The following is a 132,661-nucleotide window of genomic DNA, read 5'->3' on the forward strand; positions in this document are numbered from 1 at the left end:
AGCTTGAGCTACCACAAGTGTTGATCGAATACCATGGTGGTCTCTAATTCCACTTTTGCCTTCTTTCTGAGTGAACCATTTTCTTCTCTGACAATTAGGGTCAAAGAGTATGTTTCGTTCATTGTGCTGTATGTAGTGGGTATTTTCCCTCAAGAGCAGGGGCAAGCAACTTCAGGGGGGTTCTGTAGACAAGTTCCACACACACCCAGAACCTCTACAGGCCACACTCCTGCCTGGACCACCCACCACAGGCCTCACCCAGGCCTAAACTCCCTTCCCCCATAGGCCATACTCCTGACTGGATCACTCCAGCCTGGACTCACCACCCCCAATGGGGCATACTCCTACCTGATGCACACCCCAATGGGTCACGCTCCTTCCTGTAGCACACATGAGCTACATGCTTGCCTGGATTATCGACCACAGCCTGCAACAGCCTTGGCTTGGCTACCCTTTGATCTCAAAAGTTGGGAAGTATTTTTTCCTTTCTTTTCTGCCCCCTCCCCTGTAAATGTGATTTGTGGTTGCTTTTACAGTGGGGAGCTCCCGCTGCTGCCACACAACTATCCCTCTTTCTCTCTTCTGGGAACAGCAGTGGCAGCAGCAGCATGGGAAGGGAGCACCATACTGCTCCTCTCCCATGCTGCTGCCACCACTGCGCTACTGCTGCCACCATGTGATAGTTTCTCTCTCTCTGCTGGGATGAACACTAGCAGGGAGAGAGAGATGGTTGCATAGGGTGGTTGGGCCATGACCACAGCACAGGAGGGGAGCTCCATGGTGCTCCTCTTCTTCTTCTTCTTCTTCTTCTTCTTCTTCTTCTTCTTCTTCTTATTATTATTATTATTATTATTATTATTATTATTATTATTATTTTATTTATTTATATAGCACCATCAATGTACATGGTGCTCTTGCCTGGTGCCCCTCTGCTGCAGCACAAAAACCCCTCTTTCTCAGCCGAGGCCAACACCAGCAGGGAGAGAGGGATGGTAGCACAGCAGTGGTGGCAATGGCAGTGTCAGTGAGGGAGGGGAGTGCCACAGTGCTCCTCTCTCAGTGCAGTGCCAACAGCATGGGAGGGAATTGCCATGGGCCACCCTGCCGCTGCTGTGCAAAGGTGGAAGATCTGCCAGCTGGTCTGACTTCCTGAAGGCTGAGTGGGGCCAACACGCAGATGTTGGGTCGGAGTCCATGGGGCCGAGCCAGTGAAAGCCCGCAGAGCTCCACCACCCCAGCAGATTCCTCCAACATCCCTATCTAAAAGCTGCCAGTGCTCCTCGGAATGCCTGCATGCTGTTTTTGAGCTCAGTGGCAGAGATTGGCTTCCTTGTCAAATAAAATAGTGAGAAATCAAGTCAGCTTCTCACTCATAGAATCTTAGGCCTGGAAGCAACCAGAAAGATCATCAAATCCAAGATAGAAAAGTACAGATTTTGTTAAAACATTTCCTTCTATGATTTGCAGCTTGTCAAACATTTTTTGTTCCATCATCTGCTCATTGATGGAATTGGAATTTATTTTTTAAAACGTATTTTATTTCTACTTGTGGTAATGCGCATTAGCAGTAATGCGCTAATCTGCATTAGTGCTAATGAGAATCAGCACAAATCCCCTCAAAAGTGAAAAAATGGTCCGCGAGTCCACAGAATCCGCATGACTCAAGAGGCTTTTTCCATGAGGCATTTATCGTGTACTTACAATGGTTCATTCATGGAAGTTCGCAGATCCTTTTCATGACATTGTCAATCTCCAATGCCTCTCTCGACAGATTTTAGGTTTATTCCACATTTTATAAATCAGTGAAAATGCAGTAATTAAAAACAGTATGCCAAAAACTGCCATGAAAGACTGTAATTCTAGAATCCTGTGATATTTTAGAAATCCTGCAGCAGCATCTACTGGCCATATCATTGAAACATACGGAACATGTCCACAAAGGAACTGGAGAAAACAAGGGGTAGGGGTGTGTGCATGTATTGTCCCTATCATGAACCTGGAGAGATGAAGTCCCAGTAAGGCAGCGGGGAAAATGTTCCACAGCAGAATCCACAAATTGGATTTATAGAAATCCAAACTGATCTGAATCCATTGTGGATTTCTCTGGCATCCCTTTGCCTTCAGATAGCTGGCTCATGCTTAGCCTGTGGTCTACTCAGACCCCTAGAACTTTTCCACGTGTACTGCTGTCAAACCATGGGTCCCCCAGCCTGTATTCACAAATTACTGGCTGATTAGAAAAGGGCAGATCAGTGTTTGGCAAGTGATATCATCATCATTGACTTGTTACTGCTTTGCAGTAACAGTTGAACTCCTAAGCCAAAGCCAACCCAAGCAATGGACTCTTGCTGGATACTGCCTCCGCATACTTAAGCAGTATTCACCAAAGAACCCACTGGGAAAGTCTTCTTCTATGCTTCCATCTACAAGTTCAGGGGCAGTTGTCCATTGAGCTTTCACTGCAGGTGCTTCCAGGTGGGGCTTTTAACATGCAATGCCAGATGGCATTGTCATCCACTTGTAACTTTCCCGTGTATTCATACAATCATAGAATAGTAGAGTTGGATGGAGCCTATAAGACCATTGAGTCCAACCCCATGTTCAATGCAGGAATTCACATTAAAGGCATCCCTGACAGATGGCTGTCCAGCTGCATCTTCAATGCCTCTAGGGTGGGAGAGCTCACGATCTCCCTAGGTAATTGTTTCCACTGTTGTATTGCTCTAACAGTCAGGAAGTTTTTCCTGATGTCCAGTCGGAATCTGGCTTCCTGTAACTTGAGCCCATTATTCCGTGTCCACCACTTCTTCCATCTTTTTTTCTTACTGTGGAAAATCTGTTAAGGAAGAAGACATGGAACAGCTCCAGAATGTCTTTTGATTGTTAGTGCTAGGAGCCTTTTGTCTGGAAGCATCCTGCGTGTAGGAAATAAATCTGATGAAAACCCAACAAACCTATATAGGGTGCCTCCAGACAAGACTTTTATTGTGCAATCGCCCTGCCACCTTCATGGAATTATATGGGGAGTCCAGGTTATCTCGGCTTCCATTTATAATCTCCCATGTTTTCCCACTGCTGCTTTTGCTTTCTTTTTAAGCCACACACTGCACTCATAAACCATAAAGGGGCATCATCTGTCTACAGTTCTTTCCCTGCTTTGCCTGCTCATTCTTTTCATTACCACCTCTTCCCTCATCACTACAAGCACATGCTCATTGGTCTCTTGATCTTTTTCATCTTAGTTACCACATACATAGGAGCTATTAGCTGCAACTGTTTACAGATCCGATTTTGGCCAGGAATAGGTCTTGATGCCATCCAAGGACAGACTCCTTTGACGGGATGATAACTGTGGATGGAATGGGGTACAGAGATGTCTTCAAATTGCAGTGCACCGTTTAAGGAGCCTCACGAAATAATGAACTTTTCTTTTCATTTTTCCCAAGAGTGGTTCTCTTTTTGTTTTGATTTTTGGCTTTAAACATGTTACAAAACCTTTCCAGTTCAAAACTGGAGCTGAAGGTAATCTCTCGCTTAAGATTCTATTCTTACTTAGCCTGTGTTTGCCCCCATCATGTAAGAGGTTTAAAGTAGTTGTTAGCACAACATTTGTGTGTGGATAGAAGCCATTGAAGATGAGGAATAAGGTGCACGAATAAAATCCTGAAATTGCGGGTACCTGCTGTGTGATATTATGGGTGCCAATGAATCAGCATCTGGGGACGAAATCATTAAACAAGAGGCCCATCACTGGTATACCAAATTCATGAAGGAGTGCCCATCAGGGCAACTAAGCCTGCATGAATTCAAGTCTCTTCTAGGTCTCCATGGTATGAATCCACAGGCAAATCACTATGTCGATCAAGTGTTCAATACCTTTGACTTGAACAAGGTAAGCCCAATTTTATTAATTGCTTTTGCACTTAGCTACAGTAGCTCACATTTAATTATACTCTGAAAGTACAGCTTTGCTTTGAATGGATCACATACCTATCTGTTAGTACTTTACTATGCTTAACCTGGCTCCATCTAAAAACATTTTAATTATTGTAATTGCCTATTTGTCAACTTTTATATTAGAAAAATATTTTTCAATGCATCTTTAGATTAGCTGGGCTGGACTTCTTATAAATTACACTTTTATTCATTTTAAAAATCAGAAATATTTAGAATCCAAGTCTGGAAATTAGGTTAACTGTATTCCCCCCCCCTCTAATTAATCATCACCTCAATTTCTGGCAGGGTTGGATCCACAGTCATACTTAGAGTAGATCCATTGATTTCATTTGGTCTATCTACTAGGTCTGAATCCATCCCATAGTTTTAAAGCGCTTCAAAAATAGCTCAGAATATGTTATCACAATTCTAACCCACAGAGGTAGAGGGAGAATATTGATTGATTGTAGTTGAAAATTAGAATTGAAGTACTGGATGAGAATCACATGATCAGCTCACAGCTACACAGAATATGCAAAATCTTCACTCCTGCTCCATTAAAATTAATTTCACTATCGCGTTGCAACAACCGTTCCCAACCTGGGGTCCTCCAAATGGATTCCTGCCCAGCATGGCCAATTTGGAGTTGCAGTCCAATCCATCTGGAAAGCACCAAGTTGGGGAAAGTTGACTGACATAGAAACAGTGTTGTCTAGTGCCTTACTCACAACATGGCAACCTTATTTGAAGACACCTTTTTTGCTGTTTTTGATTCATTCCCACTGTCAAGTCAGTACCATCTTCAGTAATGGGTGGGGAAAGTTTGGCCCTCCAGATGTTGGACTACAACTCCCATCAGCCCCTAGTCAGCATAGCTAGTGATAAAGGATGATGGGAATTGCAGTCTGACAATAACTGGAGAGCCACACATTTTATTTGTAACATATATATACCAAAGAATATAATAGAATCATTCCATGATTCACAGCATAAAAAAACACAATGGCAGTGTTCAGAAGACACCTTAAACCACTGCTTTAACTACGGTGAATAAGGCTTTTTGGTTTATTGACTATGGTTAAATCCATGGTTTAAGGTGTCTTCTGAACACAGCCAATATTAAAACACAGCATGAAAACACTTCCAACTACAAGAAAGGAGGAGTAAAATGGAGCGGCACGATTAGTGCAATTACAGCCAAAGGTAAGCCTGGGTGAACAAGTCAGTCTTCAGGAGGCACATGTTCTGCCTCCCAAACTACACAAGGGAGTGTTTTCCAAATGGGGGGAAAACCCTGTTCTTTAAGATAATCACACTTCAAACATGTCACTAAACTGTAAGAAGCTGTAGTGATACTCAACAGATACATTTTAAGTCAGCTTTTCACAGCCAACTGGGTGGGTGGATGTGCACTGGCTGTAAGTTTTCTTTCCAACCAATAGTTAGACCATTGTCTGCTCCATATATAAAAAGATTAAAATTAAAATATGATACTCAAACACCACTGGTTGAATTCAAGACATTTTACCAGGATAATAATAGCACTAGACGTGCCTTCCGCAGAAAGACTTGTAGAGAGATCTATGCACATTATGGGCATCACACATATAAAAAAGAAACACACTGCTGTTTTTAAGCAGCAGTTGGTTGACTTTAACTTATTAAAATCAGACGTCATGTCTTGCTTATCTTCCTGTATAGTTATATAATAATGCATGTAAAAGCAAAGTACAAAAGATCCGCATGCAAAGATGGCCAAGTGTTCACCTGCAGAACAAAGAGAAATGCCATAGCTTCATGAGATGTAGCAAAATGCGATGGAATGTTTGCTGTCATATACAAACAAATGGGCTCTGCAACAAAATGTTGTGGCATGTAGTGCTGTTATCCAGGATTGCAGCCACTACATTCTGTTATCTCTCCCCTACCTTGGTTTACTGCTGTTTCCACTAACAGTCAGCTTCCCATGATCACAGTTCCTGTTCAATTTTCATTTGGCTGTTTTGGGGGCACTTAGGTTCCCCCCTTACATATTCTTTGTACTTTTGCCAACCTTGGAGTTCCCCCAACCCTGATGATACTTTCCCCCTTGTGAGCGGATGATGCCATTACGTCTGCATAGGCAATGGCACTCAAACCAGAATATTGAAAATAGAGGGAATGATATCCTGAAGTCCAGGCCTGCGCAGGGGGAGGGGGCAAAGGGAGCAGTTTGCCAAGGGCTCCTGAACAGCAGGAAGAGGGGGTGGCAAGTGTTTTGTTCTGTTTTTCAAAATGATTGCAATAGTATTGTGTGTCGTGTTCCTGCCTGTTCCCTCTGGCATTCACATGTCCTGGCAAGCTGACACGTGACACCCACATCAGTGAGACTTCTTTTATTGAGAAAATCACACGGTAGACAAGCTTCATGGTTACAGAGTCCAAAAACGCACACTTAAAGCTGAACAATGGTTAGGAAGCTTTAGGCTCTTTTTTCTGAAACGATCCTTAAGGCAAACACTCGGAGAGGGGTGTATGTGAATAGGGTACGCCAATAACAGCTTTGAGCTTCTCCAGATGCCGCATATGCTGGCTCCTCAAAGTGACCTGGCCAATCTCCTACAAACAACGTCCCAGGAAAGGTTGCTCTGAGCCACCAGAGCCAGGCAGAGAGCTCCGTCACAAACTTGTCAGTCTCAGTCTACCACCACTGAGCAGACCCTGTTACCATGACTTCAGGAAAGGTTAAACCTCAGGCCCAGGAGTCCCATCCTTCTGCTAAGGACTGGGAACTCCCTGCCACCTGAGTCTGGGCACGAACACAGAATCCACAGCATATGCAAGTCCTAGTATATAAAAAGCCTCACTACTTTTCATGGCACGGTTCTTAGATATCCAAAGTCCAAACAGCAAAGCGTCCATGTGCAGAGTGCTTTCAGAGTCCCAAGCGGAGATGGAATCCAAAGCAGGAGGGAGGTCAGGCGTTGCGTCGAGAGATGAAACCTAGCAAAGCTTTTTCAGCTTTGCAGCAGCCTTTAAGGCCTATTCAAAGTCACTCGACAGACACGTCCTCTGACCTGGGCCAGATCTACACTATTGCTTTAAAGCGCTTTATAACAGTTTTATAGCGCTTTAAAGCAGTTAAAGCGCTTTATAACTGTTATAAAGCGCTTTAAAGCAGTAGTGTAGATCCGGCCCTGTAAACTATGCCCACGTGCCAAGAGGACAGGATGTTACAACCCACTTTGAAGAGTGACCCCCACCTTTTCCAAAACACTCTGAAATTCCCAGAGAGCCAGCTACTTCAAGGGCGAAGCAAAGGAGTGAACCAACTACTCCCATGGGAACTGCTTACAGAGATAAGCTTGCCTGTAACATCTGATATTCTCAAAGCATTTCCTAATATAAATCTAACCACTAGGTACAAGACCTGTATCTGATATGGTGTGTGACAAACCACCCCGCCCCCCGCTTTGAAAATTCCATTGCCCCAGACTGCCAGATTCCTCTGGCCGGCCCTGCTGAAGTGCAGATGGAAATAGAAATAATAAGGGTGCATGTTCAGACAGAAAAAAAGTCCATACTGGCTGGGAATAATAGGAATTCTCAGACCCTGAACACCTTAAAATGAGAAACTACTGGAGTCTATGAATCCAAAATGATTGACTAACTAATAAAAGAGTTTTATTTAACATGGAGCTCTGAGGTGCCCGTGGCTTCCTAATTCCTTCTGAATTACGCGGCATTCAAGCTCATGGCACACTTTCACCTTTTAAAATGGTTTATAAGATTTCAAAGTGATTCGTCGCTGCAGCTGCTTCAGTTTGGAGTAATCCACTTATCAACCTGTACCAGTACTTTACGGATGTTCCAAGTGGTATTTCAGCTCAATCACGATTTGAAGAGGGGCCAATTATTTCTCCCTCCAAATAAATTCAAGACTGAAATGTGAGGGAAATTACAGATAAAAAGGAAACCAAACAACAGATAAGGAAAGCAATCCAAGGCAGACTGCAACCAAAGTGCCAAATTAGTTACTATTTAACACAGTCACACTCTGATTGATTTCAATAGGGCTATATTAATGAAAGTGACCATGGAATCATTTCCTTTGTTTTAGGAACTATTGTAGGTTGGGGGTGGGGTTGGTCATCTTGCTCCCAAAGAGGGAACCATGTGGCTAGAGCATTAAGCTGAGACAGCTAATAGCAAAGAGCATGTTCAGAAAGCTGTGAAGTTCTTAGTTCAAATTTCACCTCAGACAGGAACTCACTTGACAGGCTTAGGTGGACCACTAATTCTCAGTCCCCAATCCACCACCTGTAATATGGAGAAAATTATATTGGTTTACTTTTTATACTAAGGGTGCAGAACCTCTTTCCACCAGAGGGCCGAATTCCATTTTGAAGAAACTCTTGGGGCCGCCTTTGCATGGTGAGTGGCGCCAAAGGCAAAAAGGGTGGGACAAAAGGTTGAAAAATAATGCAAAAAAAAGAAGGAGAATGTGCATATGAATGGCAAAAGGGCAGGGAGAAATATACCAGCATCTTTTAACTTAAAGCTCTTCTCGTCAGTAAAGATGCCTTAGGACATGCATTGCAACCTTTTAGAATGAGGAAACCTGCACAAATCCTGGAAACCACAAAACCATGGTTGGGGGAAGAGGGCATGGCCTTCGGAGCCGGATCGGGACCTGTAGGAGTCTGGGTTTGCTCCCCAAATCTGAGGTTCTGCACCGCTGTGGAGATAATCTGCGGCAGAGATAATCTATGTTGAACATCTCTCAGCCTCAGGGGAAAAAATCAAGTCTGGGGAAGCTCTCGGGAGTCACGTTTCAGTGGTGGATGAGACCAGGGCTGGACCTTCCATGAAGCAGCCTGATGTAGGTGCATCAGGGGCAAAATCTGGGGAAAGTGGCAAGCTGGCCGAGTGCACCTGTGGGCACACTCACTGCTTCTTGCTCTTGCTGGCCACCTACAGGCAGGCAGCGGAACCAAGCAGAAGCCACTCCTGCATGCCTCCCGGCTAGCTCCCACTAACCTGGCTGCATGCACGTGGCTGACGGAACCAAGAAGCGGTAAGTGTGCAGTCTGGGTGGGCGGGAGATGTGCAAGCAGCCTGCCAGTTCTTGGTCCTGCTGGCCACCTGCTCGTGGTTGGCGGGACCAAGAATCAGCCACTCACTGCCCGCCCGGACTATTTGGGCAGCCCACCAGCCGCACTCACCTTCCTGCTGCTTCTTGTTCTGGTGGGTCGCCTGCATGGCCGGCCAGCTGGCTGGCTATGAAGGTCACCAGCGGGACCAAGAAGCAGCCAGCCACTCTCTCACTTCCCTGCCTCTCCCAAAACTCTCAAGTCTCACAAGACCTCTGGGATGAGGTCAGCTGAAGTCTTGCAAGACTCTCATGCCTTGTCCCATAAGTCTTGCAAGACTTGAGAGTTTCAGGCTGAGTGCCCCAAAAGACAAACAGTTGGGTGGGAGGATAGGTGGAGGCAGTGGTGGGCAGGTGGGCACTTGAGCCAGCAACCTGCCTTGGGCTATACTAGAGCAACGAGATACAAAAGAGGGCAGGGCTCCTACAGCTGTAACTGTTGTGATGAAGAGGGAATTTTACCAGGTGCTGCATGCATACAAATAACACCTGCTGAAAATCCCTTTTCTATTCAACTGTTAAAGATACAGGAGCCCTGTCCTCCCTTTCATATGGTCACCCTAGCTTTCTCAGGCTTCTGATGGGTATTTCTGGAAATGGACTCCCGATGTCCTTGGTAATTAATGAAACTATGTACTCTGCTCCTCAGCAAATTGTAAATATGGCTATGTTTAGCTGCGTAGGTTCTTGAATTCAGTCGTGTTGCTTTAAATCTAAATTGGTCTCTGGCTGCTTGGGGTTACACTCTCTAGGGTGTTGAATTCCTTGGGAATTAAGGTTGGACAGATCAGCCTAATTTGATCTGTGTCATTTTTGCATCTGTTCTTCCTTTTGTCCAGTTTCTGCATGATCTGTATTTTTACATACATCCACCCACCCACATAATTGCATTTATTTTCATATATATTGAATGTATTTTATTTCAAAATATGCAATCCTATGCTGTGGCCCTATCTGGAGAGGATGGACATTGCCTCCGTTATCCACATACTAGTGACATTCAGGCTGGACTACTGTAATCCTCTGTACGTGGGGTTGCATTTGAAGACGGTTCAGAAACTTCAGCTGGTGAAGAATGCATCTGCCCAAGTATTACTGGAGGGTGAGGTGATTTGATCACATAATGCCTATACTGTGCCAGCTGCACTGGTTACCAGTCCATTTCTTAACCCGATTCTGCTGGTTTTGATCTTTAAAGCTTTAAATGGTTTGGGACCAAGTAGGGTGACCATATGAAAAGGAGGACAGGGCTCCTGTATCTTTAACAGTTGTATTGAAAAGGGAATTTCTGCAGGTGTTGTTTGTATATATGGAGAACCTGGTGGAATTCCCTCTCCATCACAACACTTAAAGCTGTAGGTGCCCTGCCCTCTTTTAAATCTGGTCTCTCTAGTATAGCTCCTGCAGCTTTAACTGTGGCGATGAAGAGGGAATTTCACCAGGGGCGGATCTGCACGTCGGCCCCAGAGCGCATTTATGCGACTCTAAAGCACCACAGAAACGATAGTCTGTACTTGCCTGTAAAAAGAAACTAGGAAGAGACGGAGACGCCGCCGACGCCACCCAGCTCTCCCCGGCCGGCTCGGAGAGTTCTTTTTGAAGAAGGCGGGGGTAGAGAGCTTCTTCCGCTGTCCACCCAATCTTCTTCCGCCGAGCTCTCCATCCCGGTCGAGGAGCCGGCGGGGGAGAGCTGGGCGTCGTCGGCGTCTCCGTCTCTTCCTAGTTTCTTTTTACAGGCAAGTACAGACTATCGTTTCTGGGGTGCTCTAGAGTTGCATAAATGCGCTCTGGGGCCGACGTGCGGATCCGCCCCAGGTTCTCCATATATACAAATGACACCTGCTGAAATTCCCTTTTCTATGCAACTGTTAAAGATACAGGAGCCCTGTCCTCCTTTTCATATGGTCACCCTAGGACCAAGTTACTTGAAGGACCGCCTCCCCCATATCCCCTACCTGCACATTAAGATCAGAATAGGGGGCCTTCTCATTTGCCCATCTGTGAAAACAGTGAGGTGGGTGTCCAGAGGTGAGAGGGTCTTTGGAAGTCCGCGATGTTCCGTCATTGCAGACTTCTAAGAAGGCCTTGAAAACACATATTTTATCTTGGCCTTCTCTTGATATGACTGCTGTTATTGCTGGTGGTGGCTTCATTGTTGACCTTTATTGTTGTTGTTGACTTACTCTCAGGTAAATGTGTATATGATTGAAACTCAAATACACATGTTTAAATTATGTTGCCGCATGTTCTGAGCAGAGAAGTTCTGAGTGTGTGTTATACAGCCCAAAGGGTAATGACATTCTGTCCCATCTATTAGCTTAGTTGTGTATGCAGATGGAAGAGTCCCAGTGCTATTAGACAGAAGGCTTCATGTCTTTTTTGTGGAGGGAAAAGAAAGATGAAGAAGGGGAGGGCTGTTTAAACAGAAGATGACATTGTCTGGACAGAAATAAAAACCTGTAAATGGGACAGGGCAATTACATGATAAAACACCTAACTTTGCCCAACCTTGGTGACATCTGAGAGCTTGCTTTACACATATACCCTCCTCTTATGAATCCAAAGCAAACAAGAAGGAGCCCACACATATAGAGCAGGCTGCTTTCTACAGACATGGCTCCTAACATGCGGGCAGTAGGAGATTGAGGCTGGCAGAGACATGGCTGAAAGAATAGGGCACAGCTGTGAGGCTCTTCTCCCTTATGTGATTCTTAATCATCCGAGGGAGAATGCATGAATTGGGCTACCAATGTAGTTACTTTGCTTACAAAGAAAATAAGAGTTTAGTAGTGATATTAAATCAACCTGCCTGGTCACTGAGATCTTCAGATGAGGTGCTGCTGGTGCTTCCACATGGACCTAGAGCTCCTTCCAACAAGCGTTTTATTGCATGCTCATTACTGGGCACTCACAGATTTTTCGCAGGTCCCTCCCATGATGTTGTCTGTCTCCCGCACGCCTTCCGCCCCTTCTGGCCATCCTTGCAAGACAAAAAAACTCTCCACAAAGTCCAATATAATTTTAAACCCGGAAGTTGCTGCTCTCTTCTGCTGTGTGCAGGAGAAGCAGTACGATTAGAACAGCCAGCTGAATGAGCCTCGTGCTTGTTGTTTACTTCTTCTTTTGAAACAGGAAGTAACTAAGCAACAAAAATGGGCGGAGAAGCAATGGTAAGAAGCGTGTTTTCCCATGTGTGATGGAGCTCCTAGTTGGAATTCACCGTGAGTGAAGCCTTGTATGGTAACTCCCTTTCAGTGTAACTCCCTGCCTCTCGATATAGGGCAAGCACTAACATTATTTTTCTTCCATTGCCTGCTGAAGACATTTTTATTTCAACAAGCCTTCCCCAATTGACCAGCTATAGTTTCTATTGGTATTCTGTTAAAAAAAAATTCTTTTAATATTGCATTTTATTCCTTTTATCTTTTATTGTTCACTGCTCTGGAATTGTTCAGATGCATGGTGGTAGTAGTATATATAAATGTACTGTGTAGTAGTATATAAATGTTGTAAATAAATAAATAAAATGCAATGTGTTCTGCAGGCACAGTGATTAGACTAAATGCTTCCTGGAAAGGATGAGGATGTTAAAAAAAATGGGTGACGAGATGAAGTTATGAAGGAATGTTAATTTTGTTCTTGGGAATATGATTACAGAACCATATTCAGGTAGTAGCATAATACTTTTATTAGCACAAATTGAAAGTCAAACTCTTCTTCAGGCTAGAGCTTAAACAAAAAAGGGGGTGTAGAAGAAGAAGAAAATATATGAAACTTGAAAGCTAGCTTCTAATTTTCCATTGGTCCATAAAGATATTTATGCTACTGTTATTGTTTGGATTTTTAATGATGGATCAACATGGCTGCTGCATATTGTTGTTTTCATATCACAAGTCTAGTATCTTCTCAGAGAACATTAGTTATTGGGTGAATTAGAAATATAATAAAATAAATAATCAATACAGTCAAACTGCTCCCCCTTCCACTTACCATAGAATCATAGAATAGTAGAGTTGGAAGGGGCCTATAAGGCCATTGAGTCCAACCCCCTGCTCAATGCAGGAATCCACCATAAAGCATACCTGACAGATGGTTGTCCAGCTGCCTCTTGAATGCCTCTGGTGTGGGAGAGACCACAGCCTCCCTAGGTAATTAGTTCCATTGTCATACTGCTCTAACAGTCAGGAAGTTTTTCCTGATGTCCAGCTGGAATCTGACTTCCTGTAACTTCAGCCCATTATTCTGTGTCTTGCACATGGCCACTACAGCAGGAGAGTGGCTGGCAGGGATCTCCAGAGCAGCTGCTGGAGATGGTGGGGCTGCGGTGGCAGGTCCTCGTGGTCCTGGGGGTGGGGAGCAGCATAATTTGCCACTACTCCCACCCCACTGCCTGATGTGGGCACCTCACCATGCTTCATTGGAGAGCCTGTCCTGCAAGGCAGTTCCTTGTGTTCCTAAGTTAAATCTTCAAAATAGAATTCTCCATTTCTATCAATTGTTGTTACCAATTCCTTATATATTGACATGGAACAGATGTAGATTTGTTTTAATAGTAGCCATGGCAGAGTGATGATAGCACAAAATACTCATCTAGAACATTTTCTCAGAAGTAAGTCTCACTTTGTTCAATGTGATTTGTTCCTAGGATTAAGGCTGTAATGTCTTTAGAGCTTCACATCCCCACCAGGGGGGATTCTACACACCATACTGAGGGTGCTTCCATGCGCCCCCAGTGCGCCCCCAAAGGGATCATGTAACTTGCCTGGAGAAGTGACAAGGAAGAGGTGTCCTTGCCGCCGCCGCCACCGCCACCCACCTACCTCCAGCGGAAGAAGCTCTCCACCCCGCCTCCTTCCGCCGAGCTCTCCGTCCCGGCCGGTGAGGAAATAGGTGGGTGGCGGCGGCGGCAGCAAGGACGCCTCTTCCTCATCGCTTCTCCAGGCAAGTTACATGATCGCTTTGGGGGTGCACTGGGGGCGCATGGAAGCACCCTCAGTATGGCATGTAGAATCCCCCCTGTAGAATTGTTCACCAATAAGTAAGCGTTCAGAGTGCTTTATATGTATTATATCTTAGTAATCCTTACAACAGTCATGTAAAATAGGCCAGTATTGTTATATTTGCTACACCACAGTGGGGGGATGCGAGTGAAGATGAGAGAATAGGAGCTTGTTCATGTTTGAAGTGAGATTTCAAACTGTCGGTTTTATCACCGACATATTTTCTCACCAACAGTTAAGGTGCATAATTATTTGTTGACATTTAGTACTCTCCTGGAAGGGACCAGTTTCAGGAAGGAAAACTCTCAGATCACTGCATGGATGGAAAGGAAACTGAAATATACAATAAAAATTAATTTGGAAACTGTTAAGCTGCAGTCAGACAAACCAGAAAGCCGTCTTATAAGTGCTTTCCCTGTTCATTTCAATTAGCTTTCTGTTGCTTTGCTGTAATTATTTAAGCCACTCTGGGGCAATTTCTACTCAAATTACCTGCCGACTACAATTAGAGATGCTTAGTATAATATTAAATGCCATGTATGGCCCACAGACAATAAGAGCAACACCCAGCCACTTTCTGTACCTTTTTCTCTCTCTTTCCATAAGGCTCTCTTCAGAGGTATCAACAGCACTGGGCAATAATAGAAGGCACATTGAAATCAATTTGCACTGAGGAAAATTACAAATGCACAGCTCCAACACTGAGCCAATTTGCACATAGCATTTTGCTCAGTTAACTCTGTAATTAGAGCAAACGTTTGTTCACAGAGGCATTTTGAGTGAGCTATAGCTTTTAAATATTGAGTTTGTTCTGACTCTATACTGTTAGCTTCACCCTACCCGGTGCCTGTTTACCCTACCCTGTGCCTGTTTGCATTCTCTTTCCCTCCTTATTGTTTACTACAACTTTATTAGATTGTAAGCCTATGCGGCAGGGTCTTGCTATTTACTGTGTAATCTGTACAGCACCATGTACATTGATGGTGCTATATAAATAAATAAATAAATAAATAAATAAATAAAATAATAATAATAATAATAATAATAATAATAATAATAATAATAATAATGAGCATCTTTCCTGTTCATCATATTCAGAAGTAGTGATGGTGAGTCTTCTTGTACTGCACGCACGTACGTTAATTAAACCTATTATAGACACTGCTGCTGCTTCTATCGCATGTCAGGAAAGCTTGTGTTTCTCTTTCACACATAGGCTTCACCAGTCCAACTTCAAAAATGTATTACATTGTTGTATTCAGTTTACAGCCCCTCAAAGTGTCAGAACTCATCGAAGTGGTAATTGCCCTGAGATCATCTTTCCCTTCCAGAGCAGGTCAGATTCTAACCCATAAGAAAGGCTGGCTCATTCTTTATTTCTCTTGAAATAACACAAAACAAGGCTATTAATCCAGTGTGGATGGCTTGACTACTGAAGGCCCACTGTTTAATTTTATAATAATAATAATAATTAATAATAATTATTAATAATACATTTTTTCTTACCTGCCTCTCCCTCTGGATCAAGGCGGGGTACAACACAAATGCAAAACACCATAAAATAAATATAATTAAAACATATAAAACAAATACATTATTAAAAAGCAGCACATTATTAAAAGGCATCTTAAAATTCAACTGGTTAGGCCTGAAGGAAGAGATCGATCTTTATGGCTTTCTTAAATTCCAGAAGACTCTTAAGTTGACGAATCTCTCTCTCTCTCTCTCTCTCTCTCTTTATGACATACCTCTTATTTCTCATCCCTTGTATTCAGTTTTTATTGTTAGTTAGCTCCCTTGGGCAACAGAATTGGAAAGGTAGTGTAGAAAATTGTACAATAAAATAAAAATCCTGACCATGGCTTCTCTCCACCCCCGGCTCACTTTTCCCTTTTACACACTCTCTGGCAGGGCTGTGAGGACACTAAAAGGTGAATAAAAGACAGAAAGTCAGCAGTGTAAGTCCCAAGTGGATAGTGCTTGTCTTTTGCTTATGTTATTCTGTACACTGACAGTGCAATGGAAGGAAAGAAAGAAATTCTTCTTTCCCTATCACGATGTCCAGTGCTATAAAAAGCTTCACGTAAGAATTTTCATTTATCTGTAGCTGTTACAAGTATATGGATAAACAGGAGGCAAACCTATTTGCTCTTTCTCTTTTGTTTCATTTTATCCTTTGACTTACATTAATAATAAGAGTCGGATAGAGAGGGAGAGTCACTGTCTGTCTCACCATTGCTACATTGTCTCAGGGTAAAGGAAGAGAGGAGAAGAATAGCCACAGGAAGCAAATATTCTTGATTTTAGAAGTTTAAGTGCTTAAATAAAAATGCAATCTCAACACAGTAGGAAATGACATGCTAGGGCGAGAAAGCGAAACTAGGCTTAATGTGTTATTCTCCACATGATCACTGTGTGCATTAATCAACAGTGAATCACACCTCCTATTTTTGTGACTTTTGGGTACAAAAACGAGGCATGTTTGCAACCATTTCCTGGCCACACTTAAATGTTTGGAGGCTTTTTTTACGAGCTGCTGACAGATTTGCATTGGACTGACAAGGCTTATGAACAGCAAGAGCTGAATAAATCCAACAGCAATCCAGCCCTATCCCTCTGAGGGCTTTCTCAGGAGCTGTCATGCCTCTCTCTGTGTGTAACATACATGTCTGAGTGCGTGACATGTATTAATGTCATCCCTAAGTATAAAGACGGATATAATATAAAATCAGAACTCACAGCAGCTCCCAATCCTGCGTGTGTGTGTGCATGAGCGAGAGAGAGAGAAAGAGAGAGAGAGAGGTGAATGGGTCTATAGTATGGGTTTGTAGCCTCCATGGATTTAATGTCCAAAGTAATTTTTGTGCCAGCTTTCTACTCAGTAGGCACTGTCAACTTATTTATTTATTAATCACTTTATAAAATTCATTCTCTAGACAAACTTTTCGGCATGGGGGCTTACATTGGTACCCTCAGAACTCTTCAGCTTTACCAGTGGCTGGGGGTGGTAGTGGGTGGAGTCAGGACACATGCAGTTCTTCACACCCATTCTCTCTCACTCACACACAGGCCATGGCTAGACCTAAAGGATCTAGCGCAATAGAGGAGGGAGGATCTCGCGATATGGTTATCGCGAGATCACCCCCTTGTCTACATGTGGCGAGCAATGTCCTAGGAGGAAGAGGACGTCGCTTCCACCATTTTTTTTAAAAAAAGGAGATGGAGCTCATGAACACTCGAGTGAAAAACAGTAAAAAAAAAATTTTTTTAAAAAAATCCCCACTCCTGATGGGTACAGAGCTCCTAAGGAGCTCTGCGCCCTGTGCCCGGTTCCCAGCTCCTCGTGGTTACTCACGAGGAGCCAAGATAACCCGCGATGCCTGCCCACATGTTGTGGATGATCCCGAGACCGCAGAAAAAACACGAAAAAAAGGGTATGCCGATATCCCTCCCTGCTCCCAGGATCCCCTGTGCACCATGTGAATGCACAGGGATGAACCTGGGGTGATCCCCGGGATATTGGCTGGTCTAGCTATGCCCCCCACACACACACACTTGAGATTGGGATCTGCTGTGAGTTGTTTTTATATTAAATCCATGAAGGTTATAAGCCTACACTTGCTTACCTGGCTGGGAGTAAGCTCCATTGAACTTAGTGGAACTTACTTTTGAGTAGACACGTGTATGATGGCACTGGAAGGTGACATTTTCCAAATGCAAAATCCTAAAAAGAGGTATTTGCGCATTGTTTAGCTGTTGTTTTCCTGCAAAAGCAACACCTGCCTTTTGTGCAACATTTTCTGTATAACAGTACGAATAAAGCTTGAATGCCAATGTCCTGACATTAGCAGCCCTCCTTCCCTTCAGTGTGCTCATTTCTGAACAGAGAGAGACGGAGGGAGAAAGAGTTTAGCAATAAAATGGACGATTGAACTGTATGGGTACTACCTGTTAGAAGCACAATTCGCCTTATTGACACAGATGGATCAAATGAAGGGCATAAAATGTTGGCATTACCAGATGTTATTTGGCATTATAGCCATATCAGCTGCACATTAAAATGAAGAGCAGGAAGGAAACATTAAAAATGCTGATTATTTCTCTGTGGACCGAATCGTATGGAAATTAAGTTTCCTTCTAAAAAGGGGGGAGCAGGATGTAGCACTGTAAATGTTTGCTTGTTTTCTGGTTAAGCTTGTTTTTGTGTTAGAGTGTGTGAATGAAATTTGAAAGCTTTGTGTGCGCAATCCCCTCCAGATGTTAAAGATGTTAAAGAAAATCCATTTTAAGTGTTCTGCCAAACTGTTCAGGGGGTGGAGTGATGTTGGTTGGTGACATGCAAACACTGGCCAATCAGAGCTGTACACTACCTGTTTCTCCTCAGTTTAACCCTAAATAAGGAATTATATGGCTGTATAAGACACAAATGCTGTGCATTCACTGCAGCTCAACTGTTCAAATAATGTTAACTGGCTACAGGCTATCTACAGTGACATAAAGCATCATCGCACGTACCTGCTTCCCTCAGATTATCCTCGTAGTGCTAAGCTTTCACAGTTGTTGTTTTTGCTACCAGGCAACAGCAATCCATTGCATACCAGGAAGTGAGTTTAAGGGGGGAAATGTAAAGCAGGATATAGCACTATGAAAGTGGTATGTGTTATGGGCCCCAACAGTTGTCAGTGCATTTCAATACCGCTATAAAGTGGTAATGTGGCTCCTGCCTTTTATATACCACTTTCATACTGCTTTCATAGTGCAATATCCTTCTTGATGTAGATGAGCCCAAGTTTGTATTAGCACTCATGCAAATTAGCACAAGTAGATAAAAACAAAAAACACCTGACAATCAGCAAAACACAGAAGGAATGGGTTTAACAAATGGCATGAGAGGTAGAAAGGCTGACAGGTGGAGACTGCAAATGTACTTGCTACCTATGAGGCATCATGGTGAAACAAGCTCTGATCCCTCTCACTACTAGCCACTGCTCCTCGTCTTTATGGAGACAAGTTACATCAGGGTGGGCTAGCAACCTTGACAGTGGCGTCTTAAGAGGATTCAGCATGGGATCAATTTGATGTGAAGTGTTCAGATGCTCTGTGGGTCTGGATGTTGTTGAATTTATGGAATCATTTTGTTTTAATGTGGTTTGTCAAGAATGAGGGCAGGGTTAGAAAGAAAGAGCATCTTTCTTGCTTGTTTCTCATCCTGGTTGTTTCAACGTATTTATCAGCTGAAGTGCCATCTCCTGCTACTTCCATGTTACTTATGCTTTTGTTTCAAAGTCATGTGTTTAAACATCTCCCCTTTTAACAGTTCAATATGCTTCAATTTTTGTGAACCGCGCAGAGAGCTTCGGCTATTGGGCGGTATAAAAATGTAATAAATAAATAAATAAATAAATAAATTCCCATCTCCAGGTCCACCACCTCATCTCCATCTCCTCCTAGATCCTTCTGCTCTGCCCTCTCCTCTGCCTCTTTGTACTCCCTTTGTATGCACCTTGGGCAACCCAACTCCCTCTCTTCCTCCCTGGCCCCATATGAGGATGATAGTTAGAGATTTGCAGGTGGACCAGGAGACTTGCATCGCAAGTTTCAGCTTGTGAGCTGTGCTTTTTTTCAGCAGAGTACGACACTGACATTCAATCTGTGCCCGGATGACTGTGTGGAGGTGGGTGTTGAAATCATGCCTACTGCCACCGTCCCTAAACTCAATGCATGCAAGATTTATCTTTTATGGGGTCTGTGCAGGTACATCTCAAACAAAGAGTGCTGTACACATAATCTGTAGCCTCCATTTTTGCAGGCAGAGATAATGTGATCAGAGCCTACATGTCGTGGAATGCATTCTCTTCTCCTTGTATATTTGGACCTTGGAGATACATGTCCAAGGTCCAAATATTGAACAGGATTCCCATTTCACCCTTAGTGTAGGTTTGAAGGGGGAATGTGAGAGCTGCTGTTTAAAAAAAAACATATTAGAAAAGAGCTTGGTTGCATTTTCTGTGCAATTATACAAACTATGGCTTCTTTTTTTGTTCTTCTTCTTCTTTTCACCACCAGTTAATGGGTGGAATGGCTATACAATAATAACAAGAAGAAAAAGTAGTCTCCTACTGTGTGTGTGTGTTTGCATATAACAACTGCTCATTTTCTAAAGCAATCCATCCCGTTTCCCTTATGCTAATGTCCTAGCCAAGGGCCTGGACTAGAAATTATTCTATTTATTATCCATTTCTCTCCTATTTTGGTGATTTCACACCGACACTTGACCTTCCCTGCTGCCAATTTCCAGTCTATCATTACAGTCTCTGTTAATAGTTCAAACTAGTGTTTCTCCAAGCTACCACGATCCCTGCTGAAAGACATTTTACTAGCTGTCCAACAATGCAGGTTATACTCCGCTAACATCAGTAGGGTCAAGGAGAAACTCACCTCTGTAGCCTATAAAAACAGTGTTCCGGGTAAAATGAGGATCTTGAAAGCCAGCTCTGATGAGATTTCTCCATTTGCCTGGTTATCTCCTTGTGCCAGGTACAGAGAGGTCATTTCCTGTCAAGATAACAAGTGGGAGAAATTCTCATCCAGATACATGTGTTGCCCTGCCTTGCTCCGGTAGGTGCATGACTTAGAGACCCATTATAGACCCTTCCATTAAACTGAATACACTTGAAATTCTCTTTCAATCTTTTTTTTTTTTTTTTGAACTGATCATTTAGTACAGCCTTCCCCAAGCATGTAACTCCAGATGTTTAGGACTTCAACACCCTTTAGCAACAGCCAGCATGCACAATGTTCAGGAATGCTTGGAGTTGTAGTCCAAAACATCTGGAGGGAACCGGGTTGGGCAAGACTGATTTAGCACATTGTTTTATGCGTTGATCCATGATAATAATCAGATGCAATTTTCAGCACTCTTAAATACTAATTGCAATATTGCTATTAAATAGGGCATCATGCACAGCACACTCCATAAAATTGAGAGGAGGAGGAACATTTTCACATAACTAATATATATTTTACATCTAATATAGTACAACAAATGGGCAATAACGCTAAAAGGCAAGAGCCTTGCCACAAATAGTTATTGCAATCCTATGGAATGATTACAAGACTTTTCCTCTTAGCAATATGTAATTAGCCTGGCTTTGTTTTTGTATTTTTTGTGGTTTTAAATTGTATGTTTTTGTGATTTTAAATGTTTGTATATTGTTTTTAAGTGTTTTATCCTATGTAAACCGCCCAGAGAGCCTCGGGTATGTAATAATAATAATAATAAAAATACAGTCATTCAGATACCTCCTGCTCCTCCTCCTCCTCCTCCTTCTATGCATATATTTAGTAGGAAATGATGGGTGACTTTGTTTTTAAGCTATCAGAACCCAACACTTGGCCTGATAAAATATTAAACTTTCCCTTCTATCTTATTGAGACTTCTTAAGAAGTATTTTAAAAGGCAGGGGGATGGCTTAGTGATCTAAACTTTGGCCTTAGCTAGACCTAAGGTTTATCCCTGGATTGTCCAGGGGTCAAACCTGTTCATCTAGGTGACACACAGGGGATCCAGTGCTCAGGCAGGGGTGAACCCTGGATGATCCCAGGATAAACCTTACGTCTAGCTGTGGCCTTTGTGTTTGAAATATCTAGACTGTCTAGGTATGCAAGCCAGTGTGGTGTAATGTTTAGAGTGTTGAACTGGGACCTGGAAGATCTGGGTTCCAGTCCCCACTCAGCCATGAAGCTCACTGGGTTATTTTGGGCCAGTCACTGGCTGTCAGCCTAACCCACCTCACAGCGTTGTTGAGAGGATAAAATGGAGAGGAGGAATATGTAAGCCACCTTGGGTTCCTTGCAAGAGATGATGATGATAATAATAATAATAATAATAATAATAATAATAATAATAATAATAATAATAATATGATAGCATGATAATCCTTGTGCAATTGTGATTTAGCTTTTCATCCTTTCACTGTAGATAAATTATTTTCTATGCTGTGATATGGGGATCATTTGACATATGGTCTTGCTGTTTTTTTAAATGTGTGACTGGGATGCCCAGGGAGAAAACAGCGGCACCCCTGTTTATCAGGCCCTCCTTTTGGGCCAGTCCTATTTCCAGTCCATCCCCCTCAACCCCACTCCTAAATCTGAGTGTATCTTGCAGTCTATTGATCTACCATCTTGTACAAAGAATGGTACCATCACTCTCAAGATTGCCTTAAATTTCAAGAGTTCAAAACAATGCATTTTAACATGTATTTTCATCTTCTGTCTTACCATGAACAAATAGTAACCTGATATGTGGTGCAGTGGCTAGAATGTTAAACTTAGAGCTTTTTCACATAAGCAATTTGTTGCACATTCATGATTGGTCACTCACGGACATTTGCAGGTCCTTTGCACATCGTTGTCAACCTCCAATGCCTCTCCCGCTGTTTTCAATTGGTAATCCGCTATTTTATAAAACCCCAAGAACATGATAATAAATCAAAATCATGAAATAAACAGCCCCATTTGCTGGTGGTATAATTGAAACATATTGGAAGGAACTGGCAAAAGCAGGAGGGTGTGTGTTGTGCCAATTATTAAACCTGCAAAGACTCTGGAAGTAAAAGCCCCAGTAAGGCTGTGGGATTTTTGCTAAATGTGGAGAAGCCCTTAGGCTAGGGAGATCCTGGTTCAAATCTTTATTCAGCTATAAAGCTCACTTAGTCACTATCTCTCAGAATAACCTACTTCATGGGGTTGCTGTGAGCATAAAAGGGAGACCATGTACATGTGAATGATTTGGAAGAAGGATGAGATAAAAATTAGATACACTTTCCCCCAGGAATAGAATCAGCAACTGGCCCGTGGCAATCCTGTGAATAGTGGTAACTGAGTTCTGGCTTGAGGAATTAAGTTAATACTTGGGCTACCTATGTTTGGAATTTTGCAACACATAATTCTTTTAGAATTTCTTGTTCTTGTTTTGTAAAAGTCTATTTTGCATGAATCCCAGTGTTCTACGGTTGGTCAGATTTTATGCTGTGTATAGATAACAAATTACATGTAGCTGATCAGAGTACTAAAAAAAACCCTACTTAACCACCAGAACATCTGCAATGTTTCACAATCATTCAGCACCTTTTTTTCTCTTAGTTGCTACTTCATCTCGGGCCATTCTAATTCTTCCCCATTGCCCTTCTAATCCTCAGCATCATTTGTCTGTATTGCCTTTTAATCTCATTGGCTGTGGCCATCCATACAATTAGTTTTTATGAGTGCCAGTGGCATTCCCACATCACATATAGTGTTGTGACATTGTAAACAACATCATGTGGGGTCACAGAACAATAGAGGTCAGTGAGGACAAGTGAGTCAGAGGACAGCGAGGTCAAAGAAAAATGGCACCGAAAGGACAGCATTGAAAGTCTAGATGCATTCTCAGAAGTGCAGAGAATTGCTGAAATTGGGAGCCCCTTTTCAGCAGACATCAAAATGAACATGAAGCTAAAAAAGGAGTGTCGACTCAGCTCTGGAATACTCTGCACCGGAAAACTGTGGATAAGAGCTTGGCTTGAATACTCTTGAAGTATTCACTTCAAATACTTCTGTTTTACAAAAATAGTGGACTCCCCACCTCCCCAACTAGGACTAGAGTTGTAAAAGGAAAAAAACCAAAGTAGCCAGATGGCAGGATATAAATATAACATAAGTGGGATCCAAGGTAATAGAGTAGGTCCAGGATTGTGCAAGTTATTGATAGCAGCCCTGACAACCAGAAATCCCACCCGCACTTCTGGTGTCTGTTCTTTTAGTAGACACTGCCCACATATTTCAAAACTTGCAAATCAAAATCAAGATGACTTGATTTGAAATGAAATCAAGGTAGACATTTTCTGTGTGGGGTTCAGCAGCCACAGTGACTAAAAGCTTGCAGTCAGAGCTTGTTAGTTGCTGAAAAATAACATCTCACCAGCTTCTCCTGGTTTTCTGACCTTGCCCTGTGCTACAACCTTGGACTCTTGCTTGACTCTACTACTGGATTGCATATGTATTGGACTGCCTAATTGTGCTTTGACCCTTTGCTTGTTTGACCACTCCTGCTTTGCCCGATCTCCCTTGAACAGAAACCTCTCTGCTGGAACATTGGCCTGGGTTACTACTTGACCTTGCAGTCAAGTAATAACCTCAGCCCTGTAACTGAGACTGCTACAACTAACGCAGGACAGTAACAGGCCTAGTTCATCCAGGACAGGCAGTGGTATTGGCACAGGGTGCTGGCTTCAGGTTCTTGGGGGTCTTTGGGCAAGACACCCTCAATGGGCCCCACTCCCTCAGTGAATCTACTTTCTTGCTGCCATTGTCATGAGCTGCTATTGCTCCTCATCCTCTTTCTTACCATTGCTACTATTGCTTGCTTGACAGGCAGAGAGCCAGTGATCAAGTAGGTAGTGGCATCTTCAGCTCCTCCATTTCATCACCACTATCATTGTCTGGACCAGAGTGAGAGTCAGGTGTGGGCCCCAGTGGGGGTGTGGGCTGTCTGCAGGTGCCCCCACCATGCCTACCTCCCATATCAACCCTGTTGAGAGAGAAGAAGAGAGTCAGACATCCTTGCCTGTGTTGTGTTACCATGTTGTAACTCTCTGGGGGAATAAATGACTGCTGTCTATAATGAAAGAGCTCCCAAGCTTCTCAAGCCTCGATTGAGTGATCTGCCTTTATAAATGTGTATGGGCTTTTGAATATGCAGCCTGTGACGAAATGATGATTTCTGTTATTGTTTCTATGTGTATGTTTAAGAGTTTAGTTCAGGGTTAGATTTGCTGTCTTTGAATTCTTTTATTTTCAGGAAATGGTAAGTAAGTGGGAGGAGGGAGTTAGAATGGTGAGGAGTGCAATTGTCATCTGATTGGTTGGTTGATTGGAATGAAGAGAGAGTAGGGGGAGTGAGAGGACAGTTTGAGAGTTTAGCAGTTGGTTAAAGAGAGTTAGAGGAGTCAGTCAGGGTTTTGTGGAATCAGGGTTGAGGAGTTAGTGAGGGTAGGAGTGAGTGAGATTTAGTAGAATAATTCTTAAAAGTGTCATTTAAAATCTGTTTCTATATGAATAAACTTTGTTTTTAGTTTATACGTATAAATGAAAAGTTAGAAATAATCACTGCAATTAAAATAGAAATATAATACTTCTCACCATAGTGGAGAAGAATGCCCAGGTGTCCTGTATACCTGCTCAGTCTGCTGTCCAGGTGCTCAATGTTAATGGATAACTTCAAGGGCCCTGCTGCTTTCCCTCCTTATTGTTCTTTAAACTAGACTTGGACTGGACAGCTCATCAGATAGAGGACACCTTCAAGCAGAGGACTGTCCTCTGCCAGTTTTCCATAACAGAGGACTGTCCTCTGTAAAGTAGAACAGCTGGCCACACTACCATGTGATGCAGGGGAACTGCTATTCAAAACAAAAAGCCATGTGCACATCTCAGGAGCAGGGCTATAGGAATCAGTCACTATATGATTAGATTACAACATCACAGAAGTAACACTTTGGTTTTTGGATTTCACCTTCACAATATGATCATTTTAAGATTATTATTATTAAGGATCTGAAATGATTGCTGTTTGAATCCCCTTAAAGAATTCTGGGGATTATTAACACTATTCTAAACATAGATGGATAATGGTTCCGTTAAGCTTCCAATGCTTATTACCTAATCCTTGCATAATGTCCTAATGCCGTCCACATACCATGTTGCTTTTTCTGGGCACTACGATCTCTGACGTCTGCGGGCAAACACAGTGGGCTTTTGATGTTCTATAACTGCAGAAGCTGGAGTGTTCCTACCCAATTGTATAACCATTTCACAGGTTTTTCTTCCTACAGCAATTCCATGATACTGCAGTCACACTCTGCAATTGCCAAGCTTGACAACAGGTGCAAATAATTCAAGGTCCTGAAAAACTCAGCTTTTCTGTCTTTCCTTTTTAAAGAAAAGGGGGGGAGCAAGAGGATGATCTAGCCCTTCATGTCATTATTCCCTTCTCCTTCCTGCATATAGAATTCTCTACCGCTGACCTCATCACACCAAGGCCTCCGTCTATTATGTGCTGAACCCCCAAATTCAAAAAGTACTGCACAACAAGACTTTCTGGTGAAAACAAAATGGAGCATGTGTTTTTACAGATCACTTCATAGAAAATATTGACTATGTGTGAACTTCTACAGTACTAGTTTGCCTCAGTGTCTTTGGAAGAAAACTGATCAGATTGATAAAGGAGGGATGGGAGATTGGCATCACACCCGCTGTTCACCTACACTAATAGTATGTGATGTTTGTGTTGGGTATGCGCAGAAGAACATAGGAAACTGCCTTATATTGAGTCAGACCATTGCTCCATCTAGCCCAGTATTGTCAACACTGACTGGCAGCAGTTCTCCAGGGTTTCAGACAGGATTCCTTCCTAGCCCTACTAACTGAGACTTTCCACATGCAAAACCTCTGCTCTGTCACTAAACCACATTGCTCTTGTGTTGTGAATCAGCCTGGCTTTGGAGCACAGATTAAGTGGCCTGTATATATCTGACCTATATATATTGAAAATTATTTGTCACCTTTGGGCCTAAAATAGGCCCCCAGGTGACTTTCAAGTTAAAACATAATTCCCTGACATGTTTAAAAAAAGAAGTACATGAATTCAGTGAGCATTTTCAAAACGAAATAAAGCTGCCTTTAACAAGAATGGATTAAATCTTAATTTTATCAGCCATTTAAGAAAGAAAAAATTAATTCATGGAAAGCCTACTTTATCTTGAACACCTTTTGTTCTTCAAACTTTGGTGGGATTATGCAGTTTCCCTAGGTTTATGCTTAAACTGAGCAGCCCAACAATGAGGGCTAAAATAGTTAAACATTCTTTCTCAGCTATAGAACTTAGGCTGAACTAGGGGCATATTTTTCAGAGTATCGAAGGTGATATAAAAATGGCATTGTTGGCCCTGGTGGTACAAACGTTCATCGCACATGTAAGCAACTTTTACAGAGGAAGATTTGGTGTTTGACAAGAGACAATAGCAGAGGGGAAAGACATGTGTGCACCTAAGTCTGCATATCTCATAGTTGGAGACAGAAGTACTGGGTTCTTTGTTTTCCATGATGGAGAAAATTATGAAAGGTATAGACATGGGATGTGTGTGAAAGAAATAATATTGCAGACCACTGTTCATGTCACAGGCAAGTGTCCGTCTACATTTGACATGGCAACAGAAATAGTGATGACTGTGTTTTTTGGAGGGGGAATGTCATTCCCTACGTACAAAATATTACAATATAATTACTCAGAAACCACAGTGTCCCTGCTCCACAACAGCTAGATAGCTGGATCCCCTGCAACAAATGAGTAACAGTTGTGCATTTATTGTGTGAAAAGCCAACTGTGTCATAGAACGTCCTTAAGAACAGAAGTTTGACAGTGTATATGGAATTTCTGTTTTCCATCCCAAAATTAATCTTAATGCCACTAGTTCACAGGATAGGACATGCTTTTACGTGTCAAGCGTTTTGTGTACTGCTTTACTATGAGCTGGTATGTCCACCTTTTACAATGTCCTAGGTGTGTTTTTCTTATCAAGGGCCATTGACATACAGGAAAAATCCATCAGGAACTGCAGCCAATGGTGGGTGCCATTTGCATCATTACAAAGTTGCACAGCCCATGCTCTCTATATCTTTTTCTCTCTTGTGCCTCCCCTCCTTGAAATTAGGCCACAGGTCCCCTACCCCAGGCCTAGAGTGAAAACATAAGGTGCTTTCTAAATAAACTTGTATTATTTTTGCAGCAGATGGCCCATGTATAAATATTATTGCTGGAATAAATGAAAGACCACCAATGTTACAAATGTACATTTCTTCCCTTCCTTAGGATGGATTTATCGACTTTTTGGAGTTTATAGCAGCAATAAATCTGGTCATACGAGGGAAAATTGACCAAAAACTGAAATGGTATTTTAAGCTATATGATGCTGACGGGAATGGAACTATTGACAAAAGAGAACTCATAAGCATATTCTCGGTAAGGAAATTGTATAGATTTGCATATATTTGCCATGAAGCATTCTATGGGAATTCAGTTATTTAAACATATCGGTGTTTTTGAATGGAGTTTAATGACTGCTTCTGTAATGATCTGGTATTTGTATTTATTATGTATGTTGCCCTGAGAGCTTCAACTATGAGTAGTAGTAATAATATGTTCATTATTCCTCTTTGTCCTATGGATCAGTGGAAAAGGGGGGCATGGGCCTACACTGAGATATCCTGGAAGGGAAGAAGTTGAGAGTTGGTGTCACTACCTGGTCTTCTTGTGGAGCTGACATGGCCACCCTTTTAATGTCTCACAAGACCCCAACCTAGAGCCACTCTGAGGCATTGTGCAATCTTTAAAGGGTAGCTAGATCCAGCTGCCCTTTGCAGGTCAGAACACTGCCCCATGGCCACAAAAGCTTGCCAGGGCCCACTGTCCAAGGATGAAACCCCACCAGAAGACACTTTGCTTAGCATCTCCTCAAAGTTGGAGATTGGCCCAAAGATTATGGATCTCAAAAATGCTGCATTCATAGACCTCTCTATTAGAGCAAGATGCCCACACGGTAAGTGATTCTGAGATCCATTCTGGTATGTATTTTTTATTATTATTTTATTTTAAAACATCTTTATAGCTCCACCTTGCCACTTCTAGCATCATGGCACTTTACAATAAAACATAAAACAATTTCCATTAAAAACCCTCAACCCACATTAAAATTTAAACCACCCCTCCCCCAAACTCTTGTGAAAGTAAAAATGCCTTACAGAGGCATTTAAAACAATTAACAGTAAGAGCCTGCTATCTCCGGTGGCAAATTGCTCCACAACAAGGAGCCAGCCCCTGAAAAAGCCCTGGCTCCTGCACATTCCAAATTGTAGCGGGGGACCTGAGAGCGAGTCTGCCAATGGTGGGACACAGGAGTGAGGCGAGCACTCAAGTAACCAGGGCCCAGGCAGTGCAGGGCTTTATACATAGTTAAAAAAAACCTTATAGGTCACCCTAGCAGCCACCAGCAGCCAGTGAAGCTCTTGAATCATCAAAGTGATAGAAGACAACTTCAGAAACCCCTTGACCAACCTGGCTGCCACATTTTGAACAGCCCGTAGGCACTGGATTTGCTTCAAGGAAAGCCTTGAATACAACAAGTTGGCCAGCTGGGCCAAGGAAGTGATTAATGCCTCTTTACGAGAGGGAGCGGTCCCGGGCTCCCTGAAAGAGGCAGTGGTGAGACCACTCCTAAAGAAACCTTCCCTGGACCTGGAAAATCTTAATAACTATAGGCCGGTGGCAAACGTTCCATTCCTGGGCAAGGTCCTTGAGCGGGTGGTTGCGGGCCAGTTACAGACTCTCTTGGATGAGACTGATTATCTTCAGGCCTGGTTTTGGCACGGAAACAGCCTTGGTCGCCCTGTATGATGACCTATGTCGGGAGAAAGACAGGAGAGGGAGTGTGACTCTGTTGATTCTCCTCGACCTCTCAGCAGCTTTCGATACCATTGACTATGGTATCCTTCTGGGACGACTCGCTGAGCTGGGAGTGGGAGGTACTGCTCTGCAGTGGTTCCACTCTTATTTGGCAGGTCAGATACAGAAGATGGTGCTTGGGGAACATTACTCGGTCCCGTAGACTCTCAAGTATGGGGTCCCGCAGGGGTCGGTTTTGTCCCCCATGTTGTTTAACATTTACATGAAGCAGCTGGGTACGGTCATCCGGAGCTTTGGAGTGTGCTGTCATCAGTATGCTGACGGCACGCAGCTCTATTTCTCCTTTTCATCTTCAGCAGTGGATGTGTTGAATCGGTGCCTGGCTGCGACAATGGACTGGATGAGGGCTAATAAACTGAAACTCAATCCAGACAAGACTGAGATGCTGTTAGTAGGTGATTCCGCTGACAGGATGGGGGGTGTTCTACCGGTTCTGGATGGGATTGCACTCACCCTGAAGGAACAGGTTTGTAGCTTGGGATTTTTTTTAGATCCATCATTGTCACTTGAGGTTCAGGTGACCTCAGTGGCATGGAGTGCCTTTTACAAACTCCGGTTGGTGGCCCAGCTACGCCACTATCTGGACAGGGATAACCTGGCTTCAGTTGTCCATGCTCTGGTAACCTCCAAGTTAGATTACTGCAATGCGCTCTACGTAGGGCTGCCTTTGAAGACGGTTCGGAAGCTGCAGCTCATGCAAAACGCGACGGCCAGATTGATTTCGGGAACCAGAAGGTTCGACCATATAAGACCTGCTCTGGTCCGCTTGCACTGGCTGCCTGTATGTTTCCGAACCCAATTCAAGGTGCTGGTTTTGACCTATAAAGCCTTACATGGCTTGGGACCACAATACCTGATGGAACGTCTCCCCCGACGTGAATATACCCGGTCACTACATTCAACATCTAAGGTCCTCCTCCGGATGCCTACTCCGAGAGAGGCTCGGAGTGTGGCAACGAGGGACAGGGCGTTTTCGGTGGTGGCCCCCAGACTATGGAATGATCTCTTGGACACTGATGCTGCTATCTTTCCGGCGCCAGGTTAAGACTTTCCTCTTTGCCCAGGCACATGGCAGCACATCTTAATCACCCACATGTTTATTTTTTTAACAGTTTTTAATGCTTTATGTGTGTATGTTCTGTGTTTTAAAATTTTAAATTTTGTATACTTGTTTTTATCTCAATTTAAGAATTTCTGTAAACCGCCCAGAGAGCTCTGGCTATGGGGGCGGTATATAAGTGTAATAAATAAATAAATAAATAAACAAGTTGCAATAGTCCAGCCTGGAGATGACCAGGGCATGAATTGCAGTGGTAAGACAGGCCTCTGACAAAAAGGGGTGAACTTGGCGGAGCAGATGTAATTGGTAAAAGCAACTCTAGACAACAGCGCCCAGCTGTGATGACAGAGTTAGGGATTGGTCAAGAATGACACCCAGGTCTTGCGCCTCGGTCACAATCCTTGGTTGGATTCCTGCATTGAATCTGCCAGTCACTGACCATGACCAACCACCATCAACTCAGTCTTTTCCGGATTAAACTTCAACTTCCTTCGAGACATCCAATTACAGATCTCAACTAGGTACCGAGACGGAACAGCAACTGCCCCATTGAGGTCTGAGCCCACTGAGATATAAAGCTGGGTATCAACGGTGTACATATGGTTCCTCAGCTCGTGGGCTCTAATTAACTCTGCCAGTGTCCTCACATACACATTGAACATGAAAGGTGAGAAGATAGAACCCCATGGAACTCCACAGGGAAGGGCTGTGGGGGCAGATGCACAAGTGCCCATGGTAACCAACTGAGCCCTTTCATTAAGGTAGGACTGGGACCAGGCAAGAGCCAGGCTGTCTAGTCCTACCTGGGCCCTCAACTGTCTAATCAACAATTCATTGTCCACTGTGTTGAAGGCTGCTGAAAGGTCCAATAACAGCAAGATGGACAGACGACCTTTGTTTATTGCTAAAAAAAGATCATCACAGACCGTGGCAAGGGCAGTCTCCATGCTGTGACCTGGCCTGAAGCCAGATTGAAAAAGATCTAGAAAATCTGAGACATGGAGAAATTGTTGAACCCACTCCAGTACCACCTTCTCCACCACTTTACCCAGAAAAGGAAGGTTGGAGATTGGTCGTTAGTTTGCTGGCAACGATGGATCAAGAGTTGGTTTTTTAAGGAGTGGCCACACAAGCCAGTTTTAGGCAGCCTCCATCAGGGATGCATTCACCACTGCTGTTAGAAGTGGATCCACCACCAACCAAGCAGGGTGTATCAACCAAGTTGGACATGGATCCAATCCACAGGTAGTAAACCAGAGCTGACCGAAAATCCTCTCCAGCTCAACCAAAGACACTAAGCCAAAGCAATCAAGCATAGGTCATGTCCTGAGAGCTTCCAGCGGCAACTCTGCAAGTAGACCTGGAGAAAAAACAGCCCTAATTCCACTAGCCTTCCCAACAAAAAATTGGGCAAACTCATCACATCTATTAACTATAGGCTCTGTTACCATTGCTGCACAGTCAGGATTTATCAGGCTGTGCAGCACTGAAAAGAGGCCAGCCGGTTCTTTTTTGCATCTAAGTGAGAGGAGAAGAAAGATTTCTTTGTTCTCATCACAGCCCTATGATATTCTTGGCGATACCACACAAGGGATTCATGATCAGCAAGAGACTGGGTCTGCCTCCAGTGCTGCTCTAATCTATGCAGCCTCTGTTTCATCCCATGCAACTCATCTGAAAATCAAGGCGAGTTGTGTGGGCGACCCTGAGCCATCCTCTACCTTGGGGCTAAATGATCAATGGTGGTGGTCAGCCAGATGTTATAGCAGTCCACAAGCTCATCCACTGAGAAATCAGTGCCCCACTGAGGTTTACAAGCCCTCAAAGCATGCTGGAAACCCTCTGGATCCAGCTTACTTCTCGGATGGACCCAAACTTGTGGACCATCACTCTTCGAGGGGGGAAGAGGAGTCTTAAAAATGTACGCTCAGTTCACACAAGGAGCCAACAACGGTGGATGCATCCTGGCCGACTTCTTAAGCAAATGGAGACCAAGTACGCTGAAAACACATCCTGTGTACATTAAGAGTCAAATTACATGAGATGCCAGGAGATCCAGGATCAGTCTCCTGACTTTTGTGTGCAATGGATGAAAAACAGGTCCAGAGGGCTGGGCATTTGACTGCAGCGGCTGGACTGGGTGAGGAGCACTCAATGTAGTCCTTCTCTGCAGTCCATTTTTGGATGGGGGTGGTGGGGAACACACACCCTTTAAATGTAAATACATCCAATCCAACCACTGCAATCAGTCACAGCCCCCTGAGCCCTCGCTAAATTAAAATATGTATCTCCTAACTTCATATGTAGTTTAAGAGAGCAATTCTATGGTCCCTTGGCAAGTGTCCCAGGGACCATAGTCTTGTTCACTCCGACCTTGGAAGGGGGAGTTGGAGATTTGACCCTCCTCTCCCGCAAGTTTGGAAAAGCAGAAAGGGGGCACTCTGGTGAGTGTGGAGGGGAGGAGATCAGAGAAGCCAGAATATGAGTTATCCTGAGTCTCTTCCTGCCTCTCCAAAGTTCCCTCATTGGACAGGCTAAAAAGCCCTTCTTGCAAAATCTTCAGGAGAGGAGGATGGGGAGGCACTTCTGCTGTTCCTCCCGACCTGCATTGGATGACCGGACACCTCCGGGTTCGGGGGCTTCCGATCACCAAGGGTGAAAGTGATAGGGTTCAGCCCTAAGTTCCTTTATATAGACATTTATTCTAATGAATCCTGTACAGTAGCAGTCAGGGCCCTAACAGCCCCAACATTTAGTTGATTCATAATGTGATGCAAAATATGGAATTGATGCTGTTTTGTGTCCCTTCTCCCTCTCCGATGCTAATGGAGACATTTTTCTGTTTTAACCTCAGGGGGAGAGTAATTTCAGGAAGCAAATAATAGTGATGGGGAGGTTTATTCCTACCTTCCTGATATGCAGTGGTCCTGATTTGAATCAGGGCTGAACACATTTAATCTATATCAATACACACACACTTCAGCTACATGTTGCACTATTAACATAACAGTTTCACACACCCCTCTCTTCCTAACGTCTGGCTCATCTCCTTGCCTTCACTTCACATCCTTGGCTGTGGGTAGAAATGAGGACAGAGTTACACAGAGCAGTTATATGTCATAGAGATGTGATTTGTCTCAATTTTGATGTCTAGTTTGACTTTTTAAAAGAGTTTTTTCAAGTGTTCAGAAAAGGCATGTAATACAGATCTTTTCAGACAGTACCATATCTCTTCAGATATAGGTAGCCTTCTTTATTTATTTGTGGTATTTAAATACCACTGAGTATAGTATAATCTCTCAGCGGTTACTGTGTGTATGGTGCTTTGACATGGGATATTGACAAATGGAGATATGTGACCCCTCAATGCAAACTTGAAACACACATTGCTCTTTTTTGAATTGCTCCCTTCTACTGTTCTCCTATGTAAACTCCCTTTGCACATGCACACATGTGAAGTGTGATGCTCAATGGTACTTTTAGTGTGCTATACTCACTTCATTAGGGGGATTAAGTCAAACATAATTTTATTTGTGATGAGAAAAGTTGCTTAAGCCTTCTCACCATGTACATACAGCTGTATAAGATAATCCTGAATTTAAATGACAGAGAATATCACGAAAGACTGAATTCTCTAGGGCAGGATAAAAATGTAGCTGCATTTCAGAATAAATCACATGAGCCGATAGGGCCTTCAATGATATGCAGATTACATACATAATCCTTTAGGCTCTGTTATATTAATTTAATTTCTAATTCTCAGTATTGGAGAACTTACTGGGACTCATAGCTACTCTCAGCCCCACCCCACCCACAAATGCTGAGTGGCACAGCAGCTATCATTTATATTTGCAATATGAAAATTTGTTGACATGTTTGCATTTTTATTTCTTCAGGCTATCCAAGCTATCAATGGCAACCAAGAGATGTCTCCTGAAGATTTCACAAACATGGTATTCCAGAAGATAGATGTAAACAATGACGGTGAGACTATATAGATCTTCAAATGACTCCCCCCCCCCCCGCCCTCTTCCTACTTGAAATGCACAAAGAAGGGCTGTTTGCCTCTTTCTCCTCCAGTTACTGCTCAAGATTCCTCTCCAGCCTTGCAGCTGTTCTTCATCCCACTATAGAAATCATACCTTGGATAGAAATCCATACCTTGGATCTAAGCAGGGTCCCTCTGGCCTACATCTAACACTCTACAGTCTTAACATTGCACCACACTGGTTGTCTCCTTTGGTCTGCCATCTCTGCATGCACAATGCAGGATTCAGAAGTGCAGCAAATGCATTCCCAAATCATCACTTCTGGGCAGTTTCCCCCAAAAAAGTTAATGGAATACTAGATGGGAGGAAGTCACATGGAAGAACTCTGTGTGTGTACATCAGTATGAATGTGGAGCTCTTTCACCAGACACCATCTTCATCAGGCACGCATCGGGATGTCATGTATGTTGCAACTAGGGTGACCATATGAAAAGGAGGACAAGGCTCCTGTATCTTTAACAGTTGCATAGAAAAGGGAATTTCAGCAGGTGTCATTTGTATATACGGAGAACCTGGGGAAATTTCCTCTTCATCACAACAGTTAAAGTTGCAGGTGCCCCGCCCTCTTTTAAATCTGGTCACTCTAGTATAGCTCCTGCAGCTTTAACTGTGGTGATGAAGAGGGAATTTCCCCAGGTTCTCCGTATATACAAATGACACCTGCTGAAATTCCCTTTTCTATGCAACTGTTAAAGATACAGGAGCCCTGTCCTCCTTTTCATATGGTCACCCTAGTTGCAACCCTTGTCGCGCATTCTTTCAGAGCATCCAGAATCAGAAAGTTATAGTTGCATAAATCCTTTTACCCAGCCATTTGTAATGTGCCATCCAGCTGTTCGCCAATCAAAATAGATCATTCCTGCAAACCTTCTGTTTGAAAATCTACCATGGTGCACCTATCTCAATTATTTAGCACTATAAACATAATATTAAATTCTCACATCACTTTGACCAAGACCTAAGGATGCTCTACAAATGTTGCAGTGAAATGACAGTATTTCTCCTAATTCTGAGAGTTATTATCCCTCAATGAAGAGTTTGGAGACTGAAATATCTGACATTTTGACAAAGTTCTGTCTATGGTGACTTATGCTGATTCCAAAATCCTTATGCTTTTATTCTAGGGGAATTGTCTTTAGAAGAGTTCATCAATGGCGTGGAAAGCGATGAAAATCTCCTGGAAATGATTTCAAAGAGCTTTGACCTTTCCAATGTACTGAAAATTATACAAAGTGGGAGAAGACACAGTGTCTGAGACTTTCATATTGTAAAAGGAACTTGTAACAAGAACAATGCAAGGAACCTATTAAGTATCAACACGGAATGTTACATTTCCCATCCACTATTCAGAACAAGACTCTCCAGGCGGGATTGCCACTTCAGACCTGTCGCTTGTCTATTCCTCCCCCCCCCTTTTTTCCCTCTTCCCAGTGGATGTGGCAGCCACTGTGAGAGCACAAAACTTTGTCTACATGAATCACAAAAACAATTTAGCTCAGCACAAATAGTCCATTAACAGTTGCAATGGAGGGGTGGGTTGAGGAGTGGGAACTATACAAAACCCGAACCTCTCCAGAAGATACAGAACTGATAAATTGCTTCTTTTAAGTACCGTTTGTTTAACTTGCAATTTACAATGTGGTGATAAACCACTAGATAGGATTGCCTTCTTTCTAGATCAATTAAGGCTGAAGCATGGTTTGCATTAACTTAACGTTTGCACTAATCAGTGCTTAAAATAGGAATGGATTATCTGGGAAACACCTCAATCAGCTTATGGTTCCAAAGATACATATCCACTTACGAAAGCTGTTTACCACTTTGGTATTATTATTACATCTATAAGTTAATGTGACTTATGGCTTAGATGTTTCAACTATTTTGCCTTTTAAAAAAAACCTGTTATGGTATATATTTTTTAAAAAATAATTAACCTTTTTAGAGAAGCTTTACATTTGTGATGGAATAACATCATTTTGGAGAAATAATTAAAACTTCAGAGGAGGCATTTCAAAATACTGGCTTTAGTGATCAAAGATTAATTCCATGACTTTAAAACAGAATTATGTTTGTTTGATTCAAAAGAAAAACAATCAACCAAATCCCCACCTCTGACAGTTTATAACAATGCAAACTGATTACAATATCCCATGTCCCTATTTGAAAGTCCTGGAAAAAAGCAAGTATTTCTGCTTTTTGGGTCTTACCAATCTTAAAGTACGTAGCATCTTTGGAAGTGGTGAGAATCTCCCATTCAACTGAGCCACTTTCTCAGTTTTGAAGACCTCCCATCGCAACCCATCTCTGCTCATTGGCTTCTGCTTATCCCAGTTGCTTTTAAATACTTCCAGCTCTTGCCTAACAATTTGACTCTGTGTTCATAATGTTTGATTGTTGGTCTGCTTCTTGTCGCTATCTTAGCTTCCTACCCAATTGTTTGCCTAATTCCTTCACTCCAGACCCAAAGATCTTTGCGTAACAACAGCCACATGTTCAAATCATCTTTGCCTGATTTGAACATATATTTGGGTGAAGACACATTCAGGGCTTTGGTTGGCAGATATGTTAGTAAAGTTGTGAAGTCTACAGGAAACCGTTAAGAATCCTCTTCCTATATTGCATCGAACTTCTTCCTTTCGGTCCTCCCTTGTAGGACAAACAACTTGGTGCTTGTTTTCTCATAACCCATGGCAATGTATGTCATCTACACAGCCTGGCAGGAAAGCACTCCAGCGCTGAAAACAGGGATGATGCAAAATGTCTCTACTTATTCAAAGTAATTTGGATATTTTAAAAAATGTATTTGAAGTCCGTGATCATTCTGATTTTGCAGAATTAACACTAGCATTCAGAAACAGGCTTGAGTCAAGTTGTGTCTCCAGAATTCTTCACTCCTACTGAAGGGTAAAGAGAATACACTGGGTTGTGCACTGTTTCTTATACTTACTCCCCAATAGTTTAGGAGGGAATTCAAAGCCCTTAGTTTCTTCAGGTAGGAACAAAAACGTCTCTTGTCACTGCTCAGAAAGAAAATGGAACCTATGTTTGACTGGATGTCTACATGTGGAGCTAAAGCAACCTTTTAGTTAAGTGCAGTGCAAACATATTTCTTCTTAAAGTCTATAGGAAGTCAACCTCGCTTTCAGGTTGCAGGAAAATAAGCAGGGGGCATGAAATAAGACTGAACAATAATCGTTATAATGGGTTGTCAGGATAATGAGAGATAGAAAATGGTGTGGAAGACAAGAGCTGCTGCTTTGAACTTTGGCAAGACCAGACCTAAGGACTTGCCTATGATGAAAATCTTGCGGAGGCCCAGAGTCCATTTTAGCAGTATCTCAAATTGAAACTGCACTTCAAATCCCTAACAAGGGATGCTTGAATTCTGCAGCAAGTAGCTGAAGGAATAAAAAGTTTGCGCAAGTTATTTTTCCAATACATGATCAAACTTAAGAAATAAAAGGAAAAATAACAGAGCCTAATGATTAAAATTTGTTATTTGCTTTCCAATTTACTTGACCTCTATGTCTAGCTGCATATGAAATGTGCCACATCATCTGTAATTATTTTGCCAGCAGTCTGATCAATACAGCACAGAGTGCCAGAGTATGCAATATATCATTTGACATTATAAGTAGTGTTGACATTGTAGCTTTGGCATTTAGATCCTTTTCACATCTCCCCACACCCCTGACCCATGGAATAATGGATGGGAACACTTACATTTTTCTATTTATTCAACATAGGTACATTAATATAGAACTGTCTGTGTCAATATTTTTCCAACTGAGGAACGAACGCAATATAGAAAGTGACCAAAGGGATTAAATAAATGGAATTTGTACAGCCATGATGCCTATTCCACAGATATGAATGGGGATTGTACAGTAGCAGCATCTGCAATAACTTACATCCTCTAGGAGAAACGTTTGGGGTAGTGGTGGTGGTTTCAAAGTCTTTTTATTGCTCAAACTTTAGTTTTGGTTTGAAAGACAATGCACAGATTATCACCAGTTCTATTAGTGATCATGAAATGAAATCATATATATTTTTTCTGGACTTTTAAAAATCCATTAAGTGAACAGACACTGATAAGTAGAGTGGGGAGGGAGAGAGATGTGGCCAACTGATTGATATGTATTTAAATTTTGTAAACCACTTTGGAAAGTTGCATATCTCAGAGACGATACAGAAATGCCTTAATTTTTAAAGCATTTATATACTGCCTTGGGGCATGCAACTTTCCAAAGTGGTTTATGAAATGCTGAAAATGATACAGTACTAATAAATACAGTACTTGCATGACACAACAAAGTAATTTTGCAGCAGATGAGCAATTGAAAGCCAGATAAACCCACCAGTCAAAAGTAATGATCTGAAAAAGAAGTCTTCACCAGATGTCTAAAAGTTAACAGAGATTTTGCCAGGCAGCTTTCCTGGGGACACACCATGTGCAGTGAATGGCATTTTCTTGCTGCGATCAGTTGAAGCAAGGAAAAAAAATATTTTTCCCCCAAAAAGGAAACTTTTCAGGGTAGTAATGTCACATCTGCAGAGATGTTCTAATGTTTTTTGGTACAGACAGATTTGTTTGGGATGCAAAGTAAATGGCTTAGAGGAAAAGTTTCCTGATTTTTCTTTTTCCCTGAGCAGACCTTTTATAAATTGCAAGCTCCATACAAAAATATCAGATAGGTACTGGGCCAGGGCTGCAATTATACTTCAACTTAACTGGGAGTAATTCCTGCTGAACTCAATGTATCTTACTTCAGAGTAGGCATGCACAGGATTTCAATGGACCCTTTTTAGAAGTGCAAATTGCCAGGCACAGAAGGCCTGATCTGGATTGGGAATTCAGTGCAGGGCAAAGTGTTGAAGCACCCAATCCCTATCCCCCCACCTGCTATGGTCCCAATCCAGATCAGTTCCCTGCACTTTCAAACAAACAAACAATACCTGCACTCAAGGCCAGAATGACACAACTAAGATAATGTGTAATTTGGCATTTACAAGGGCTGGGAAACCTCAACTTTTTCCCGAGAAGCCTTCTCTGAGTAAATATTTTATCTGTATCTTCCTTTGTAACATTACTCTCAAAGTACAACTTTTACTTTTATGTTTTCTATTTTTTTATGTCATTATTTCATGTTTGGAGCAACTGAAAAGCAAGTAGTGCAGGTGAGAAGGATGATACTGCCACCTGTTGAAGGTTCATTCCTCCATGAATTTAATAGTCCAATAATGTCATTGTTGTTATAAGCATAACTGAACAAGAAATAAACACACTATTCTCTATATGATGTTTTAATAGTTTAGACTGTTGGTTAAGAACCTGTGTGTTATTTTGACTCATATCTTATATAATCGTAAATTACAATGTTATACATGTTTAGCCATTAAAAAAAGTCCTACAACTCCTAGCTTTCCCCGGTGCCTTAAATGTGGGGTGGATTCCTGCTTATCAGCCATTGTGCTGGTTCGGATGACACAACAACCCACAGTTAAACAAACCAAGGATGTGGGAGTGAGTGTGTGGGCTCCTGACAGTTCACCCATTCCTGCTGCACTAAACAATCCAGGGACACTCCATCCCTAGATTATTTAGCAGGATACCCAGAATTGTGGGTTGTTATGACATCTGTACCAGGCTACTATCTCCAATGAATGTGTACTCATCTTTTATTTCCAAGGGTGCTTCCAGTTGGATGCTTCCTAGCACTACCAGTCAAAAGGCATTGTGCAACTCTTCCATCTTTCCTGCCTTAATGTGGTAGGAAAACCGGGGTGGGTTACAAGTGGAAGATATCTGACCACCACCACCACCCAAAAAAAATTCCATGAATGAGGTAGGGCAACTGCACAAAAAAGGTCACATCTGGAAGCACTCCAGAACCACGGCATCTCTTGACAATCTGCATTAATCCAATCCTACATAGTCTCAATGTTTTGTTAGTAGCTTCTACTCAATGTTTAACAGCTTCTGCTTAAGTAAACCATAAAAAGAGCCAGAATCCATGTTTTCAAATGACAGTTAATCACGAGTCAGAAAAGATGACATTCTAGAGAAAAAGCTGTTTCAAAGGATGTAGGAGCATATGAAGTCCTGCAAAGCCTCTGCAAGATGCAACATCTTTTTCTGGTATATATTCACCACTGAAGGAAGCAGGCTTGTATTTAAAAACTTGCCTGGTCACCATAAGCAACAAAGACTTTCATGCAGGCAGGCTGGTGGAGGATAGATAGACCTCTCCATCTTTCCTTGCCAGCTCAATTGGCTTTTCCACAGCTATGCCAGCCATGGAGAAAGAGAAGCCGCTTCCTCTGCAGCTAGTATAGAAACACAACAGACTAGCCAAGGAGTGACGGATCACTCCAACCCAGCTCCAGCAGCCTGCTTAGTAGAAAAATAAGTTATTTTACTAGTCTGCATTTCCATGCTTCCCACCCTCCATGGCCAGCATGAAAAGATGGGCAAGTTAAAAATAAATTGCAGGCTAGCAACTTCTGTGGGATCACTAATAAAGTCGGACGAAAGAATAAAGCAAAAAGAAATGATTAACAGGCAAAGGAGAAAGTAAATTGTGCTTTCGTGCTATTCTAACCTTGTGGACCCATGTATCAACCTTGGGGTACACATACTTTTAAGTATTTAAAGTAACTACAATAAATGTAAAAACCAAAAAGCATGAACAAATAATTAAATATCAATAAAACAGAATCAATCCTAGGCATGTTTACATAGAACGGCTGGCTGGGTCGTGCTGGCAGTTGTAGGCAGTTGCTGGCAGTTGTCCTAAACACGGTTAGGATTGCGCCTTATCATTAAGATGCCACACAAGACGCTTTGTTGTTCATGTAAATTGTTATAGATAACTCTAAACCTGCAAAATGCCCCTATCTCTACCTGTTTAGCATTTCCATATAATAATAATATTTCTTACCCGCCTCTCCATCCTGATCGAGGCGGGGAACAACAAGAAGTATAAAATACATAAAATATTGATTAAAAACATAGTATACGTTCTTAAAACTTCCTAAAAATCATACTAAAAGCACCCTAAAATTCCACTGGATAGGCCTGCCAGAAGAGATCAGTCTTTATAGCTTTCTTAAATGCTAAAAGACTGTTAAGTTGACGGGTCTCCGGCAGGCCATTCCACAAACTGGGAGCGGCAGAAGAGAAGGTCCTCTGGGTAATACCTGTCAGCCTAGTTTTGGCTGGCTGAAGTAGATTCTTCCCAGGGGACCTGAGTGAGTGGGGCGGATTGTATGGGAGAAGGCGATCCTGCAGGTAGCCTGGACCCAAACCATGTAGGGCTTTAAAGGTGATTACCTTTATATCCATATATATCTTTATTATCATTTTTTTAAAACAACAACAACAACACACCGCTTCTGGTCTCATTCTAGGCACCCTCAACGAAGGACCATTGAAAACAAAGTGCGCTCTTTCCGTATATTAGCCGCTTCTTAGTAATCCTTTGGAGCCGTGACCAAGGCAAGACTACGGTGCTCCGCCATCCAGTAGAATTCCCCCCAGCTACTAGGCTGCTTCGCAGGGCTCCCCCTGTTCACGTGATGGCCAGCTGAGTTTAGGAGTTAGTAGGGTGGGAACCGGGTCCTAGGGAAGCCAGCCAATCAAATAGAAAGGCTGTGCCGCTCTCTCCCTCTGATTGGTCGATTCGCGTAAAGCGACTGGACAGCCACCTATCGGAGGATAGAAAACGAAATACGCTCCCGTCGGATTGGAACAGCGCTAAATTTGAATTGGGGGCTGTGCGTGTTTTTGCCTCCCCGTTTTTTGCGTCGCTGGAAGCAACTAATGCCTGTCCTGAGTGGGGGTCGCGTAGAACGAGCCAAGGTGGCAGACGAGATGGGGGGAGTCAGGCGGTGAGGAGGGCGGCGGCCACCCCGATGAATCCCCGAGAAGCCGGAGGCGGCCACAACTACAGCGCCATGGACGGGCGCTTGAGGCACAGCCGCCGCCGCTTCGCCGCCGCCATGAGCAGCATCGTGGAGAAGGTGAGCCCGGAGAGGCCTGAGCTTGGCAGGGGTCGCGCTGGGGCTGCTCTAGCGGGCCGACGGGGCTGCTCGGGCAAGGAGAGGACTGTAGGCCTTCTCGAGGGCGTGGCCTGAGGTGATTTTGCCTAGGCCGTAACTCTCTTCTCTTCCCCCTTCCCCCACTCATCTGTTCTATAAGGGTTCTCGTGTTTTCCACGGCTGCTTGACAGGCAGAAGTTCAGCGGGTGACGTTTCTCTCTCTCTCTCCTGTCATGAAGGTTCAGAGGCGGAGGAAGCGGTGCCTGCGGAATGCTGCCCGTCACGCAGCTATTAAGGGTGCAGAGCCCTCCCCCCCTTGCCTAGAGCCAGAGGGGAAGGTGCTCATCCTGGCTCTTGTTTCGGGGTGCCTGGGAAATACCGGTTTGATGGCAGTGAATGTTTTTTCGAAGTTGCCTTTTGATGGCTTTAAGGGATGGGACTTGAACACAAAAGGGAAGTCGGGGGGAAACAGGACTTAATAAAAAAAAATGCGGGGTTTTATGCCTTAATGTTTCCTGTTCTGGGAATCAATTTTCCGTGTTCACTCCTGTGAACACGGAAGCATATATAGTAATGCTCTACCAGGATACTTCATGGAGATCTAAGAAAGATCCAGGAATAATGGGTGTGAGTTCATTTATTGCTTGTGCTGGGGAGGGATGATAATGATGGGAGTCCGTCTCTGCCAGTAGTCTAATGTGCAAGCTGGTAGATCCTGATATCTACTACAGCAACTTCTGTGAAGTCAAGTAAGTTGCCATATGTCCATTACCAGCTGTAAACTGTCAGCATGTGTATTCTGACATCATCATTCCACAGATATGTGCTTATTAGACAAGAAGGCCTTAAGAATAAAAAATAATGTATCAATACTATTTTTATTGGCCAGTGAGTTGTTGCTAAACTGAAGGCTTTAACTGAAAGATGAGTTTAGTGGGATTTCTTACTCAGCGAGTTTAAGGCAAGAGATATTTTTATGGCTATATATTTAAAATCATCATGTAACTTTAATAGCCCCAACCTGGTCCTCATATTCCACATCATGATGTCCACCAACATAACTGCCATATCAATATATCAAGAAAAAAGCATTTCTAGGTGTTTTATTCAAATTGACCAAAACTGAGCAAAAGCTTGCCCAAGGCATCTTGAATGTACAGCCTGATGCAGTGTGCCTTTGGAAGGTGTGTCTTGGTAACAAATCTGGATCCACACAACCCGGTGCAGCTGCAAACAAAAATGTGGTGAGGTCCTGTCACAGATCTCCTGTGTAACTTAATATTTGTTCCTGTGTAATGCAAACCAACAGCATGGCAGATACAAGTAAGGTAACTTGCAAATCAGACATGCCCTTTATTCTGATTAAATCCATCAATGCTAGCAGCTTGACTGAAGTTGTGTTTCCGAGTGTATTTTGCATTGCCTCTGGAAACGTTTTCTTTTATTCAAATTTGTAGGAATGAACTGACTTGTAAAAACGATGTCTATTTTCTTAACCTAGTACAACTTTCCCTTTGATGAAGATATGGTTGTATCTATCAGATCTCTGACTTATGATACACCTGATGGTAAGATTGCTTTTACTAGTTATTATATTTCAATTTCCATTTGATTTTTTATCTGTACAGTATAGATAAATTTTGAAACACTTATGGACACTATGTCAATGAGTGGAATTGATGTGCTTACATTGAGAAATTGCCTAGACACAACTAGTACGGCTAGGAGTTCTGTAAGGGGTGTAAACAAAAATACGTTTTCCATTATCTGCTTCCCCTTCTAGTCACAATATTCTAGGGAAGGAAAAAATATATTTTGTCCTACTTATACCATGGGCCATGTTGGAGCAAGGGCTGGAAGGCATGAGAAGTTTCTCTCTCTCTCTCTCTCTTCCTGTTCCATTTTAATACTTTTTGCTACTGCAGCTAATGGAAAGGGTTCACACCTCAAGACTGAGGGCCTTGCTAGACCAAGCGTTAGCGCGGTGTGAGGCCCGGTTTCCCTCCTGTGCATCCAGATGACGCACAGGGGAATCGAGGGTCAGGCCGCGCTGAAACCTGCCTTAAGCCGGCATAAGAGAATTTGCTTATGGCCCAGCTTTTCCGCAGCCCCGGCCTCAGGCCGGGGCTGCGGAACATCTAGCAGGGTCCATGGCTTTTTGCAGCTGCTCGCTTACTCATGAGTAGCCAGGAAAAGCCACGGACTGGGCACAGCGCTCATAAGAGCGCTGTGCCCATCGGGGTGGGGGGGAAGGCCAGACATCAGGGACAGGGGCGAGGGAAGGAGAGCTGGGGGGGAAGGCATCGAGGATGGCGCGGGGGGGGGAAGCTGGACATCGGGGACGGGGGCGAGGGAAGGAGAGCCGGGGGGGGGAAGGCATCGAGGATGGTGTGTGTGCGGAGGCTGGACATCGGGGGCGAGGGAAGGAGAGCCAGGGACAAGGCATTGGGGATGGCGCGGGAGGGGGGGAAGCCGGGCATCGAGGATGGCATGGGGGGGGGAAGCCGGGGATGGGGGGAGGACAGGCGAGTGAGGGGGGAGGGGGTCATCGGGCAGGGGGAAGCAGGGAGGCAGGGGGAGTGGGGGGGCTTTATTGTTTAAAAAAGAAGCACTTACCTTCTCTGGCGCACATGGTCAATGGCCGACGCTACGGGGTTTCCCGTTGCCCCGTCGTGTGTGTAGAAGCCGGCGACGGCGCGCGCTAACTCTAGCGCGCCGTCACCCCACCTCCCTGCCGGCTTATCCAGCAGGTCTAGCAAGGCCCTGAATCAACAATGCAAAGCTCATGTGTGGGGACTCTTAAGGTCCAGTTCAGATATGAAACAAATATTTGATCCTATCATGGTTTCTGGTATGAGGTTTAACCATGATTTCCTCATTTAACTATGATGGAAAATTAGTTTAACAAACCTCAGAAGCTTTCAATTGCAGAGTGCAAGGAGAGGGAGTAGGAAAGAATGCACTGACACAAGGTTTATTAGACCAACATCTGACATGAGCCTAAAGCTATGTTTGGTCTTACACAGCTGAGAAGGAGGAAACTTGCCTAGTCCAACAGTAGAAGGGACTGCTTGGAACTATTAGTTCTATTTTGCTGCAGAAAATAAGAGACTACAGATGCCCTACTAGTGAATGATCAGGGACATGTTGCCAGTCTTGTCGGAAGCAAAGATGTTCTTTGAAAATGCTCCTTGCTTAAAAATACGCATACACAAAACCATCAAATATATGTCTCTACATGAAAGGCTATTCCCAAGTTTCTGTCCTGCTCTGAAGTGTCTGAGAACCAGAACTTGGAATGAGTCTATAGAGATAGGAGTAGACTCCCCCACACTGCAGCGACTTGGTTCATTGGGACAGGGATTGGGTTTAGCTCTCATTTTGATGGTGTTGCTGATTACATCCCTTTACTTTGTCCCATATAGGTCAATAGTTGCTATTCTCTCCTAGAAGGAAAAGTAAAACATTGCATTTCAAGTAACTACTGCAGTGCTGCCCCAACACTGTGGCCTAGCTTCTGTTATCATGGGTCCAGCACAAAGTAAACAGAGTGCCCATGATCATTCTGCCCAATGATGCTGCCAAGATGTAAGCCATCCTTGCACACCCCATCTATCATAATAAAAGCCAGCTTTCTGTCATATTCCAAAGGGAAACAATCCAAGATAAGGCTCTGCAAATAGGAAAATGCTCGATGAGTGGCTTCACTAGTTTCTGAGAGCAAGTTTAGGCCTCACTCCGATGGTGTCCCTAATTCACCACTTTGCTTTCTCCTATATGAGTCTTAGGTAAGATTGCAACCCATAGACTTAATCAGAAATGTCTGTTCTAATAAATTCTTTCTTTCTTTCTTTCTTTCTTTCTTTATTACATTTTTATACCGCCCAATAGCCGAAGCTCTCTGGGCGGTTCACAAAAATTAAAACCACAGTAAAACACCCAACAGTTTAAAACACAATTACGAAATACAGTATAAAAAGTGCAACCAGGATAAAACCACACAGCAAAGTTGATATAAGATTAAAATACAGAGTTAAAACAGTAAAATTTAAATTTAAGTTAAAATTAAGTGTTAAAATACTGAGTGAATAAAAAGGTCTTCAGCTGGCGATGAAAGCAGTACAGTGTAGGCGCCAAGCGGACCTCTCTTATGCATGTGGCATTATTGTAATGGTTCTATCATTTCTAGGGCCAAAGGTTTGGGGAGAAGAGACAAGCACTGACATAGATGAATCTTATCAGGTATTAAAAAGTTATAATTTGTAATGAGTGTATTCGTATGTTTGCAATTGCCAAGTAATACTATATTCTAAGTTCTTGTGACCAAGTTCAATAATCTAGAAATCTGTCTAGGAGAATACATGTATATTGTAACAATAGTATTAATTTTTAATGGTGCTTTAATGACAGATTGAAGGATTCCTGCTGAAACCGTTCCTAAATCCTGTTCAGGGTTCATAACTTGTAATTAAATTGAAGGAAATTAGTTTCTTTCATTCAGCTTTCCCCTGACCCTAAATTCTGGACAAATAGCACTTGGTAGAACATGTAACAAGTTGACTAAAGTGACACAATTTGTACTTGGCTATTTATGAATGGCCCTATAAAACTTGTTTGCATTGTTTGTTATAAGGCTCAGGCTCTGTATTCCTTGTAAGTCCCAGCACCCTTATCATGAGAGACGTTTGCTTTCTGGAACAATAGTTCTTATTGTCTGAATTGTCAATCAAAGAATTTTCAGTTGCTGCAGCAGTCTTACTATTTCAGAATAAGGATTTTTGAATTTTATTTTATTGAGTCTTCCAAAGTTACAAGCATATAATTCTCTTGATTTTCCCAGGAGAGTACTAAGATATATGAAAATAGTTCTGTCACATTTTCTCTGTAGCTGGAAAATGAATGGAAATGCAGTCATCCTATTTATTCATGAAGTCCTGTTTATTTCAGTAGTTTGATACTTATAGAAATGGTCTGCAGATTGCAAATTTTAATGACAGTTTACTAAGAAATCACAGACAATTGCTAAATTCTTGTTTGTCAGTAGACAGGTCACTATAGGCCTGTTGAACCTCTTACCAGACTGCTGAGTCTGTGCCTCTTTACACACATTGGCTGTTGCTCCTTTATCTTTCTTTGCTGAGCTCCTTATGGCTGTACAATTCTGCACTATAGGAAATGTGCCACAGAGCACCAAAAACCATCAGGTTGAATGATATGTAATGGTTATCGAAATTCAGGTCAGATATGCCTGACAATTTGAGCAATGTAGTCAATTTGAGCAAAGACTACTCTTAAATGTAGTCTTTGAACATTATTTCTTTATTTGAAAGATGTTTAACCCATCTTTCAGAGTGCAGTGCCTTCACAGGGCAGCTTACAGTATTACAAAAAGATGAACATAAAATTGCAGTTACACACACATGCATGTGTCATGGAACCATAGATAAGCAACTGTAATTCTAACCCTTGTTGGCTTGTTCAGATGTTTCAGCCTAACCATGGTTTAGCCACTGGGGATTTACCTCAGACTTGAATGCTCTTTCCTAGTCATTTTGAACTAGGGAGAGAAGGAAGGAAACTAGGGCGATATCCTGGGCATCATCCCGGGATCATCCCTGTGCATCCACATGATGCACAGGGCATCCCGGGAGCAGGGAGGGATGATCCCTCCCTTTCCCTGGGATATCGCTCTACCCTTTAATCCTGCTTTTTCCATGGTCTCAGGATGATCCCGAGACCACGGAACGTGTGGGCAGGCGTTGCAGGTTGTCCTGGCTCCTTGTGAGTAACCGTGAGGAGATAGGGTGGGGGGAGCGGGGAATTTAATTTTATTTTGAAAAACCCTTACCTTTTGTGCATGATCGCTTGTCCGCTCTGTCTCCTTTAAAAGAAAAAAAATGGCAGCTGCGATATTGCACGCCGCATGTAAATCAGGGCGACAATCTTGCGATCATAAAATGATCGACCCCCTCATCTAATCATGTTTCCTGCAAAACCTAATTTGCTTTCAGAATAGAACTGGAAATCACAATTTCCACTTCTAGTTAGGAGGTCAAACATGGTTTGCCCAGTTTGTACATCATGACAGACTATAGTTATTGCAAACCAGAAAATGAATGAGGAATTGGAGCCTATAAGAGAGGAGAGAAGGAATCTGAGACCCAGCTTTAACTGAACCAGGCCTCTAAGTGACCTCTTTTTGACATGTTCACTATTGTTTCAAGCTCTTTATAGCAAAATAAATGTCTGTGGTAACTCAACTCTGTGTGTGTGTGTGTGTGCGCGCTTTTGTGTAATAGGAGCTACTAGAAATTACATAGTAGAAACTGTATATCAAAGTTTAAAACTGGGTGTTCTCTGTAACTCTCCCTGTTTGGGATAAACCAAAACTAAAATCTTGACCCAGTTTGTACATAAGGGTGGCAAATTTGGGACTTAAGTCGCCAACATTTTGAATATGCAACCTCCAATTGGAGGTTATTTCAAGATGTACAAACCTGGACACTATGGGTTAATCATGGGTTAAACAACTAACAGTTAAATTATGATTAGTTCTTAGGTTAAGCCTGGGTTATTTAACCCACATTTCTCAATAGTCAGAGTCAGTGATTCTGTTGTGACTTTTGTCACACTATGGAATGGCAAGGTGTGATGGGTCATTGACACGGTTGCTTCTGAATGCCTCCTTATTTCATTTATTTATTACATTTCTATGCCATCCAATAGCCAAAGCTCTCTGAGTGGTTCAGTCTTTGGCACTGTGGAGTTTGGAAGGCTCCCTGGTTTACTGAGGAGTTCTTGGCAATGAAACAGCTCAGAAGATGGCTGGATATTAGTGGCATAAGACTTGTCATAAGAACATGCCTAATGGTTGGTAATGAGTTTCTCAAAAAAAGGCTTACTTTGCTGCCTCCATTGTGTCCTGGAGTAGCTATCCAGCTGAGCTTTTCTGAGTGGTTTGGAGGCTGCTTTAATTTCATTCAGTGAAGCTGATTATCTGTTAACATTCCAGCCTGAATTCAGGCCCAGTTTTGGGACAGAATTGGTCTTGGTCGCCCTGATGGATGACCTTCATCAGGAGAGGGACAGGAGGAGTGTGATCCTGTTACTTCTTCTCTCAGTAGCTTTTGATACCACTTACCATGGTATTCTCCTGGACTGCCTCCAAGAGTTGGGACTGGGAGCGCCAACTTTGTTTGTTGCACCAACTAAGCTCATCCCTGGATTGGGACAAACTAACCACAGTGATCCATGCGCTGTTAACCTCACAATTAGATTATTGTAATGAACCATGTGTAGGGCTGTCCTTGTGCCTGGATCAGAAGTTGCAGCTAGTGCAGAATGCAACAACTAGGATGCTCACTGGGACACCCAACTATACTCACATAACATCTGTGTTAAAAGAACTGCTCTGGCTGTCTATTAGCTACCGAGCATTTTCAAGGTTATGTTATTTTCATACAAAGCCCTAAACAACTCTTGGACCAGGATATCTAGCAGACTGTCTTCCCTTATATATACCCAGCAGACCTTTAAGATAATCAGAAGATGCCTTGTTTATCATTCCAAAACCAACAAAACGTTGCCAAGTAATACCTTGATGGCTAGCTTTCTTGATACTGGTGCCCTCCCTCTGAGAAACGCTTCTCTGTGCAGTTCAGGAAGCAGAAAATGTGGCATGTTACAATGGCTTTCCCTGGTTTGTAAATAGTAATTAATCATGCTGTTCCATCTTAATACTCCTTGTATTATTATTCTTTTCTATTATTGTAATTGTTTTTAATGTATTTTAAATGTGATTTTAATATTTATATGTGAACTACTTAAGAGATTTTATTAGATTAAGTGGTATAGAACTATTACAAATAAATAAAACCCATCATTAACCCATAGTGTTTGTGGTTCGCATGTCATGGACTAACCTCTGGTCAGTCCAATTGGAGATTGCAGATTCAAAATGGTGGCAGAACACACTGCAGAAAATAATGTGTTAATTAACCCAGGATTTGCCACTGTTAAGTGCGAACAGGCCCTTTGACTAGTTACCTTCTTGTTTCCAGATGAATTTTCAAAAGGTTACAAATCTAATCTGGTTTACAATATACAAAGCATAGTGAAGGGGAAAGGGTCTCTACAAACAGCCTGTGTTGGAGGAGGATGACTGGTTGCAAGTGAAAAATATGACCCAGTGGCATTATCTGCCTGAAACTGTCCTATGTAATGTTAGCTTGTATTCAACCTATGACTGTTTCTGAATGTGAAGATTTTTCAAGTAAAGAATGCCATCACCCATTCTGATCTGTTTTGGAGAGCAAATAATTAGCTAGATACACTGAATTTTCCTGTTTCTTTTCAAACTACAGAGCATTGTAGAGAGTCAAGAAAACACAGGTAAATAAAGTCTTGGAGCCTTCTACAATATCTGTATCTTTAAGTCATGCAAATGTTTTACTTTAAACTGTTCTTAATGGCTAAACGAATGATTCTAAATTTGAGAATATGTTCCCTTCTAAAAACAGGTCTAAAAGGTAACTTGCAAATATAATCATCAAAAATTGTGATGAAAAGAGAGAATCCAAATAAATAGGGCAAAGAAATTGGTATCCTTTTGTACTACAGATTGATAATTCTTTGGATCTGTTATATTCCTGATTTATGTTACCTCTTGCAAAGGAGAAATGACAATGTACAATTTACTATTTTCATTGGATAAATGTTTATTTGTTTTCTGTTCTGTAGAAGTATGTTGGAGTTGCATTGTATATTTTTATTTATTTCATTTATTTTAAGCATACTCCCCCCTTTTCATATGAAAAGGCTTCCATATAAAGCAGAGTCTAATTGTCATTGTTGCCATCTGTTTAGAAATGGTGACATGACCTAAAATTCCATGATTGTTTTAGAACTGATTTTAAATTAGTTATTTGAATGACACATAAAAATAAATTTGTGTAGTATTCACAGTAATTATTCTGAAGGATTTCTGTGAATGGATAGCATTTCATCAGAATAGCTAGCTGTCCTCTTTTTAAAACATTAATGAGACCTGATTGGTGATTGAAGAAAATTTTGTGCATGAACTGCTTGATGTATAATCTGGTATTTGGTACAATGTGACTTTAGATGCTCCTGTACCATATTCCTAATTTACCTAGCAACCCATCAAAATTGATAGAATTATGCAACTTCTTTTGCTATGTATAAAAGAGTGTAGATTTTCTTAATTCAAAGATAAAGTGCATCAAGTAACAATCATATGACACATCGCAAATCACTTACATTATATTATTCATGTGTGGCAAAATTAAGTCCTATGACACAGGTAACTACTTTGAAGTCACAGCAACACTTTTCCCATTTATTACGGACATCAAAATGTTTTAGCTGTGGGCTATATTAGTGTACAGTCCAGTTTAAATTGAGATTTCTCTGTAATTCTGTACAAGGGAAAAATAAGGGGTTGGTTTGCAGGTGTGAACTGGCTTTAATCTGCACTGAAGAGGGAATTTTATCTTCAGTTTTATAAATCTAATCATTCTTTTTTTAATTAAGAAGTGTTACAACAGCAGTTGTCTGATTCTGAAAATGCGGAATGTACATATGACCAGGTATGCATCTGTAAATAATTAAAGAGCCTTCTGTAATTTTGCTAACCTTTTCATAGCCCCCAGAGCTGTATTTGATCAGAGCCTGTTCTGACATCCTGTTCACAGACATCTTTAGAAAATATTGTAGTCCCCAGGTTAACGGTTGTATATAAAATTGCTGGCAGGATTGCTTTATATTATTTCTCTATGTCCTTGGAAGCAGTCCTTAATTTACAGGTGGAGAATCTCAGGTCCGAGGGCCAAATCTGACCCTCTGAGGTCCCCAGAAGGCCCTGCTCCTTTGCCCCACCTCTTTCCCCTCAACCACCAATCATTTGGTAGTGTCTTTCATACAGTTTTCCCCATTCTAAAAAGTTGAAATGCATCTCTAAGTCTTAATTACTGGTTTAAGTGCTTTAAACTAAAATACAATGCATTTACTGTATTTTTGATCCCTACCTGTTTTGCCTTTGCTTCCATTTCCTTAGACTTTAGCCTCGTCCACCACTGGAATGCACCCCCCCCCCGGCCAAAAAAAAATATTTTCCAAATTTGAAATTGTTCCTCAGGTTAAAAAGATGTGCCTCACCTCTGACTTAATTAAACCAGAAATAAATGATTGCCAGAATATCAGACAGTTTCTTAAGATACAGTCCCTTATCTCCTTTATGTATAACTTTTATTTTCTCAGGCCATGTCAGATTAGTAAAGTAATCTCCTGAACAATATATTCCCCATTAAAGTGTAATCTTTGTACAACCTTTTGTGATTACCTGCTCTCTGGGGCATATATCTGATGGCAGCATCCCTTTTAAAGTTTTTGTTATAAGGGCAACATTTGCACTGTATAAAGCTTTCTCTAATTGACTTTTGAAGGCTAATTGCTGTTGGAGGTGTGCTTGTGTTTAGAAGTTAACCTGAAATTGTTATTTCAGTTAGGCGTAAAAGATTTTTGTTTCCTTGTGGCATTTTTGTTGTTACCCTTACCTGCTTGTTTACCTTCTAGATCTAATTGTTCCATAAATTTATCTTTTATATTTAATGGAGGTAGAAAAGGTTTGCTTTTGCAAGAATCCTTGAACTGTCTTCATGCTAAATAGTAAGATAGAAAGATAGTGACTGGCCCAAGATCATCCAGTAAGCTTCATGACAGAGTGGCGATTTAGTTATTTATTTGTGTTATTTATATACCATTGAATATAATAAAATCCCTAAATGGTTTACATATAAATATTAAAATCACATTTAAAATATAACATTAGATACATTTCCAATTACAGTAAGAGCAATACAATTTGAACCTTGGTCTCTACAGCCCTATTGTGATTCTCTAAGCACTGTCTCACACTGACATAGAGAATGTTTGTGTGTGTGTGTGTGTGATTTTGTACTCCAAATTTAGCTAATCTAGTATTTCTTTTTTTGGGAGAGAAGTCGTTTGAGGAAGATCCATTCATGAACTCGTATGGAGTGAGTCAGCTTGATACAGGTAAGGTGAACATAGAGGGAAAACATGCAACCCCCAAAATGTATTTGTAGGGCTGATCTAAGTAAGCATTCTTTGATATGGATGTAACTTGAGGAAGCTAGTCAAATACACTTGTAAATTATTATACTTGGCCTAGCAAGAATTGTACTACTTTCTGTCTATTCCCCTAACCTGATCAGTGAGAATTTTCTATTAAAGTCTTCATACATTTCTTTTTGACATAATTCCTGTGCATCCATGCACCATCATGTCAGGTAATGACATGCAGAAAAAATAATTTTCCTTTTCTTTCAAGTATTGCATACTTTGTTGTTCAGGCAAACAGAATCTTCTTCTGAGTTTTTTCTTCTGTAAGTGAGATAGCTGTTGCAGTAGGCAAATTGATACTACTCCAAGGAACTGGTCAAAATCAGTAACTGTCAAATACCTGTGTTTTCATTTGCCCAGTTCTGCCTTTTTGCCACATTGTAGTCCTTTCAGCAGTCTTTGTTATTGTAATTTAAATGACAATAGCATGTAATGTTACTTCTAATTAAAAAGTGATTGTTGTAGAAGGTTTTGGCTTCATGGAACATGATTGGCCCTAACTACAGTTTCAAAGAAACTGCACTGCCTCCAGATCCCTTATTTTTGATCTGGCAGCTTTTCTACATGTCATACATTCATGACCCCTCACTCTTCCATGTCTTAGGTCTCCTCTATTCTGCCGTCAGTAGAAAAGAAGCTGCAATCATTTTAATTCCAACATTTCTCATTCTTGCTAAGGAGTTACTTATCAAGGGGGGTGGAGTCATTAAATGCTTTGAGATCACATATGTGGTTCATCAATCAAACAAACATTGGTAAGATTTTATATTATAGGTAGTATCCAAGTTGACACGAGTGCTAACAAAAGTTACACTAAGCTAGCATAAGGGACCGCTAAAGCAACGTAAATAGCATTGGCTGGCGCAAAGGTTTTTCCAAGGAATCCCCCAAACCAGCTAATGCTTGTTAGCGTTGCACTAGAGTTCACTTACACTAGCATAACAGAATTTACATCGGCTTTTGTGTCAACTTGGATACTGTCCTGTGTTATCACAAGGTATCTTATGTTGTTAGTGATGAGTGAAATATATCCACGAAGAGAGAATTTTCACTTCCTTTGGAGATCTATAACATTGCATAAAATACATTGCCTTGAAGTTTTCCAGAGAGTTATTTTTCTCAAATTTAGAATTTTTAAAAAGAAATTGTAAATAATCGTATACAACAAATGAGCATAGACTTTTGGCATTTGTTATGCTGAATGAAATATACTTGTATGTCACTTTGAATTGCAGATCAAAATAGCAGTGCTGAGATGACATCTATTAAAAGACATTTGGAAAATATCCATATCAAGGTAAATAGAAATGTTTCTTAAAATATTCATTTTAAATGGAATTGTTTCTTTCATTATTTGAGCATTAGAAAATTCAGACTATTTTTTGCTAAGAAGAAACCTGAATTAAGAAAAGAGATTGACATGGAATAGGGGATATAAGGAGATACTTTGAACTATATAGGGACAGAAACTCCACTAATTTCAAGAAGTGCTGATGTTTTCTGAGTATTCAGCAGGTACTGTCTAGATGTGTTTGTAAAACTCTGCTCTATATCCATAGGTTCTTCTGTGTCCAATTTATTACCTAAAAGCTGTGATGCACCACCTAAGTTCTGCACCACGGTATAGAGTGTGCTCCATACAGTATGTGTGGGTTTTTGGATGGATGGGATAAGAACAGAATTTCTCTTCCTTATCTTGTGGATTATTTTCACTGTTGTGTAATATTGAAGGGGCATGATTGGAAAGCTCAGCCATTGTCAACCACAACAAATAATATCTTATTGATATGTGTGAGAAATTGTCCATAGAAAGCAAAAGTGATTTGTGAAATAATTGTTCTTTACTGAATGGAAATACAGTGGTCTTGTATTCTGACTTTCCCCAAGAACTTTGGTATAACTTATACCTGTTCACCGAGTACAAAGTGGTTGTCTTATGGTAAAATATCCCCAAAACCATTCACTGCTGTTGAAAAGAATTTGTACATCTTGCTGTTGTAATAGCTCAAAAAAAATCTCGTGGTCAAGGTAACATTATTGAAAGTTGACAAGTATAATTAGATCATATGCAGCTCCAGTATGTTCTTGTTCCTCCTTTAAAATATATGTGGTAACTATTCTTCATTATCATTGCAAATAAGTTTCTGTTGGATCTGGTCTTTGTTGAGTTCATTGGGACCCACATTCAGTGTGAAAAGTTAGTCATGACTAAGTCAAGTCTTACGTATTTAGTGGGAACTAAGTCAGCTAACATTATCTGGATCCATTCTGTTAGCAGTCAAACTTTACTTCTTTTTTAATAAAAGGAGAATATTCCTCTTGTATGCTATTCTCGAGCACCTGTGAAGAATCAATACGGAGTTCAAATGGACATACTATTGGATGATGATGCCAGCTCTGTTCCACAAGCACTTACGGTAACAGAACTATTCAGCTAATCTCATTAAAATTTCCTTCCACTTATAGCTACTCATACCAGTCCAGTTGTGTGCAGCATAATCTCTGTCCATGGAAATCCAGCATGTTTCTCCATTTATTTTGTATTTCCAGTGGGTTCACAGATAGGGATGTTGGAGAAATCCAAAATGGAATCAGATGTGTTGGCTAATTGCTGGTGGTGCAATACAGCTAATGCTTCTTGTAAACATATGTTTTGGCAATGTCCAGTAGTTTCTTCTTTTTGGGAGGAGGTTATTACACAGATAAATTTTGTACAGGAATAGTCTTGAATATTCACCAATGTACATGCTCTTTAAAACTATTTACGTACTTCATGGAAATTAACAAATGGCCTCTGCACCCTTTTGACTGGTAAAAGGTTGGTATTACAGCTTTGGAAGGATAAAAACTCACCTCCTAAATACAATGGATTGAATACCTTATGATGCTTTAAATATTTGAACAGATGCTACTTTCAAATTGATAGTTATTTGGATATTTGGTACACTTTTGTTGAAACCCATATATAATTTCATAAAAATCTATATTTTAAAAAATGTAAAAAAAAATGACTTAGGACATTGAGGACCCATTCGCAGGAGCCTGTTAGTGTTATGGCTCCTGAAGACACTGCATTGGTGACTCTGAAATAGGACGTGACTCTCAAATCGAAAAGTGTTTAATTGATTTGTCACTGAAGGCTAATGTCTTTCTGCAAATCTTTATTATCTGTTTACTGACTATATACCTTTGGGATTCTCAGGTTACAAGAACAAAAGCAAAGAATGTTCGCCAATTGTCTCCTTTGCAAGAACTGGAAGATAAATCTTTAATTGGTGAGCTCCACAACAAATCATAAATGTTTTCCTGAAAAACAAAGTGCTTAAAGGAAAAACAAATGGTTCTAGTTACATAAGAAGAGTTATGAAAATAACTCTAGTGAGTTGAAATGCTAGTCTAGTGAGCTGAAATGTCTGCACTCTTTAATTGGCCAAAGTACACTAAATTAGGGATGTGCTCTGCTTCTAATCGGACCGGCGAATCCATTGATCAGCCCATGTGGGCAAGAGTTTGTCTATCTAGCTTGTTCTTTCCTGCCTGCTCCCTTCCATCTCTAGGCAAAAGCCTTGTAAGGACAGCAACACTCGCGCTTCCTCTCATCCCAATCGTGCTTCAACTGGCCTCTGCAATCTGAGCAGAGCAACTGCATACTCAGTCTGGGGCTAAATAGCCTGCTTGGCTTTGCTGGGAGCCATGAAGGGTCTTTTGTTGCTGTGCATCACATGACACAACAGAGGGATGGGCTTCACCTACATAGGAAGCTGCCTTACGCTGAGTCAGAGTATTGGTCCACCTAGGCTAGTTTTGCCTACACTGAGTAGCAACTGTTCACCAGGTTCTCAGACATTCTATACCTACGATATTTGCATGTTATTCATTCTATATCCACGATATTTGCATGCTATTCCAGGGATAAGAAGCTGGTGCTAACTATACTGCACAGCTGGCTACAAGTGTATGTGTGAAAGTCTCTATGCTCTCCCCTCTATGCTCTGGGGGTTAGTTTTAGCCCACTATCGGTCATTTATTCTTTAATAGTCCATTTTTAAATAGCTGCCCTTTAAAACATACTATAACAAGTTATATGTTACGTTAGCTGCAAACAATTTTTATAGTGACAGCACTCTGGATAATTTAAAATGAACATGTTTGCTGGTGTGTGGTAATCATAAACCTATACTTTACAACACACTGAAGAATTGTGAAAAGATTAGTAAAATAACAGATGTCCAGTGCTCTCCATCAGTTGAATGGTACTTTATCTCACAGGATGTAGTATCTTTCAGTTCTGTCTGATAAAGCAAATTGTACTGTTTTCATTATATATGTTAATTTGAGCCAGTATGGTGCAGTGAGTAAGCTGAGTTTGGATATATGAGGTGCAGCTTCAGATCCCCTTTTGGCTATGAAACTGATCAGATAGCTTTGCACAAGTCAGAGTCTCTTAAGTGAATTCATTTTTGAGGATAAGTGAGATCAAGATTTATCTTTTTTTTAAAGCTTAAACAGCTTTACTTTAATCCCTCCATAGTTTGAACTTGTAGTTATCTGATCATTGATACAAACTTCATTTGAAGAATAATGAACGCAAACCTTCCACCTGATTCAGAAATTCTGTGTGTGTTTGCAGCATCTTTACCTTGTTGTAAACAGTTCTGGAGTTGCATCTTCATTACATATGTAGAGATGCCCGTTGTATTAGGGAGAATGGGGAAATGGATATGTCTGGGAGGTATTTTAACTCATTGGACTGCATGAAGACATTCAGATCAGAACAAATTCTCTTAAAAGATGTTTAATATCTTCATTAAATAATTTATCTAAATATGCACTGTCTCAATATGAAGGGAGAGGCTGTGGCTCAGTAGCAGGACGCATGCTTTGCGTGCGGAAGGTCCCTGATTCAGTCCCTAGTATCTTCAGGTAGGGCTAGAAAAAAATCCTACCTGAAACCCTGGAGAGCCGCTGCCAATCAGCATTGACAATACTGGGTTAAATGGAACAATGGTTTCACTTGGTATAAGTTAAGTCCCTAAGTAAAATTACGATGTTGCTGCTAAATTCAATACAAAAATAATCAAGACAGCAGCTGCTTCTTGAAACACAGAAAATATCTGGCTTCACAATGAGGATTGTAAAATTCCTGAAAGCTATGGCAGTGGCTATTTCTAACTGGTTTGTTTTAAACAATATAGCCTTCTGGGACATCAATAGTAATAGTGTTTCTACTAAAGAATATTAAATACTCTTTATTATATTTCCCTTTTCTTTTCCTAGTAGATCACTATGGTGTGGTCCTGACAAACCAAGCACAGCCAGCAAATGGAGATTCTGCATCAGTATCTCTTCAGCTCTCCAACTCTGCTGCTTCACACTCAGCCGATGGGACAATTGTACCTAGAAATCAGCCCCTTTGGAGTAACAATGAAACTGGCTATAGTAGCTTTTTGGAAATGTATGAGTCTGCAGATGAGCATTGTTCTTGGAATAATGTCACAATAGCAGATTTGTATCCAGGAATGGTGAAGGCACTTAGCATACTGTTGCATAAAGTGTCCCGCAAAGCCGCTTCCAGTTCATTAATGAAACGGTACAGATATGGGTATTGGCACTCTAAGAAAACAACACTTAATACCAGTACAGAAAGAATAAGGAAGTCCAGGCCATTAAAATTGAAGTCTAGCTTGAGAGTTACAAAAGGTGATGGACAAAGGCATAAATTGCCCATAGCAAATAATGAAAGTAATCATTCTTTTGATGACAACAAACATCAAATGAAATGTTCAGTGAACAACATATCTTCCATATGCTATAATGCAGATATTATGGATATAGACTCTTCTGGCATCGTAGAAGATCATTCATATGCTGAGAAAGTTGGACAAAATGGCATGGAGACTACCATTTATCCCAGTGATCTTCCTAAAGACAAAACTTTTCTGGTCAGAAGTCCATCTTTTATCCCTTCAGATTGTGTAAGAAAAGGTAAAAGCTTTGAAGAGTACTCTCCTATTATTTGTCCTGTGGATTTAAGAACAACATTTAATCTAATAGAAGACAAAACTCGGGAAACAAGTAATATGACATTCAAGGTTACATCATGTTTAAGCTCATCCTTGAGTAGTAGTGCAAATTCTTATTTGCAAACTAGCAAATTTTCTCCAGTAAAATCTTCAGATAGATTACTGGGAAATCATGAAATCAAAATGTTCAATAGAGCCATTTTGCTACCGCGGAGTCATTCATTTTCATCATTTCCTGTTAATAGGAGTCCCATCAAAGTTCAGCAGAAATGTGAAGATGCATTTGAAAAAATGTATAAGGAACTGTGTTCTCCAAAGTTGCAGAAACCTTTTAAGTTTTCAAATATATGCACGAGCCCTAAGAAGTCTGCAGAATTGCATACATCTGGTTTTAATGGTCTTTCTTCAAAATTTGATCAGGCACCTAATGATAAATTTGAACGTATATACCAGAAATTGTGTTCTGAAGGGTTTCCAAAAATCCCTACAGTAATGAGAGCAGCAAACTTAAAAAAATATGAAGGAATACAAATGTCTGAAACTGTAAATGCCCTAGTTAATTCTCCTGTAAGAACTCTACCTACAGTTGCCAGAATTAAAAGAACAGCAAACTTCTGCAATGAAGACTTTCAATCTTCACCCATAAAAAGATTAAAAAATATATCTGAGGACTCTTCTTATAGAATATGTCGGGAACTACCTTACTGGAAAAACATAAATGTCCAGAAAAGTGATATGACTTTCACACTGTATAATCGTAACACAAACAATTGGACCTCAAATGTGGTAAGTAAGCTATTGACTTTTATAAAAAGTATTCCAATCTGAAAATCACTTAAGGTGGCTTGTAGTGTTCCTTCAGAGACAACATTCCTAAGGTACATGAACTTTCATAAATTACCAAGGCTTCAGGCCTCTACAGACATACCCTTTTTTTACTTTAAATTGTGTTTCTGACCACCTTTAAAGGTAGAACCCTCTAAAATAGAAGGCTAGAAGCCTTACTGATATGCCACTTAATGCCCCCTTTTTAATATATGAATTATGATCTCTAAAACATACTGTGGAACAGCATTAGCATTTGGCTACTCATATTTGAATCAAAATGTTTGAACAGATGTTAGCTGCATGTGTAGGAAAGAAAAAAAGTAATGTTTGATCTTATTCAGAGTATTTATTTCCCAACCACCTGCACAAACATAGCCTTACATTGCAACTATAAAGCGATGTCAATGGAGAGAAAGGGAGTAGAAGCTTGTTGATGTTGATTAAAAATAATCCCTGGATATTAGTTTGAACATCCTGCATCATTTTAATGTTTGAACACTTAATTTTCAGGATTCTGGATTTTGTGTTTCTTCAGATCATCACTTTCTGTCTGCTCCATGCACTGATATGAAAGGTAGGCTTCAGTGATGGAAAAAGTAAGCAATGATGCTCAATAGGTGTTGTCCTTTGTCAAACGAGGCACTGCACTTTTGACTGTTCTTTTTCTAATATACCTGGTAATTCCAAGGATCACCTATTTGTTAGTTTCTTGGTCAGCTTTAATTTTAAAAGCCTTTTGGCATAAGATGTATATGGAAGAATGATAACAGCAGAATATACAGTGGTTCATGGAGTACCCATTTTCTGTTTCCCGGATCTACCAAGTTGTGCATGCAGTGTGAACCGCCCAGAGAGCTTCGGCTATTGGGCGGTATAGAAATGCAATAAATAAATAAAATTAATAAATAATCTTCTTTTCCACTTGGAAAATGAAAAGTTAACATAGGTTGGCAAGAAAAACTAGGTTTGGAAATGATGTTGGTAGACAGTAATTTTGAACTAGGTCAGGAGTAAGCAATGAAGTGCCCTCCAGATGTTTTGGACTACAAGTCCCATAAGTCCCAGTCAGCATGGACAATGGCTAGGGATTATGGGAGTTGTCCAGAAATATCTGGAAGGCACCATATTGCCTATCCCTGGACTAAGTAAAAAAGGAAGAACTAGTATATTAATGAACATTATTGGAGCACTTCGCAATTTTAGTACTTTCCTAGTCACATGGTCTATTTTAAACCTAGCAGCACAAAATGGAGATGGGACCTAAGCATGTACATGTATATTGCTGAATATCTCAAATGGACACTGAACATAAAATTTAGTAGTTGCCTAGTTGATCCTATTCATGGCCACTTTTAAGTGTATATATGATAAAATCTGAAATTGCAGTGGAGGGTGGGTTGATCTTTCTCAGTCATTGGTATTGCATATTCTAAAGAGAAAAGCAGCTCTCTCTCTCTCTCTCTCTGTGTGTGTGTGTGACCTTAATATCTTCAGCAATGATTATCTGTTTTTATTTGGGTATTGGTACCAAAATAAAACCTTTATTTTATTTTTTAAAGGTGACAGAGAAAACAAGTGTATGCAAGGCATCCAAAATTTGCAACAATAACACATGACCTAGTCAATTCCGACAATCATAACACCTTTGTCCATACACATGCAACTCCTTTGCACCTCCTATCATGCAAGCCATGATCAAACCATGAAGGCACAATTAACCATAGAGTTTTCCACTTCATCTGAACTAGGAAACTATGGTTACCAGTTCTGGAATAACCTAGGATATTAAATCATGGCTTGATGTTCACTTAATATCCTGGTTCATTCCGAAGCTAGTACTCACAGTCTCCCAGCTTGTATGTGGAAACAGTGGTTAATTAAAGACTTCCTAGTTTGATGGTTGTCACAAAGGTATTGTATGCACAGGCAAAAGACTAGTAATGCATACCTTGGCTTAATTAGCCAGGATACAATTGTCCAAACATGGCCATTGTGTCATATTTGTGTTTGACCTGAATCAGATATTTTCTGTGTTGGTTGTTCTTTTACATAGTGAAGAAAGCTTTGACCATGGATCATGGACAGATTTGGTTCTTAAAGGTTTGGCAAGGGATTTGATTTGTATTTGGTTTTTAAAGGTTATTAAATATAGACTTAAACACTTTAATTTGTACCAGATTCCTTTTTTAAAAAACAGTTTGTGTTTAAAAAGTACAAAATTATTTTTGAAAATCAATTCCCCCCCCCTTAAATTCAGTTTCATTTATTCATCTTGCAGAGATGTTGCTTTTATTGTTTATATTATGGTTTGTTTGTTTTTTCTCTTTTGCATCCAAAGTTCTTAGTGGGGCATTTAACCTTATTCACCATATCCAACCTCTTCACAGAATCTAGAATTGCAGATGCGGATAAAAACATTCCCAAGTGTTTGCTGAATTGTGACTTTCTTAAAAAAACACCAAACTGTACAGTTGGGTAAGTAACACAAGAATGGACTTCCGTGTATTTTTTCTGTGGAAGGATATGGGGGAGAAGAAACAATTATCATGGCTCCCTGTTAACTACACTTTATTATTATTATTATTATTATTATTATTATTATTAATTTATTTATATAGCACTATCAATGTACATGGTGCTGTACAGAGTAAAACAGTAAATCGCACTTACACTAAGCTTACTAGGATTACAAAACTTTGACCCGGTTCGTACTCCATAACAACCCACAGTTAACAACCACTGGTTGTTGAAAAGACAAGCAGAAGTGAGCATGTGGGCTTTTTCTTGCCTACCTGCTCCCAGTGCAATAAATAACCCCAGGAACGATTCATCCCTGGGTGGTTTATCATGACATCCAAACCTGGAACTCTGGTTTATTGAGGGATGAGTAAGCCAGAATTGTTCCAGGTTCAGATGCCGTGATAACCCAGGGAGCTTTTCCTAGCCATATTTGCAGAAGCTAGGGGCCTTCTGCATACAAAGCATGTGCTCTACCACCTAACTATGGCTCTTCCCCAATATGTTTTTAACGTGTAAGGGGAAGAAGAGGGTGAATTACATCATTTCAAATGTAATACCTGTTGTGTTCTTTTACATTGACATGTAAATGTGCCCATATGAAAGATAGTCCTGCTGATGGGCTAAAGCAGATAATTGGGCCTGTCCCCAAAATAAAAGGATTAATTGGAATGATAGAATGAAATATTGGCAAAACAGCTTATTATATAATCTTCCCACCCCCAAATGTTGTTTGCATTTTGAAAAACATGGTCTTGGTATCTTTGTGCCAACCATCAGTATGGTTGTTTGTTTGGAAGCTGAGAAGGTGATGCCAGGAAGTTGGTTTTGAGCGACGTCTTTGTATATAGGCCTTGGGGATGACTGAAGGGCTACTTTATCTCAATGCATTTTTGTGTTTGTTGGGGGACACTGTTCTAGATACACGTCTACAACCAAAATTGTGCGTTTCCTAAGAGACAAAGATCCTGAAATCACAGGACATGTAGCATCCTTTTTCTCTGGCTACAGCTGTCAGAAGTCCAGAATAACAATTTTAAAATTTGTTGGAGCAATAATGGCTTTAAAATTAGTAGGTTTTAGGTTATGCTTGTATGTGCTTACTGTCCTCTTTAGGTGATATGCAGAGGACTATCTTCAATATAGATCATGTGATATGCAGGCAATGCGATGTGCATGATACAGCACTCCAAAAACAAAACAAATCACCACTAGTAGCGTATCCAGTTAATAATTTTTTATAGATTTCGTTGAGATATTCACTAGTGCATTAATTATGAATGGTGGTGTAGAGAGTTCTTATGGGAGAGGTTGCTATATTCCTATAAGTTTCTTCAGGTGGAAATAATTTTTGCATGCAAGTCTGTTTTTGGAAGCCCTGCACTCTAGGGTTGTCATTGCAACTTTTCTAACACTTGTTTCTTACTGATCAGATTCTCTTTTCTTTTCTAGTGTTTCCAGGAAGCTCAGCTATAATGATAGGAGAGTCAGAAATAAAAATGCTTATGTGGAAGAATTCATACGTAAAGATTACAATGGATCATTTCTGGAAGGATATGGAGAGGAAATGTATGATTTTCAAGGAAAAAGATATTTGGTTAGGTCCAGAAGGGAAATGGATCCAGTAGACCTTCCAGGAATGAAATTGGGGAAGGGCAATTCTCACTAAATCCCTTATCCTTTAATCCACCATCTCGACTTCCAATGCAAAGGAGCAAACTTTAGGAAAGTGCAGGAGGCTGCAGAGGATTAGGGAGCTGAGCATCTTGTTCCATGAGCAGAACTCTGCTCATGTGCCGTTGAATTCAACCCATTATTATGCTATTTGAGAACTGCATATCCTTCAGGGAGTTGAGTAGGGACCATGTCTCTAATAAAACCCATTTGTCTTATTTGGAGAGAGCATTGTTTCTTCTTGAAAGCTCTTCAAGTTTAAGTGTCTCTTATAGGGAACAAATCTTTTTTGGTAATTGAGTTTGTATGTGTGTGTACATAACTTCAGGCCTTTATATTCTGTTTGGCTAATCAAGATCTACTCTCAATGCATAATGTTTTTACAGGATGTTTTAATGTGTTTAATTAAATGCTAATATGGAAAGAGCAGAGCATTATTCCATTGCTGAAAATGTACGATTTGGAAAGCTGTATCTTGTTTATTTCAAATTTGTTTTTAAAACGTTACATGTGTATATCTAATGCTTCAGACTTCTATATCTTTATTGACTAATAAATTTATATATGGCTGTATTTAGATTGCTTAATTGTGAGTTGTTTAATTGGTATCAAAAATAGTCTGCTCATGGAAAATATCTGGGTGTTTTCTATTTGACAATAAGATGCAAGCTGTTGAATTCCACCTAGGTCAAGTGTGCTCTCATTTACCAGCCTAGACTTTTTTCCTGGTCATTTCTCAACACTTATTTTCATCTTAACTTCTTGTTTGCAATAAATGGACAGGCTAATGAAATAAGGGGAAAGAGCCATTTAGCAATGTATAGCAACGTGGTGCGCGGAAGGCATATATTGGGTCAATCAACAGTTGCCAAGTACGTATTTTCTGTCAAAGACAGTTTACATAACTTGGGGAGGGGAAGAAATTGCATGTGAAAGGGATAAAAGCCATGGAAGGCCTTATAGCATGTTCATCGGGGCGGGGGGAGGGATTGTTATCTGGTAAACTGCATTGACAAAATAATCTCATAAAAATAAATTGGGCAATTAAATGGTAAGGGAACAGTTCAGTGTGTAAAGGATAAAGCAATGGAAAAATACTAATATGCCATGTTTCATATTAGGGCAATGGCATCCCTTTGTGATAAAACTGCTAAACCTAGTAATACCAAAAAACATGGAAAGCAAAATAGCTAACAATGGCCTTAGCTAGACCTAAGGTTTATCCCGGGATCATCCCTGTTCATGTAAATGGCACACAGGAGATCCCGGGAGCAGGCAGGGATGACCCCGGGACGATCCTGGGATAAACCTTAGGTCTAGCTAAGGCCAATGTTAATTTGGTTGTGATTGTGAAATCACCTACAGAACATAGAATGTTAAAAAAAAAAATAATCCTGGACGCTTCTAAGCAGTGTTTATTTGTTTTGTTTTATTTTAATTTGTAGCATTGATATACTGCTTCCAATTTCTTAAATCCCAAAGTGGTTTACAACAAATTAAAAAACAATACATCTCTATAAAAGCACAACAACTTTTAAACAAGTTAATGTTTATGAAAAGCCAGGGTAAACAAGTAAGTTTTTAATCATGGTCAAGAGAACATGATTGCCTGTGCCTGACATATAGCAGAGGGTGGGGGTGAGGTCATTCTAGAGTGAGGGTGCCACCACAGAGAAGGCCCGTTGCAGTGTTGGGACTCTACAGTGTTTTGGGATGGTTGGAGGGGCAAAAAACACCTGACCCTTTGTCAAAACATACATTTGTAGCATGTAGCCTATCAATTCAAGCCTTGTGAAGTGTCCTGCTGGCTGTTGTTTTGGAGTATTTTTCCCCTTCAGCTCTGTGTGTAGTCAGCACAATTTTTCCATGCATGTGGGAAAAGCTTTTGGGCAGACCTGCATGGGACGACCTTACCAGCGTTCTCCTGATAGGCTGAATTTTAAAGAAGAAAAGATGAAGCCACATTGCTCAGTAGCCCCTAGCTGAGTCGTGGGGGAGCAGTATAAGGCTCGCCATCTAGTCCACCCACAATTGTTCAGGGAATGGGCAAGACAAGCAATGAAAATGGCTGTGGCGCTGGCAGGGGGAGCGACTTCACCGTGTTTCTCCCCCGCACTTTGGTGAGTTAACACTGCACATCAGTTGTTTGTCTTCCCCACTCAGATTAATTTTACATTAAATTCAAAAAAATGTAAGTTTGTGTGTGTACGTGCACACCCTTGTTAGCAAAGTTATTTTTCTTCTATGTTTTCTGCCTAGCTGAGAAAAGCCAGCCAGAACCATATGTGAACAGAGTTTTTCCTTTTTAATCGGGGGAGGAGGGAGAGGAACTGTGTAGCTGGCTGTTATTGATGTGGATCATTTGTTGTTATTTCTGAACAAGATCTGGTGGCTGTGAGCTGGTTTTTGTTTTTTGCTTGTTTTTTCTGAGCAAGATGCAGTTCTGGGTCTTTTTCTTTTTTAATCATCAAGATACGTTGGTTGTGGGTCTTTTTCTTTTCTGAGAAACTCATTGCGTTGAGCTTGGGAATTTTATCAGGCCCATTTCTGCTTGTTCTCAAGCCCACTGCAGTATCTTCCTTAGGAAAAAATGCTTCTGCTCCACCACTACATACTTTGCTCAAAAAAGAAAAGAAACGTATGTTTTTGTGTGTGCATGCTTAGGCGGGATCTGGGGTTATAGGAAAATAGCTCTGGCCTTTTTGTTTTTTTACAATCTATTTGGATTTGTGATTGCATCGAGGAAAAGCAATGGATGCCATAAGAACATAAGAGCCGTGTTGGGTCAGACAAAGGGTCCATCCAGTCCAGCACTTCGCTCACACAGTGGCCAACCCGCTGCGCATGGAAAACCCACAAATAGGGTGGCAACTGCACCCTCCCTGTTGCTTTTGTGAAGCAAAACCAGATGCCATTGGCTCTGCTTCAGCTGGCCCTTTAACTCTGCCTCTGCTGACCTCTCCACCCCACCAGTCTCATTGGCCAACAGCCGCTACAGGCAGTATGCAGCATAGACTCCCCAGAAGTTAGTAGTAGTCTAACAGGGCTATATAGGGTGAGACAATCCTTCAGGTAACCTGGTTCTATGTTGTTTAGGGCTTTATATGTCAATAATACTTTAAATCTGGCTCGGAAGCAAGCTGGCAGCCAGTGCAGCTCCTTCAGTATAAGTGTTATGTGTGTATGGGAAAGCATTCTGCACCAGCTGCATCTTCTAAACCAGCCTCAAGGGCAACCCCACATAGGGAGCATTATAGTAGTCCAGTCATGAGGTTACCGATGCATGGAACATAGTGTTAAGCTATCCACTATCTCTAATCTTGAAGATCGGATTCTCAGGGCTCATCTACACCAAGCTGGATATTCCATTATGAAAGCGGTATATAAAAGGCAGGAGTCACACTACTGCTTTATAGCAATATTGACGTGCACTGACAACTGTTGGGGCCCATTGACACATACCATATACTGCTTTCATACAGCATTCATTGTGCTATAGCCTGCTTGGTGTAGATGTGTCATAGCAGTGCACTTCAATAAAGTGTGGCTCCTGCCTTTTATATACCACTTTCATACCCCTTTCATAATGGAATATCCTGCTTGGTGTAGATAAGCCATCAATTGGGAAGTTCTGATAGGACTAACAGAAATAAATTAACTACATCAACTCAAACTTTGACTCCACATTGAATCCTTTATTTCCGAACCGCTAACTTAGTGCATAATCTAGAATAGCATCCTTCTTCTGATAACCTCTCGTTTGGATTACTGCAATGCGTTATACGTGGGGCTGCCTTTGAAAACGGTCCGGAAGCTTCAGCTGGTACAAAACAGGGCAGCCCGTTTACTAACAGGGACTGGCTGGCGAGATCACATTACGCCAGTCCTTTTACAACTTCATTGGCTGCCAGTCCAGGTCCGGGCCCGATTCAAAGTGCTGGTATTGACATTTAAAGCCCTAAACGGTTTGGGGCCAGGTTATTTGAAGGAACGCCTCCTTCCATATGTACCTACCCAAACCTTAAGATCATCTACAGGGGCCCTTCTCCGTGAGCCCCTGCCAAAGGAAGTGAGGCAGGTGGCTACTAGGAGGAGGGCTTTCTCCGCTGTGGCACCCCAGTTGTGGAATGAGCTCCCCAGAGAGGTCCGCCTGGCGCCTACACTGTACTCCTTTCGTCGCCAGTTGAAGACCTTTTTATTCACTCAGTATTTTAACACTTAATTTTAATTTAAATTTAAATTATACTGTTTTAACTCTGTATTTTAAGCTTATATCAATTTTGCTGCGTGGTTTTATCCTGGTTGTGCTTTTTATATTGTATTGTGTATTTGTGTTTTTAACTTGTTGGTTGTTTTATGATGGTTTTAATTTTTGTGAACCGCCCAGAGAGCTTCGGCTATTGGGCGGTATAAAAATGTAATAAATAAATAAATAAATAAATTCCACCTGTATTGCTGTATTTTCAGAGCCCACCTGCTGCTTTTCCTTTGTTCCCTCATTGTCCTACATTACAATCTCCCAACAGAGAAAAGACAGGCACGAGGTGGACACTGAACCTTTCTGTTCCCCCCTGCCATTTTTCTCCAGTAGGAATTCCATATCTGTTTCTATTGGAAAGCATTGCTGGGAGTGGTGGGGGGAGCAGCAGGCTTAGAAGAATTTTCTCTCTTCAACCTTGGAAAACAGGGTCTCCTGCCACATGTTGCAAAGGAGAAGCAGTAGTCAGACTTTGAAGGCAGAATGCGTAGTTCTGTTGTAGGACTGAGTTTAGTGGTTATGTGAATGAACTGCAAATGGAGAATTCTCTGACTCATGTCTCACCCTCAGGAATGAAGATGTTTGTTGATCTTCATGTCTTGACTATTTATTTTTCAATACCCCTCCAGTACTAATGGATGGTTTATTCTAGCCCACCTTACAAATACAATGAGCACTTAGGGAAAGGACTATAGGTTGTATCCAATGGTGTCTGTGTGAGTAGAATAGATTCCCTCTCCAGACACCCTAAAATCTGATCCAAGAGGATCCTGCAGAGGAGAAAGAGAGGAGGAGAAAAATTTGTTGCACGAGTGAAAGTCTGCTTGAACAGCGTTGGATATCACTCTATATAAATGGTGTTCAATATGTAAGAGCGTAGAACAGCCCATACCAGTGGTGAGGTTTTTTTAGGTTGGGGAGACAGCATTGTATTACAGATACAATATATATATTGTATATATGGCAGCTTCCCTCCAGAGCCTCATGTGGCACAAAGTGGTAAGCAGCAGTTACTGCAGCCGAAACTCTCCCCACGGCCTGAGTTCGATCTCAGCGGAAGCTGGTTCTCAGGCAGCCGGCTCAGGTCAACTCAGCCTTCCATCCTTCCAAGGTCGGTAAAATGAGTACCCAGCTAGCTGGTGGAAACGTAGCCATGACTGCGGAAGACAATGGCAAACCATCCCGCTACAAAGTCTGCCAAGAAAATGTCAGCGAAAGCAGGCTTCCCTCTAGGAGTCAGTAATGACTCAAGTGCTTGCACGAGAGGTTCCTTTCCTCCTTTCCTTCCTCCCACCAGATATGTCTACATTTAGAGGACTAGTGAGTTCGGATGCATCTGAGAATTTCTCTGAGGAATTAAATGGTCTATGAAACAGTTGGGTTTTACCCTCTTCATCTGTATTGAAGTCTCTCTCTCTCTCTCTCTCTCGATAAAGCACCAGGGCCCTGTGCATATCAGGCACAGATGAAAGGTAGCTATATGCGTTTTGTTGCTAGCAATAATTTGCATATAAATCGATCATTTCTCATATGGTCTCAAATTTGCATTTGACTCCCAAGTAAAACAATGCTGGAGTAATTTAGCAGTGCATTCAGTCGAGTGCAGACATCCTGAACTATTTACAGTTGGCAGCACACAATTTGGCACACTAAGAGCTGCCAGATGGCCCAGTGGGTGCATACTAGCATTTGTGTAATTCTACAGATCAAGCATGAATTAATAACAATGTAATTACTTAATTTTCTTGATTAGATCATTAGGTGAGGGTTACTTTCAATAAACATTTGGGAAGGAGATGTTCTTGTGCAAAATTAGATCAAATATCATCTCTAAATATTTACCATTAAGCTAATTGGAAAGGTTCTGGCATATGAAGGTTAGACTGAGGCCATGCTGATATCCCCTTGAGTTTCTCCAGTAGGACCACAAGGTCACATTACCCATAATCCCAAGGAAATTGCCCAGAGTTTATTTTAACAGCTCACACTTAAATATCACCCAGTGATTTCAACAGGATAGCATTTGCTGATTTCAAACTCTATTGCTACAGTATTGGATTTTTAAGTGTTAAGACAATTTATAGCAAGGCAGGACTGGACTAAATGGTTATATTTGGGGAATAATAAGAATATTAGTTTATCTAGAAAAGATTATAAAACAGTTGTGTAAAAGCCAATACTAATCATTTAAGTACTAAGAGGAATATCAAATTCTTCCTTGGAGATTTATTTTATACCTCATTTACCCCTTTCTTTACAGACAATTGAATTCAGATGCGTAAGACATTACACACGCATTGAGTAAAGGGGATTGAAACTAGCATTACTTAGTGGCCGGAAACTAAACATATGTGGACATTAAATTTTCTAGCTGAACAAGTGCTAATGAGATGAACCAAAGCTGTTACATTCTTCTCTAATTAACCTTAAATACTGCATGGGGTTACTACATGGAGAACGTGGAAAATACTAAACACAAAGGGGATAAGCAAGATTTACATTTAAAGTTCAGAACACTATTAGTCACTGCAGTCTTCATACTGCTTATACTAGGTAACAAAATGTCTAATGCCATGTTGACGCTTGTGTTGTCTGGTGGTAGCGGAATCACCTGCCTGTGGTTCGTACTAGGGCACAGAATGGTGGAGAAGCAGTGCGAGCTTCTCCATTGCACAGGTAATTTCCTGTATGAACATGGCTCCTTTGCATAAACGCCCAATCACATGGCAGGCCCTGTTCAGTGGGCCTTGTGAACTAGCTCTCAGCAGTGCTCAGGTACCCACATAGGCGGCTCTGTTCACACAACAGCTTGTCTAGCTTGGAAAAAGCAGCGCCTTGTGTTCCTTCACACCATTTAGGCAATGCCCTTCAGGGAATGTTTGAACTATGACTGGGACTTGAGGAATGAATGAGGATTTTCTCACATCTACTTTGTTTCTGTTAACTACATGGTTCACATTAAACTTATGATTGCCACAATCTTCGTAGCACTGAGGGAGATATGTCCAAAACGTATATATTGGTATTACACATGAGACCGCATTAGGATCCGGTTGCATCCATAATGAGTGCCGGAGGAAAAACACCTGCAGTTGCTTCTGGAGTCCTTCTTCCCATTCAGCTAATTAGTCAGTTACAACTAAGTTCTTTTCCAACCAGAATAATGTCTATTTTAACAGCAACAATTACTTGACTGGGCCAAGTCCCTATTAAAATTTGAAATCATTTGTAGTTTTGTACGAAACCAAATACTCTGAAGGATTCTTCTTGAATAGCATCTTCAGACAGTTTATTCTCGGCACTCAGCTGTTCACTGTTGAGATAAATACAGGTGTCTGAGGGCATAGAGCTCCTTCTGGTAAGCTGGTCTTCATCCACTTCTACTGTAGGATATTTCTTTTTTCGAAGTTTTCTATGTTTCTTTTTTACACTGTGATCCAGAGAAGCATAGCACATCTGGCGCTCAGGTGTTTGCTACAAAAGAAATCAATTTATATTATTGGTCAAATGGCATCTTTGCCTATGAGACTTTTTATACCTGATCACTGATGGGCAAAAATAAAAACTCAGTTATATGAAACAGCAAAATGCATTGGAGGTCACATACAAACAAATTCCATTACTCCTGTACTTTCTGCTCTACAACCGCAATTATCAGAGCTAAAGAATTTGAAGCTTTTTAGTTTATAAAAAAAGAAGGAAAGTGATAAAGGTTCATAAAAAGTATGCATGGTGTGGAGAAAATGGAGCTATGTTTTTCTCTCTTTTTTATAATACCAGAACTCAGCCAGTGATGTGGATTGGAAGCAGATACAGAACAAACAAAGAAAGTACGACTTCACACAGACGATATTTAATTTATGGTACTCATTGCTACAAAATGTGATGGAAATTAGTGCAAATGGCTTTAAAGGGGGATTAGACCAATGGTCTATAAACAGCAATTATTCCTGATAGCTATAGGAATCCTGTACTCAGAGGCAGAATGTTTCTGAGAGCATCATCAGATGAGCATTTTATAGCATGGTTGTTACTGGCCACTCACAGATGTTCATGGGTCCTTTTGATGATGCTGTCCACCTTCTGCACATCTCCAGCTCCTTTCTCAGTCACAAATAAACCTCTTTTAATCCGATTTTTCTGAGGTTGCGCTATAAAATGCCCACTAGAGGGCGCTGCCCCCATTGAAAATTACAGACCATGTGGCCGCTGATCTTTTCTCCATGAAAAGTGCTTGTTTCAAACATGGGAAGGAACCAGAAAGAGAGCCCACACCAAGGAAACGTGATTTTCCCCATCTGATGATCCTCTGAATACCAGTTGCTAAGGAGCAATAGCAGAAGAGGGGCACTGCCTTCAACTCATGCTTGTGGGCTCTCTAGAATTATCTTGTTTGCTGCTGTAGATAGAATCATAGAATCACAGAATAGCAGAGTTGGAAGGGGCCTACAAGGCCATCGAGTCCAACCCCCTGCTCAATGCAGGAATCCACCCTAAAGCATCCCCGACAGATGGTTGTCCAGCTGCCTCTTGAAGGCCTCTAGTGTGGGAGAGCCCACCACCTCCCTAGGTAACTGATTCCAATGTCGTACTGCTCTAACAGTCAGGAAGTTTTTCCTGATGTCCAGCTGGAATCTGGCTTCCTTTAACTTGAGCCTGTTATTCCGTGTCCTGCACACTGGGAGGATCGAGAAGAGATCCTGGCCCTCCTCTGTGTGTTTTAAGTATTTGAAGAGTGCTATCATGTCTCCCCTCAATCTTCTCTTCTCCAGGATAAACATGCCCAGTTCTTTCAGTCTCTCTTCATAGGGCTTTGTTTCCAGACCCCTGATCATCCTGGTTGCCCTCCTCTGAACACGCTCCAGCTTGTCTGCGTCCTTCTTGAATTGTGGAGTCCAGAACTGGACGCAATACTCTAGATGAGGCCTAACCAGGGCCGAATAGAGAGGAACCAGGACCTCACGTGATTTGGAAGCTATACCTCTATTAATGCAGCCCAAAATAGCAATTTGCCTTTCTTGCAGCCATATCGCACTGTTGGCTCATATTTGACATAGGAGGACGTTGGACCAGGTTTAGGTTTTCTAAACGTGGACAAGGTTTGGGTTTTCTATCTAGAACTCTCTTTTCCAAACCATTCACCTCTCACATCATTGAGATCATGGAAAGCCCTTCAATACCCATTGTACCCATCCCATCATAAATTAGATATTGCATTAACTTTGTATTTTTAAAACACAAGAGTACAGGGAAAAACAGCAGGAGATATCCTGGCTGTTTACAACATCATGAAATCAACACACAAACTTCTGTGAAGGACTTGTCTGGATTGGGGCCCATTTTTCTTACACAACACTCTTTATCTAGATCAGAAACAACGCTTCTGTGAATGGAGTAGAGCTTCTGTTAGTAGAAGAGCACCTCTTTTTTTTTCCTCGTACAAGCTGATAATATGGTTTGGAGAAGAGAGAATACCGTATGATTATGGTGTTTAATCACACACAAACAACTCTGATGCAAAATGTCCCCCCTGAATAGAAAGCAAAGCCTAAAAATATTTTTAAATACATTAAATCTATTAATAGTAATACCTGTACTTCATGGGTTGGTGGGTAAGAGTGTCCACTCATTTGTTCGTAGCAGCTTTCATCTGAAGATTATTTGGAAAACAAAATTTAGAAAGTAATTGAATGAAGTTCTGTACTGAGCTTTAGTTTCAAATTAATACGCAGCATGGTGATTTTAAATAGGTCATAAATACAAATATATTGTATAATATTCCCTGAATATTATGATTTTTATAGTTCAGGGAATATTTAGTCCAATGGAATACTGATATCAGAACATGTTTCTATAATCAGTGCTTCATTGTACCCAAGTGCGAAAGCTTAAAAACAACAACTCTAAAATCTAAATTTATTTGTATATATCAGATGAAAGTCAATTATGAACATGTTAAGAACTGCAACATTCTGTCATTTCCCCCCACTCCGACAAGAAATTGGCCATGGCTAGACCAGGCCTATATTCCGGGATTGTCCCAGGATCATCGCTGTGCATCCAAATGACACACAGGGCATCCCGGGAGCAGGCAGGAACAACCCCTCCGTTTGCCTGGGATAATCCTTAGGTCTAGCTAAGGCCATTGTTTCATTTGGTCATATTATCCTAACGCAGTAAATCTTTCATGCAACTTACTTAGCATCTCTTGATGATGGTGGTTGAGGTTGTCATAAACTGGACATTCTTCAGTATAAAACTCACCATTGCTGTAAAATAAATGTTTACATTTATAGGTATATTATATCCCAGGATGCATTATATGTGAAAATAACCACAATATATTTAGAATTATTTGTTAGTCATATAAAATGGTTGGTTTTACTTTTCTTCCAGCTCTTTGCTTTTGAATGAAAGAATATGCCTAACAAAATAAATGACAGTCAACAGCCATTTGCCTAAAATAATGGGACTGTATCATATCCCTTGAGCAAAGTTCTGCCCATGGAGAGAGTACTTCTGGTGCCTGCCGTTGGGTGTGTTTGTATGTGGATTTTGTTGGTTTCCCAATCTCCCCTACAGTTTCTACCAACCACTGAACATCTGCTCCATATGTTTTGGGGGACCTTCCAGAACACTGGGAGATAGATGGAGGACTACATTTGTAAGGAGGAATTGGTAACAATCACCTCTTTCACACACACCGTTCCATTAATAGGGCATAGGAGACTTTACTGGATCAAAGACACTTGCATGCCTAGAAGGGCATCTTAAGATCCAACCCAATGTGTCTATGTAAGAGGTGCGGAACCTCTTGTACCCCAACAGCTGCCTGGAATGCATTTCGGAGAAGCTTTTGAGGACCAAATTCCAGTGATGGGCAGGGCTGAAAGCAAAGAGGTTGGGTCTAGATAACCCAAATACTCGCATATTTTGGCTTAAGTATTTTTCTGGCGTTTCTACTTTTTGGAATGGGGAAAGAAGTGCACAAAACCCAGTACACCACCAAACAATTGGTGGTTGGAGAAAAGGGAGTGAGGCCAGAACAAGAGGCTGGCCTTCTGGGGAACCTTCCGCACTCCTGGGCCTAATCTACACCAAGCTGGATATTGCACTATGAAAGCGGTATGAAAATGGTATATAAAAGGCAGGAGCCACACTACTGCTTTATAGCGGCACTGAAGTGCACTAATAACTGTTGGGGCCCATGACACATCTACACCAAGCAGGATATAGCGGTATGAAAGCGGTATATGGTATGTGTCAATGGGCCCCAACAGTTGTCAGTGCACTTCAGTACCGCTATAAAGCAGTAGTGAGGCTCCTGCTTTTTATATACCTCTTTCGTGCCACTTTCATAGTGCAATATCCTGCTTGGTGTAGATAAGGCCCTGGTCTATGAAGCAGAAATAGGGGGGGGGGGGGAGATCCTTCCATAGCAGTCCCTTAATGAGAGTGTAAAAATGATTGAAAAGAGAACAATTGCCATACCTTGGTTGACGTTCCTCGTAGTTTTCATATATTTTACCTGGAAAATATTTTGAACAGATCAAGAGAACTGAAAATGAATAGGCATTTGATGCTTTCCTGTGATTTATTTTCGAAGAAAGCGTTTTTTGCTCAAATGCCAAACTATTTTGGGCTGGCCTTTTTATCCAGCATTTTCTCTTTAGCATTTCCTCAACTGTATCTTTTCTGCAATATTTGAAGGTATCTGCCTATGGTAAACATGCAAACATTGGCTTTAGCCAATCAGTAGAGGCCTCTCTAATAGGAAGCAATTTCAAACAGTCACTACTTTGAGCAATCAATTAGAGGAGAAAACTTGGCATTGTCAAAAAGCCACAATTATTATTATGCAACTTCGTCAATGGAGAGAAGTCAGCTAGTGCAATATTTGCTGGCAATAGAACAACTAAGATTCACCACTGTCTGGTGGGAGCAGATAATTTTAGATCAGACATAATTTAGAAAAGGACACATCCTGCCTAATGAGGTCAGAGATGATAGTATACAATTGGGGAACTCCCACCCTGGCTGCCAATGCCCCTCCCATTTCCTCTATACTTTTTCATCAAGATTTCTCAGTAACAAGAGAGGTATCAGATCTTTCCAACTGGGTAAGCTAAAAGGACTAGGTATTTATTTCTGATTCATTTATTGCAAGAACATTAAGGGCATTTATGGAATCTAAAAATTATATATTAGACCACCCTTCAACATTGTGGCAATATTTTCACTTTTGGAACCTGAGTCAAAAAATTCTGAATAATTATGTGACAACTTCTCCACTGACCCCTTTTAGTAAGTACACTGTTGGAAACTTTGGTGCCATATAAAATATACCAAAGGGAGGGATCCTAGCTCAGTGTGATAGCGCACATGCCTTGCGTGCAGAAGGTTCCAGGTTTGATCCCTGGCTTCCCCAAAAAGGGCAAGGAAAATAATCTTGCCTGAAACCCTGGAGAGCCGCTACTGCCAGTCAGTGTCGACAATACTGGGCTAGATGGACTATGTTCCTATGAATTTTGGTTACAAGTGTACAGTTTCATTACAAAATCACAGGACTGTGTAGAGAGTTCATTAAACAGGAATTAAAATAAACACCAGCCACAAGAAAAACAGCTACAAGAAAAACTACCAAGCAAAGCATGAAAAACTAGCTAATGCCTGGTTAAACAAATAGCTTTTTAAAAGGCACCAAAACACCATTCAAGGTTGGTGCCCATTGAAATCCAGGCAAGAGGTAGAGATTTCCAAATGTGGTGGTGCCACAACAGGAAAGACCCTCTGCCTGGTGGCTGCCATTAGTTAGAGGAATAACCAGGGAGAAATCTGTGATACTTTGGGGGGGCGGGGAAACATTCTTCAAGGAAAGCATGCAATTACAGATGGCACTATTATAATAACAGTCCATCGACTTACATTACAAGATGCATTATTCGGTCTACTGATAAATCATTTTTTGTGTATGCTTTATGTGAGTGTGCTGGTGGGGGTTATCCCTTTATATGAAGGATTTGTTTCCATTTGTTTATATGAAGGACTTGTTTGTATAATTAAAAAGGGGGGGGGGCGAGTAGCCACTATGTAGATGCCTGCTAGTCATAATAGCTATATGAAAATCCCAGGCTCAGAGAGGGCATGCTCCAAGTATCAGTTCTGGAGAGCTACTGTCTTCATCTCCTAAGTGTTGGCACCACAGAGCCAGGCTGGAGGATGAAATGGACCTTTGGTCTGACCCAGCAAGGTTCTTCTAATGAGCTCATTCATATTCAGATATATATTTGTGTGCAACTACACATAGGTTTAGGTTCTCTCCCCTTAACCAAACCATTAAACCCACAGTTACATATATTTTCTTTTGTTGAAACAAGGGTGTACACTGAAAGAGTGGGAGAGAAGATCCAATATTTTTACCTCTCTCAACCCCCCAAATTCAGTGAACAAAAGGTATAGTAAAAAGTATAATGGAAGCATCAAATCTCTGTGAAGTGACCTTGAGCACGCGGCCACGACACAGTAAAAATTAACCCAACTTTCCTTCGCGGATCTCTCCCACTGAAAATCTACTGCAGACAAAAATGAAACCACACTGCCTGGACTTTCTATACGGAATCAAGTAACATGTTCCAATTCATCAAGCCACTGTACGTTTCCTGCTTTGCTTCTCCTACAAAATCCACCCTTCATGTTTTCAGTGGCACGATTCTTTATGGTTTTATTCAGGCCAATTTAAGGCTTACTTTAATTGAAACGAAGCCTTGAAAATTTCTCCCATTATAGAATATATTTTCAACCAATATATTTCTAGCACTTAGGGCCAATATCTCATTATTTTCCACTGATGCATGAAACTGACTTACACCGAGTCAGAATATTGGTCCAATCCATCCCAGGTAGAGAAAGCCTTCATGTGTTGCTGGACTCCACGTCGGCTATGCCGGCTAGGGCTTGGTCCATTTCTTTGGGGAGAAGAACAGGGTGACCACCTCGAGTGCCAAATTCTGAGGGTAGCAAACAACCCCCTGAAGGTAACAGAAAGAGCACAGAGCAGCACGGGGCGAGGTAGGCTCTCCGGGGAGCCCTCTGGCTGCTTCCCTACCGTGGCAAACTACAGAGCAGAAGAGCAGCCCATGAGGCTCGTCAGAGAGCCCACCCAGCAGCAGCAGCCCAAATGCCTCACAGTTGGGGTCCTTCCTCATAGTGGAGCCCTGAGGTGGACTTGGAGATTCCCTGGGCCACAGCAGTGCAGGCAGTCACCAGAGCCATCCTCCCCCAGAATTCCTCACTAGGAGGGACTTTGCACCGTGAGTGAGGCACTCAGGCAGCGGCCCAGAAGGAAGCAAGAAGAAGGGAAGATGGCTGTGGACAAGGGGATGGGGAGAAGGCAAAGTGGGGAGGAGGCCAGGTAGGATGCATGGGGAAGGGAAAGATGACTCTACGCATGCGCAACACTGATACTTCTAGTTATTGCATCGATTAGTTGAAACGTTTGGCAGGATTCTTACAGCCACACTTACTCTCCTATAAGCTCAAACTTGCTTATAGGTCCCTTACCTTTTCGTTTCTTTTCCTTTAAGTAGTACGAAATATTTTTCAGCAAGGAAATGATCATAATTGTAGTTACGAAACCAAGAGGGATCCAGCAATAGAGACATTGACCATCCTCCATTTCTGTAATAAAAACATTCACATACATAAAAATATCATTTTCATGGATTCCAAAGGTTGCAATCCAATATATATTTAAGCATGCTTATGTCCCACTAGAATTATTTATTTATTCAAACTTAATTGGCCCTGTGAACTTAATTGTACTTTAAATTGTGCTCAGAGAGGCTTCTTACACACAAGTAGTGGCTTTGGGTGAGGATGCACATCCCATCAATAGACATACCCATCAAATTCAATAGATTTTGAGTGAGCAGTGTGTGGATGTGTTAAGGGCGGACAATTTCATTTTGATACCCATCCAATGACATACATGAATCTCTCTCTTTTTTTTAAACCAGGGCATAAATAACTACATCTAGTATTATTGTTAAAGTCAGAGCAAGATAAATTGACAGGCCTCTGAACACACATTGCAACACGTGATGGGCCAGTTTGTGCAATCACAGGGTGGTTAATAAGCAACAGTAGCGCAGCTACTAGGAGGAGGGCTTTCTCTGCTGTGGCACCCCGGCTGTGGAACAAGCTCCCCAGAGAGGTCCGCCTGGCGCCTACACTGTATTCCTTCCATCGCCAGCTGAAGACCTTTTTATTTTCTCAGTATTTTAACACCTATTAACTTAAATTTTAAACTTTGCTGTTCATATTTTAAACTATATCAATTTTTGCTGTGTGGTTTTATCCTGGTTGTGCTTTTTATATTGTATTTTGTGTTTGTGTTTTTAGATTGTTGGTTGTTTTTATGCTCTTCATGATTTAAATTTTTGTGAACTGCCCAGAGAGCTTCGGCTATTGGGCAGTATAAAAATGTAATAAATAAATAAATAAATAAATAAATAAATAAGCTTGCCGTGTTGTGCAAACCCAGCAAGGGTGATTTGTTATTAAGGGTAAGAAACCACCCCAAATCCTACAACAGCCCATGGCCGAGTTCAGCGCTGCTGAAGGTAATTACCCCCTTCATCATGCGCCTGGCATGTGCAGTGGGGGAAATAAGCCACTATGGCTTATTTCCCCAGCTCCGATCGTGAAAATTGTCAATACCTATCTCAAAATTCTGTGCCAAGAGCTGAATTCTGCAACCTCTATAAGCAATACAAGTTTGCATGTATCGCCTTATTTTGTATAATGTATTCTACTTATGGCAGTCAAAGGCAAAGACGTAAAACATTCAGAAATTTTGAAGCCATTTGAGTGGGGAAATCAATGAAGTAAGTCCCCCCCTTTTTTATGTGGGTAAATTAGAAACACATGCAATCCTTATTTTCTTAGCTAATATAATATTTACATTTTTAAAATGCATTACGTATAACTTAGTGCCTTGAGTTCAAAATCCATGGCTGGACAATACCTTTATTAAGATCAACCAAAATGTCACAAAATAATGAGCCAAGTTTCAAGTTCAACAGAACTCTTCATCAGGCCAGATAGTAAGCAGTGCAGAAGGTACAGATGGAAGGGGTGGGGAGGTGCTGGCTGGATGTTTAAGAAGCCACAAAGCCACAAGATGGAGTGTAGAGGGAGATAGCAGAGACAGCACAATCCTGTGCATATCTACTCTGAATAAAGTAACACTGAATTCACTTACTCCCAGGAATGTGTGTACAGGAGTGCAACTTAAATTGGATCAGGCACTCCTAGTTGCTAGGCATGTTTCAGGTTGCACGTAGGACTGCTGGGACAAAGGAACACAAAACGGCTGATTGCCCATTTTTGAAGATATAAAAGCCAGCAGTTGCCCAGATATGTCTCCACACACGGGTTCCTTACAGAAGTAAGGAGAAACATAGCAGTTTTTATACAAGCTGGAGATTAATTTTAGTTGGTGTATTAGGTAAATACTAGTCAGCAGTTTAAAGTCTTGGTATTTAAAATTGGGTGTTAGGTTGTACTTGTTGATATATTTATGGAATTTAGAAGTATAACTGCTTTAATGGTGTTCAAAATGAAATACAAATATACCCAGTATTAAAAATGGAGCAACAGGAGGCTGCATCTGACTAAGCATATCTCAGGTTTTGCAAAATGTGAGAAATTGCGGGGAGGGAAAATAGAAACCATTAATATGGTAGTAAACAGAATGATGTTTCTTATTATCTGAACTTAAATAGTTTCTTCTCCTTACTGTCAGCATTAGCCAGAAACCAAAGACACAATACAAAAAACCCAAGACACCTTTACTAGAGGGAGACGAATGTACGCACCACAAGCAACAATCCTGCTTCCGACTCTCTGGAAAAAGCAACAGCTAGCATCTGCCACCAGCCTAACAAAGCGCAGTGTTTTAGGACTATCATTAAACCTGGATACAGAGGGCTCATCTACACCAAGCAGGATATTCCATTATGAAAGCGGTATATAAAAGGCAGGAGCCACACTACTGTTTTACAGCGGTATTGAAGTGCACTGACAACTGTTGGGGCCCATTGACACCTGCCATATACTGCTTTCATACCACTTTCATAGTGTTATATCTTGCTTGGTGTAGCTGTGTCCTGGGCCCCAACAGTTGTCAGTGCACTTCAGTACCACTATAAAGCAGTAGTGAAGATCCTGCAATGCACTTCAATACGCTATAAAGCAGTTGTGTGTCTCCTGCCTTTTATATCCTGCTTTCATACCACTTTCATAGTGGAATATCCTGCTTGGTGTAGATGAGCCCAGAGTTAAACTTTATAACAACACTGAAGTGTTCAATAGCATACCACTACAATCACCACACAGAGTAAGTGACAGTGGGGTGGAGAACAAAATTCACCACAAACTATGTATCATCTCAATTCAGCAATAAATAGTATCTCTTTGAAAAACACTACCACTTGCTCTAATCAGAATATATAAGTGTTTTAAAAGAGCAGACACTTCCAATTACAAACTCTTTTTTTAAAAAAAAAACCTCCATTGATTTGTGGTAACTGGAGGCTTTGTAAATTGTAGATCACGTTTGGGGAAATTATGGGAACATATTACCCTAGGGCTGTCTATACGCGCTCAAAGCCCTGCGGTGGCTACGAATCTGCACTGCGTCAGTTATATGACACAGACGCAGATTTGTAGCTGCCTTGAGGCTTTTCTGTGAAGCTGCACAGAGAAAAAGTTGGGGACTTACTCTTTCGTTGTCTGACCTCACTCTGTGGCCAATCTGGGTTGGGTGGGCAGTCCTGGAGGATGGCGACTGGCGAGTGGTTGCCAGAAGCCAGAAAAAGGGGAAGTTTTATTTTTTTATTTATTTATTTATTGTATGTTTTTATACCACCCAGTAGCCAAAGCTCTCTGAGCGGTTTACAAAAATCAGCGGGCAGCTCCAGCACCCGGATGACCGCCGGAAACCCTGTCTTGGTGTGGGGATTACCCAACGCCGCCTGGGCAAACAAAACTGCAGGTAAACGAAACTGTGGGGTTTTAGGGGAACATGATGCCAATTTGGCACTGTGATGACAGCACCCCCACCCCCACCCCGTGTCTGTATTACCTATTGTCCAGATCTTGTAAGATTTGCTGATTGGAGCCAGTGTTAGAGCAGACCAAGCAACATTTGGAATAGTGAGTTGCTGGACCAAGGCTAAAGCGATCATGTGCCCTCCTTGAGAGAGAATAGTCCTCATCTTGAAGGGCTTTCCAGTGCAAGTCTGGTTTAATAACAGCCAACCATAATACAGGAGAGCAGGGGCCTTGAAATTGCCCAGTGGCAGTGAGCAACCGGACAACAGACTGAGCAGGCACACAGGTCATGTGCCCACAGTCTTCTCTATCCCAGTGAAATGCATTGTATTTCTATTTAAATTATAGTAATTACTTCTATAGCTATCAATTAGCACATACAAATTTGATGCATAAATGGGCATCCTAGCCTAGTTAAACTAAGACTTGTCATTTGAGAGACAGAGAAATTTGTGCTTCCTTATGTGACAGAAAGCTCCGGCTATTGGGAGGTATAGAAATTAAATAAATAAATAAATAAATAAATATGCTCTTTCAAGAACCAACAGCCCAGATTTCCTTTTCTGAACGCAGGAGGGACGGATAGTCAACGGAAGGGAGAAAGTATCACACTGAGCAGGGATACTGATCCCAGGAACAGTGGGAACCAGTGCTGCTGGTAGGATTTACAAGCCCCAAACATATGTGATCAAGGGGGCAATCCTATACATGTTTAGACACAAAAAGGCCTGCGATTCCCAGCATATCTCAGCCAGGATGCATAGGATTGCGTCTTAAGTGTCTACTATTTATTTATTTATTTATTTATTTATTTATTACATTTTTATACCGCCCAATAGCCGAAGCTCTCTGGGCAGTTCACAAAACTACACAAACACAGCAAGCTTTGCAGGACTGGATATTATCTTTAACAAAAAAAACAAAGGAGGGGGTGTGCTTGGGGGGGGGCATAGTAGAAAAGTCCCCATATTGGCCATGGTGTAATTTCAGAAATGTAGAAAATAAAATAGGTGAGTATGTTTAAACATACTTTCTGCCCTGAAAGTACGTTTAAACCATACATCTACTTTGAGCTTTATATGGTTGTTACAAAGCATTTTGAGGTGGTAAAGGGCAGCTAAATAAAAAATTGATTTCAAAAGTATTTCATTCACCATTCGTAAAGAGAAACTTGTTAACAAAGTTTTGTTTAAAAGACAAAAAAGAACCTCCAAATTTGCATTGGATTAAGTTTTCTGTTTTCTTCTTTTTTCCCTTTGAGCCTTCACTAGTCCTGAGACATGCTATAAATTGCACTGAAACCTTGTCCTCTGACCACTGGAAATCCTGTTTATTAACCCCAGCTTTTGAGGTTTTTATAGGCACTGGCGACACACTTTCATGTTTATTTTCAGAACACTGAGGTCTATAAAAATTGTTGAATTATACACTCAGTACAAATTTCAGGATCTCAGCAATGCATTATAGAACAATGGAATATCTGATAGTCTTCTGACTGTCTTTTCACAGCACTTCTGCTGGGGAAGAACAATGTGTCTTCACAATACAAATAACATCACCTTCATAAGAGCCAAGCTAAATTTAACACACTGAGTTTTTCAATATAAGGCTGTGAATCCCCTGCATCTACTTTCAGTTTTGTAACAGAACTGAGATCCAAGCACTATACAGACCATTTCCTTTCCTGCTTTTCTGCTATATAACCTCTAGGTGGCACTGTGGTAAAGCAGAATAGCACAAACACACAAGTGAAAACAGCACTTTGTTTCACTTTCACAATTAAATGCCGCATTTTCTCTGCTCTAAAAAATTCCCCAAAGTGCTCATTAGACACAGACACAAAACTGGAGGATCATGACGCTGTCTGAAGAAACCATAAAGAACCATGAGTAGGGAATGATGAGCGCATGATAAGTGCCTCCTGTAGAACAGCCCATTATCTTTTCTCTTGCACAGTATAGGAACATCGGAAACTGCTTTATACTATGTCAGACCATTGGTCTATCTAGCTCAGTATTACCAACAATGACTGGCCATGGCACTCTAGGGTTTCATGCAGCAGCCTTTCCCAATCTTACCTGGCAATGACAGGGACTGAACCTGGGACCATCTGCATACAAAGAATGCAGGCAAAAAAAAAAAAGGGGGGGAGGGAGGGTCTGAAGCAATAAAATGGCAAAAGTTGAATGGCTTAGACAACACCTGAACTTGCCTTTTTTCTGTTTTAGTTTCCAGCCCCTTCGGCTCCATTTTGTGAAACAAAGTCACACACAAAATGTGAGGAACAAACTGCGTGTGACTGACTTACCTAACCACTTTCAGACCACAGTTTTCTTGTTGAACTTCTATGTTTCCTGCCACAGACTGCTTAGCAGCTGGAGTATATGGAGTTTTTAAAGTTTAAATTCTGCCTAAGGATTCATTTAACAAAATACTTGTTCTTAATTTCAATGTTTTCATTTTAAAATGGCTTTATCCAACCATTTCCTACTTGGAACAACTGATGTATCATTATTTCAAAGGGATTTTTCTAAAGCAAAAAGGCAATTTTGCATCCACCCATCAGAGACAGAAATTGGACTTCAAATTGAACTAGCAGAATAGAAAAATCTTCCCATAAGTGCTGTAAAGGAACTATAGGACCTCTGTGATAGTTTGAAGCTGAATGAAGTATATGACTCATCTCCATACCCATCTCTTTTCTTTCTCAGCATATTACTTTGTCAACAAGCCTAGTGGTTGAAAAGGAATATATACAGCGTGAAATTGTTGAATTAGAACTTAAGAAGTTTGATTGGGCTTGAATAGAGACAATGGGTAGTATCCAATGTTAATTCTATGTAGAGTAGCCTCATTGAAATTATGAAGTCACAATTAACTTCAGTCTCATTCATTTCACTTTCTACATTTCTACATAGGTTTATCCAAAGGTTTTCTTTCCCACTACAAAGGTTAAATTATTCTGCATATATTTAAGCTTTAATTGAATGATCACAGACTGTACTTTTTGCATTCCATTCCCATTGCCCAAACTGTTATATTCTCTCTCTCTCTCTCTCTCTCTCCATGCATGAACACTTAAGATAACACTTTATGCATCTGATGAAGTGGTCTGTAGTCTCACAAAATCTTGTGCCATAATAAATGTATTAGTTATTAAGATGACACAAGACTCTTTTGTTGTTTTGGTTGCAACATACTCATATACAATAGCTACCCCTCTGAAAGTTGGTACACTGCAGCATATACTGTAGTAAATATATGAACCAACCACCCTCTGAGGAATGGAAGCTATCTATACCTCTAAAACGCTATTCCTGGTGATAATGCTATTCTAGTTGTCATCCACCAGTTCCCCCTCTACTCCCTTTACTTCATTTCACCAATTCCAAAATATCCCTTCACTGGCCATAGCTAGATGGGGTGATATCCCGGGATTGTCCCTGTGCATCCACATAACGCACAGGGGAGTCCGGGAGCAGGTAGAGATGATCCCTCCCTTTCCCCGGGATATCACCATACCCTTTTTTTTGGGGGGGGTTTCCACATTCTAGGGATGATCTGCTGTCATGGTTTGTCTCGGCTCCTCACGAGTAACCCCACTCCCCCCATCAGGAGTGGGATGGGGGGAGTGGGGCAATTAATTTTTTTTTAAAAAAACTTTCCGTTTTGTAGATGAGCGCTTGTGCACTTCCCTCTCCAATAAAAACAAAAATAAAATGGCGGCCACGACGTCGCGCGCTACATGTAAACGAGGGCAACAATCTCACGATCATAAAATCGTGAGATCATTGCCCTTACCCCCTCATCTAGCCATAGCCACTGTCTCTCTTGTAGTGTATGCTAACAAACCAAGAAAGTTAAGGTAATAATGAATTTATAGCGAAGTTTTCGTATTAAAGTAAAATACAAAAAATATTTTTATATATATATATATATATATATATATATATATATATATATATATATGAATATAAAGTGCACTCACAATGTGCAATATACAAGAAGTTAAAAATACAATATAAAAGTGCTCCGTAAACTTTGAAGGTCTTGGCCAGATGCATTTCGACTGGAAGTTTTCTTCAATGGCTTATTACACCGCTATACCACATTCTAGGAACTAGCTTCAAAAATGGGGGCTGACTATGGAATTCCCAAAGATAAAGGATTAAATGCGTCACTCCCCTGTAGTAGTAAGTCAAGGATAACAGCGTTTCAGCTACCGTGAGCGACAAACTATAATCTGTCTCTTGTAGTGTACTCCGCAAGTGTCTGTACCAAATGAATATTGAATTACAGCAGTAGTGCTTGTTAGTAGCAGAAAGGCAAGATAAAGGCAAGAGGTGATGCTAACTAATAATAATTTAAAAGTATATTTGCAAGATCAGATACTATGCTTCACTGTTCAGCAAAATACAGAGAAGGCAGAGAAGGCATCCATCTCGTGAATTAGAGCCAATGTGAGATAGCGGTTAGGTGTTTGGACTTCAACCACAGATAGAGGACATGGCCATGAAGCTCATAGGGTACCATGGGCCATTTGCTATTTCCCTGCCTAGGTTACTTCACAAGGTTGTTATGAGGATAATACGGAACAGTGGGAGCGATATAACTACCAAACCCCTTAGAGAAAAGATACGGTAACATTTTATAGCTTGAGACTGTGTGAACTCCACCTCATATCGAAAAGCTATTTTGCATACTTTATTCCATGTGCCATTTAACACGGTGGTATTGCACTTACAGATGTTCCTCCCCCATTATTATTAACTAAATAAGATAGCAAATCATGATAATTGATTTTACTGTAACAAAAATGAATAGAATATCAAATTGCATATGAATATATCTGGATTTGAATTATCTCTTTAATATGTATAGTAGTGCTGATGTTTTCCATTTTGCATAGTCCCACATTTTGTCTAGCCAGTCTTTAATAGATGGAAACTTCGGTTGCCTTCAATATTTGGCATAAACTTGCTTCTGTGATCAAGTAGTCTATCAGTTCTCTGTATTGAATTGGCATATTACTGCAAATATTGGTAAAGAAAAATAACTGCAGATTGAATTATACAAAACATCTTCTGCATCATAATATTTAACTTTTTTCCAATTTTGTTTTCCCTTTGTACAACTCCACCCTATATGATAAAAAAATCACCAATCTAAATCGGACATTTCCAACAGCTTGAACTATATTTTTTGTTTATTTTGCTTAATAGCCAGTGGGTGTGCCATCCAGAAAGCACAGCAATTTCCTCAAATGTCCACATTTAAGGAAAAAGTATGGCCAGTTATCTATAAACATTCTCATATTGGTATAAAGCATCTCCAACTTTTCTTCTTTGGTGTCGGCAACAAGGAGTTCTTGTGGGAACTTTACTATGGCATAACAATAAATTATTAATAATACAACTTGAGAGGGTACCACCCTTACAGGCAGCCTAAAATAATGTAAAGTAAATAAATAAATGAGTTTTTCTAACTTAGAGTCTACTTCATGAGATGCATGAGGTATTAGCCTAAGTTGGCAGTCACATGGCCGTAGACAAATCACTCTCTCTCTCTCTCTCTCTCTCTCTCTCACACACACACACACACCACAGTGCAAGCAGAGAGATCAGAGGGAAATGATATGCAAGAAATACAGCTGAAGACCCACTTGTTTTCATCACACTACATGTGCAACTTGGCTTATCTGGTACCAGGATGTTCATATCAGCAACAACTGTTTTGTGAATAATGTAATTGTTAATAATGCCATTGTTAATAACGTGATTGTCACCATCAATACTTTTTGGTTTTCACTTCCCTCTGCTACCATGTGTACTTTATATAACTGAAAATCTCAATAATAATTCATGCACTTGATAAAGTCCATGAAAGCTGAGGCAATAATAGATGTGTTAGTCTTTAAGGTGCCACAAGACTCATTGTTGTTTAGACTGTTTGGAGTGTATGAGCTGAGCTGGGAGCCCTTCTCCACCGCCATTTCAGTCTCAGCTCCACCATGAATTTACTGCCCTCAAGCGAGCTACTATCTCAGCCTCAGCGTACCTGTGCCTGATCCTGCCCCATAGGTATTGTTGGAATAATAACACTATTACTAACACACAAAGTTGTTCTGAGGATTAGTAAGATCATTTCTGAAATTTGGGCACTTAAAGAAAAGCATCATATAAATAATTAGGTCCAAACTGCTCTCACTCAAGCACGGAAGGCACAATTTCCAATTCTACCACCAGTATAGCCCACTGTTCTAGAGGGTCCCGATTCCCGGGAAGAACTTTAGAGAAAGATTCAGACAGTCTACAGTGAGGAACAGGAAAGCCCAATAGTACAAGATGTGTTCCATTCGTGCCTCTGGATCAAAGCTAATCTATTATAATGAGATATGGGGTTGGTCTGGATGATCTCCTGGAAGTTCCCTTCCAAATGTGTGATTTTGTGATTGTGGCAAGGAAATCAATAAGAGAAAACCAAAGCTTGTGTTAAACCTGGACTTCCTGCTGCACTGAGAATTGGATTGTGAGAGCATAACAGTATCTATTATTTGTACACAGACAGATTTGCTTTCAGATTGGAACCATGGTTAAAAGCTGCATGGCTTCAAATGATATCCTAAGACATGATTCCTATGCAATTAGCTGGGAGACATCCAGGGATTCCAATGAGCTTGTTGATAGTGAAGAATAGCAAGTTATTATTCCAAAGTAGCAGTAGAAAACTGGTTTGGGGTGGGACAGGCAGAATGGCATCATTTTGAATCAAAATGACTGAAATGTTACCATCCCTGCAAGAAAGGACGAAATATAAAAGCTCTAGTTTAGTTTCTGCCTTCTGGTTTTCAATTTCAAGAATTACTATTCGAAAAGATTTTCTTTAAGGTGCTTCATAATTTTTTACTTATTTATTTGTTATGTTTATATCCCACCTTTCCTCCAAGGGAGCAGATATGGTCTTTCTCCTCTCTGTTTTATCCTCACAACAGGGGTGGTGGTGGTTAGGGGGTTAGGCTGAGAGTTGGTGACTCGCCCAAAGTCACCCAGTGAACTTCCATGGCCGCTTGGGGACTAGAATTCAGAGCTCCACTACACCACACTGGCTCTCATGTTGTACTACTTTGGCTTTAGAAACACTTATCTCACCCATCTCAAATTCTAGCTAGGCCCTCATCTTAGTAACCATTGACATCAGTGACTAAGGGGGCTTCCATGAATAAAGCCTTCATTATGCAATGGCCCTGCTTCATTCATGGAATTTTACAGAGGTCCAGACAACATCATCTTCCATTTGTAACCCTCCTATTTTTTCCACCACTTCTTCCGTCTTTTTCTTATCGCAGAATATCCATTAAGAAAAAAAAGACGGAATCACTGCATTGCCAATGCCTTCTGATTGGTAGACCTAGGATTGGTAACGCTTCCATCTGGAAGGACCTTCATCCTAGGTTGCTTCATAGCACATTCAGATTCATGAGGAAAATCACTCTTGTCTACAGGCAAGTAATCTGGACCTGTACCATTCAGCTAAGGCTGCTGGTTCTAGACATTTCATGAAAGCAATTGCTACTCATACATAATTCTGTCCTATCTCTGGTCTGAATCCCAAATACGCTTCCCTGACCTTTCCTTGCAAAAGCAGCCCAAGAAATGTTGTTTTGGCAGTCCCAGTTCAGCCATTTACATCAACTTCCATTTCAAAGTCCATTTCTGCCAGCCACCATTATAGGGTGATGGATTGGATATAGGTTGAAGAAGTGCCATAGCGGCTGCAGTTTCTTCAACCCACAAAATTTCAAGTATAGCTTGTCTGGAGACACTCTAAACTGCCATAGATTTTATTGTCACGCATGAGTTTTGTAAACTCCATGCTGCTACAGTCATAATCGTGCATCCATTTTCTCCTTTCCATGTGTTTTGATATAGCCTAGCTGTCGGGATGCATCATATGTGTACAGGTAAACCTGATACCAATAAGGATTGATTTGCTGAGTACTAGTCTGGCAGGAATCAAATGCAGATCATTTGAACTAGCATGGCAGAAGTAGTAACGTTAGATTCAATACAGCTTTGGCTCCAGTGCTGTTTGAAACAGGACATAAAGATGCGCCCGGCCAAGGCTGGCACAGGCTGCATCTTCCTGCCCAGTTCCTCGCAATTTTGCATCTTTCGCAATTTGATATCCAAGGACTGCTTCTGTAATTATATATTGTATTTTGTATTTATGTTTTTAGATTGTTGGTTGTTTTTATGCTTTTTATGCTTTTAATTTTTATGAACTGCCCAGAGAGCTTCGGCTATTGGGCGGTATAAAAATGTAATAAATAAATAAATAATAAATAAAAATTATATATCAGATATAAATAGAGTCAAATATAAATAGGTGACAACACACCTCAGAAAATTGCTGGAAATTTCTTTTAATTGTGTCAACGTTTAATGCAGGTCTCCCACAATTTTCTGGTCCATTTTCAAAATGTGATCTGGGAGGTTAATGTCAAGTGTTCCTGACTGAAATGTAGAGTGCTGGGATTAAAGCTGAACCTTTATATTGTTTCAGTAATTCACTGCATAGCCGTTTTCATCCATAATGTTAGTCAATGAACCGAAGCTAATCTTTTTAACATATGGCCACTGATTTCACAAAGCCTGACCATGTTTGTGGGTATACGTGGGCCTCACTCCAACCACTTTGCATTTAGCCTCAAGCACACACGTATATATACACACACACACACAACTGAATGCATCTGCAAAGGCACCACTTTACCAAAGCATGAAAACATGTGAATGCTGTTTTGGTACTCCACTGTTGTGCCGCTTTTGCATTGAGACAATCCTGAATATTAAAAGGGGGATAAATAGAGAACAGCGCATGATGCTGATCCCGTTTAGAGGGCAAGTAGGATTAAAGAAGGTTCCATACCACACGAAGAACGGTAGCGTGCTTAACTAAGACAAAGTGGAGGAGACGTGCAAGAGGGGAAATTACTACTTGGAACATTCAAAAGACCCGCAAATGTACCGGAATAATTAAGATAGAACATACGAAAATACGAATTAGTATGCAGTACCAACTAATCACATTGCTGGATGCAGCATATGAGAAACAGCTGGTATATGCACACGATTTAGGATTAAGGCTGCAGTCCTATACACACTTATTGGGCAATGCTGAACTCAATGTGGGTTACATTTGAGTAGACATACGTTGGATTGCACATTAGAATATTTTAAGGAGCCTTTTAAGAATAGGGTTAGGACTCCGCAAATCTCAGTTCTTTGAATTAAAAGATCAGCATCAAAGAGTATGGTTTATTTTCTCCATGCCATGATAAGCAAAGAAAAACACTTAATGCTGAATTTTTTAAAATTATGCCTTTAGCTTGTAGCAAAGCATTTTTTCTCCCCAAATATCTTGAGGTATAAATAAGGTTCTGTAGCACTGACCCTTACCAAAAGCAAATCCATTAAGTGACGGAATAATCTTAAATCAATATAAATAACGTATTCACCTTTGTGCCTCTTTAAGATAGGTTTGAATCACTTGAAAGAGGTCTCTAAATGGAAATTAATCAGAACACAGTTAATTGGGTTTTTAATATTAAAACCACATGCTTCAGGGGCTAAAAGGTACAAGATAAAGCAGCGATCCTTGAATAAGATAATAATATAAGGCACAAACATTTATTCTATCAAACTAATATAATGGAAGCTTTCGACCACTTAACTAGAGATTAGCTATGGTTTATAAATCTGATGATAATGACTGGTCATCAAGGTTTATTAATATCAATGTTAAAGCACTGGGTAACCTGTGGTAAGATTTGTAAAGGTTTGGAAGACACTTAGCCCAACGAGCACACCACCAAATAGCCAGTATGGAGGGAAAAGTACATACCTTTTGATTTCCTGCTGTTTGCAAAAAGAGCACTTTCACTCAAATAGGCAAATGAAATGGCATTCAAAGCTGAGAACCCCAGAGATTCTGAGGGCTGTTTTTTCCCTGGCCCAATTTTGAGTCGATCTGGGCACTTAACTGCTACTGTACATCTTTTTAGTTACAAACAGGAAACAAGACAGCTGGGAAGGCTTCTGTAACAACCACAAGACCAGAGCCAGAATCTTAGCTTCTTCATTGTTTTCTTTACAAAGGAAAGCTAAAACAATATGCAAAGTTATGTCTTTGAAGTACAGCAGTGAAAGTTCTCCCCCCACCCCAGTCCAAGCACTCTTGAGTAGTGTCTTTCATTGATTATTCAAAGATATACGATGCATTGCGCGATGACAAAGACAGCAACACTCACTAAGGGGAGCCTCTTCTAAGGCCTTTGCTAGACCTACCGGTTGTTCCAGGATGGATGAGGGGAGAGCCCATGATACAATTATTGACATAATTGTTTACATGTTTACAAGCGGCACTTCCAAGAAATTCCTGACATGCGTGGGTGATAATTTTCTCCTACAGAAAGTGGAGGAAGGAACTAGAGGATCGGCAATCCTTGACTTGGTATTGACCAATAGGGATGACTTAGTGGATAAAGTGGCAGTTACGGGAACTCTGGGGGAAAGTGACCACGTCATACTTGAATTCTTGATTATGAAGGAGACAAAAGTTGAGTGTAGCCATACACGTACTCTGGATTGTAGGAAAGCTGATTTTAATAAACTCAGAACTATGATAAGTAAGGTCCCATGGCAAATTAGCCTAATGAGAAAAGGAGTGCAGGATGGGTGGAAGTATTTAAAAAAGGAAATTTTAAAGGCACAGTTACAAACAATTCCAACAAGGAGAAAAGATAGAAGACAACAGAGGAAACCAATGTGGCTCCACAAAAAGCTTAGAGATGACCTGGAAACAAAAAGGGATACATATAGGAAGTGGAAGGAAGGCCAGGCTACAAAAGAAGAGTACAGACAGGTGGCGCAGAAGTGCCGAAATGGCATCAGGAAGGCTAAAGCTCAGAATGAGCTGAGATTAGTGAGGGATGCTAATAGCAATAAGGCTTTCTTCAGATACGTGAGTAGTAAAAGACAGAGGAAAGAAATGGAGGTTCAACTGCTTAATGAGGATGGCAAATTGATAACAGATGACAAAGAAAAGGCTGAAGTGCTCAATTCCTACTTTGCCTCAGTCTTCTCCCAAAAGCGGGTCTATGACCCCCCTGGAAAAAGTGAAGCAGACGTTGAGGGGGCAGGATTACAGTTTGAGATTGATAAACAAATGGTCAAAGAACACCTAATTTCCTTGAATGAGTTCAAATCTCCAGGGCCCGATGAACTGCATCCAAGAGTAATGAAGGAGCTAGCGGAAGAACTCTCAGAACCTTTGTCTATTATCTTTGCAAAATCATGGAAGACGGGTGAGGTGCCGGACGACTGGAGGAGGGCTAACGTTGTCCCTATCTTCAAAAAGGGCAAAAAGGAGGAACCTGGGAACTACAGACCAGTTAGTCTGACATCCATCCCTGGGAAAATTTTGGAGCAGATTATAAAGAAGTCAATCTGTAAGCACCTTGAAAACAATGCAGTGATTACTAGAAGATTTGTGAAGAACAAATCCTGTCAGACTAATCTGATCTCATTTTTTGATCGGGTAACCTCCTGTGTGGACTGTGGGAATGCTGTGGATGTAATATAGCTTGACTTCATCAAAGCTTTTGACAAAGTGACCCATGATTTTCTGATTAACAAACTACCTAAAAGTGGGCTAGATGGAATAACTGTTAGGTGGATCCACAGGTGGGAACAGAATCGGACTCAAACAGTGCTTATCAACGGTAAGCACTCAAACTGAGGAGAGGTAATGAGTGGGGTTCCGCAGGGCTCAGTCCTGGGCCCTGTGCTCTTCAACATTTTTATTAATGATTTGGATGAGGAGGTGCTGGGAATGCTTATCAAATTTGCAGATGACACAAAATTGGGTGGGATAGCTAACACCCTGGAAGACAGAAACAAACTTCAAAGTGATCTTGATAGGCTGGAGTGCTGGGCTGAAAACGACACCTAGGAAAAAGAAACCAAATGTATAGTTACAAGATGGGGGATACTTGGCTCAGCAATACTACAAGCGAGAAGGATCTTGGAATAGTTGTAGATCACAAGCTGAATGTGTGATGTGGCTTCAAAAAAAGCAAATGCTATTTTGGGCTGCATTAATAGAAGTATAGCTTCCAAAGTGCACGAGGTACTGGTTCCTCTTCATTCAGCACTGGTTAGGCCTCATCTTGAGTATTGCATCCAGTTACGGGCACTGCACTTCAAAAAGGATGCAGACAAGCTGGAGCTTGTTCAGAGGAGGGCAACGAGGAAGATCAGGGGTCTGGAAACAAAGCCCTATGAGAGACTGAAAGAACTGGGCATGGTTAGTCTGGAGAAGAGAAGACTGAGGGGAGACAGGATAGCACTCTTCAAATACTTGAAAGGTTGTCACACAGAGGAGGGCCAGGATCTCTTCTCGATCCTCCCAGTATGCAGGACACGGAATAATGGGTGCAAGTTACAAGAAGCCAGATTCCGACTGGACATCAGGAAAAACTTCCTGACTGTTTGAGCAGTACGACGATAGAACCAATTGCTCCCACACTAGAGGCATTCAAGAGGCAGCTGGACAGCCAACTGTCAGGTATACTTTAAGGTAGGTTCCTGCAATGAGCAGTGGGTTGGGACTCGATGGCCTTATAGGCTCCTTCCAACTCTACTATTCTATGATTCTACGATAATTTGGTAGGAACAAGGAAGCTGCGTTATGCTGACTCAGACCATTGACCCATCTAGTTCAGTACTGTCCACACTGACTAGCAGCAGCAGCTCTTCGAAGTTTCAGGCAGGATTCCTTCCTAGCCCTACCTGGAGAAACCAAAGGTCGAACTTGGGACCTTCTGCAGGCAAAGCACATTTATTTGTTTTAGCACTTTTATCCCACCCTTTAGCCAAAAAGGCTCTTAAGGCTTACAAAAATATTTCTTAAGACAATCCCTGCCCACAGAGGCTTACAATCTAAAAAAAAAATGACATGAAAGTAGGGTGACCATATGACCGGATTTGCCCGGGCTTTTGATACCAAATCCGGGAGGGGGAGGGGAAATCCGGATTTTTCCAAAGAGCAGCTCTAATGGGAATTAACAAAAATGCTTATAACTCCGTCATTTTTTAAGATAAAGACATGAAATTTGGCACGATGGTAGCTCTTAGGTAGGGCTTTAATCATACCAAATTTGAAACAGATCCGTTCATCCATTGATTTTTTAGGATTTTTTTAAAAATTGAGGTTTTAAAATTATTATTTTTAAAATTGTCATTTTTAAAGATAAAGAGATGAAGCTTCGCACCATGATAGGATTTAGGTAGAGCTTTAGCCACACCAAATTTGAAACAGATCTGTCCATCCATTGAGTTTTAGGATTTTTTTTGTAAGTTTGAGGTTTTAAAATTATTATTTTTAAATGACATTTTTAAAAGATAAAGGGCTGAAAGTTGACACCATGATAGCTCTTAAGGAGAGATTTAGCCATGCCAGGTTTGAATCAGATCTGTTCATCCATTTTTTAAAAGGATTTTTTTAAAAGTTCAAAGTTTTAAAATTATTGTGTTTTAAAACTGCTGGAGCCATATCCTTCAAACTCAGGCTGTCAAACCTCCTCTTTGGGGTTTTGCATATTGAGCAGTTTCAGCCCTTGGCCTTAAGGGGATCTCCAGTCTTTAGGTAAACTGCCACAACACCCACCCTAATATTAGAGTAGAGAAACTTGTGACAATTATACACAAGCTTTTTTAAAAAATTGAATTTTAAAAAAGCCAGCCATCCGGCCGGCCAGTAACAAACCCTGTTAACAACAACAGCAGCTTGCAATGACTGAAGATACAGTCAGAAAAGATATTTGAGGGAAGGGGAGAGTGTATCACAAAAAGCATAGCAAAAGCTTCAAAGTACAGCAAAAGCTACAAAAGTAGAAGTGAGTGAAGTTAATTTCAGATACATTGAATCTCTTACTTGTTCTTTATTTCAGTGATTTTAACATTAAGATGCTATGTAGAACAGATTTGTCTTAAATGTGTGCTATAAAATTAGACATGTGACCAAGACTATGTTTGGGTGGGCTTGGTGCTGGACATGCCCCCTTGGGGGCCGACCATGTTGTCCTCCTTTTTCATTTCCAAAATATGGTCACCCTACACGAAAGCAAAGGGGATTGGGAGGGGGGAGGGGGGAAGAAAAAGAAAGCAAATTCAGGCACTAGATTCTGAGTTGCAAAGTTCAGCAGCTGCTTCCTTTCCCTCTCCCTCTAATAGTCTCATGCAGATCAAGGCACGATGGAGAGGTGCCTGGCTGCTGCTTCCTCTCCCACTAATGGCCTCAGCAGTGACAGTTGGTGGCAGGAAGGAGGGGGCTCTCAGCTGGCTCACATGCTCAACCACTGCACCCAATTTTGGCCATGATGTATGAAATGCAATGTGGGGACCCTTACAAGCTTTTCTTGAGTAAGAAGTATAGTAAGAGGCGACTTGCAGAGCTTAGCAACTTACTGTTATTGTTATTGTTTACTGTCAGCCCCTCTCCTCCAAACAGTAGAAGAAGCCTATAATGCCATCAAGGCCAACCCTCTGCTCAATGCTCAATGCAGGAATCCACCTTAAAGCATGCAGCTAGTCAAGAAATTTGTATAGGTATGTTGTCTGCCAACATAGGGTTTTCAGCACACATATGATTTCCAGGCAGAGATACTGTAAACATGTTGCAGAAGCCCTCTCTCACTTCCACAGATGTGCAGCTGCTGGCTTCCCCACCCACCCACCCATTCCCAGTAGCAATATGTCTTGCCATGGCAGAAGTAGTTGCCAGTTAATGGGACTGGGAAAGAATTTATCTGCATACCAGTTCGTAAGGACAGTGCAGGGGTTTTGCCTTTCCCAATGCAAGACTAATTCTATTGTAAATAAATTGATCTGGATTATCAGTAAATGTTTGTGGATGCTTCATTTTATGACATTTGTCACAACTATGCAGGCGTGATAGGCATTAAGCTGGATCCATTGGTTAGGTGGAGCTCCCACCTCCCCCACGATGGGGATTGCTGTAAGGGATCTTGGGCACGTGGCACCATGACCACCAAAGCATGGGGGCTGCAAGCTGGCTAAGTCTGGGGTGGTGAAAAGGAGTTCACAATAGTTGTCCATGCCATGGTGAGCTCCTGGCCCTGCCATTGATCACCAGTGTTCCTGCCGTGGGGGCCAGGAAGGGGGAACTGGACAGCAGGCAGGACCCACAGCCTAAGCCACTGCCAAGCCTATTCAAGGGAAAGTCAATAAAGTTGTGACCAACTTATTATCCCAGCTATGCCTTTGTGTCGAATTTATTCTCTTCTCTGTGCCAACTGGACCCAATTAAGTGCTGGCCACACAAACATACATAAAATGGCTGCCATTAAACCTGCAGTCCTATTCCCACTTCCCTTGAAGTAAACCCCATTGTACTCAGTAGACTTTACTTCTGCGTAGACATGTAAAAGATTTCACTGTGAGTAATTAAGAATGCTTTCATAGGCTATAAAGTGACCCCAGTTAATTGTACAGCAGATTGTGTCTGTGTCTGTGTGTGCATGTTTAAAACCAATCTTTTTTAACACACACAATCCTAAAACTGTGTATGGCAAGTGCTGTCTTAAAAAATGGATGTGCTCTTCTATCTCACACAGAAGGTAATGTGTTTTCTAAAATGATGCTGGCAAGAACAAATGAGCATCACATCTAAAAACAAGAAACTTTCCTCTTTACTTCAGAACTATCAGATTTTATTATTTTTATTATTATTATTTGCTAATGTGCAAATTTAATCAATTAACTGATTAAGTTTTCTTTAATCAGTTGACAATCCTAAAATGAACCATGACCTTGGTATTAAATAGCACATAACTGTATTTGAAGATGAATTGTCTATCAAAACAATACTACCATAGAATCACCTGCAGTTGAAAGACTTGTTCGCATTATAAATAGCATCACAGACTTCCTGTGGAGAAACCACAAGCTTTTTTCCAGAACTTTGAACAACACTTTCAGCCTGGGCTTTTAAGTAACTTTGCACACACATATTTTCCATTGAGAAAAATCCTGCCCACCTTTATGACTTGAGAGACTCTGCCTGGGCTAGTGATGGAATAACATCAAACAGGGTGACACTAATTCAAATAGATAACTCAGGTGATATATGTCCTTTTCTGCAGGTGACATAAAAATAACTCCTGGGATCAGCTCTCTAGCGGATGCAATCCTATGTATGGAGGAAAAAGTTCAATGCATGGACGTCAGTGTGTGTGTGTAGCAGGGCAGGATCTACACTACTACTTTAAAATGGTTTATAATAGTCGTGACAACTGTTGGGGCCCAGGACACACTTCCTATACAGTTTTCAAACCGTTTTCAGTGTGTCATATCCTGCTTGGTGTAGATCTGGCCCAGGTCAAGGAAGCCATGCAACATTGGGAATGATGCCAAAGGAATGAATCTCCTTCAAGTAATTAATGCATGAAGAGGCCCATCTTAATACCAATATATGACACTGTTCCAGGCGAGTGTTATGTGTCTGTTCTGAATGAAGGAGGCTATGTGGATCATGAGTATTAAAAAAAAAAATTAGGCTGGGGCTCTCAGTGGCTACTAGTCATAACTGCTATATTTCAGGGTGGGGAGAACCAGTGTGTCAATGAAAGAATCATGAAATAGGCCCAGTAAGCTGAGGAGAAACAGTTTTGTGAAATGGTTCATCCCAACTTTGTTTTTCCAAAAGTTGTTGCTGATTCTTCAGCAAGTTTACGTGGGGGTAAATTCCACTAGGGCTTAATTCCAATTAGGAAATATGCAGGTGATTGCACAAGTAACATGTAATTTCCACCACCAAAAAAATCCCCCAAACTTTTAAACTTTTGGGTCAGCTTTCAAATAAAGCATCTTTTCAGGGATTGCAAGACATTCTTTTTTTGTGAACCGCCCAGAGAGCTTCGGCTATTGGGCGGTATAAAAATGTAATAAATAAATAAATAAATTCACGTATATGTATAAAAACAAACAAACAAACACATTTTCCCTAGCAGTTCAGATATTCTTATTGTTGTTATTGTTGTTATTATTATTTACATTTTTATAATGCCCCATAACCATAGCTCTTTGGGCACTTTAAATAAGAGTAAAACAATTTTAAAAATATACAAAATTTAAAAGCATAAATATAAGATTAAAAGTCAAGGTTAACACTTTGCTCCCACAGATTCTTGGAATGTATGCCACAAATATTGCATGAGGAGATTTTGTCATTCATGCACCATGCTTAAAGATGATTTCTGATTAATCCCTTTTACCCAAGAACCCAGATGCAGTTCATACCATCTTCTGAGAAAAGCTTTTGAGAAGAAGAAGAAAAAGGCTTGTCACATCACTTATAGGATTTCCTTTGCATTCCATGCAATATTCATCCTGTCAGGTAAAATATCATACCAGGACTATGCCTAGGAATCCTGCGCAGAGAGAAAAAGATGTTTTCCAAAAACAACACATCTATCTACATATATGGGATAGGATAGCTTGAAGAGTAAAATGTGTAGAGACAGCACAGCAAGAGCTGGAAATGCAATTATTGCTGCGATATTTATCTGGATAACGAGAGCTTTGGCTTTGGGGCGGTAGAAATGGAATAAATAAATAAGTCTACCCCAACCTGGTGCTCTTGAGTTGTTGGACTACACCTCCCATCACCCCCAGCCAGTGGGGGATGGTCCCAGATTGGGGATCGCTGAAATAAGGTATCACTTCTGAATAATGACTTGTGTTTTTGAAACTTCATTTGATGGTAATGTTAACTCCTTTGTATATTTACAGCACAATTCTATGCATGATTACTCAGATGTAAGTTTCACTGTGTTCCATAAGGCTTACTTGCAGGCAAGTGTGCAGGGGACTGCAGCCTCAAACTTCAATTGATTTCTCTGCAGGCCTTCCTCCAATCAATTCTTTTACTTAAATCAGTGAATTTGTATCCCTTCTCACCCACTGGCCTGACCACTGTTCAGCTCTATCAGGCACAGTGGAGTTAGATTCTGAACATGCTGACTGATGTTCTAATAAATCCTTTACAAAACTGTACTATTATGGCTGGATTCATACTGTTACACTAACTCACATATCTCTAAGCTGTTAGAAGTTCTAGCTGCCCAGCACTTACCCAGATTTGATTTCCCTTGGGAGGCGGGCCTTATCTTGACAAGAGGAAAGCCCTACAGTGGCACTAGGTAATATATGAGCTCCACCACACCAGCGATTTATCGCACACTCCCCATGCCTGGCATGCAGTTTTGCAGCCCGGTACCCATATGACATCGTCCATGTCCTGTACTCATTTCGACTCTTACCTTCTATGTTTCATTTCTTTTTGGAGCGCAGGAAGTCTCCCTGTGAAATAAATGTGCTCCGCCCTCCTGTGTATTTCTGTGGTTGAGTTCTATTGATCATCCCGTTCTTTGTTGGGAGGGGGGTGTCTAAGGGCGGTCTCGCTATCAAAAGAGGAGGGCGGAGTGGTTCTCCACTCAAAATCATAAAAAATCAAGTCATGAACCAATCTGAATCAAACTTGGCATGCTGAAAGCCCTCCTTAAGAGCTTTCTCTGTGCCACTTCTGATCACTTTATCTTTAAAACTTATGCAGATGTAAGCATTTTTAAAAATTCCATTAAAAAAATTCCTTAAAATCAAGGGATGACCCAATCTGATTCAAACTTGGCATGGCTAAAACCCTCCTTAAGAGCTCTCATCATGTGAAGTTTGATCTCTTTACCTTTAAAACGTACACAGATGTAAGCATTTTGGTTAGCTTGGAGCAAAGGAGGGGACCTGACCACCTTTACAAATGAAATTAAAATGATTGTTCATCCCTTTGAAATGAGCAAAAACAAACCCTCACTCCTCCTCCCCTGTAAACCTTTCCCAAGGAGAGACGCTTGAGATTTCACCGGCATAGTAGCGCTCCAGGTGAAAAGATACATGACCTGAAAGAGCGCACAGACATGGAAGTGCCCCCGCACTCAACTCGCTAAGGAAACGGAGGGGGCAACTCCGAATGAAAACTACCGTATTTCTTTGATTGTAAGACGCCATCGATTGTAAGACGCACACTAATTTCAGTACCACCAACAGAAAAAAAATCACACAACAACCCTAAGACACACCCACGATTCTAAGACTCACCCCATTTTTAGAGATGTTTATATGGGGGGAAAAGTGTGTCTTAGAATTGAAGAAATACGGTAGATAAAGAAGTAGGTGTGATGGAGCCCACCATGTGTCCTGAATGACCCTGATTTTATTGATTTTTGTAATTTATAAAATAAACCAATAAATATTTTTCCCCAGCTGGGAAACCTTGCTATGATGAGGTTTGAGAGGGTTGCCACTGTCTAAATGAACAGCTTCCCGTACAGGCAAAATCCAACAGGGCTACAGGGGCAGCCCAAGACATTTTGTAGCCTGAGGTGAAAGACAAAATGGTTGCCCCACTACCAACATTCCACCTACAGAAGCTGACCAGACTGTCACTTCCTTGAGTCTTATTTCAGTACTGGTAAAAGGGCAGAGTCTCTCCACATTTGAGAGCACCAAGCTATCTTAAGGAGTGCAGCATAAACCGTGGGGCCTACACAGCATGGCTATTCCATGTCCCTCAGCAGCTGCTTCCTGAGACAGCCCTCACACTCTGCTGGGGGTGGCTCGTGACATTTTTCTATCATTGTATCTGCCAGGCGGGGAAGCTTCTCACGTTGATTGCTTCCTGATCATTTGCTAAATGTAAGGAGCCCCTGGTGTGCAAATGGCAATCACTGTATTTGACAGCTGCTGCCCTCTATGTTAAGCATAGTGAAGCTGTGGAGGGTAAAAGCGAAATAATTAAGGAGATAAATGCAAAGGGTACGCGTAAAGGTTAGCCACCTTCATTGACATGGCTTCCTTTGCGAGTAGCAACACAACATCCTGGTGACCCATTTTCTTCCCCTCAATTGTCTGTATTGAGGCTAAGCCAATTTAAACCTTCATTATTGTTAGTTGAAATGATTTAACGTAACATCTCCAAATCTCTTGCTCTTTAATCTTAATTTAGTCCCTTGGTTGTATAATCTATTTGGACTGCTAGAAGCAATTGTGACTGACATCTATATTTAAGAATTCCCATTCTCCACACAAAATGAAAGGCCTTCTAACCTTGAAGATAATTTACCTCTCAGGCAAAAAATATATTTGTTGTTGGACTGTTTGTTTGTCCATTACTGTGGAATGCAAATTGAGGTTTGGCATGCATAGTCTTGGGCCACACTTCATTAGGATATTCTCCTGTGCAGTGAATGGGAGCAGCTCAAGAACACAATTTGTGCAGCACCCATTCGTATAAATAGGGTTTGCTCTTGACAACATCCCAGTGGATTGGGCACTAGTAACCTTTTTCTCCTCAGAGCAACTTGGCAATGTAGATTTTCACATAATCAGGGATCCCAAATTTTTGGGTGAGTGAGAATTTTGAGAATGTTTCATGGATGCTCTCATGAAATGGCTGTCATAGGAGGCTTACCCACTCCCAAAATGGCTGCCATGGTGGGTATGTCCATGCACAAAATACTCCTTTCCCAGAAGACAAACCAGTGAGACTAAAAGAAAAGTAATGTACCCAAGAACCTAAATACAAAGCAGAGGTGGGGTCTGAACTCCAAAACACAACACCGCCCTTTTGAATCAGCAGCTTTCTGCTCCAACACCCCTTTCACAGAAAGCAAGTTGATGAGACAAATAACTTAGCCAAGAAACTGAGTACAAGGCAGAGGTGGGGTCTGAGCCCCAAATACTAAGTCACATATTTGCCTACCACAAAGCACAACAAAATACCCATTTCACAAAAAAACAAACTGCAGGTGCTCAGAGGAAACACGCACACACACACAGGCAAAACACATGTCCACAACACACACAAATGCAAAAACAAACAATACAAGCAGCAACAACAACAACCCCCAAGCTAACATGGACACAGTTAGTCATGTATAGAGTAAGCCAGTTGAAATAAATGGGACAAGAAAGTCATGACTAACCCAATTGCACAGATTTTGATGGCTCTATTCCAGGTATGACTAAATCTGGATCTAATTAATCCACACACACACTAAAGCAATATATCCCTTCTAGCAGCCACCCCTTCCGTCCCCCATTTTACCTTTTTTTCTTTTTTCTACATGGTTCAGTATGGTGGACTGCAGCTGCCCACCATTTTCTTTTTCAAAGAATGCTTCTTGGGCCCAGAGGCATTCTTGGAAATAAGGATGGTGGTGTTGGAAGTCAACATTTCACCTAGGGTGACCAGATGACCTGGAAAACCCTTGAGACCTCTGGAAAAGCAAGGCTTTCCGGGGTTACCGGGACTGGGCCCCAATTTACTGGGAAAGCGAAGGCCTGGATTGGTGCTGAGAGGGCTTATAAGGACGCATTCCCGGACTTCCAGGAACATGTCCTCCAGCCCCTCCCAGTGCTGATCTGGCCTTCTCCTTGGCTGGTGCGATCATGCTGGCCAAGGAGAAGGCCTGGATCGGCCTGGGAGGGGGGCACTGGAGAATGAAGGAAGAAGCAAGAGAAGAAGCATGTAGGAGAAGAAGCAGCAAGTAGGAGGTAAGACTGAGGTGTGTGTGTGAGAGAGAAAGTATGGGTGAATGGGGTGCATGGGATGCCTGGTTGTTTGACTGAATGGATGTGTGTTTGCATGTGTTTTGGATTGGATGATCCTGAGTGTGTGTGTGTGTGTGTGTGTGTGTGTTTGTGTTGGCAGTGTGTGTGTGTATTGATGTCTGAATGGGATGCCTGGTTGTTTGACTATGAATGGATGCATGTGCATGTTTGCAGTGGGGGTGGGGAAGGCTGTAGTTTTCTGTATGTGAGTTGGGGGGTTATTTGGAGGTAATGTTCCTATTAAATAATGCATTTTGACCCAAAGACCTTCCTCTCCAATTTGTTTGATATAATTGGCATGACCTATATTTTGTAAAAATTGCTGATAATTGTTCATCCTTCTTCAAAATCTTTTAAGAAATTAACAGGGTTGCCATTATCATCATCATCATCATTTATCTTTCTTTCCTTGCTTGTGGTGGTTTTTCTAGATGAACATCTAGACTTTGCCAAGTCATGCTGTATTTCACTGATTCAGAAATTTCCTGACTATTGAACATGTTTTAAGTATGACTGCTTTCTGGATGTTGGCATGCATGTAGTTTGGTAGGCCTAATTTCTGAAGGTTTTCTGTAAAAAACAAAACAAAAATTGATGTGATACTGGTGACTGGTGTGGCTAACGGAATAATTGTGACTTTTTCCTGTTGCCATAGTTCTTTAACTTCCATAGCCAGTGGTGTATATTTTCCTCTCTTTTCCTCTTCCTTTTCTGCAACACTTTTGTCATTAGGTATTGCTATGTCAATAAGGTAGGAGTCTTTTTCTTTGTTGTTTTTGACTGTTATGTCTGGTTGAAGTTGAAATAAGCTGAGAGGTGCTAGCCTTTAGTCCATTTTGTTCCATGGCTAATGTTTGCAGGGTAATAGTAGTTTACACTCTTTCTGAATGCTTGTTTGCTTGTTCGTTGTACTATAATTTTCTGTACTTGTCAACAGCTTCATTTGTTCAGTGTTAGCAGTATGCTGAACGTTTGAGTATGGATATGAGAAAGATGATGGGGAAAGAATGTTAAATGCTAGGAAAGGTGAGACTATGGTCATCCAGTGAACGAGTTGCAGTCAGAAAAGATATTTGAGGGAAGGGGAGACTGTATCACGCAAAGTATAGCAAAAGCTTCAAAGTACAGCAAAAGCTACAGAAGTAGGGATGAGTGAAGTTAATTTCAGGTACATTGAATGTCTCACTTGTTCTTTATTCCAGTGATTTTAATATTAAGACGTTATATAGGACAGGTTTGTCTTAATTGTGTGCTGTGAAATCAGACATGTGACCAAGGCCATGTTTGAGTGGGAACGCCCCCTTAGGGGCTGGGCATGTTGGTGAGCACGCCCCCTTGGGAGAGGCCATATTGTCCTCCTTTTTGGTTTCCAAAATATGGTTACCCTATACTAAAGACAAACTTAAAAAAAAAAAATGGGAGTAAGGGGGAGGAAGCCTGGCAGGCATCAAGAAAGATGTCACTAGGAACTTGATACCCATGTAGGTATGGCACCATGTAGGAGACCCCATTATTAGCTTAGAGTGGGATATTTCAACTTTTTGTTTAAGTGGTAGTGAGAAAAACAGAGTTTGCAAATTACTTCTGAAAGTGAAACAAGAAAGGAACGCAAACTCTAAACTTCTTTATATCTTGGAATGAAAAAGGTTATGAGTAGGGATCAAGAAAAGGGTGGTGGTGGTGAGGGCGGATTTAATGTTAGATGGAAAGAAGTTTTATCCAAAGCCATATATCAAATTCTGGCTGTGTTTTTTTGGTTTGTATCATCCCTCTAGTCCAGCCTCATACATTCTTATTAAGTCACAATTCATTATAAAGAAACAAATTGGCTTATGGTAATCGGATTACGAGAAGTACCATAGAAGGCCTGTATGGCTCAGGAGGATTGGTAACGGGATACAAATAGCCTTTCACCTCACTGGCTTGAACATAGCGTAGGCTGATAGTGACTGAATGTCATTGCTGCTGCTAGGAGAGTTGGTATTTATATGTCTTTTCCTCAAGTCTATATCCTAAGGATGGATTTTCCTAACCATAGAATTTATAGTCATTGCAGAAGACACACACACACACACACAAACACACACACACACACACACACACACATACATATATATATAAACCTACTTCTCAGTTGATCCTTTTTCATGTAATAAATTTGCTTCATTGGGTTCAGACACCAAGCAAGCACTTTTATTGCAGAGATATTGTACTACTCAATGCTATACAATATAGCTATACAATGTAGCTACTCAAACAACAATACCTGGAAGCTGGGAAAATGTGCACCCGCCTGCCTGCTATCCTCCACCACCCAAGCTAGTGCACATCACGGTTATCAAGGTATTCTAGATGGGGAATGTCATTGCAAAGGTCAGAGGCCTTATGGGTAGTGCTTATGGTATCACAACTGATGAGCAGCGCAATGCTTCCCCTTCAATGCCCACACCATTTTATGGCTTCTTTTATCAGGTTTAGAATGCCCATCAGTTGATGCAAAGCACAAACAAAGTTATTCCCTTTTCCAGCAGAAAGTCCCTGCTGTTTTGTGGATACACTGCCGTCATGACTGGCTAGAGACACTGCCCGTTGCTTGACGAATCTCCCTATCTAGTCTAATACGCTAGCAACTCATATTCTTTCACGGCCATGTGTTTCTTGTTTCTTGTTTCCAGTACAAGAGAACTTGTCATCCCTTGTGTGGGAAAGGGGTTTTGTGACATTGACAATAGGATGACTACAGTACCTCAAACAAAATTCAGAGAATTCTAATTGGCTTGAAAACTCCTATGGTTACACAGTTAATGCTTGGGGAATGTCAGCACTTGGATTTATTTAGGTATGGTAGACCTAATGGTGGTAGGAGAGGCATAAGTAGTGAGGAACTAATTTCACAAAACAATGTTTTACTTTCAAGATTCTGTAGAAATTTCATAGTTCCATGCACAACAATTCACACAATCTGGGACCAAAGTTTCACATTGTAACTGGAGGGAAGAGAGTGTAAACTTCAGATTCCTGCTTGGAGATGCTCAAGCAGTTAGTGAAGGAGGTGAAAATTCCTTGCTGCTTCAACCAGTTCAGTGTAGCGTGTTTGTTGTTTTGCCTGGAATAAAAGCTCCCTGAGTCATGCAGGAAATTGAACTGCATATGTTTTCATGTGTAGAGCCATTGCCCAAATTTAATTAGGTAGGATTATGAATCGATAATAGTCTTCATTAACATAATGCAATTCCCATGGAAGTACATGCAGGGTTTATGAATTTAGATGATTTCTCCTTAGAATATGCAGCTCTCATTCATTAGTGCAGCAATGGCAATGGCAATTTTCACTTCAAGAAAACATTCCTGATTTGCATATTTATTCTCCAGTCATGACACAAGTTTTGTAAATCATTTTTGTCAATCTAAAAGATGCCCTCTGTTCAGATTATGAAGCCTTTGTGACAAGGGAACCGTTACTTGAAATGGAAGGGTGATAAAAACTTCAGCACCTCTGATATGAAGCTGATCTATTTTGTAATAACATTTTCAGCAGAACTAGGGACTCCATTCATCAAGTGTATGTCTGCAATCAGGTTGCTTTTTAAATAGTAATGAAGCTTCCCATACTTTGGTCTCATTGGAGATTTAGAACCTGAAATTGACATAAGGGAGGGGGGAAAGAAAGAAAAAAAGATGTATGTGACTGAAACTAACTATGAATCAGGAATGGGGAAACTGCACTAAATGTCAGGATTCATAGAAAACTTCTAACTAAGGGTGTTCCCACACACCAGTTGGTGTGTTCCAGAAGAGGTATAGTTGAATGCACTAAAAACAGTAAGCACAATGCTGTTAAACTTAATGTACTTGTGAGCAGCGTGAATTCATATTTACTTTCAAGAGGAAAACTTTATCAAAATTAGAGGGGGGAACAGTTTAAAGAAGGTGGGGAAAGACTTACTAGTATCAGGGGTTTTACTGAAAATTGGAATTCGTCAAATTATGAAACGAATGTTAACAGAATACAGCTACTGCTATTTTAAATTTTTGAAGTTAAAGGAGCAATCCTGTGTCCCCTAGTCAGCATCTAGGACATAGTATTGTTTGGTTTCCTGGACCCAAACTCAGAGACAGGACTCTGAGCACTCAACCCCCTTTCCCTGGCATCCTCTCCATGCTCAGAAGATGGAGTGTGGAGATGGGGGAAAGGGGATGTTCCAGGGGGCCGGGAGGAGAGGGAAGGAGACCAAAGCAGCAGCCATGTGAGAAATCCTACGGCCACCCTCCACCTCCTTCCCTCCACCTCCCCGAAGCCTCCATTAGGCAGGTGAAAATGCCAGTGCCTCCTGCTCTGTATAGGAGGCTTACGAGTAGCCAAGGCGCATCCCGTAGGATTGAGCCTTAAATTAGTAAAAAGCAAGTGACATCCATCCAGGCAGAGGGTTGGAGTGCAAAGATCTTTAAAGTCTGAATTTGGATCCCTGTACATTCAGCCATGTTTGTGGTTTTGAGCTGGGGTTGACATGCCCCTTTTTCCTAACAGGCTCCTCATCTTTGACAGGTTAATGGCAGGTAGGTAGAATAGGGTCTTCTTCATCCTGGAAATAGTTGTACCCTTTGAATGGGGCTGGGATAGATGAGATAGTTCAATTTGGTTGTTATAAGAATTTACCAACATTCAGAAATTTCTTCATGAATGGTTTGTAAAGAACTTGATGTTTAAAAGATTCAAATAAGGGAGAAAGCAAAACTGACAGATTCATCCACCCCGATTTGTAGCTGCAATTGAATTTTTTTAAAAAAAGATGAAGTGGCAAAAAAACCAAACAAACCAGAAACAGAGATGAGCAAAAACACTTGGTTCTGCTCTGAAAAGTTTTGACAGAAGGTAAAATGATTTCATTCCTTTGAAGTGGATTGTGGGATCCAGAGCTAATATCATGATCCACAACAAACATGTGCAAAGAAGCCTAGGGGTGGTTTTTCAAATATATTTGGCTAAGAGAGTAATCCGTAGACAGAGTCGGGGTGGGTGGGGGGTATAGGATAGTCAGATTCCTGGATCTGAGGTCACAGTCAGCACTCTGACCTCAGACCCAGGAGTCCAAGCTCACCACCCCTTTCCCTCACAAGATCCCTCAATAAGATCACTTATTGAATACTCATTTATAAAGGTCATTATTTGTATTCATTTATTTATTAAAAACTGTAGGTACTGATGCACTACTCTGCGTTCGGCTTGCCTGACCATGGGAGGGCCATTGCAGGTGAAGGGGAGGGGGAATGAGGAGACGCTCCTTAAACCCCAGCAATGGTGGGACTTTGTGGTGACACTGGCCAGAGGAGATGCTTAAGAAGCGATATTAGCCTCCAGGGCCCTTCCTCCTGGCCTCTTTGAAGCGAGGCTCCTGGCAGTGAGGCCCTGAGCAGAGCAATTCCTTTTCACTCTTGCTGCCGGGACCAACTGTTAGCTCTCAGAGGCAGTGGTTCTTCCGTGCGACGGCAGAGCAGCTAGAGGACCATTCCCTCTGCTTTTGGAGTCCCATCTGGAGCCCTACTCATTGGCCCCCTCAACTTGGTGCTTATTGCTTGTGACATTAGGGTGTGCCTGGGCACATCCGGCACATCCCTTGCACACTCCTACGCCCATGAGCCTTGTCTTCAAAATAAGATGTTGCATTCAATTCCAATGCTATTGGGTGGTATAGAAGTGTAATAAATAAATAAATAAATAAATAAATAAATAAATAAATAAATAAAATAAGACCCACTGATTTCAAAGGCACTGGAATGTAAGTAACTTTCCCTGGACTGAAGCCAGAGTTCATGCAAGCTGTAGCTGTGACATGGGAATGGATAGTCCTCTATCCCTTTCACTGCCTGTAGGGCATAATTCATTTTAAACACACATGCTTTCAGATTGAGCAGCAGCTAGCCGCTGTTAGGAATAAATTTGTCTGTTTGATAGCTTAAAAATAAGCCTTAATTAGATAGCTATATATGTTCTCATGGGGCTGTTACAGACACACTGCTGATGGTATCTCAGCGGGAGCATTATTTCATCAGCACTGCTTACTTGCTTTGATAAACATCAGCTCAAAGTCTGAAAGAAAGAGTGATAGCAAGTTTGTAGGGCTAACTTTTTATTTTATTTTAGAAAGTGGAAATGGGATTTTGAAAAATGGTGTTAAACTGTCAAATTCCCACCCTGTGCATCGTGGCATGCCTGCATGCCTGCTAGTAGCAATGCTTACATTTTAGCATTGGAACACACTGGTCGTGTGGGGGCTACATCTGCTCTCTGCTCCAGGTGATCCTTGGAAATTAGAACCAACCTGTTTTTTGATCACGCTGAAGTGTGACAGAACATTGGAATAGTTAAAGAGCATATTGGAAAGCTGTTTTACTGGTGTACCAGAATAAGGGTCAACTATATGTTTCTTTCTTTCTTTACTCAAAAGTGCCAGGCACCCTATCCAAATCATAAACGTTGTGTGTGGTGTAGAGGGGCTTTAACCTTTTGCCTCCTGCTGTGCTTCCAATCCGAATCGGGGACCTGCACCTGTGATTTACATGGCCAAAAAGTGATCCCTTTGCTTGAATGAATCACCTTTCCGCCATGTGATTTGCAGGCGTTGTGGGGGCCCACATATGGATTGTGAATGGAGTAGGGGAAAAGCCCACCCCCCATCTTCCATTCTAGGGTCTCAAATAGAATTGGCTTGCCTGTGCTTACTTTTGAGTAAACAAGAAAAGATCTAGCTGCTAGCTACATCTTTAAAGTAACATGTAGTTTGACCCTAAGGTGTGTAAATCTCCAGAAAGACCACTGTTCAGAATGTTTTGGCCAAACTATAGATAATACATTCCAACTTTCAAACATCGCCTTAAACTGTGTCCCTGCCATTGTTTTTTGGTCTATCTATCTATTCTAGTTAAAGGCCTGCCATGTTTGCCAAGCAAGGAATGGGTGAAGAATAGAGAGTACCAGTTTTTCATCCAGCCCCACCAAAATATCTCCTTCATAATCCCCAGGCTGCATTGTGAAGCAGATAGTAGCCCATGTATTTATTTTGAAGTTTTATGCTCCACTTTCAATGATCCTCAAGGTGATTTACAACAGATTGCAATGATAGAAAACAAATCAAACAAACAACCCCTTTCTCTCTCTCTCTCTCTCTCTCTCTCTCTCACACACACACACACACACACACACACACAACAGTACCCTTTAGTTCTCTGACAAATTGGAGGAGGCAGCGTGGATTTCCCTTCAGTCCTGCAGTCCCAGGGCAATTTGGGGCCTTGCTAGACCTGCCGGCTTATGCCGGCAGGGAGGCGGGGCCGAGGCGCGCTAACGTTAGCGCGCCTCCCCCAGGCTACCACACGGTGGACGCATAGGGACGTCACGTCCCTGCGGCGTCCGTCATTTTTTTTTAATTTTAAAGGGGCCGGGTGCGGCCCGAAGACGGCGGACAAGGTAAGTGTTTTGTTTTTTTTGTTTTTACGGGGGGGGGGGGGGCGAAGGCTGGGAGGGTGGGTGGCAGGGTGGGGGGCACGGGGGGAGGGCAGGTGCGATCGCGTTGCGCGCCGCCCGCCGCCCGGGCAATGCCTGGCATGGGGCGGCATTGCCGCCCCATGCCAGGCATTGCCCGGGCTTGGGCGGCGCGCAACGCGATCGCACCCGCCCTCCCCCCGTGCCACCCACCCTGCCACCCACCCTCCCAGCCTTCGCCTCCCCCGCCAATGGGCACAGCGCTCCTATGAGCACTGTGCCAGGTCCGCGGCTTTTCGTGGCTCCTCGTGAGTAAGCGAGGAGCCGCGAAAAGCTGCGGAAGTCCCTAGACGTTCCCCAGCTCCGGCCTGAGGCTGGAGCTGGGGAAAAGGCGCGCCATAAGCGAATTCGCTTATGGCACGTTGGAGGAGGCCTCAGCGCGGCCTGTCTCCGGATTCCCCTGTGCGTCATCTGGACGCACAGCAGGGAAGCCGGGACAGAAGGCACGCTAAGGCCTCGTCTAGGAAGGCCCTTGGTTTACTTTGTCGCATAGAACTAAATGGGAGCCATTCAGTACCGAGCCTAGCCCTTTTCAGGCATTCAGAACTAGGGATCATGAACACATGTAGGGTGTGGTTGGCATCTTATGTACCGGGACTTTCTTCAAACATTCTAACGAATGCTGCCCCACCTATGCGCATTCATTATCCCCCGAAATCCTGCCTCTCTATCTGCATAGTTTTTATTGTTGTTGTTTTGTTGCTGTTGTTTGGTCTTACCTGAGGACATTTGCCACTTGGGTGGCATACAAATCTAATAAACAAACAAACAAACTCCCCCCTCCCACAGTTCTCTTTTTTAGCCATGCCAGAAATTGGCCCTTTGACGGAGCACCTACTATGCATGTAGAAATCCCCAGGTTCAGCCCCCAGCATCACAACTGGATGACTGAACCTGAATTGGGTGACTTTAGGCCAGTCACTGACTCTCAACCTAGCCAACATCAAAGAATACGATAAAATGGAGAGGAAGAGGAGGAGGATCATGTACACTGCCTTGGGCTCAAAGAAAAGGTGAGATAAAAATCCAAGAAATGAACTAAATATAAGACACACACACACAAAAGGACTGGGAAAGACTCCTGTCTTCAACCTTGGGGAGATGCTGACAGTCAGTGTTGAAGGTCTGCTGCCTTGAGCAAACTTCCAATATTCCCAGTGGAGGCTGGTGGCTCCGATGTCAGTAGGGTAGTGAATTCACTCCAGGTTTCTGTCAGAACCAGTCAAAACTCTAAAATCCAAGGTATGAAGCCTCCAGGCTCCACCGAATATTTCTACTGTGAGAAGAGTGAAACACGTAGATTTTCTATGGTAATGAAGATGTTTATCTGCTTATTAGAGTCATTTAGTGAGTCATTTATTTATTTCCTCAGCCCATACACACTTTGAACTACAGAAGCAGCAGAAGACTGCACATGGCCAAGTGTACAAACTTGTGCAGTGGATCCATTGAGATTCAAAATCAATCAAAGTTAATAACCACCTCCATTCAAACAAAACAAAAAGTATGACATTTTAAGGCTGTAATTTCTTAAATCCAGTTCTTTATAGAAATACTGCTCTTCAAGCTTAAGCAAGTAATAAACACAACATTATTTTTGGGTGCAGCCCTATAGGATTGCTGCCCATTAGATGGAACCACAGGGCGGTTGCCGGCAGGGAGGGAAGAGGACAGAGATGATTTTTGTGGTGGGCAGGGATGGATGATGGAGAGGTCATAGGATTCTGTGGATCCTGGCTTTTCCCGTCACTTCTCCGCCCACCAGAATGCCTTTTCAATCTCTATAATAACTGAGGTCACTGCTGCAACCTCCGAAAGCAGAAAGTGCAGTTTTTACTGCAACAGCAGCAAGGTGTTTCAATTAATTTACTGGTGATCTTTCTTGTTATAGAAAGCCTGGGAGTTGGTTGGTAAAAAAACTGCTATAAATGCCGACTATTTTTATTTGTGAGAAACAAACCAAACAAAATGGAATCAGTTAAACTCTTACGGAAACTAGAGTATCTGGTGTATGGCTTACAGTGCACAGTGCATAGCTAACCGCTCTGATGGAAATGAATAGGACACTCATAAATAATGCTGTATTATTTAATGCTGGATGTAAAATAGCCATTTTAGATCTTGGCTGTAATACTGCTTTTTATCGCAATGATTTGCTTGGCCTTTTTGTTTTATCAATCATTATGATTTTTTTATTGCTTGCATTGATTTTATGTCAGTTGCTCTGGGAACCTTGTTGGCCAAAGAACAGGCTCAGAGGTACTGCTAGGTTTGCAGCCGCGCACCACGGTTGCTTTCTGGGGGCGGGAGGCTGCCTTGCCAGCCCTCCTTTAATTTTTTACTGGTGGTGGTGGCAGCGGCATTTCCTTCTCCTCATGACACACTAGTAAAAGGAAGTACTGTGGCAACCAACTGGTCAAGCCTGCAAGCTATTTTCTAAGAAAGGGATTTTTTTCTTCTTAACTTTGAGAGATAGTGAGCTGAAGCAATTGGACGCTGCCTTTGGGCCAACGATGCCACGGGAGGGGCAAAAAGACTGTTCTTTCAGTGAAGACTAACCTCAAACCCATCACAGTACTGAGCTTTTTGGGCAATTGTCAGAGCAATACTGAGGGGGAGGGGAAGAGATTCCAAGGCAGAGACTAGACCGCTTCCTAAGCCCTGTCAACTCATGCCAGCCAGGACAGAAGAATTTTTCATACCTTGCCCTTTGAAACCTCCTTTTAAAAGATTTTCTTCCCATTGACACTAGCTGAAAAGCCAATGCGGTTTAGTGGCTAGAGTGCTGGGCTGGAGCTTCAGAGATCCGGATTCTACTCCCCACTTCGCCATGTCGTTGACTCTCAGGCTTACCTACCCCATAGGGTTGTTGTGAGGAGAAAAAGGAGAAAACAAGGATCACGTATAGGATCACCTTGAGGAGAGGCAGGATATAAATGTAGACAACAAAGAAATAAATAGGGGGACTTTTGTCAGCCTTTCTGTGGGTAGCAGGGCCTTTGGATCCACGGTCTGCCCCAATGTGCTCCAGAATGCTCTGATCTCAGCCTCGCTATGCATCCACCCACAGAACCTCTGCTCCTCCTCCAGAGGACCCAACACGACCGATTTCCCCAGATGCCCCTGCCTTTCCCTACCCAGCTCTCGTCTTGACGACGTTGGGTCTGCAGCGCAGGGCGGTGCGAGGCAGCACCCCGCCGCATGGACGCTCCTTCCGACCATCTACAGCGGAAGGAGCACAGTTTCAGGCCTTCCTGTAGGCGCTGCGACGCCCGCCCACCTGAGCACACATGCGCCAGTTCAGGGGTGCCTGGGAGCATCTGCGCCCCCTCTTCCAAGTTGTTCTTTTTTCTTTCCTTTTTTTAAAGCTGTAAATGCGGAGGGCCGCAATTACAACTAAATGGTGGGGGGGGGACAAGGGGGTGAGGAATAGGGTGCTCCCTCCCTCGCAGAATATCCAACCCCTCTTTTATTTTTTTAAAACAACATTTTTGAACAAGGGTCTGCAGAGGCGTGGAGCCTAGCTGCAACCTAAAAAAGTCAGGGTAAGTCCCCGACTTCTTTAGAGCGGAGCTTTGGGGCTTTGCCCCTGGATTGGTTCGGAGTGGCGGCTGCATCATGTAGATCACCGCTGCCACTCCGAAGCAACCATGGGGAAAAGCGTCCGTCTAGACAAGCCCCCAGTCTGTCCTTTAGCAAAGCTTTTTACTGCAAACTTCAGGGGAAGGTGATGCATCAGGTGCAAATACATAAAATGGGTGGGGTGCCTGCAGCTCTCTGGATGTAGGGAGGCCACTTATGAATTGCCAAAAAAAAAAAGGGGGGGGAAAGGCATCCCCCAAAAAGGGGGCAAAAGAGGCCAGTGATTTGCAAAACATTTGCATAGGCTAATTTATAGGTATAGATGCAAATTTAGAAGTTATTATTGTAATTTAAGTAGAAAACAGTGCATCTCACCATAGAGTGGAAGACCGTGACTGGGTAACCTGCATGGCTGCCTGTTCAGTCTGCTGTCCAGTTTGTAACTGGTGATGGGCAATAGTTCTTATGGCTCTTTATCTTTATTATTTATTTATTTTATTACATTTATATACTGCCCCATAGCCGGAGCTCTCTGGGCAGTTTACAAAAGTTAAAAACAATGAACATTAAAAACAAAAATTTAAAACCATCAAAAGCATAAAAACAATATCTATTTAAAAACAATATCTATTTAAAGTGCAGTTGGGCACGACAGCCCTTCAAACAGATGGCAACTTCGAACATAGGATGGGCCTCTCACAACCTTCAGATAGAGGACTGTAGTCTGTAAAGGTTTAAAAATGCTTATGGGAGTCAAACTGTGTGAATAACATTAGAGGTAGTCTCCCATTATATACTGGACTCTCTCAACAGAAGAAAGGAGACAAGAGAACAAAGTCCAAAGGAAATGGTCCCACCTCAAGCTTACTGCAGCATCTTTTCGTAATCAAGATCTGGAGATCCTGAGGGGATGTCTGACATGCCACTTTCATTTGAAGCAAATACTGTATGAGGAACACCTTGGGGGAAACCAAGAGATATTCAAAGGGTAGGCCTTCCTGGTTGCCCCACAAAGGAACCCTCCTTCACAGCAAACGCTGGTAAGATGGGGTTATTTCAGGTTGCATTTATCTTCTTTAAAAGTCCTTTGATGGGGATATTTTTTTTAATATGGCAGGCTTGCTGGAAAGAGCAGCCACAGGCAGAGCTGAGAAACCCCATATCACTCAGAAACCCTTGGCTTTGAATACTTGCAGCTCTAAGTTAAGTAAAACACAGGACGTTTCTACCCAATTTATAGGAGATTTAAGGTTAAGCCAAAACTCAACCTTAACATTAAAACAGCAACAAAAAGGGAAGTTTGCAAAGCTCTCATGAAATCCGGAGTTGGCAAGCTCTGTACAGAGAACAGAGGATTTTATCCTGCTGCAGGCTGTCATATAATATTGATAATTTAAAAAATGAGAATAAAGCAAGAAAGTCATCCTTAAGCCAAATAAATTTTCCTCCTTATTTTATCTTTCTATCAACTGGAATACCCGCCCCCTCAAATGCATGATGGAGAGAAATGAAACATTTCCCCATGTGAATGCAGAATCAAAATAGTCCTTGAAAACCAACAGGGCTGGTCTACCGTCTCTTGATATCACAATGGTCCTTAAGCAGGGCTAAGTCCAGATTTGGGTGTAGGGGTGGGCAAAGTGCACTCTCATGAGCACTCAGCTATATTAGTGGGACCCCTCGCTGGACTACCCTCCTGGCCTCTTTGGACAGCAGCAGCTTTGTGCATGACATCATTTTACTCTGATGCTTTGGGTCACTCGTCATGGGTCACTCATGGAAGTTTGTGGGTCCTTTTCATGACGTTGTCAACCTCCAGTGCTTCTCCCATCATTTTTTAGCTTTATTCTGCCATTTTTTAACTTGCTGAAAATGCAGCCATCCAAGAGGTGGTGTACTTCCAGAATCACGAAATATTCCAGTGCCATCTATTGGCTGTATAAAACACATGGAACTTGTGGTGGGGAGTGCATGTATTGTGGCAATCATATCCTGCGAAGACTCTGGAAGATGAAGCCTCGGTAAAGGTGCAGAACTTTTGCTTCACATAAAGAAGTTCTTTGTCACTAAGTCTCCTCCTCACACCCATCTTCCTGATCCTGGTGATTCTTCCTCCTTAGTGTCAAGAATCCTGGCATGAGTAGTTTGCCCTGTTGGGTGCTGGAGTCCTAGCAGAGGTGCCTGGTATTTCTGGGCAGGTAGGGCACCAAATGCCCACATGTAGGGGAGCTCCTGCTCCCGTCTGCTTTGGACTCCTGCTCTAGTTGCCTCCACTTACATTTTGCTGGCCTGCCTTTCCAGCTCCAATGGGCACTACCCAGCACTGGGCAGTAGAGATGCTGCCACAAACCCTGCCCTCAAAGTTGCACCCTCAATCAGCTTTCCCCACTGATGTGGGAATACACCATTCCCCAAACACAGCCAGCCATTTTCTGTTCTCAGCACCTTCCAACCAGGCTAGCAAAGTGATTCAAGAGGTAAACCTGCTGGGCAGACAGACAGCCTTATAAATATGGAACATGATATTCAGAGAGCCTCTGGAATTTGAAGACTATCATTTCCCCCGGTACTCCGCACCAGAAGACAGCTCTGCCAATATGTCAAATAAAGCGTGTGACTATGAACTCCACTGCTCAGCACATTGGAGGTTGGGCAATTTAGATTGCAGTAGGCGAAAAATAATTAAGTCACTTTTTATGTGTGCACATATTTTCTTGTACTGATTTGCCTGTTTATTTACGCACCAACTGTTATGTCATTACTCATCGTTCACGCACCACTCACGAATGATCCATCAAGCGTACACAAGGATCATGGCACAACATCTTATTAATAATATATAAATAAAACTATTGTAGCACTTGGCCAATATGGAGCCATATAAAAGGAGCAGGAGGCAGATCACCGAGAGTGGCTGTGAGGCCTTTATCCACTGGGGAAAAGAAAGATTTTAAAACTGATCGCAGGCCCCTATTTCTATTCATTAGGCAGAGTTACAGTGCCATCTAGAGGGCCCTCAAACGTTTCAAGAGGGTATCAGTCATTCCAAAAGACATACAGGGTGGGGAGAGTAAACAGCGTGATCAGATACTATGAAATACACACACACAGACCAAAAAAAATTCGTTGTGTGACAATTCAGTTAAAGCTAAAATGCATGTAACGTAACCCTACTGATCATCCGCAGCAGCACAATTTTGTAATAACACAGCCTGGCTGACCTAAGTCACATCTCCAGGGGGCCTAGTTCTTCCCCAAACAAAGGAACAAAATCAGACATTCTAATAAGTTTCAGTTCTGTGATTTCATGCTGTAGCCTTGAAGCTGGGTAATTTTAGACGCTGGACTTACCTTCTGTAGTGAGTTTGTTAATGAGCAGAAATATGGACTTCACAGAGTTCCAAAATGCTGCTAAAAGTCCTGTGCAGAGTAGACAGTGAGTAGATTTTAGCAGGCTTTCACTGACAAGAGCAGGCCACATTCCCTGGATGGGCCTTTCATAGTTATATCATCCTTTTCTCATAGAGTCTTATCGCTAGATGAGTTGGGAGGTTTTCACTCCTAACCAGGACAGTTATTTTCCCAAGCTGACACGCTTTGAGAACCTGTGAAAGGAAGCCCCCCGTTTCTTCTGAGATTGGGGGGGGGGGGAGGCAGAGAGACAGAGAGATGCTGTTAGCTCCTGAGAGAGAGGCAGGCATCTAACAGGAGAGCCTATAAGATCCAATGTACAAGCTTCATGCTTTGCCCTCACTTCAGGGAGAATTGCACATCTGGCCTGGACAACCTGTTTTGGCTCAAAGGGACGGCTTCCGTCTATCGTGGAGCAGCGGGGATAGACATCCAGCTATGAAAGCCTGATGAGCTGGAAAGAGGTGCTTTCTTTGCACGTATATATTCTGCATCCATTTTCCATCAATAAACTGTCATCCTTTTGCACAAGTGGCTTACCCAAAAGACGACTTACCCAATAGATGACTTGGACCTGGCAGAAGCAGAATCCAAATGCAATGCACCTTCTTACGACGGACCCTGTTTAAGATGTGGCAGTGGAGGCTGGTGGGTCCTTTGTCAGTAGAGTGGTGAATCCACTCCAGGGTTTAGTTGGAAATAATCTCTGCATAGGCAGCTTCCACATTTTGAACTCACTTAAATCACAGTACAATCATGATCACAAGAATAAAATGGAGTTTGCTCTTGCTGCTTTGATACCCTCATCACCTGCCACTCTCTGGCTGGTCATTTGGGTGGGTGGGGAGCTGTGCTTTGGGACTTTGGCCCTAAGGTCTGATCTAGTTGCACCACTGGCTGTAATCTCCCTTTGAAATAGGAGGATTGCAACTTTTAGGGTAATTATTAAGTGACCTGGGGGTCTGCAATTTTCCCTTACTGACTGGAAGATGACCAGACAATTGTTGATGCTGTAGCTAATTTTATTTATTTATTTATTACATATTTATACTACCCGACAACCAAGGCTCTCTGGGCAGTTCATAATTAAATCCATAATATACAGAGGTCAAAATTTAAAACTATAATTTCTTTTTAAAAGTGTCATGTACAACCAGAAAAAGTTAAAATCCAGGGAAAACTTGTGTTTTCAGGAGGTGTTTGAAAGATGTTATGTTTTCCGCCTCCCGAACTGCACAAGGGAGGGTTTTCCAGAGGGTGGGTGCTGCTACAGAGAAGGCCCGCTGTCAAGGTTCTTCATGACGACGTTCTCTTTGTCTCGGAATGATGAGGAGGGCCTCGTCTGGTGATCATAAATATCGCCTGGGTGTCTGTTCGTCTTGGGATTTATTGTATCCTGCAATGCTGTTGCTTGAGTAGATTTCGGGACAGAGTTGAGTTTGAAGTAAGCAGAACTTGGTCACGTCCCCCACCACCACCACCAATCTGGTCAAATAAATGTGCTATTTTTATTATTTGTTTGCTTTCCGCATATGTAGATCGTTCTTTCCAGTGTGGTTTGCAATTAAATACAAACCGCAATAAAACCAATGCAAAAAAATCAGTACGATGCCACACAACAAAGTAACTGTAATAAAATGAATAAAGCATCTGTTAAAATAGGGTAAGACAAAGAACTTATAAATCCTGAGGGACCCAAAAATGTTTTTGCTTAGTGTTGGAAATTTAACAGAGCAGATGCTGGCTGAACCTATCTAAGAAGGCTATTCCATAAGTAAGGCACCCCCTCAAAAAGTGCCAGATCAGGAACGTGCTCCTGATACAGATCAAGAGACCATGTTGGTTTTCTGCTGAAAATACCTCCTTTTTGTCTCTCCCCCTGCTCTCCCATCAACTGCTGTTTACTGCAAACAGTACCTTGGGGCAGGGGTGGCAGAAGGTAGATCTCTCAAGCTTTGGCACTTCAACTCCCAGAAGCCCCTGCCAGCATGGCCAATGGTCAGGAATGCTGGGAGTTGCAGTCCAAAATATTTGGGGTTCTACCTTTTCCCCATCCCTGCCTTAAGGGGCAAATAGAAGTCAATGGGGAGGGGCGGTTTTCATCAGAACATTGCCGTGGCTAGGGATGTCAGGAAAATGGATTCCAATGAGTTCATATTTCTTTGAATCCGACGCATAGATTCCCAGCATCTTCCGAGTTGCTTGGATTCTTCAGATATGCAGACCGTGTTGTTGTTGTTTTACTTTCCAGAATTGTGCACAAATTGAGTTCTAAAAAAACATGAAAGTTGCTGATAAACGCACTAATATATACACAATTTTTTTAAAAAAACCAAGAACTCATTGATTGTAAGTTGATCTCTCTCTCTCTCTCTGTGTGTGTGTGTGTGTTTGTGTGTGAAATGTTACATGCCATTGAAAGTTCCATAAATTGTGGAATTTTTTGCATACTTTTCTCAATGTGGGGCGAAATCTGAATGCCTCGATGAGCCACTGCTTGCAAGGGGCAAAGCAATCTTCTACCTAGGCTGAAAGCACAATCATACATACATACATACATACATACATACATACACACACACACACACACCTTCCTGAAAGCATCTGACTGGACACTGCGGTGTAGAGTACATGTTTTGTGGCTAGAAAGCCCCAGGTTCAGTCCTTGACATTTTCACTTATAAGAAACAATTCTGTGGCTGAAAAAGTGTTTCTGACTGAGACTTTGCAGAGCTGCTGCCAGTTTGGGCACACAAGACTGGTCATGATGCCAGTGGGTCTGATCCGCTCAGTGTTGATTCTAGGTTTTTTGAGGGCCCTTGGGCAAGACCCCCTCCTGCACAGAGCCTACCTTCTCACCACCATCTGCTAGTGCTCCACATCCTCTTTCTCATCTTTCTCATCATTGCTACCACTTACTTGCCTGACAGGCAGAGAGCCAGTCAGCAAGTAGGCCCTGGCATCGGCTGCCTTCCTTCTCACTACCACTGTTGCCTGGACCAGAGTGAAAGGTAGGTGAATAAACCGATTGTGAGGGTGAAGAGGAGGAGTGACTGCAAAAGCCTCTTGGCAGTGGGCCTCTGCTGGGGAGTGGGCCTTCAGCAGCTGCCCAACCATGCCTAACCTTGATGCCAGCCCTGGATAGAAGGCAGCCTTGGTATATTCCAGGACGCTGGACTAGCCTAGCCTGTGGCTCGATCCATCAGAGCTGTTCTTAAATTCTTGCCAATTTCCACATTCTGCACTCAGGTTGGTCTCTTTTGAGGGGCTTGGCCCCTGTGCTAGGTCTTGGAGTAGGGGTGAGCAACTTGTGACCTTCCTGATATTTTGGCCTACAACTCCCATCAGCCCTAGGCAGCAGAGCCAATGGTGAGGGACGGGATGATGGGAGTTGCAGGAACCAAAATATCTGGAGGGCCACAGGTTGCCCACCTGTGGCTTGGAACATGGTAGGCAGAAATCAAATTGGTGAAACTTTTCCTGCCATTCAAATAAAGCAATGGGGAAATGTTGCCAGCTTACATTTCCATACATCTGGCCCCTATAAAAGGCAGTAAACAAAAGCTGGCTATCCTTTCCATGCCATGGAGTCCAACGAGCAGAGAGCAAGTGAGTAACAAATCAAGCTGCAGGTAGGGACAGCCCTACCCCTAGGCAGAGGGAGGCATCTGCCTGACGCAGATGATGGGAGGCACAGAGTGGCGAGAAGTATTGGATGACAGAACTGAATGTCCCACACAACCCAATCAACCCACCCTTAAGCAATCCTGATGCCATCACGTGCGGTGAATGACACTGTTCTGTCACCAGCGTTGAAGTAATATTGAACTGCCGCTCCATTCAGCTTTCATACATGAATAGGGGAGGCCAGTGCCTTCTTATCCTTCACCTCAGACACCAAAGTGTCTTGGGCCAGCCCTGTTTGCAGGTGGCAGCTTGGTCATGGCCACTCTGTCATCAAAATGTCAGGAAATGGGCCATGCAGCAGCCTATAGCTTCTCCTGTCTGTCCCCAGCCTCGCACGCATCCCCAGCATCTGTCCTCCTACCTGGCTCCAGGTGGGTCACAGAGCAAGAAGAGGAAGGCAGGTGAAAGGACAAAGGGAAGCAAGCAGGAAAAGCCATGACTACCACACTGGAGGAACACTAAACCCTTAAAATATACCTAGGAGGGGAGGGTGGGGGAGAGAAATCTCTTCAACTTTTGAAGAATAAAAAGCAGTTTTCTCTTTTGACTTGGGTTTTTCCAGGGCGACTGTGGAACATGCCACACATGGTCCTAAACCCCATTCCCTCAAATTCTGGTGAAGGTTGAGAGTGCTTAAAAAAATCCGATCTCATTAAGGAGCCTAGAAATGAATATATACCACATATTACAAAACATCTGCATCTGAGAGAAACCGTCAAACAATGCATATTTTTATTTGCTCATTGTCTTACATGGAACAGCCTTGCTATCCTTTTGGGGTGGTAAGGAGTAACTGTTTGAGTGACACTTTGTTTTTACAAAAGATCATGAAGGAGCCCGTAGCAGTGCTTCCTGAACTAGGAGAGGCAATTTGTTGAATCGTTTCAGCATGAAAAACCGATGTGACAGGCTTTGCTTATTTTTCACCAGGCAGGAAAATAACTCCTGGCTTCAGCTTCGTGTGGGTGCCCAGCATGGAGTAAAAGAGGCACGGATGAACTCTAAGAACTTAATCAGACTCGCAGAGGGGGGGACAGGAAACTATACAACAAGGATGTTGACAGCTCAGTGACTGAAATGGCTTTAGCAACTGGCTTTAGCAACAAGAGGTTTTCTCTATGCAAAACCACGTCTCCTCTATCAAAAAGCAGCACACTTTTTTATAACCTCAAGAACGCAGATGATATTGCATTTCAGTTGCAGCTGGAATGGTGGCTTGATCATAGAATCATCGGGATATTTGCACAAACAGGGCTCTCAAATGTGTCCCGCTAGTGCCCTGCAACAGATGCTGGTCTTTCCATTGCAACTGATGGTGGTAGCTCCCCTGGGTTTATTCTGCTGTCTTTTAAACTCCAACTGCCTAGGTCGCCCCTTGATGACTAAAATGCACCCAATATGACGGTTGCCATTACGAAGTATGCACAAACTTCCGCTTATCTAGAATGCAAAACCTGATCCAATATAGCACACTTGCAATGGTTAGATTCCAGTTATTTCCGAGGTCCACTTCAAAGGGCTGTTTTTGACCTTTAAAGCCCCAAAACGTGTTGAGTCCAGGAAATTCCCCATCCACTTTCTCCCTTCCCCAACCCCAGGAACAAGGAACAGGGCCTTCTCTGTGACAGCCCCTCTCCGAGTTTTATACTGTGAGGTGCTTGGTTGCCTGTCTACCTGCCTGATGTCTTTGAAGAAGTGAAACTTGATTTAAGAAGGCTTTAGTTGATAGGGCAGGTATAGATTTTATTTGCAGGCTGTGCACTGCTTTTTTTCCTTGACGTTTAACTGCCTTACGTTCTTAGCTTTTCTTGCATTTTTGTATTTGTTATTTTAATAATCATTAGCCACAATCAACTACCTGGCAGGATGCAAATTTTAGAACAAAAACAAATGTTAGCACTGCATCTGAGAGCAAAATCCAAGGTGAAGTTGGAGATGGCAAAATTCCTGTCTGCAGGAATTTCAAAGGAAGCTACAAAAATGTCCAGAAGTCGCAAAAATTCTCAAGGGGGTTTGCAATATTCTCAAGGGTATTCTGGAGGGTCCTAGTTCTCACGATTCTTCTGTAAATTCCAGCATGTTATTATATCTGACCTGAATATGAAAGCAGCCGGACACCTGGAGCCAATCAACAAGGTGACGGGTTTTGAGGCGGTTCCAATTAAATACGGATTTTTATGAAATTTGGGTTAGCTCCTCCCAGGGCAAACGGTAGCCACTAATACAGTAACAGCTACACCAAGCAAGCCTCCCCGCTTCCCTGCACTTACCCATTTGGTGACGTTCATGCTTACACATTTGCCCCATGCCAATGGCATTCTTTTTGTTTTTTGTTTTTAATGTATGCGCCACATTAATGGCTATCATTTGCCTCAAGAGGAGCTAACCTGATTTCATGAAAATCCATATTTAAACAGAACTGCCTTGCCTCAAAACATTTCCTTGCAGATTGGTTCTGGAAGGGAGTCTATGTGAAAATGGAATGAGAAGTACATTCGGGTATTATCTGGATTTTCATGAAATTGGCTTTGGTCCATGAGGAGCACATGAAGCAAGTAAAGCAAAGTATACCATAACTAAAACCTGCTTTTCATGGGTCACACAGTGTTTGAAACCCCCAAACTTTGTGAAGGTGCTCCTCAGCCAATGAGAGAGGCTTGTTCCACACCCTGGTCCATGCTCCCCTGCTGAGGGAAGTTAAATGGAAGGATGAATTAAGCCCCACCCCTAGTTTAACCCCACCCATCTCCCCTCTCATCCATCACTGGGTGAAAGATTAAAGAAAACTGTACCTTTAAGAAGGGAGAAAACAGGCTGCATTCACTTAATGAGACAAGTCTTAATCCTGTGAATGGACTAGACGTTAGCCAACCCTGCCCTTATAGTCCATCCCATGGATTACTATTAGCTTGTCACGCTTGCTGGGCATGCTAATAAGTCATCCATGAAGCAGGCTATCAGGGCAGGGTTGGCAATTGCTCTCTCCCCGCCCTCCCCACCGAATGATGGTGCTGCTTCCCACTTACCTTATCAGGGCCCCGCCATTCCATGAGGAGGGGCGGAGGGGGGCAAAGATGCTCCCTCGCCTCCTTCTGGCTATGTGGTTCGGTGAATCCCTGATCTGTAGTAATTCACAGGTAGGTTTGCACCTACAGGTCATCCCATTTCGTGGCACAATAGAACAGGTATAGTAGGTAAAGTGCTCCACTCCCATGAATCACCATTTTGCATTTAGCTCCACCCCACAAGCTATTATATTGAACTACAAGTGGTGGATACTGGAGGTCTTGTAAAAAAAAAAAAAGGAGGGAAAAGGAGTTCTCATATGCCTAAAGTCCACCGACATCTGGCCTACATGGTACTCCAGTGAGGGGGACATGGTAAAATGTCTGCAGGTCTGAGATTATGAACATACTAGCCATGAATGATTGCACCAGGAGCTAGCAACAACAGCTCCACTCTTTCATATTTTATAGTTTCTACTAACAATATGGGGAGAGTGAGGGAGGAGACAGAGAACAGCACATAAGAACAAGAATAGTTACATCTGCACACTCTGGGGAAGTTTTATGTTAAAAGATGTGCATAAATTGAACAAACAGGAAGCTAGAAAGATGAAAAAGCAGACAAAAGGTTCAGGGTTCAGAAAAACACACACTTTATATTTGATTCTGATGAACCATGACAAGCAAAGTTACAGCACACGAACTCTGATACTTTCTGTCACTGAACCTTGGCCTGCTTATAGCAGTACCATGATGAGTATCAGGTGTGAGGAGCAGAGATGGGAGTCCAGAATCCTCAAATTCCAATGGAGGCACTCAGAACTGTAGAGATAAACACCAACTACTTGAACTGAGAGTGCCATGATGCAGAAGCCAGTGCACATGGAAAACAATGGTATGTGTCCCCCTGTTGCCCATATTCTTCAGTAACTCAAGTGCTGCACCCTGCATAAGTGGATGTTTCTAGATGGCCCACCATGATAGCCTCAAGAAAGACATATTAGGGTAATCCAACCTCAAAGTTAGTGTGAGTGTGCCTTGCACTTGCTTCTACATAGATGTATCAGACAATGGCAATTATAACAGGAAACTGCCTTATACTGAGGCAGATCATTAAGAAAGGCAGGTTGCTTACCTGTAACTGCAGTTCTTCAAGTATATGAGCTGCACAGAGCCTCAATTCAAGAATCTTCTATAGCTGAGGAAAATGTTTTGGCGGGAAACCTCCCCTACCACCCTATTCTGAATGTCCTAGCGGGTTCCTGCCTCTCCTCAGTTCTTTGTGTCTGACTTACTGCCTCCCAACCGAAGGGAACATACCTCGGAACAGTAACATTAACAGTGAAGTGGAGACAGTGGGTTGGTTGCTTGAATCATAGAATCATAGAATAGCAGAGTTGGAAGGGGCCTACAAGGCCATCGAGTCCAACCCCCTGCTCAATGCAGGAATCCACCCTAAAGCATCCCCGACAGATGCTTGTCCAGCTGCCTCTTAAAGGCCTCTAGTGTGGGAGAGCCCACAACCTCCCTAGGTAACTGATTCCATTGTCGCACTGCTCTAACAGTCAGGAAGTTTTTCCTGATGTCCAGCTGGAATCTGGTTTCCTTTAACTTGAGTCCATTATTCCGTGTCCTGCACTCTGGGAGGATCGAGAAGAGATCCTGGCCCTCCTCTGTGTGACAGCCTTTTAAGTATTTGAAGAGTGCTATCATGTCTCCCTTCAATCTTCTCTTCTCCAGGCTAAACATGCCCAGTTCTTTCAGTCTCTCTTCATAGGGCTTTGTTTCCAGACCCCTGATCATCCTGGTTGCCCTCCCCTGAATGCACAGATGATCACTCAAAGAACTAGTTACAGGTAAGCAACCTGCCTTTCTTCTTTGTGGTCTCTGTGCATCACATATATGGCTGAATAACAAGTTGCCTTACTAGAGGGTAGGTATCAGATGTTGTCCTACTGAAAGTTGGAGGAGAGACCTGCGCAACCAAAGCTGCAATCATCCAGAACTTGAACATGGAGTCTGTAATGCAAGATGAAGGTCAATGGTTTAAACCACATCACAGTTCGGCACAACTGTGGTATCAACATTCCCCTCCCAAATGCACTCAAAGTGGAGACACCTCTCATGGAATGAACTTTTTTTTTTAAAAAAAATAAAAAATTATTTTTTATTTTTAAAACAACAACAAAAACAACAAATAAAAATCGCTTGATACATAAACATAAAATTGCCTTAATATCAAATATTCAAATTTAACCTATTAAACATATTTGTACTAAACATAACAGTGCTCCCCCCACCTCGGGATCTCACATGGAATGAACTTTAAGGGGTCCCTCCAACTCAAGCCCCACAAATTCATAGGCCAGCTTGATAGCATGTATAATCCAAGAAGCAAGCTTTTGGGACAGTATTGACAAACCTCTCCTAGGATTCCCATGGCAGACATAGCTTATGGAAAACTTCTATTCTAGCTTTATAAAATGTAAGTGCACACCAAACATCCAAGGTATGCAAGGTAGTTTCAAACCAGGTAGAAGGTGACAGAAAAAAAATACTGGAAGTACCGATTTATATGGAATTCAGAAATAACTATCCAAGCTGGTCACATGAAGCTCAAGTGCTGCCGAAGTGTAGATCTTCTGACCTAGTAAGTCTAAATGCCACCCCTCTTTATCTGCAGGCGATGCATGGTTCTTTTGGGATTCTGCAATAATAGAGTTCAGACATGGATGAGTAAATAAAAAGCCTGCATTCTTCTCCTGCACTTTATATAGGGACTCCAAGTGCTTCAGTGTCAGTGCCATCGATGATGGGGTTTCTATGACTCCATGTTTGGAGAAGTGTAGGTAGAAATGGAATAGAAACTGGACTTTACCCCGGCTTTTTTCTTCAAAGCGATGTCACCATGGCCCTTTCGGCATGTGACCTTGCTCCAGGGTCAAGCCAGGGGTGGATGGTGAACCCAGATTGGTTGCTGGAAACTGGATAGTGGGCAGGGTTGTGTTAATTAACTTCTCTGATGTGGTGTTAATTCACCCCAATTTATATCTAAAACTGCTCTAATGGGGCAAAATTAGGGTGGGAGAGCACCCTCTTTTTCACCCCAGGGAATGCATTAGATCTCTGTTTTGATAAACTGGAGATGCACAGCTGTGGATGAGCAAAGTAAAGGATAAAAGCTCCCTCCACAAATACACAGATCCTCCCTTCAAATCCTGCCCTGGATAACTTGGGATTTTTGCTTCTTCTTCTTGGAAAAGTGGGCATAATGTGGGGAGGGGTGGGAGCTATTACCCCCACCCCCAGAAGTATGTTTTTCCCAGCACTGAAAATCTGGGTTTTAGGGGCAGCTATCTCTGTTGTATAACCCTGGAGGAGCAGAGCCGATTTCACTGTACTGCGGAGAATAAGAACAATATGCTTTCCACCTGTGCTCATCAAGATGAAGCCATGGGCCTTGAGATCTTTCATATCAAAGTAGAGAAATGAAAAAAAAGGGGGGGGGAGTGTTTCTAAACAACGGGCAGTGAAACTGGCAATAGTTTGAACTGCACATTTGAAAACACACTTATTTCCCAGATTAGTCCTTGTAAACTTTAACTTAATTGTCAAAATCTGTGGTTTTGTTTAATTTCTGTTACCTCTGACCTCACTGGTTACAATTCTACCCCCGCCCCACTATTTGATTTGTACCCCGCCTTTCTGCCAAGAAAAAAGCCACTCAAGGCAGCTTATAGTCATAAATAAGACTTGATTAAATTCATAATAAAACAAATGCATTAAAACACAATTGAAAACACAGCACTAATTGAGTAAAAGCAGCACCCATCCCAACAAACCGCTTACACATCAAAGGCCTGCTTGAATAAAAAGATGTTTGCTTGCCAGTGGAAGGACAGCAGAGAGGGAGTGAACCTAGGTTCCCTTGATAGGGAGTTGCACAGACTGAGAGTTACCACCGAGAAGGCCCTCTCTCACGTCACCATCAAATGCATCTCTGAAGGTGATTAAAGATTAACTGCTTAAGACCCAGTCAGGCTTGTAAAGCAGAAGTTGATCTTATTTTGGACAATTTAGAAAAGTTCATACATATGCTGAAAGCTAGTTTACGTAAGCTTACATGCCATAATACTTTTTTGTGTTATTTTAGTCTTTGGGGTGCCAAGACTCCTTGTTGTTTTTTACTTCCACTAGTAACTTTAATAAACAACTAAAGTCATTATTACGGGGAATAAGTTTGCTTTCAAACACATAGCTTGAATGTCTGGCTGTTCCGTGGTTCCTATTTAGTGCTAGAGATATAAAGAACCTGAAACTACAATGAAATATCTTGTCATGTGAGGTGATAACAGCTGCTTGGGTTGTGTGTGTGTGGCTTCCTTTGTGATAGGGTAGGAAGTCAGACAGAACCTTTTCAGTTCTTTATTTGTATTAACTGTCTGTATTGGTTGACATATGACAATCCATGACTCATCTCTCATATGTCAGCTGCCCTCCCTCACCAACCCCTTCCACCACTGCAACTGCTTTGGGTCTTCCCAGCAAGTGGGAAGAAGAATCACAATTCCAGGCACACTAGATTTAGGCCTTGGTTCTTTCCATTAAGCAAGTAGATAGTAGGCTTACAGAAGGTAAGAGTGGGAGGGAGAGATTAGAGCCAACAACGATGCCCTGCTTCTGAGGGGAAGTATCAGCTGCTCGGGTTGCAAGAGATTCTAAGCTTCATCCGACAAGCGTTTTATTGCACACTCGCTACTGGGCACTCACAGAGTTTTCTCAGGTCCCTCACATGATGTCATCTGCCTCCCGCACGCCTTCCTCCCCTTCTGGCCTTCCTTTTGCAACAAATAAAACCCTGGTTAAGTCCGATGTATTTTTAAACACGGAACTGCTGCTCTCTCCTGCTATGTGCAGAAGCAGCGCCATTAGAGAGCAGTGGACTCAATGGGCCTCGTGCACTTCCTCTTTTGAAAGAGGAAGTAACTGAGGAATGAAAATATGGGTGGAGAAGTGATGGTAGGGAGCGTGTGTCATCCCCCTGCCCCCGGTGTGATGGAGCTTTCAGAAAGCCTTGGCTTTCTCTGGCCATGTTGCTTTTGAAATTTTTTGATTTAAGCTTTTCTAAATTCAGGCTGTGTCACTCATTTCTGCAGAATCAGCCACACATAAAGCTGATGATCTGCATTTGGATTTCATATTTCAAAATTGAAGGTCATTTAAACACAACTTACATTCTACCCAACTCCTGCCACCACTCTTTCTAATAGTAAGGGATAACAACAAAGAAGCATACACTTTCAAAATGTATCCACATTTCCTTACACTGGCCACATTTGCACATAATGACAAACCAGGAATCCTGGCTGATTAAACTACAATATCAATGAGCAGCATGCTCATACACACATACTCCATCTTCACTCCTCCTTTTGCATGAGAGGGTAAAACAAATTAGGCAGGAATAGGTTAGCATGACATCCAAGCCAAGGATAATGATTTATTACATCCAAACAACCCAGGATTGTTTAACTAGCCTTAAACCAGAAAGATTGCAATTATATAGTTGGAAGGGACTGTGGAGGTCATCTTCTAGTCCAATCCCTTGCTCAATGCAGATCTGTAACCCACACATTTGGGTACCACAAGTTTAAAAATGTGCTTCTGGTTCAATGAGTGTTGGAACAGGTCCCAGCAGTCAGCTTTGATGGTATGGGTCACCTGCTTTAAAGTGGGGGCAGACTTATGCGAGACACCTTCTTGCCCCCCAAAGGTGATCAGTGCTGTCAAAGCTGATGGTGCCAAACATCTGACAGGTAGGAACATGTATGTCTCTACTTGCAGTGAGTACACCGCCCACTGTGCCTTCCTTCCTTCATTCCTATTATAGTCAATCAAGGTGACCTTGTTCACAAGATACCTATTAAATAGGCCACTATGTGGAAATCTGATCTTTGCTGTCAGGCCTGCTGACCCCCTTGTTTTAGTATGAATTGGGGTGGTTTGTAAACATATAAATAGATTTGAGATGAGGATAGAGATCTGTGTAATGGCCAGTGATGTTGGGTCTCGACAGGAAAGTCTCCTATGCAGTACTCAAGGGGAAGTGGCTTATGGTGGTGGGTTCCTAGGCAAAATATCACAAGTTCACAGACACAGTCTATTATTATTTCTTCCCACTCAGCTTTACATCTCTCTCATTCATGCCAGCAAAAGGGCTCAGGAGAAGGTATAAACATGAAAAAAATACTTTAGATTAGCTATTAATAACAAGTGCAAGAATGGGTGGCGCTCCTGACATCATAAATCCACGTTATTGCAATGAAACCTTGTG

General features: G+C 41.8%; 3 protein-coding genes and 2 long non-coding RNA genes across 5 annotated transcripts; 4 read left to right on the forward strand and 1 right to left on the reverse strand.

Annotated features, from left to right (window-relative positions):
* The first annotated feature begins 3,694 nt into the window (after positions 1 to 3,694).
* On the forward strand, positions 3,695 to 35,990 carry GUCA1C (guanylate cyclase activator 1C). The gene is made up of 4 exons (XM_063127621.1): positions 3,695 to 3,892; positions 27,977 to 28,126; positions 34,583 to 34,670; positions 35,860 to 35,990. Exons 1-4 carry the CDS (start codon positions 3,695 to 3,697, stop codon positions 35,988 to 35,990), a joined length of 567 nt encoding a protein of 188 aa, XP_062983691.1.
* Positions 35,991 to 42,693: 6,703 nt separating this feature from the next.
* Positions 42,694 to 47,001, forward strand: LOC134399547 (uncharacterized). Its single transcript, XR_010025505.1, has 3 exons — positions 42,694 to 42,757; positions 44,277 to 44,343; positions 46,965 to 47,001. It is a non-coding gene; the product is annotated as an uncharacterized LOC134399547 (long non-coding RNA).
* Positions 47,002 to 52,325: 5,324 nt separating this feature from the next.
* On the forward strand, positions 52,326 to 55,227 carry LOC134399548 (uncharacterized). Its single transcript, XR_010025506.1, has 3 exons — positions 52,326 to 52,383; positions 53,797 to 53,851; positions 55,174 to 55,227. It is a non-coding gene; the product is annotated as an uncharacterized LOC134399548 (long non-coding RNA).
* A 1,044-nt stretch (positions 55,228 to 56,271) lies between these two features.
* LOC134399549 (uncharacterized) lies at positions 56,272 to 65,389 on the forward strand. The gene is made up of 6 exons (XM_063127622.1): positions 56,272 to 56,355; positions 57,141 to 57,213; positions 59,216 to 60,747; positions 61,300 to 61,363; positions 63,177 to 63,264; positions 64,759 to 65,389. Exons 1-6 carry the CDS (start codon positions 56,305 to 56,307, stop codon positions 64,973 to 64,975), a joined length of 2,025 nt encoding a protein of 674 aa, XP_062983692.1. The 5' UTR covers positions 56,272 to 56,304; the 3' UTR covers positions 64,976 to 65,389.
* Positions 65,390 to 72,460: 7,071 nt separating this feature from the next.
* LOC134399550 (T-cell receptor-associated transmembrane adapter 1) lies at positions 72,461 to 79,913 on the reverse strand. Its single transcript, XM_063127623.1, has 5 exons — positions 79,799 to 79,913; positions 76,730 to 76,766; positions 75,437 to 75,507; positions 74,830 to 74,888; positions 72,461 to 72,712 (listed from the first exon to the last, which is right to left on the reverse strand). Exons 1-5 carry the CDS (start codon positions 79,911 to 79,913, stop codon positions 72,461 to 72,463), a joined length of 534 nt encoding a protein of 177 aa, XP_062983693.1.
* Between the last annotated feature and the right edge of the window lie 52,748 nt (positions 79,914 to 132,661).

The sequence above is a fragment of the Elgaria multicarinata genome, chromosome 5, assembly GCF_023053635.1.
Source record: "Elgaria multicarinata webbii isolate HBS135686 ecotype San Diego chromosome 5, rElgMul1.1.pri, whole genome shotgun sequence".
Lineage (NCBI taxonomy): Eukaryota > Metazoa > Chordata > Lepidosauria > Squamata > Anguidae > Elgaria > Elgaria multicarinata.

Excerpts from the sequence above, each read along its gene's own strand:
- GUCA1C (XM_063127621.1), top strand. The coding sequence starts at position 3,695 with ATGGGTGCCAATGAATCAGCATCTGGGGACGAAATCATTAAACAAGAG. Across the intron at positions 3,893-27,976 it reads ATACCTTTGACTTGAACAAG|GATGGATTTATCGACTTTTT; the intron begins GTAAGCCCAATT and ends TCCCTTCCTTAG. Across the intron at positions 28,127-34,582 it reads AACTCATAAGCATATTCTCG|GCTATCCAAGCTATCAATGG; the intron begins GTAAGGAAATTG and ends TTATTTCTTCAG.
- LOC134399549 (XM_063127622.1), top strand. The coding sequence starts at position 56,305 with ATGGACATACTATTGGATGATGATGCCAGCTCTGTTCCACAAGCACTT. Across the intron at positions 61,364-63,176 it reads TCCATGCACTGATATGAAAG|AATCTAGAATTGCAGATGCG; the intron begins GTAGGCTTCAGT and ends ACCTCTTCACAG. Across the intron at positions 63,265-64,758 it reads ACACCAAACTGTACAGTTGG|TGTTTCCAGGAAGCTCAGCT; the intron begins GTAAGTAACACA and ends TTTCTTTTCTAG.
- LOC134399550 (XM_063127623.1), bottom strand. The coding sequence starts at position 79,913 with ATGGAGGATGGTCAATGTCTCTATTGCTGGATCCCTCTTGGTTTCGTA. Across the intron at positions 75,508-76,729 it reads TACGAGGAACGTCAACCAAG|CAATGGTGAGTTTTATACTG; the intron begins GTATGGCAATTG and ends TTTATTTTACAG. Across the intron at positions 72,713-74,829 it reads CACCAACCCATGAAGTACAG|CAAACACCTGAGCGCCAGAT; the intron begins GTATTACTATTA and ends TTTCTTTTGTAG.